Source organism: Myodes glareolus, chromosome 13 (assembly GCF_982192425.1).
Source record: "Myodes glareolus chromosome 13, mMyoGla1.1, whole genome shotgun sequence".
In the NCBI taxonomy this organism is placed as follows: Eukaryota; Metazoa; Chordata; class Mammalia; order Rodentia; family Cricetidae; genus Myodes; species Myodes glareolus.
In genome coordinates, this window is record NC_142038.1 from 50,492,313 (window position 1) to 50,614,208 (window position 121,896).

At 44.7% G+C, this 121,896-nt stretch overlaps 9 protein-coding genes across 11 annotated transcripts; 4 read left to right on the forward strand and 5 right to left on the reverse strand.

Moving 5' to 3' along the window:
- Window positions 1–49,010: 49,010 nt before the first annotated feature.
- On the reverse strand, window positions 49,011–55,415 carry Zmat2 (zinc finger matrin-type 2). Its single transcript, XM_087896140.1, has 6 exons — window positions 55,271–55,415; window positions 54,844–54,937; window positions 53,419–53,542; window positions 52,203–52,276; window positions 51,684–51,829; window positions 49,011–50,855 (listed from the first exon to the last, which is right to left on the reverse strand). Exons 1-6 carry the CDS (start codon window positions 55,286–55,288, stop codon window positions 50,712–50,714), a joined length of 600 nt encoding a protein of 199 aa, XP_087752266.1. The 5' UTR covers window positions 55,289–55,415; the 3' UTR covers window positions 49,011–50,711.
- A 1,176-nt stretch (window positions 55,416–56,591) lies between these two features.
- On the reverse strand, window positions 56,592–65,442 carry Hars2 (histidyl-tRNA synthetase 2, mitochondrial). 3 transcript variants are annotated; one of them, XM_087896135.1, is made up of 13 exons: window positions 65,183–65,442; window positions 63,004–63,078; window positions 62,657–62,776; window positions 62,440–62,535; window positions 61,324–61,449; window positions 60,932–61,039; window positions 60,701–60,799; window positions 60,289–60,382; window positions 59,692–59,819; window positions 59,364–59,606; window positions 58,705–58,854; window positions 58,383–58,529; window positions 56,592–57,483 (listed from the first exon to the last, which is right to left on the reverse strand). In XM_087896135.1, exons 1-13 carry the CDS (start codon window positions 65,288–65,290, stop codon window positions 57,424–57,426), a joined length of 1,554 nt encoding a protein of 517 aa, XP_087752261.1. In that variant the 5' UTR covers window positions 65,291–65,442; the 3' UTR covers window positions 56,592–57,423. The 3 variants fall into 3 exon arrangements, with proteins under 3 accessions (XP_087752261.1, XP_087752262.1, XP_087752263.1); XM_087896136.1 differs by having other exon boundaries at window positions 58,738–58,854; window positions 65,183–65,438; XM_087896137.1 differs by lacking the exon at window positions 58,705–58,854.
- Window positions 65,443–65,530: 88 nt separating this feature from the next.
- On the forward strand, window positions 65,531–78,249 carry Hars1 (histidyl-tRNA synthetase 1). The gene is made up of 13 exons (XM_087896138.1): window positions 65,531–65,689; window positions 65,918–66,007; window positions 70,153–70,272; window positions 71,848–71,943; window positions 73,096–73,221; window positions 73,957–74,064; window positions 74,200–74,298; window positions 74,521–74,614; window positions 74,838–74,965; window positions 75,058–75,300; window positions 77,127–77,243; window positions 77,491–77,637; window positions 77,852–78,249. Exons 1-13 carry the CDS (start codon window positions 65,600–65,602, stop codon window positions 77,921–77,923), a joined length of 1,530 nt encoding a protein of 509 aa, XP_087752264.1. The 5' UTR covers window positions 65,531–65,599; the 3' UTR covers window positions 77,924–78,249.
- A 121-nt stretch (window positions 78,250–78,370) lies between these two features.
- Dnd1 (DND microRNA-mediated repression inhibitor 1) lies at window positions 78,371–81,244 on the forward strand. Its single transcript, XM_048442375.3, has 4 exons — window positions 78,371–78,655; window positions 78,786–78,903; window positions 79,262–79,723; window positions 80,400–81,244. Exons 1-4 carry the CDS (start codon window positions 78,632–78,634, stop codon window positions 80,852–80,854), a joined length of 1,059 nt encoding a protein of 352 aa, XP_048298332.3. The 5' UTR covers window positions 78,371–78,631; the 3' UTR covers window positions 80,855–81,244.
- Wdr55 (WD repeat domain 55) lies at window positions 81,117–84,975 on the reverse strand. The gene is made up of 7 exons (XM_087896139.1): window positions 84,714–84,975; window positions 82,821–82,921; window positions 82,647–82,734; window positions 82,368–82,547; window positions 82,151–82,250; window positions 81,891–82,060; window positions 81,117–81,811 (listed from the first exon to the last, which is right to left on the reverse strand). The coding sequence occupies exons 1-7, from the start codon at window positions 84,902–84,904 to the stop codon at window positions 81,487–81,489; spliced, it is 1,155 nt and encodes a 384-aa protein (XP_087752265.1). The 5' UTR covers window positions 84,905–84,975; the 3' UTR covers window positions 81,117–81,486.
- A 2,409-nt stretch (window positions 84,976–87,384) lies between these two features.
- Ik (IK cytokine) lies at window positions 87,385–99,302 on the reverse strand. Its single transcript, XM_087896141.1, has 20 exons — window positions 99,152–99,302; window positions 98,286–98,352; window positions 96,372–96,464; window positions 95,582–95,641; window positions 95,104–95,271; window positions 94,819–94,933; window positions 94,494–94,564; window positions 94,348–94,394; window positions 92,972–93,135; window positions 91,923–92,031; window positions 91,214–91,253; window positions 90,861–91,086; window positions 90,593–90,611; window positions 89,746–89,824; window positions 89,310–89,390; window positions 89,068–89,125; window positions 88,185–88,273; window positions 87,906–88,014; window positions 87,704–87,738; window positions 87,385–87,616 (listed from the first exon to the last, which is right to left on the reverse strand). The coding sequence occupies exons 1-20, from the start codon at window positions 99,165–99,167 to the stop codon at window positions 87,589–87,591; spliced, it is 1,674 nt and encodes a 557-aa protein (XP_087752267.1). The 5' UTR covers window positions 99,168–99,302; the 3' UTR covers window positions 87,385–87,588.
- A 90-nt stretch (window positions 99,303–99,392) lies between these two features.
- On the forward strand, window positions 99,393–101,555 carry Ndufa2 (NADH:ubiquinone oxidoreductase subunit A2). Its single transcript, XM_087896142.1, has 3 exons — window positions 99,393–99,552; window positions 99,668–99,774; window positions 101,355–101,555. The coding sequence occupies exons 1-3, from the start codon at window positions 99,452–99,454 to the stop codon at window positions 101,441–101,443; spliced, it is 297 nt and encodes a 98-aa protein (XP_087752268.1). The 5' UTR covers window positions 99,393–99,451; the 3' UTR covers window positions 101,444–101,555.
- Window positions 101,556–101,621: 66 nt separating this feature from the next.
- Tmco6 (transmembrane and coiled-coil domains 6) lies at window positions 101,622–108,716 on the reverse strand. The gene is made up of 12 exons (XM_048442377.3): window positions 108,557–108,716; window positions 108,318–108,430; window positions 105,892–106,007; window positions 105,613–105,796; window positions 105,289–105,393; window positions 105,047–105,132; window positions 104,719–104,835; window positions 104,399–104,510; window positions 104,120–104,303; window positions 102,836–102,930; window positions 102,141–102,308; window positions 101,622–101,980 (listed from the first exon to the last, which is right to left on the reverse strand). The coding sequence occupies exons 1-12, from the start codon at window positions 108,639–108,641 to the stop codon at window positions 101,867–101,869; spliced, it is 1,479 nt and encodes a 492-aa protein (XP_048298334.3). The 5' UTR covers window positions 108,642–108,716; the 3' UTR covers window positions 101,622–101,866.
- An 8,961-nt stretch (window positions 108,717–117,677) lies between these two features.
- Window positions 117,678–119,503, forward strand: Cd14 (CD14 molecule). Its single transcript, XM_048442379.3, has 2 exons — window positions 117,678–117,929; window positions 118,013–119,503. Exons 1-2 carry the CDS (start codon window positions 117,927–117,929, stop codon window positions 119,123–119,125), a joined length of 1,116 nt encoding a protein of 371 aa, XP_048298336.3. The 5' UTR covers window positions 117,678–117,926; the 3' UTR covers window positions 119,126–119,503.
- The last annotated feature ends 2,393 nt before the right edge of the window (window positions 119,504–121,896 follow it).

A 121,896-nucleotide genomic window follows, 5' to 3' on the forward strand; every position in this document is an offset into this window, starting at 1 on the left:
AATGGAAACAGTTCAAGAATTGAAAACTGAAATGGAGGCAATGAAGAAAACACAAACTGAGGGCCGGTTGGCTATGGAAAATCTAGGTAGACGAACAGAGACTACAGAATCAAGCATAACCAATAGAATACAAGAGACAGAAGAATGAATCTCAGATTCTGAAGACACCATAGAGAAAATAAATGCTCTGACAAAAGAAAACAGCAAATCCAACAAATTCTCATTACAAAACATTCAGGAAATCTGGGATACAATTAAAAAAAACCAAATCTACGAATAATTGGGGTAGAAGAAGGAGAAGAATTACAGATTAAAGGTCCAGAAAATATATTCAACAATATTATAGAAGAAAACTTTCCCAACCTAAAGAACGATATCCCTATGAAGGTTCAAGAAGCATACAGAACACCGAATAGACTGGATCAAAAAAAAACCATCCCCTCGCCATATAATAATCAAAACACAAAACGTTCAGATTAAAGAAAGAATATTAAGGGCTGGAGAGATGGCTCAGAGGTTAAGAGCATTGCCTGATCTTCCAAAGGTCCTGAGTTCAATTCCCAGCAACCACATGGTGGCTCACAACCATCTGTAATGAGATCTGGTGCCCTATTCTGGCCTGCAGACATACACACAGACAGAATACTGTATACATAATAAATAAATATTTTAAAAAAAGAATATTAAGAGCTGCAAAGGAAAAAGGTCAAGTAACTTATAAAGGTAAACCAATCAGACTTACACCGAACTTCTCTATGGAAACCATGAAAGCCAGAAGGTCCTGGATAGAGGTACTGCAGAAACTAAGAGACCATGGATACAAGCCCCGACTACTATACCCAGCCAAGCTATTGTTCACTATCAACGGAGAAAACAAAATATTCCAGGCTAAAAACAAATTTAAACAATACGTAGCCACAAATACAGTCTTACAGAAAATATTAGAAGAAAAATCACAACCCAAGGAATCCAACATTGCCAACACTGCCTACAATACCTCAGACATCTAGCGACCCTTCACAAACACAACTCAAAGAAGGGAAACACACATACTCTACTACCCCCCCAAAAAAGGAAAATAACCTAAGTCAACAACCACTGGTCATTAATATCACTTAATATCAATGGGCTCAATTCACCTATAAAAAGACACAGACTTAGAGATTGGATACGAAAACAGGATCCAACATTCTGCTGTTTACAAGAAACACACCTCAACCACAAAGGCAGACACCTACTCAGAGTGAAGGGTTGGGAAAAGGTTTTCCAAGCAAACAAACCTAAGAAACAAGTGGGTGTGGCCATTCTAATATCTAACAAAATTAACTTCAAACTAAAATCAATCAGAAGAGATGGAGATGGACATTTCATACTCATAACAGGAACAATTCATCAGGAGGAAGTCTCAATCCTGAATATCTATGCCCCTAATATAAAGGCACCCACTTATGTAAAAGAAACACTTCTAGAACTCAAGGCAGTCATCAAACCACACACGCTAATAGTTGGAGACCTCAACACACCTCTCTCACCAACGGACAGGTCAATCAGACAGAAACCTAACAGGGAAATAAGAGAATTATTGGAGGTATTGAATCAAATGGACTTAACAGACATCTATAGAACATTCCACCCAAATAGGAAAGAATATACCTTCTTCTCTGCAGCTCATGGAACCGTCTCGAAAATTGACCACATACTCAGTAACAAAGCAAACTTCCACAGATACAACCACCTGTGTCTTGTCAGATCACCATGGATTAAAGTTAGAATTCAACAACAATGCTACCTCCAGGAAGCCAACAAACTCATGGAAGCTGAACAGTCAACTACTGAATCACCCCTGGGTCAAGGAAGAAATAAAGTATGGCAGACCCCTTGACCAGCAAGGAAGAAACAACAAAGAAGATCGAGGATCCTTCTCAAATCACACTTTATTGGAGCCTCTTGGTTGAAGGGAGAGCGGGAAGTGAGAGAGAGCAGGAAGCGAGAGAGAACGAGAAGTGAAAGAGAACAAGAAGAGAGAGAGAGAAAGCTAGAGAGAGAAAAAGCCAAGCAGCATCTGCTTATAAAGGGTGAAGGAACTCGGGTGCTGCCCTGATTGGTAAATACCAGTCTGCTGATGCCCGGAGCCTCGGGATTGGCCAGGGACAAGGCTCAATTGCGCATGTGCAGGCAAAGGGCACTAAGCCCCACGCAACAATACCAAATAAGGACTTGTTTACCTCCAAGCTGTAGGAACATCGGCGCCATCTTGTAATGGCGATTTCTCCGGGTGACCCCCTATCCCTACAATAAAGAAAGAAATTAAAGTCTTTTTTGAATTTAATGAAAATAAAGACACAACATACTCAAACCTATGGGACACTATGAAAGCAGTGCTAAGAGGAAAGTTCATAGCACTAAGTGCTCAATTAAAGAAAACGGAGAAAGCACACATTGGAGACTTAACAGCATACCTGAAAGCTCTAGAAAAAAAAGAAGCAGATTCACCCAGGAGGAGTAGAAGACTGGAAATAATCAGACTGAGGGCTGAAATCAACAAAATAGAAACACCGAAAACAATCCAAAGAATCAATGAAACAAAAAGCTGGTTCTTGGAGAAAATCAACAAGATCGACAAACCCCTATCCAAACTAATCAAACGGCAGAGAGAGAACATGCAAATTAATAAGATCAGAAATGAAAAGGGGGACATAACCACAGACACAGAGGAAATTCAGAGAATCATTAGATCTTACTACAAAAGCTTGTATGCCAGAAAGTTGGAAAATGTAAAAGAAATGGACTTTTTTTTTAGATAAGTATCATATACCAAAGTGGAACCAAGACCAGGTGAACAATCTAAATAGACCTGTTAGTCACGAAGAATTAGAAGCTGTTATCAAAAATCTCCCTACCAAAAAAAGCCCAGGACCAGATGGTTTCAATGCAGAATTCTACCAGATCTTCCAGAAAGAGCTAATACCTATACTCCTTAATGTATTTCACAATATAGAAACAGAAGAGTCATTGCCAAACTCCTTTTATGAAGCTACAGTTACCCTGATACCCAAACCACACAAAGACACAACCAAGAAAGAGAATTACAGGCCAATCTCACTCATGAACAGCGACGCAAAAAATTCTCAATAAAATACTGGCAAAGCGAATCCAAGAACACATTAGAAAAATTATCCATTATGATCAAGTTGGCTTCATCCCAGAGATGCAGGGCTGGTTCAACATACGCAAATCTATCAATGTAATCCACCACATAAATAAACTGAAAGAAAAAAAACCATATGATCATTTCATTGAATGCTGAAAAAGCATTTGACAAAATTCAACACCCCTTTATGATAAAGGTGTGGGAGCGATTGGGGATACAAGGATCATACCTAAATATAATAAAAACTATCTACAGCAAGCCGACAGCTAACATCAAATTGAATGGAGAGAAACTCAAAGCCATTCTACTAAACTCAGGAACACGACAAGGCTGTCCACTCTCTCCATACCTCTTCAATATAATGCTTGACGTTCTAGCAATAGCAATTAGACAACATAAGGGGATCAAGGGGATTCGAAATGGAAAGGAAGAAGTTAAACTTTCGTTATTTGCAGATGATATGATAGTGTACATAAGCGACCCCAAAAACTCTACCGAAGAACTCCTACAGCTGATAAACACCTTTAGTAATGTGGCAGGATACAAGATCAACTCCAAAAAATCAGTTTCCCGCCCATACACAAAGGATAAAAAAGCAGAGAGGAAAATCAGAGAAACCTCACCTTTCACGAGAGCCACAAATAGCATAAAATATCTTGGGGTAACTCTAACCAAGGAAGTGAAAGACCTATTTGACAAAAACTTTAAGTCTTTGAAGAAAGAAATTGAGGAGGATACCAGAAAATGGAAAGATCTCCCTTGTTCTTGGATTGGGAGAATCAACATAGTAAAAATGGCAATTCTACCAAAAGCAATCTATAGATTCAATGCAATCCCCATCAAAATCCCAACAAAATTCTTCACAGACCTTGAGAGAAAGATAATCAAGTTTATATGGCAAAACAAAAAACCCAGGATAGCCAAAACAATCTTATACAATAAAGGAACTTCTGGAGACATTACCATCCCTGACTTCAAACTCTATTACAGAGCTACAGTATTGAAAACAGCTTGGTACTGGCATAAGAACAGAGAAGTCGACCTATGGAATCGAATAGAAGACCCGGATATTAACCCACAAACCTATGAACACCTGATTTTTGACAAGGGAGCTAAATGTATACAATGGAAGAAGGAAAGCATCTTTAACAAATGGTGCTGGCATAACTGGATGTCAACCTGTAGAAGAATGAAAGTAGATCCATATCTATCACCATGCACAAAACTAAAGTCCAAATGGATTAACCTCAATATTAATCTGACCACATTGAACCTGATAGAAGAGAAAGTGAGAAGTAGTCTACAAGACATGGGCACAGGAGACCACTTTCTAGGTAGAACCACAGTAGCACAGACAATAAGAGAAACAATGAATAAATGGGACCTCCTGAAAAGAAGCTTCTGTAAAGCAAAGGACACTGTCACTAAGACAAAAAGGCTACCTTCTGACTGGGAGGTTTTCACCAACCCCTCATCAGACAAAGGTCTGATCTCCAAAATATACAAAGAACTCAAGAAACTTGACACTAAAACTCTAATTAACCCAATTAAAAAATGGGGTACTGAACTGAACAGAGAATTCTCAACAGAAGAACTTCGAATGGCCAAAAGACACTTAAGGTCATGCTCAACCTCCTTAGCGATCAGGGAAATGCAAATCAAAACAACATTGAGATACCATCTTATACCTGTCAGAATAACTAAACTCAAAAATACCAATGATAGCCTATGCTGGAGAGGATGTGGAGTGAGGGGAACACTCATTCATTGTTGGTGGGAAGCAAACTTGTGCAGCCACTGTGGAAATCAGTATGGCGGTTTCTCAGGAAACTGGGAGTCAACCTACCTCAGGACGCAGCAATTCCACTCTTGGGAATATACCCAAGAGATGCCCTATCATACTGCAAAAGCATTTGTTCAACTATGTTCATAGCAGCACTGTTTGTAATAGCCAGAACCTGGAAACAACCTAGATGCCCCTCAATAGAAGAGTGGTTAAAGAAGGTGTGGAACATACACACATTAGAGTTTTACTCAGCGGTAAAAAAAAAAAAAACATCTTGAATTTTGCATGCAAATGGATGCAAATAGAAAACACTTTACTGAGTGAGGTAACCCAGTCCCAAAAAGAGGAATATGGTATGTACTCACTCATAAGTGGATTCTAGCCATAATTAAAGGTCTTTGAGTCTATAATTCGTGATCCTAGAGAAGCTAAATAAGAAAGTGAACCTGAAGAAAATCATATAGTTATCCTCCTGGATATTGGAAGTAGACAGGATTGCCAGGCAAACTTGGGGGCATGGGGGGTGGGGGGTGGGGGTGGGAGGTTGGGTGGTGGTTGTAAGGGGAGTTGGGTAGAGAGAAGGGAGAAGGGGAGGATTCGGGATAGTTTGGGGGAATGGGATGGGTGGGATGGAGGAAGGATGGATATGGGAGCAGGGAAGTAAATATCTCAAATAAGGGAGCCATTTTAGGGTTTTTAAGAGACTTGATTCTAGAGGGGCTCCCAGGTCCAAGGAGAGATCCCCAGATTGTTCCCTGGGCAGTAGAGGAGAGGGTGCATGAACTGGCCTCGTCTCATAACCATACTGATGAATATTTTGCATATCACCATAGAACCTTCATCTGGCAATGAATGGAGATAGAGACAGAGTCCCACATTGGAGCACTGGACTTAGCTCCCTAGGTTCAAATGAGGAGCAGAAAGAGGGAGAACGTGAGCAAGGAAGTCAGGATCACAAGGGGTGCGTCCACCCACTGAGACGGTGGGACTGATCTAATGGGAGCTCACCAAGGCCAGCTGGACTGGGAGCGATGGAGCATGTTATCAAAATGGACACTCTGAACATGGCTGGCAATGAAGGCTGACTGAGAAGCCAAGGACAATGACATTGGAATTTAATTCTACTGCATGGTCTGAATTTGTGGGAGCCTGGTTTGTTTGGATGTTCACCTTTAAAGATCTGTATGAATGGGGGAGGACCTTGGACTTCCCAGGGGGCAGGGAAGCCTGACTGCTCTTAAGACTAAAGAGATAAGGGGAGGTAGAGAGGGGAAGGTGGGGAGGGGGAGGGGGAGGGAAAAGGGAGGCGAGGAAGAGGTGAACATTTTTAATAAATAAATAAATAAATAAATAAATAAGAAGAAACCACTGGGTGACACACCTCAGTTAGAACCATTAGCCAGGCCGTGGTGGTGCGCGCCTTTAATCTCCACACACAGAAAGAAGAGGGAAGCAGATCTCTGTGAGTTTGAAGACAGCCTGGTCTACAATGTGAGTTCCAGGATAATCAGAGCTACACAGAGAAACCCTGACTCAAAAAACCAAAAGAGAGGGAGAAAGAAAGGGGAAGGAGAGATGGAGGGAGGGAAAGAGGAAGGGAGAAAATGTGTTGTGGAATAATCTTTTTGTACACTGTGAAGATGTGTCACTCAGACTGGTTTAATAAAAAGCTGAACACCCAATGGCTAGGCAGGATTTTTGGAGCAGAGAAGACTCTGGGGAGAAGAAAGGTAGAGCCACCAGCCAGATGGAGAGAAAGCAAGACATGCAGGAGGAAGGGTAAAAGCCACAAGTCACGTAGCAACATGTAAGTGAATAGACATGGGCTAAGTTAAAAGAGCTAGCAGGACAAGCCTAAGCTACAGGCTGAACTTTTGTAATTAATAATAAGTCTCTATGCTTTTTGTGAGCTAGCAGCCCAAAGAAAAGTCTGCCTACAAAAATGTGTAGTAAGAACATGGAAACATTCAAATACTCGTACAGTGTCAGTTCTAAAATGATGTAGCCACTGTAGAAATCAAAATGATAGTCCCTTACATAACTAAGAAGAGAATTACAGGAACTGGAGAGGTGGCTAAGCAGATAAGAGTAATTATTGCTCTTACAGAGGGTCAGGTTTGGTTTCCAGCAGCAACATGGCTCACAATTATATGTTACTCCAGTTCCAGGAGATTTAATGCCCTTCCAACTCCAAGGGCACCAGGCATACATGGCATACATACATGTATGCAGGCAAAACACTCACACACACAAAAATACGAAAAAGTGGTTTTTTGGTTTCTTTTGAAAGAGGGTGTCTCTATGTAGTCCTGCCTGTCATGGAATTCACTCTGTAGACCAGGCTGGCTTCAAAATCATGGAGATCCACCTGCCTCTGACTCCCAAGATCTGGATTTAAAGATGTGTGCCACTGCACCCAGCATAAATAAATAAAATTACCACAACACAGAAGTTCTTATTCTAAATACATTCTAAAATAACTGAGTACAGAAATTTAAACACAGATCTGTATATCCATGTCCATAGAAGCATTATGCTTACCAAAACTAAAACAACCCATATGTCCAGCCACAAAATGTAATATTTTCAGAAACAAACTATTTTCTAGCGTATTTATGTTTTTCAGATGTATTTTGATTTTGATTTAGGTGTGTATGTCTGAGCGTATGCCACATATAGGACCAGAAGAAGTCATCAGATCTCCTGGAACTGGAGTCGTAGGAAGCTGTGAAGTGAATGTAAGGCACCGAACGCAAATCCTCACAAAGTGCTCTTAGCTGCTATGCCGCGACTCGGGTCCCTGGCATCCCCGTTTTTAAAGGGATGAAATTCTGACAAAACACGCCACAACATAGATGAACCGCCTGGATACTGTACTAAGTGAAATAATTCACCTAGAAAAGACAAATAGAGCCGAGTGTGGTGGGGAACACAAAGTTTAAAACCCAACACTTGGGAAGCAGAGTCAAGTGGATGGATCTCAGTGAGTCTGAAGGTAGCCTGGTCTACATTCTAGACCAACCGGAGAGTTACAGAGTGAGAGCCAGTCTCAAAATGCCAAAAAAATAAAAAATAAAAAGGACAAATAGGAGCTGGGTGTGGTGGTACAATCCTGTAATTTCAGCATTTGGAGGAGGAAACGGGAAGATTGGGAGTTGAAGACCATCCTTTGCTACATAAGTACACGGTTAGCAAGGGATACATGAGACCTGGTCTCTAAAAACAATAAATAATAATCAGCAAATATTGCACTATTCTCTCTGGAAACAAACAGAACAGTGGTTGCTAGGGTTTAGAAATAGGGAAATGGGAAGTTATTATGTAATTTGTATAGCTATAGTCTTACAAGAAAAAGGGTTCTGTAGATGAACAGTGAAGGGCATTGCATAGCAGCTTAATAATTGCATACTGCCACTGATTTGAACAATGGAAAAATGTCAATATACCTAATTTTTTATGGGTATTTTACCATAATCAAACAATCTCAAATGTTTAGATGTATTTCTTTTGTTTTCTGTGTTGTGGTGGTTTGAATGAAAATGGCCCCCATAGGCCCACGGGGAGTGGCACTATTAGGATGTGTGGCCTCGTTAGAGTAGGTGTGGCCTTGTTGGAAGAAGTGCGTCGTCAAGGGTGGTGGCCTTTGAAGTTGTAGATGACCAAGTCAGGCCCTGTGTTACTCTCTTCCTGCTGTCAGCTACCTCTTCAGTACCGTGTCTGCCTGACGCCTTCATGCTTCCTACCATAATGATAAAGAACTAAACCTCTGAACTGTAAGCCAACCCCAACTAGATGTTTTCCTTTCTAAGAGTTGCCATGGTCATAGTGTCTCTTCACAGCAACAGAAACCCTAACTAAGATAGAAGCACAAGTGTTTTTGCCTGTGTGTTTGCATGTGTGTGTACCGCCTAAGTGCCTGGTGCCTGCAGAACCCTAAATATGGTGTCAGATCCCCTGAAACTGGAGTTACAGATGGGTGTGAGGCCAAGGCACACACAGTAGGCTAGAAAGCAGCAGGGACCCACCAATAGTAAATCCATCACCAGAAAAACTGCAGTGGAGAAATTAGGACGCTACGGAGGGCAGAGACCAGCTGACGAAAGGAACTCAGAAAGCTAAAAGAATGTCCTGAAATAGCTTGAGACGAGAAACTGCCGTCTGGGAAACGATTCCTCCATGAGGAAAGAGATGGTGTGAAGGAATACACACCGTGAGAAATTGATTTTGTGAGAAAGAAGTATACAGAGAAAACAGTCCTGCGTTCATGAATCCCAGAATCAACCTCCATCCAACCAAACAGCTGCATTCTGCTCTGTGGACACGAGAGGGCACTCTTGACCTCAGAACGCTGATTACTCTCATTGGCAAATGCTAAAGCAGGAAAACATTGAAAACGCACAGAATTACATGGCATTACATGAAGAAAATTAAAACTTAAAATTCATGAACCTTTAAAAACTAACTGTTCAATAGGAAAACTGGAGCGCAACAATCCAATCTAAATTAAATAACCTTTATTATCACTTTATGACATGAAACAGAGAAAAGACACTATTGAACCAGAACTATAACCCAAAAATTGACAAAAAAAAGACAAAGTTGACTGAAGTCATTGAAATTGAATAAAATAAAATTCAGAAAAAAGAAGAACAAAATTAAACAGAGAGAGAGAGAGAGAAGGAAAGAAAGAAAGAAAAAGCAGAAAGAAAAGAAAGCAAGCAAGCAAGTCCTTGGAGAACGTGATAGATACAGCCCAAAGAAGAAAACAGTGGAATACATTCTAAGTATTAGCATCAGAAAACTTTCTGGAAATAAACTTGTGTTACAGAAACTCATCTGAAATGGCAAATTATGATGAGTATCTTAGAAAGTCATATAAACTGATAAGAGGCTGGGAAGGTCCGCATGTAATACATTCACACAATCGCATAGCCATTTATAAAAATAAAATCTTCTTAAACTTTTTAAATTAAATGACAAAAGTCCTCCAGATTTCAAAGGGTGAAATGGCATTATAAAAGATACAAGTATGCGTAACTATTAAAACCAAAATATTACTAAGTAGTCTAATTTTTTAAAATTAAGTCCTGTTGTTTTTTTAAGCCCTCCATTATTTTCTGGAGCTACGGAAGACGTGCCAAGGATGTCAGTATTTGAAAGCGCAATTTATTCAAGAAGTTTTAGTTCTTATTAACGTGGAAGAGTAGCCGAGGGCTCCCAGCAGCAAAAGGACTGGAAAGCGCCCGCGGGTCTCGAACCAACCGATTGGTTGGTTGCAGTGCGCGAAGACTACCCAAGAGATGTAGGTTTCATGCAGATGCTCTCGAAGTAACCGCTGAGCTACAGCCAGCCCGGCAGTTTCTTCCTGGATATAGCTACAAGACTGTGAGAGAAACATACGTCATCCGGAGACTGAAAGTTTTTTGCTGACAGGGCCTGTGACACCGACCAATCGAATCCCGTTCCGGCCACTCGCCGAGGGCTTTCCGGGTGCCCGCAACGCCTGCCCAGACTCCCGGGCTCACCCCGGTGTAGAGCTCCTCCCCTTGTCCATTCAGCCCTGCGCTGGTCGAAAAACTATCTTTGTCGCTCTAAGTATGTTCAGTCACTGCCTCTCCCACCCGAGGAAGTGGAAGTATTGCAAAGTGCAAAAGGTTATTCCAGACGTAGCTTTGAACTTCGTGGCTTAAAGCGGCTCTCCCAGATGTAGATTCGCGTTTGTTCTGTCAAATAATTCCAAATACCTGGTCAACTCTTATACCTCTTATGTACCAAAACAACTAATTTTCCTCAAAATTCCTGCCTTTCCATTAGCCACCATAATATACCAGTGTGGATTCTCCCAGACACGATGTTGAACTTTTGCTGTTTTGCTGTTTGATGGTTTAGTCTTTTGATTTAGGTAACTGTCTCAGACAAAGCATTTGGAAGGCAAAGACAGAGATTGGCTACATAAGACTCCGTCTCAAACAAAAACAAAACTAAGTCTTGGAGAGTTTTCTTGAGTTATATACCTAACTCACCTCCATTTTAGCGTCTGCCCTAAATGCACTCATTTTAAACATCCCTCTGTATCTATTGATTTATACAGAAGCATACTATTTGTGTATGGTTTTTGTTTTGGAGACAAGGTCTCACTCTATAACCCAGATTGGCCCTTAAACTTGCCATCCTCCTGCCTCAGCCTCCCTAGTAGGGAATTACAGAGTGCCATCAAACCTGTTTCTTTGTAGGGCTGGGGAACAAACCTCATGAAAGCTATGTGTATCACAAGAACCAGTTTTTGTCTGTAAAGAGGGTCTCATATAACCAGGGCATAGCTGAGAATGACCTTGAGTTTCTGACCCTCCTAGATTACAGTGTGCCCAGCACACCCAGTTGTAGCGGGTGCCGGGAATGAACCTAGGGCTTTGTCCATGCTACATAGGCACTTTTTCAACTGAGCTATATTCCCATCCACCACCACCCCCAAGTGTTTTTAGATACTTACAGACAACATGGTGGCAAATGTCCATAATCCGACCATTTATGGGAAGTGGAAGCAGGAGGAGCAGGATTCAGGACCATCCTTGGAACATAGTTAAGTTCGAGGCCAGCCTAGGCCACAAGAGATCCTGAGAAGCCACAGAGCCATCTTGTGTTTCCTGTTTTTGTTTTGACACAAGGTCTATGTAGACCAGGCTTGTCTAAAATTCAGATATCTGATGCTTCTGCCTCCTGAGTAATGAGATCAATTGCATGTTTCACCACACCTGGCTCCAATTTTAAATAGTAATTCCACTAGAAGGTAAATCCCCTACCTGTCGATCTTGACACCCTGCTCCAGAAGACACCAATGCCTTTATCAGGCATGGTCATGAATGCCTGTAGTCCCAAAGTACATGGGAGACTGAGACAGGGGATCCTAAGATTGCCTCAAAAAAGTTTCTCTCCTAATAAATCAACGAATAAATTAACACAAGTAGGACAATAGGTACACTTAACTAAAACACAAATTTTCTACAGCTTGAACTTCTCTTTAAGAGATTCCTGATTTGAGATTCTTCTGTGTTGTAAATTCCCACCCCATCCTCTTTCCACTGTCTGGGCAAGAAGGCCCTTTCCATTAGCCCGGGCTTCACTCACTTATAAATGGAAGGGCTAAGGCAGCAGTTCTCAACCTGGGGGTCATATGCCCTTTGGGGGTCAAATGACCCTTTCACAGGGATCACATATCAGATATCCTGCATATCAGATAATTACATCACAATTCACATCAGTAGCAAAATTACAATTATGAAGTAGCAATGAAAATAATTTTATGGGGGTCACCACAACATGAGGAACTTAAATTAAAGTTCTTGCCTCATTAAAGGCATGAGGAAGGTGGAGAACTAATGACTTAGAGACTTCTAGGAGGGCTTGGGCTGATGCAGAGATGAGGGCCTTCTTCAGGTCTTCTAAAGCTCTTTGCTCAGTCAGTTCACCGTAGCACTTGGGTACCACTGGCACTGGAATACAATGGCTTAAGCTGGCTCAGCAATCCCAGGTATTCATAAATGACAATACCCGACTACTCCCAGAAATTCCTGTACCTGTTTATTTGTCTTAGGTGCAGGGATCCATAGGATCACTGAGATTTGGCTCTGAGAAAGCATTCCTTTGCCTCCTGAATTGTATCCCAAGTGGATGACATGGGGTACATAAAGTTGGACCTTCCTGGCTGAGACCTGGTGCCACCCCAGTGGCTGTCTTACATGTCATCCACTATATAGGAAGTCATCCACATATTGTAACACGGTTCTCTCTGGCTCCCTTTGCAGAAAGTCAGGAAAGTCAGCTTTAAGACCTCACCAAAGCGTGGGAGTTTTTGAAACTTTGTGGCAGCCTAGTCCAGGTCTGTTAGCCAATAAATCACCCCTTTTGATAAGTCCATTCAAAGACCAAAATGCTGACTTAAAGGTGTCAAGAAGAGGCAAAAGAAGGCCTCTTTCAAGTCTAGTACTGTATAGATTTGTTTCTCTGACTGAAAGAGATTCAGGAAGTGGTAGGGGTGAAAAACCATGTAATAGATGGTTTCTACTCTTCTGTTGACCTCTTTCAGATCCTGCACTGGTGAGCAGTCAATGGCTCTCAGTTTTAGAATTGGGATCATGGGAGTGGTTCGAGGGGAATGGTAGGCCATAAGAATCCCTGCTTCATATAGCCTATTAATGTGCTTAGCAACCATCTATGTGACTTCCCAGCTCATAGGATACTGTTTAACACAGGACAGAACAAATGATACTTAGTGTTTGGATTACAATCAATACATGAGGATAGCCAATCCTGGTGGGTTGTTTTCAACCCAGATTCCAGTGTGCCACTATAGCAAACCTACAGGTATCCCAAAGTTTAAGTGTCATTTTCAAGTGCCAGACTTGGTTGGAGGAGGTATTCCTCCTGCAGGGACAGGTCACAAGAATACAGGTTAGGGGCTGAGTAGGATTCAAAGTAAGATGGGTGACTGTAAGCACCGGTGTGTACTTACCAAGCCAGGGACTCCTACTATGGTCCATGGGAATTAAAACCAGACCAGGTTAGAGGGGCCTCAGCAAGAATGAGGCTGAGACAAGTTTATTGCAAGCAATCAGACTTTTTATACCCTTATCAGAAACAGAATATAATGATGGTTGCCAAGAAGAATGCAGTCGTGGTTGCCAGGATACAATGATGTCTGCAAGCTATACAGTGTATACAAGATTAATGTCTGTTATGGTTTTGGTCCCTGGTCCCTTTAAGAGACAAGCCACGCCCACTTCCGGCAAGCCCTGCCCTCTCCCCGCTATCTTGGATCTCTCTGTTACTGTCCCCCTCTGGGAGAACGCCTGTCTCCCCGCTTTTCCCTCTCTCTGTCTCTTATCTCGTCTTCTTTTCTTCTCCTTATTTCCCTACTCTCTCTTTCTCTCTCCTCCCCCTCTCTCCTCTAAGTAATAAATGTCCAGTTCTGATTTATACGATGTGTCTGTCACATGTCCCTACCCATGCGCCCGCTCGCCATTGGGAACCTGCACAGTCGCACACAGCATGGCGAGCAGCTCGCCCGCTGCTCGTAAACCGCCCGCCCGGGGATCTTGCAGCTCCCAGAGCCCGCTGCCCGCCTACTGCCGCCAGCATTTCCCACCGCTAGCTGCTCAGGACTCGACAGCATTTTTAAAACATCATAAAAATGTCTAAGACTAATTGTTCTATCAAGCTTCTGTATGCTTTGCTGACTTCTAGGGGACACAGGATATACGGGTGACCATAATGCTACACTGCCTAGGCGAGTGCATCGGTTTCTCAGGAACTGAAAGGTACACAGTGCCCAGAACTGTGAACCAGAACATGAGAACCTGAAAAATCCATGATGCACGCCTCTCAAGGCAGCAAAACCAGACCAACTCCATGGTTCCCGGCAGGGAATGGCCTCCCCAAAGAATACTGTTGCACAAGTTTTTGTCTCTCTCAATTAAGGAATGGGGCAGTCTGGCATGACTAAGAAGGAGTGGATTACAATATCATATCCCAAAGCCACCATACAGGACACCATCCAGGAAGAGATCAATCTGTCCAGTTTCCCATTGGATGCCATCCATTGAGATATCACTGGTCCAAGCTGCTCTGTCAGGACTGAATGGGCTGCTCACAACTAGACCAGAAATTTAACAGATTTACCCCCTACTTTTAATGTTACCCTGGTCTCCTTGGGACTCAGTGGAAGGCAGCCCTGACTCTGCAAGGTTTTGCCTCTTCCAATTTGGGCATTCATTCTTCCAGGGTCTTTTTTGCTTGCAATAAGCACATTGGTCCTTCTCTAGCCTCTTCTATTGCAGGAGATTCGAGCTCCCACCCCCCCACCCCCCGGGGTCTCTCTCATCAGAGTCTCTGAGCACGGCCACTACTGCTCCAGTCAGTCTTTTATTTTGCTTTTCTTCTACAGAGTCATAGTGATTTGTGAAGTTTCTGGGCAGTCTCCAATAATTGGGATCCATTCATAGCCTCAAATGCTTCTAACTTCTGAAGTTTCTTTCTACTATATTGGGCTGTGCTGGGTAAATGTAAATCAACTTGACACAAGCTATAATCACCTGAGAAGAGGAACCCTCAATTGAGAAAACGTCTCCATAAGATTGGGCTGTGGGCCAGCCTGTAGGGCATTTTCTTAATCAGTCTGTCTTAATTTTTCCTAATTAGGTGCCGAGGGCCCAGCCCAGGATGAGTGGTGCCACCCCTGGGCTGGGGATCCTGGGTTTTATAAGAAAGCAGGCTGAGCAAGCCATGCAGAGCAAGCCAGCAAGCAGCAGCTCTCAATGACCTCTGCATCTCCTCCTGCCTTCAGATTTCTGCCCTGCTTAAGTTCCTGTCCTGACTTCCATTGATGATGAACAGTGATACAGAAGTACAAGCCGAAAAACCCTTTCCTCCCGAAAATACTTTTGGTCGTGGTGCTTCATTATATATATATATATATATAATGAATATATATATAATGAATATATATATTGCTTCATATTATAGCAATAGTAACCCTAACTAAGACATGAGGTGACTGCATAACAAAAGCAATACTGCTGCTCTCTCATCTCCCGGTGCATCTGGGTCTATGGAAACAAATACTTGCAGAGGTCATCCAGGAACCCAGCAGGTGATTCTTGGGGCTCTTGTATGACCTCACTCACTTTAGACAGATTGGTGGCTGTTCTAGCAATTGCCTTCAATCCTCCTAAATTTGATGGGTGAGGGTCCATCAAAATTTGTCCAGAGCCATCTCCTTATCTTGGTCAGCATTAGGATCCCAATCAGGTTGGGCACAGAGGAAAATCCACTCTATCTGGCTGCACTGCCTGACAGTGAGCCCCTTTCCAGCCCAAAGGTGGCTTTCCTATTCTTGAGTCAGATTCTGTCCCACTATTTGGCAGTGCAGAGGATGGTGTCATCCTAGGTCAACTAGTGGGTGTAAAAGTGTGTCTTGAGGATGCTAATGAACGCCCAAGGTTTTTCAGAAAATGTGGGTTCTGATTTTTCCAATTATAGAGATCATTACTTGAAAAGCATGCTAAACCATGAAAGAGGAAGAAGGAACCTTCAGGTTTGGATTCACGGGGGCTCATACTTTAGTTACGTGTCTTATATAGGGTTCTCTATTGCTGTAAAAAGTCACCATGACCACAGCAACCCGTATAAGGAAATCATTTGGGGTGGATTGCTTACGGTTTCAGAGGTTCAGTTTACTATTATCATGGCAGGGAACATGACAGCAGGCAGGCAGACATGCTGTTGGAGGAGAAACTGAGAGTCCTACATCTTTCAGGCAACAGGAAGCGAACTGAATGGTCACACTGAGGGAAGCTTTAGCAAAAGAGACCACAAAGCCCACCCACACAGGGACACACCTCCAACAAGGCCATATATCCTAATAGTGGCATTCTCTTTAGGGACCATTTTCTTTCAAATCACCACAGTAGGAGTATGGGGACTGTTTCTGACCAAGGGAAATTCTTTCCTGAGCCCTGATAGCAAGAACCACTCCGTGTGTGTGGAGGGCAGAGGGGGCCAGAGGTAGAAGAGATGACCTCCTCTCTCTAGAGCACAACTCAAGGAACTATTTCCCTCGCCCCAGAATCAGGGGACATATGGAGGGGGAAGTCAGCTTCCTCTTTTGGCAAGGCTGAGAGAACAGGCAGAGGTGTGGGTTTCTCTGGTCAACAAAACAGAATCAACAGGATTTGAGTTCCCAGCAAGAGGGCACAGCTCTTAAGTCAAGAGGGTGAGTCTTGCATCAGAGAAACCCTTTGGTCAATATAGGAAAATTCCAGATGAGCCATCTGGGAGATCCAAAGATCTGCCATTGGACCATCTGACTCCAGAAGAGGGCAAATCTATTCCACAGAGGTCCAGAGTATCCTGGGTGAAAGAGCGATACCATACCTGTCCTCACGAACAAAGCCTTCTGGAAGTTTGGGGGTTTTGTTTTGACTTGGTTTGATTTGGATTCAGTTTGGTTTTTTGGTTTTGTGGTTATTTTCAAGACAGGATTTCTTTGTGTAGCCTCGGCTGTCCAGGAACCCTCTCTGTAGATCAGTCTGGCCTCAAACTCACAGAGATCCACCTGCCCCTGCCTTAGGAGTGCTGGGATTATAGAGCTGCACCACCACCGCCCAGCCCTTGAAGTTTTGTAACACATACTTCAATGGTGTCTTGTAACTGTTCATCCCCTCTCCCATCACAGCTCCCTTTCTTCCAACAGAATTGACAAAAGAACACACACACACACACACAATATAAAGACAACCAGGGGCAGCCTCCACACTGGCTCAAACCAGGGAATCCAGTGACATCTCTCCAGCATTCAAGACACTGGAATTTGGGCTACACTCAGTCTTTCTTAAGTATCCAAGTCAGAAGGCAACCTAAACAGACTCGGAACCTCTGGGGCAACAGGAATATAGGCAGGAGAAATTTGTGGAGCCCTGAAACATCTCAGAGTACTCACCCCTAGGAGCTGTCACCCCAAAGGAGGTCTAAGACTCCTGATGTCTCAATATTTCAGTCTCTGGGGATATCTCTGGTGCCTCCAGAATGTTACAAGGTAAGGTTACCAGAAAACACACATGGAAACTTTTAAAGCCGAAAAGAAAGTCTTTGTTGCTGGCTCCTAGCTGCATAGGGAACTTGCCCAAATCAGCCCTCAAACCTCACAGATGTCTTTCATGCACAGAAGCCACTGGGTGGCCCGGAAGAGAGCACAGCCCCCCATCCTCAGCTTATGCTGCAGGGTCTTCTGTGTTCTACTTGACTCTACCCTGCCACCACGGTTGCCCTTTTGTCTCCTGTGTCCTTGGAATACCAGCTGTCCCTTTTTCAGTGCTGAGGAGTTTCATCCAGAGGGTGCTGAGGAGTACCATCTAGAGTAACAGGAACAGTTTCTGCCCCTGCACTGAAGAGAACCACCCAGAGAGTCAGTAACAAAAAATACTGAACCAAGACACCAAGACTCTCCTGGCTCCATTTGAAGGAAGAGATGGGCAGGTGCCAATTCAGGAATTCCTCCAACAACCTGAAAGGCAACATGACATCACGAAACTAGAAGAATTGAACACCCTACTCCTGAAGAAATAAAAGAAATTGACTCTAAGCAGAACTATATGAAAATAATAGAGGAACTTAAACAGGAGGTGAAAATCTGCCGTAAAGAAATGGAAGAGAACAACAAAACCTAAAGATTGAAGAAATGAATAAAGAAATGAAAGAGAAGTATAACAAAAAGTTTGAAGAAATGAATAAATCCATAAATGACACCCTGGGAAATCAAGAAAAAACAATCAAACAGGTAATGGAAACAGTTCAAGAATTGAAAACTGAAATGGAGACAATGAAGAAAACACAAACTGAGGGCCGGTTGGCTATGGAAAATCTAGGTAGACGAACAGAGACTACAGAATCAAGCATAACCAATAGAATACAAGAGACAGAAGAATGAATCTCAGATTCTGAAGACACCATAGAGAAAATAAATGCTCTGACAAAAGAAAACAGCAAATCCAACAAATTCTCATCACAAAACATTCAGGAAATCTGGGATACAATAAAAAAAAAACAAATCTACGAAAAATTGGGGTAGAAGAAGGAGAAGAATTGCAGATTAAAGGTCCAGAAAATATATTCAACAATATTATAGAAGAAAACTTTCCCAACCTAAAGAACGATATCCCTATGAAGGTTCAAGAAGCATACAGAACACCGAATAGACTGGATCAAAAAAAAACCATCCCCTCGCCATATAATAATCAAAACACAAAATGTTCAGATTAAAGAAAGAATATTAAGGGCTGGAGAGATGGCTCAGAGGTTAAGAGCATTGCCTGATCTTCCAAAGGTCCTGAGTTCAATTCCCAGCAACCACATGGTGGCTCACAACCATCTGTAATGAGATCTGGTGCCCTATTCTGGCCTGCAGACATACACACAGACAGAATACTGTATACATAATAAATAAATATTTTTAAAAAAAGAATATTAAGAGCTGCAAAGGAAAAAGGTCAAGTAACTTATAAAGGTAAACCAATCAGACTTACACCGAACTTCTCTATGGAAACCATGAAAGCCAGAAGGTCCTGGATAGAGGTACTGCAGAAACTAAGAGACCATGGATACAAGCCCCGACTACTATACCCAGCCAAGCTATTGTTCACTATCAACGGAGAAAACAAAATATTCCAGGCTAAAAACAAATTTAAACAATACGTAGCCACAAATCCAGTCTTACAGAAAATATTAGAAGAAAAATCACAACCCAAGGAATCCAACATTGCCAACACTGCCTACAATACCTCAGACATCTAACGACCCTTCACAAGCACAACTCAAAGAAGGGAAACACACATACTCTACTACCCCCCCCCCAAAAAAAGGAAAATAACCAAAGTCAAAAACCACTGGTCATTAATATCACTTAATATCAATGGGCTCAATTCACCTATAAAAAGACACAGACTTAGAGATTGGATACGAAAACAGGATCCAACATTCTGCTGTTTACAAGAAACACACCTCAACCACAAAGACAGACACCTACTCAGAGTAAAGGGTTGGGAAAAGGTTTTCCAAGCAAACAAACCTAAGAAACAAGTGGGTGTGGCCATTCTAATATCTAACAAAATTAACTTCAAACTAAAATCAATCAGAAGAGATGGAGATGGACATTTCATACTCATAACAGGAACAATTCATCAGGAGGAAGTCTCAATCCTGAATATCTATGCCCCTAATATAAAGGCACCCACTTATGTAAAAGAAACACTTCTAGAACTCAAAGCAGTCATCAAACCACACACGCTAATAGTTGGAGACCTCAACACACCTCTCTCACCAACGGACAGGTCAATCAGACAGAAACCTAACAGGGAAATAAGAGAATTATTGGAAGTATTAAATCAAATGGACTTAACAGACATCTATAGAACATTCCACCCAAATAGGAAAGAATATACCTTCTTCTCTGCAGCTCATGGAACCGTCTCGAAAACTGACCACATACTCAGTAACAAAGCAAACTTCCACAGATACAACCACCTGTGTCTTGTCAGATCACCATGGATTAAAGTTAGAATTCAACAACAATGCTACCTCCAGGAAGCCAACAAACTCATGGAAGCTGAACAGTCAACTACTGAATCACCCCTGGGTCAAGGAAGAAATAAAGTATGGCGGACCCCTTGACCAGCAAGGAAGAAACAACAAAGAAGATCGAGGATCCTTCTCAAATCACACTTTATTGGAGCCTCTTGGTTGAAGGGAGAGCGGGAAGTGAGAGAGAGCAGGAAGTGAGAGAGAACGAGAAGTGAAAGAGAACAAGAAGAGAGAGAGAAAGCGAGAGAGAGAAAAAGCCAAGCGGCATCTGCTTATAAAGGGTGAAGGAACTCGGGTGCTGCCCTGATTGGTAAATACCAGTCTGCTGATGCCCGGAGCCTCAGGATTGGCCAGGGACAAGGCTCAATTGCGCATGTGCAGGCAAAGGGCACTCAGCCCCATGCAACAATACCAAATAAGGACTTGTTTACCTCCAAGCTGTAGGAACACCGGCGCCATCTTGTAATGGCGATTTCACCGGGTGGCTCCCTTTCCCTACAATAAAGAAAGAAATTAAAGTCTTTTTTGAATTTAATGAAAATAAAGACACAACATACTCAAACCTATGGGACACTATGAAAGCAGTGCTAAGAGGAAAGTTCATAGCACTAAGTGCCCAATTAAAGAAAACGGAGAAAGCACACATTGGAGATTTAACAGCATACCTGAAAGCTCTAGAAAAAAAAAGAAGCAGATTCACCCAGGAGGAATAGAAGACTGGAAATAATCAGACTGAGGGCTGAAATCAACAAAATAGAAACACCGAAAATAATCCAAAGAATCAATGAAACAAAAAGCTGGTTCTTGGAGAAAATCAACAAGATCGACAAACCCCTATCCAAACTAATCAAACGGCAGAGAGAGAACATGCAAATTAATAAGATCAGAAATGAAAAGGGGGACATAACCACAGACACAGAGGAAATTCAGAGAATCATTAGATCTTACTACAAAAGCCTGTATGCCAGAAAGTTGGAAAATGTAAAAGAAATGGACTTTTTTTTAGATAAGTACCATATACCAAAGTGGAACCAAGACCAGGTGAACAATCTAAATAGACCTGTTAGTCACGAAGAATTAGAAGCTGTTATCAAAAATCTCCCTACCAAAAAAAGCCCAGGACCAGATGGTTTCAATGCAGAATTCTACCAGATCTTCCAGAAAGAGCTAATACCTATACTCCTTAATGTATTTCACAATATAGAAACAGAAGAGTCATTGCCAAACTCCTTTTATGAAGCTACAGTTACCCTGATACCCAAACCACACAAAGACACAACCAAGAAAGAGAATTACAGGCCAATCTCACTCATGAACGTCGACGCGAAAATTCTCAATAAAATACTGGCAAAGCGAATCCAAGAACACATTAGAAAAATTATCCATTATGATCAAGTTGGCTTCATCCCAGAGATGCAGGGCTGGTTCAACATACGCAAATCTATCAATGTAATCCATCACATAAATAAACTGAAAGAAAAAAAAACAAATGATCATTTCATTGAATGCTGAAAAAGCATTTGACAAAATTCAACACCCCTTTATGATAAAGGTGTTGGAGCGATTGGGGATACAAGGATCATACCTAAATATAATAAAAACTATCTACAGCAAGCCGACAGCTAACATCAAATTGAATGGAGAGAAACTCAAAGCCATTCTACTAAACTCAGGAACACGACAAGGCTGTCCACTCTCTCCATACCTCTTCAATATGGTGCTTGACGTTCTAGCAATAGCAATTAGACAACATAAGGGGATCAAGGGGATTCAAAATGGAAAGGAAGAAGTTAAACTTTCGTTATTTGCAGATGATATGATAGTGTACATAAGTGACCCCAAAAACTCTACCGAAGAACTCCTACAGCTGATAAACACCTTTAGTAATGTGGCAGGATACAAGATCAACTCCAAAAAATCAGTTTCCCGCCCATACACAAAGGATAAAAAAGCAGAGAGGAAAATCAGAGAAACCTCACCTTTCACAAGAGCCACAAATAGCATAAAATATCTTGGGGTAACTCTAACCAAGGAAGTGAAAGACCTATTTGACAAGAACTTTAAGTCTTTGAAGAAAGAAATTGAGGAGGATACCAGAAAATGGAAAGATCTCCCTTGTTCTTAGATTGGGAGAATCAACATAGTAAAAATGGCAATTCTACCAAAAGCAATCTATAGATTCAATGCAATCCCCATCAAAATCCCAACAAAATTCTTCACAGACCTTGAGAGAAAGATAATCAAGTTTATATGGCAAAACAAAAAACCCAGGATAGCCAAAACAATCTTATACAATAAAGGAACTTCTGGAGGCATTACCATCCCTGACTTCAAACTCTATTACAGAGCTACAGTATTGAAAACAGCTTGGTACTGGCATAAGAACAGAGAAGTTGACCTATGGAATCGAATAGAAGACCCGGATATTAACCCACAAACCTATGAACACCTGATTTTTGACAAGGGAGCTAAATGTATACAATGGAAGAAGGAAAGCATCTTTAACAAATGGTGCTGGCATAACTGGATGTCAACCTGTAGAAGAATGAAAGTAGATCCATATCTATCACCATGCACAAAACTAAAGTCCAAATGGATTAACCTCAATATTAATCTGACCACATTGAACCTGATAGAAGAGAAAGTGAGAAGTAGTCTACAAGACATGGGCACAGGAGACCACTTTCTAGGTAGAACCACAGTAGCACAGACAATAAGAGAAACAATGAATAAATGGGACCTCCTGAAAAGAAGCTTCTGTAAAGCAAAGGACACTGTCACTAAGACAAAAAGGCTACCTTCTGACTGGGAGGTTTTCACCAACCCCTCATCAGACAAAGGTCTGATCTCCAAAATATACAAAGAACTCAAGAAACTTGACACTAAAACTCTAATTAACCCAATTAAAAAATGGGGTACTGAACTGAACAGAGAATTCTCAACAGAAGAACTTCGAATGGCCAAAAGACACTTAAGGTCATGCTCAACCTCCTTAGCGATCAGGGAAATGCAAATCAAAACAACATTGAGATACCATCTTATACCTGTCAGAATAACTAAACTCAAAAATACCAATGATAGCCTATGCTGGAGAGGATGTGGAGTGAGGGGAACACTCATTCATTGTTGGTGGGAAGCAAACTTGTGCAGCCACTGTGGAAATCAGTATGGCGGTTTCTCAGGAAACTGGGAGTCAACCTACCTCAGGACGCAGCAATTCCACTCTTGGGAATATACCCAAGAGATGCCCTATCATACTGCAAAAGCATTTGTTCAACTATGTTCATAGCAGCACTGTTTGTAATAGCCAGAACCTGGAAACAACCTAGATGCCCCTCAATAGAAGAGTGGTTAAAGAAGGTGTGGAACATACACACATTAGAGTTTTACTCAGCGGTAAAAAAAAAAAAAACATCTTGAATTTTGCATGCAAATGGATGCAAATAGAAAACACTTTACTGAGTGAGGTAACCCAGTCCCAAAAAGAGGAATATGGTATGTACTCACTCATAAGTGGATTCTAGCCATAATTAAAGGTCTTTGAGTCTATAATTCGTGATCCTAGAGAAGCTAAATAAGAAAGTGAACCTGAAGAAAATCATATAGTTATCCTCCTGGATATTGGAAGTAGACAGGATTGCCAGGCAAACTTGGGGGCATGGGGGGTGGGGGGTGGGGGGTGGGAGGTTGGGTGGTGGTTGTAAGGGGAGTTGGGTAGAGAGAAGGGAGAAGGGGAGGATTCGGGATAGTTTGGGGGAATGGGATGGGTGGGATGGAGGAAGGATGGATATGGGAGCAGGGAAGTAAATATCTCAAATAAGGGAGCCATTTTAGGGTTTTTAAGAGACTTGATTCTAGAGGGGCTCCCAGGTCCAAGGAGAGATCCCCAGATTGTTCCCTGGGCAGTAGAGGAGAGGGTGCATGAACTGGCCTCGTCTCATAACCATACTGATGAATATTTTGCATATCACCATAGAACCTTCATCTGGCAATGAATGGAGATAGAGACAGAGTCCCACATTGGAGCACTGGACTTAGCTCCCTAGGTTCAAATGAGGAGCAGAAAGAGGGAGAACGTGAGCAAGGAAGTCAGGATCACAAGGGGTGCGTCCACCCACTGAGACGGTGGGACTGATCTAATGGGAGCTCACCAAGGCCAGCTGGACTGGGAGCGATGGAGCATGTTATCAAAATGGACACTCTGAACATGGCTGGCAATGAAGGCTGACTGAGAAGCCAAGGACAATGACATTGGAATTTAATTCTACTGCATGGTCTGAATTTGTGGGAGCCTGGTTTGTTTGGATGTTCACCTTTAAAGATCTGTATGAATGGGGGAGGACCTTGGACTTCCCAGGGGGCAGGGAAGCCTGACTGCTCTTAAGACTAAAGAGATAAGGGGAGGTAGAGAGGGGAAGGTGGGGAGGGGGAGGGGGAGGGAAAAGGGAGGCGAGGAAGAGGTGAACATTTTTAATAAATAAATAAATAAATAAATAAATAAGAAGAAACCACTGGGTGACACACCTCAGTTAGAACCATTAGCCAGGCCGTGGTGGTGCGCGCCTTTAATCTCCACACACAGAAAGAAGAGGGAAGCAGATCTCTGTGAGTTTGAAGACAGCCTGGTCTACAATGTGAGTTCCAGGATAATCAGAGCTACACAGAGAAACCCTGACTCAAAAAACCAAAAGAGAGGGAGAAAGAAAGGGGAAGGAGAGATGGAGGGAGGGAAAGAGGAAGGGAGAAAATGTGTTGTGGAATAATCTTTTTGTACACTGTGAAGATGTGTCACTCAGACTGGTTTAATAAAAAGCTGAACACCCAATGGCTAGGCAGGATTTTTGGAGCAGAGAAGACTCTGGGGAGAAGAAAGGTAGAGCCACCAGCCAGATGGAGAGAAAGCAAGACATGCAGGAGGAAGAGTAAAAGCCACAAGTCACGTAGCAACATGTAAGTTAATAGACATGGGCTAAGTTAAAAGAGCTAGCAGGACAAGCCTAAGCTACAGGCTGAACTTTTGTAATTAATAATAAGTCTCTATGCTTTTTGTGAGCTAGCAGCCCAAAGAAAAGTCTGCGTACAAAAATGTGTAGTAAGAACATAGAAACATTCAAATACTCGTACAGTGTCAGTTCTAAAATGATGTAGCCACTGTAGAAATCAAAATGATAGTCCCTTACATAACTAAGAAGAGAATTACAGGAACTGGAGAGGTGGCTAAGCAGATAAGAGTAATTATTGCTCTTACAGAGGGTCAGGTTTGGTTTCCAGCAGCAACATGGCTCACAATTATATGTTACTCCAGTTCCAGGAGATTTAATGCCCTTCCAACTCCAAGGGCACCAGGCATACATGGCATACATACATGTATGCAGGCAAAACACTCACACACACAAAAATACGAAAAAGTGGTTTTTTGGTTTCTTTTGAAAGAGGGTGTCTCTATGTAGTCCTGCCTGTCATGGAATTCACTCTGTAGACCAGGCTGGCTTCAAAATCATGGAGATCCACCTGCCTCTGACTCCCAAGATCTGGATTTAAAGATGTGTGCCACTGCACCCAGCATAAATAAATAAAATTACCACAACACAGAAGTTCTTATTCTAAATACATTCTAAAATAACTGAGTACAGAAATTTAAACACAGATCTGTATATCCATGTCCATAGAAGCATTATGCTTACCAAAACTAAAACAACCCATATGTCCAGCCACAAAATGTAATATTTTCAGAAACAAATTATTTTCTAGCGTATTTATGTTTTTCAGATGTATTTTGATTTTGATTTAGGTGTGCATGTCTGAGCGTATGCCACATATAGGACCAGAAGAAGTCATCAGATCTCCTGGAACTGGAGTCGTAGGAAGCTGTGAAGTGAATGTAAGGCACCGAACGCAAATCCTCACAAAGTGCTCTTAGCTGCTATGCCGCGACTCGGGTCCCTGGCATCCCCGTTTTTAAAGGGATGAAATTCTGACAAAACACGCCACAACATAGATGAACCGCCTGGATACTGTACTAAGTGAAATAATACACCTAGAAAAGACAAATAGAGCCGAGTGTGGTGGGGAACACAAAGTTTAAAACCCAACACTTGGGAAGCAGAGTCAAGTGGATGGATCTCAGTGAGTCTGAAGGTAGCCTGGTCTACATTCTAGACCAACCGGAGAGTTACAGAGTGAGAGCCAGTCTCAAAATGCCAAAAAAATAAAAAATAAAAAGGACAAATAGGAGCTGGGTGTGGTGGTACAATCCTGTAATTTCAGCATTTGGAGGAGGAAACGGGAAGATTGGGAGTTGAAGACCATCCTTTGCTACATAAGTACACGGTTAGCAAGGGATACATGAGACCTGGTCTCTAAAAACAATAAATAATAATAATAAGCAAATATTGTGTTATTCTCTGTGGAAATAAACAGAACAGTGGTTGCTAGGGTTTAGAAATAGGGAAATGGGAAGTTATTATGTAATTTGTATAGCTATAGTCTTACAAGAAAAAGGGTTCTGTAGATGAACAGTGAAGGGCATTGCATAGCAGCTTAATAATTGCATTCTGCCACTGATTTGAACAATGGAAAAATGTCAATATACCTAATTTTGTTATGGGTATTTTACCATAATCAAACAATTTCAAATGTTTAGATGAATTTCTTTTGTTTTCTGTGTTGTGGTGGTTTGAATGAAAATGGCCCCCATAGGCCCACGGGGAGTGGCACTATTAGGATGTGTGGCCTCGTTAGAGTAGGTGTGGCCTTGTTGGAAGAAGTGCGTCGTCAAGGGTGGTGGCCTTTGAAGTTGTAGATGACCAAGTCAGGCCCTGTGTTACTCTCTTCCTGCTGTCAGCTACCTCTTCAGTACCGTGTCTGCCTGACGCCTTCATGCTTCCTACCATAATGATAAAGAACTAAACCTCTGAACTGTAAGCCAACCCCAACTAGATGTTTTCCTTTCTAAGAGTTGCCATGGTCATAGTGTCTCTTCACAGCAACAGAAACCCTAACTAAGATAGAAGCACAAGTGTTTTTGCCTGTGTGTTTGCATGTGTGTGTACCGCCTAAGTGCCTGGTGCCTGCAGAACCCTAAATATGGTGTCAGATCCCCTGAAACTGGAGTTACAGATGGGTGTGAGGCCAAGGCACACACAGTAGGCTAGAAAGCAGCAGGGACCCACCAATAGTAAATCCATCACCAGAAAAACTGCAGTGGAGAAATTAGGACGCTACGGAGGGCAGAGACCAGCTGACGAAAGGAACTCAGAAAGCTAAAAGAATGTCCTGAAATAGCTTGAGACGAGAAACTGCCGTCTGGGAAACGATTCCTCCATGAGGAAAGAGATGGTGTGAAGGAATACACACCGTGAGAAATTGATTTTGTGAGAAAGAAGTATACAGAGAAAACAGTCCTGCGTTCATGAATCCCAGAATCAACCTCCATCCAACCAAACAGCTGCATTCTGCTCTGTGGACACGAGAGGGCACTCTTGACCTCAGAACGCTGATTACTCTCATTGGCAAATGCTAAAGCAGGAAAACATTGAAAACGCACAGAATTACATGGCATTACATGAAGAAAATTAAAACTTAAAATTCATGAACCTTTAAAAACTAACTGTTCAATAGGAAAACTGGAGCGCAACAATCCAATCTAAATTAAATAACCTTTATTATCACTTTATGACATGAAACAGAGAAAAGACACTATTGAACCAGAACTATAACCCAAAAATTGACAAAAAAAAGACAAAGTTGACTGAAGTCATTGAAATTGAATAAAATAAAATTCAGAAAAAAGAAGAACAAAATTAAACAGAGAGAGAGAGAGAGAAGGAAAGAAAGAAAGAAAAAGCAGAAAGAAAAGAAAGCAAGCAAGCAAGTCCTTGGAGAACGTGATAGATACAGCCCAAAGAAGAAAACAGTGGAATACATTCTAAGTATTAGCATCAGAAAACTTTCTGGAAATAAACTTGTGTTACAGAAACTCATCTGAAATGGCAAATTATGATGAGTATCTTAGAAAGTCATATAAACTGATAAGAGGCTGGGAAGGTCCGCATGTAATACATTCACACAATCGCATAGCCATTTATAAAAATAAAATCTTCTTAAACTTTTTAAATTAAATGACAAAAGTCCTCCAGATTTCAAAGGGTGAAATGGCATTATAAAAGATACAAGTATGCGTAACTATTAAAACCAAAATATTACTAAATAGTCTAATTTTTTAAAATTAAGTCCTGTTGTTTTTTTAAGCCCTCCATTATTTTCTGGAGCTACGGAAGACGTGCCAAGGATGTCAGTATTTGAAAGCGCAATTTATTCAAGAAGTTTTAGTTCTTATTAACGTGGAAAAGTAGCCAAGGGCTCCCAGCAGCAAAAGGACTGGAAAGCGCCCGCGGGTCTCGAACCAACCAATTGGTTGGTTGCAGTGCGCGAAGACTACCCAAGAGATGTAGGTTTCATGCAGATGCTCTCGAAGTAACCGCTGAGCTACAGCCAGCCCGGCAGTTTCTTCCTGGATATAGCTACATGACTGTGAGAGAAACATACGTCATCCGGAGACTGAAAGTTTTTTGCTGACAGGGCGTGTGACACCAACCAATCGGATCCCGTTCCGGCCACTCGCCGAGGGCTTTCCGGGTGCCCGCAACGCCTGCCCAGACTCCCGGGCTCACCCCGGTGTAGAGCTCCTCCCCTTGTCCATTCAGCCCTGCGCTGGTCGAAAAACTATCTTTGTCGCTCTAAGTATGTTCAGTCACTGCCTCTCCCACCCGAGGAAGTGGAAGCTTTGCAAAGTGCAAAAGGTTATTCCAGACGTAACTCTGAACTTCGTGGCTTAAAGCGGCTCTCCCAGATGTAGATTCGCGTTTGTTCTGTCAAATAGTTCCAAATACCTGGTCAACTCTTATACCTCTTATGTACCAAAACAACTAATTTTCCTCAAAATTCCTGCCTTTCCATTAGCCACCATAATATACCAGTGTGGATTCTCCCAGACACGATGTTGAACTTTTGCTGTTTTGCTGTTTGATGGTTTAGTCTTTTGATTTAGGTAACTGTCTCAGACAAAGCATTTGGAAGGCAAAGACAGAGATTGGCTACATAAGACTCTGTCTCAAACAAAAACAAAACTAAGTCTTGGAGAGTTTTCTTGAGTTATATACCTAACTCACCTCCATTTTAGCGTCTGCCCTAAATGCACTCATTTTAAACATCCCTCTGTATCTATTGATTTATACAGAAGCATACTATTTGTGTATGGTTTTTGTTTTGGAGACAAGGTCTCACTCTATAACCCAGATTGGCCCTTAAACTTGCCATCCTCCTGCCTCAGCCTCCCTAGTAGGGAATTACAGAGTGCCATCAAACCTGTTTCTTTATAGGGCTGGGGAACAAACCTCATGAAAGCTATGTGTATCACAAGAACCAATTTTTGTCTGTAAAGAGGGTCTCATATAACCAGGGCATAGCTGAGAATGACCTTGAGTTTCTGACCCTCCTAGATTACAGTGTGCCCAGCACACCCAGTTGTAGCGGTTGCCAGGGACTGAACCTAGGGCTTTGTCCATGCTACATAGGCACTTTTTCAACTGAGCTATATTCCCATCCACCACCACCCCCAAGTGTTTTTAGATACTTACAGACAACATGGTGGCAAATGTCCATAATCCGACCATTTATGGGAAGTGGAAGCAGGAGGAACAGGATTCAGGACCATCCTTGGAACATAGTTAAGTTCGAGGCCAGCCTAGGCCACAAGAGATCCTGAGAAGCCACAGAACCATCTTGTGTTTCCTGTTTTTGTTTTGACACAAGGTCTATGTAGACCGGGCTTGTCTAAAATTCAGATATCTGATGCTTCTGCCTCCTGAGTAATGAGATCAATTGCATGTTTCACCACACCTGGCTCCAATTTTAAATAGTAATTCCACTAGAAGGTAAATCCCCTACCTGTCGATCTTGACACCCTGCTCCAGAAGACACCAATGCCTTTATCAGGCATGGTCATGAATGCCTGTAGTCCCAAAGTACATGGGAGACTGAGACAGGGGATCCTAAGATTGCCTCAAAAAAGTTTCTCTCCTAATAAATCAACGAATAAATTAACACAAGTAGGACAATAGGTACACTTAACTAAAACACAAATTTTCTACAGCTTGAACTTCTCTTTAAGAGATTCCTGATTTGAGATTCTTCTGTGTTGTAAATTCCCACCCCATCCTCTTTCCACTGTCTGGGCAAGAAGGCCCTTTCCATTAGCCCGGGCTTCACTCACTTATAAATGGAAGGGCTAAGGCAGCAGTTCTCAACCTGGGGGTCATATGCCCTTTGGGGGTCAAATGACCCTTTCACAGGGATCGCATATCAGATATCCTGCATATCAGATAATTACATCACAATTCACATCAGTAGCAAAATTACAATTATGAAGTAGCAATGAAAATAATTTTATGGGGGTCACCACAAGATGAGGCATGAGGAAGGTTGAGAACTACTGACTTAGAGACTTCTAGGAGGGCTTGGCTGATGCAGAGATGAGGGCCTTCTTCAGGTCTTCTAAAGCTCTTTGCTCAGTCAGTTCACCGTAGCACCTGGGTACCACTGGCACTGGAATACAATGGCTTAAGCTGGCTCAGCAATCCCAGGTATTCATAAATGACAATACCCGACTACTCCCAGAAATTCCTGTACCTGTTTATTTGTCTTAGGTGCAGGGATCCATAGGATCACTGAGATTTGGCTCTGAGAAAGCATTCCTTTGCCTCCTGAATTGTATCCCAAGTGGGTGACATGGGGTACATAAAGTTGGACCTTCCTGGCTGAGACCTGGTGCCACCCCAGTGGCTGTCTTACATGTCATCCACTATATAGGAAGTCATCCACATATTGTAACACAGTTCTCTCTGGCTACCTTTGCCAGAAAGTCAGGAAAGTCAGCATTAAGACCTCACCAAAGAGTGGGAGTTTTTGAAACTTTGTGGCAACCTAGTCCAGGTCTGTTAGCCAATAAATCCCCCCTTTTGATAAGTCCATTCAAAGACCAAAATGCTGACTTAAAGGTGTCAAGAAGAGGCAAAAGAAGGCCTCTTTCAAGTCTAGTACTGTATAGATTTGTTTCTCTGACTGAAAGAGATTCAGGAAGTGGTAGGGGTGAAAAACCATGTAATAGATGGTTTCTACTCTTCTGTTGACCTCTTTCAGATCCTGCACTGGTGAGCAGTCAATGGCTCTCAGTTTTAGAATTGGGATCATGGGAGTGGTTCGAGGGGAATGGTAGGCCATAAGAATCCCTGCTTCATATAGCCTATTAATGTGCTTAGCAACCATCTATGTGACTTCCCAGCTCATAGGATACTGTTTAACACAGGACAGAACAAATGATACTTAGTGTTTGGATTACAATCAATGCATGAGGATAGCCAATCCTGGTGGGTTGTTTTCAACCCAGATTCCAGTGTGCCACTAGAGCAAACCTGCAGGTATCCCAAAGTTTAAGTGTCATTTTCAAGTGCCAGACTTGGTTGGAGGAGGTATTCCTCCTGCAGGGACAGGTCACAAGAATACAGGTTAGGGGCTGAGTAGGATTCAAAGTAAGATGGGTGACTGTAAGCACCGGTGTGTACTTACCAAGCCAGGGACTCCTACTATGGTCCATGGGAATTAAAACCAGACCAGGTTAGAGGGGCCTCAGCAAGAATGAGGCTGAGACAAGTTTATTGCAAGCAATCAGACTTTTTATACCCTTATCAGAAACAGAATATAATGATGGTTGCCAAGAAGAATGCAGTCGTGGTTGCCAGGATACAATGATGTCTGCAAGCTATACAGTGTATACAAGATTAATGTCTGTTATGGTTTTGGTCCCTGGTCCCTTTAAGAGACAAGCCACGCCCACTTCCGGCAAGCCCTGACCTCTCCCCGCTATCTTGGATCTCTCTGTTACTGTCCCCCTCTGGGAGAACGCCTGTCTCCCCGCTTTTCCCTCTCTCTGTCTCTTTTCTCGTCTTCTTTTCTTCTCCTTATTTCCCTACTCTCTCTTTCTCTCTCCTCCCCCTCTCTCCTCTAAGTAATAAATGTCCAGTTCTGATTTATACGATGTGTCTGTCACATGTCCCTACCCATGCGCCCGCTCGCCATTGGGAACCTGCACAGTCGCACACAGCATGGCGAGCAGCTCGCCCGCTGCTCGTAAACCGCCCGCCCGGGGATCTTGCAGCTCCCAGAGCCCGCTGCCCGCCTACTGCCGCCAGCATTTCTCACCGCTAGCTGCTCAGGACTCGACAGCATTTTTAAAACATCATAAAAATGTCTAAGACTAATTGTTCTATCAAGCTTCTGTATGCTTTGCTGACTTCTAGGGGACACAGGATATACGGGTGACCATAATGCTACACTGCCTAGGCGAGTGCATCGGTTTCTCAGGAACTGAAAGGTACACAGTGCCCAGTACTGTGAACCAGAACATGAGAACCTGAAAAATCCATGATGCACGCCTCTCAAGGCAGCAAAACCAGACCAACTCCATGGTTCCCGGCAGGGAATGGCCTCCCCAAAGAATACTGTTGCACAAGTTTTTGTCTCTCTCAATTAAGGAATGGGGCAGTCTGGCATGACTAAGAAGGAGTGGATTACAATATCATATCCCAAAACCACCATACAGGACACCATCCAGGAAGAGATCAATCTGTCCAGTTTCCCATTGGATGCCATCCATTGAGATATCACTGGTCCAAGCTGCTCTGTCAGGACTGAATGGGCTGCTCACAACTAGACCAGAAATTTAACAGATTTACCCCCTACTTTTAATGTTACCCTGGTCTCCTTGGGACTCAGTGGAAGGCAGCCCTGACTCTGCAAGGTTTTGCCTCTTCCAATTTGGGCATTCATTCTTCCAGGGTCTTTTTTGCTTGCAATAAGCACATTGGTCCTTCTCTAGCCTCTTCTATTGCAGGAGATTCGAGCTCCCACCCCCCCACCCCCCGGGGTCTCTCTCATCAGAGTCTCTGAGCACGGCCACTACTGCTCCAGTCAGTCTTTTATTTTGCTTTTCTTCTACAGAGTCATAGTGATTTGTGAAGTTTCTGGGCAGTCTCCAATAATTGGGATCCATTCATAGCCTCAAATGCTTCTAACTTCTGAAGTTTCTTTCTACTATATTGGGCTGTGCTGGGTAAATGTAAATCAACTTGACACAAGCTATAATCACCTGAGAAGAGGAACCCTCAATTGAGAAAACGTCTCTATAAGATTGGGCCGTGGGCCAGCCTGGAGGGCATTTTCTTAATCAGTCTGTCTTAATTTTTCCTAATTAGGTGCCGAGGGCCCAGCCCAGGATGAGTGGTGCCACCCCTGGGCTGGTGATCCTGGTTTTATAAGGAAGCAGGCTGAGCGAGCCATGCAGAGCAAGCCAGCAAGCAGCAGCTCTCAATGACCTCTGCATCTGCTCCTGCCTTCAGATTCCTGCCCTGCTTAAGTTCCTGTCCTGACTTCCATTGATGATGAACAGTGATACAGAAGTACAAGCCGAACAAACCCTTTCCTCCTCAACGTACTTTTGGTCATGGAGTTTCATTATAGCAATAGCAACCCTAATTAAGACATGAGGTGACTGCATAACAAAAGCAATACTGCTGCTCTCTCATCTCCCGGTGCATCTGGGTCTATGGAAACAAATACTTGCAGAGGTCATCCAGGAACCCAGCAGGTGATTCTTGGGGCTCTTGTATGACCTCACTCACTTTAGACAGATTGGTGGCTGTTCTAGCAATTGCCTTCAATCCTCCTAAATTTGATGAGTGAGGGTCCATCAAAATTTGTCCAGAGCCATCTCCTTATCTTGGTCAGCATTAGGATCCCAATCAGGTTGGGCAGAGAGGAAAATCCACTCTATCTGGCTGCACTGCCTGACAGTGAGCCCCTTTCCAGCCCAAAGGTGGCTTTCCTATTCTTGAGTCAGATTCTGTCCCACTATTTGGCAGTGCAGAGGATGGTGTCATCCTAGGTCAGCTAGTGGGTGTAAAAGTGTGTCTTGAGAATGCTAATTGTAGTGTGAGGGGACCGGCTTGTTGGAGTTTCCATCCTGCCCAGTACCCCACAGTCGGCAAATCCCAAAGAGAATCACACACAAGACTCCCTAAGATTATAAACTGATTGGCCCATTAGGTCAGGCTACTTATTAGTTCTTATGACTTATCTTAACCCATTATTTTGATCTATGTTAGCCATATGGCTTGGTACCTTTTTCAGCTGGGCCAGTTACATACGCCTCTTCAGTGATCTGTGCAGGAGTGGCAGAGGAACCTCCCTGCTTCCTAGAATTCTCCTGTTCTCATTGCATCACCTCTACTTCCTGTCTGGTTTTCCCGCCTATACTGCCTGCCTGGCCAATCAGCGTTTTATTAAAATATGATTGACAGAATACAGACAATTCTCCCACACCAGCTAATGAGCGCCCAAGGTTGTTCAGAAAATGTGGGTTCTGACTTTTCCAATTATACAGATTAATACTTGAAAGGCATGCTAAACCATGAAAGAGGAAGAAGGAACCTTCAGGTTTGGATTCACGGGGGCTCATACTTTAGTTACGTGTCTTAAATAGGGTTCTCTATTGCTGTGAAAAGACACCGTGACCACAGCAACCCGTATAAAGAAATTATTTGGGATGGATTGCTTACGATTTCAGAGGTTCAGTTTACTATCATCATGGCAGGGAACGTGACAGCAGGCAGGCAGACATGGTGTTGGAGGAGAAACTGAGAGTCCTACATCTTTCAGGCAACAGGAAGCCAACTGAATGGTCACACTGGGGGAAGCTTGAGCAAAAGAGACCACAAAGCCCACCCACACAGGGACACACCTCCAACAAGGCCATACATCCTAATAGTGGCATTCCCTTTAGGGATCATTTTCTTTCAAATCACCACAGTAGGAGTATGGGGACTGTTTCTGACCAAGGGAAATTCTGTCCTGAGCCCTGGTAGCAAGAACCACTCCGTGTGTGTGGAGGGCAGAGGGGGCCAGAGGTAGAAGAGATGACCTCCTCTCTCTAGAGCACAACTCAGGGAACTATTTCCCTCGCCCCAGAATCAGGGGTCACATGGAGGGGGAAGTCAACTTCCTCTTTTGGCAAGGCTGAGAGAACAGGCAGAGGTGTGGGTTTCTCTGGTCAACAAAACAGAATCAACAGGATTTGAGTTCCCAGCAAGAGGGCACAGCTCTTAAGTCAAGAGGGTGAGTCTTGCACCAGAGAAACCCTTTGGTCAATATAGGAAAATTCCAAATGAGCCATCTGGGAGATCCAAAGATCTGCCATTGGACCATCTGACTCCAGAAGAGGGCAAATCTATTCCACAGAGGTCCAAAGTATCCTGGGTGAAAGAGCGATACCATACCTGTCCTCACGAACAAAGCCTTCTGGAAGTTTGGGGATTTTGTTTTGACTTGGTTTGATTTGGATTCAGTTTGGTTTTTTGGTTTTGTGGTTATTTTCAAGACAGGATTTCTTTGTGTAGCCTTGTGTAGGGAGCCGCCTGGATGTCGCCTTGGCCAGATAGTGCCAGCAGTCCTACAGCCTGGAGGTATACATATCCTTTGTTGTTGCCGCCTTAGGCCAGTTTGCTTGGAGCCTTGTTTTGCATTTCAGAGACTCGGTTTCCTGACCTGCCCTGTGGCCTTGGGCTCTAGCAGGATAGCATCAACCAATCAGCATTCCAGCCTCTCACCCTAGAAAAGCGGCTGTCTTTGGATTTTTCGCTCTCTCTCTCTTCCCTGTTCCCCATTCCCCCTTTCAATCAAGGAGCTCTAATAAATTGTGATTGAGAAGGATTCTTGATTTTGTGATCGTCCATTCCTGCTGGTCAGGAAGCGCGTCACATTTTGGTGCTGAAAACCGGGACGCCGGATTTGAACAAGCCAAGGAGGGAGCAGAATTCAGAACTCAACACAAAGAGCGGTGACTGACGTCAGGAAATCCTCCAAATGTATGCTGATTGCTAAGGCTGGTCCAGAGTGGTAATGTTTGCATTCCTTCTTCTATGTTGCTTTGGGTTTCGCTGTGATTAACCAGGTGGTGAGTGCCTTTGCTGCTGTGACTGCAGCTCTAGTCAAAAGTAAAACTAAGTCCGCAGTAGATCAAGCGGCATTTTTCTAAAAGGACTTCCTTGTAAGTAAAAAGGAGATTTTTTTCTTTAGCCCAGGGGGTAAGTGCGCACCATGGGCAATTCTTATGGAGCCAGCTTGAACCCCAGGGAGATTTATCGCTCAATCCAGGCATTTTTGCGACAGCGTGATTTAAAGATCTCTTCTAGCACTGTCGCTAACATCGTAAAAGACATTGTTGATGTCTCACCTTGGTTTGCAGCTTCAGGTGATCTAACTTTACCATCTTGGAATAAGCTAGGCAGGGATTTGGAACAAGCAGAAGGAAATATTGGGAGAGGCATACTTCCTTTTTGGAGGATGGTGCGGGACTGCTTGAAGGAAGAACGTAATATAGAGATATTAAAACAGGGTCGCAAGGCATTACAGAAACATCAGGACAGCTTTTCAGAATCAGATCAGAAGGAGGAACAAGAGTGTAGGCCTAGAAAGAAAAAGGAAAAATTAAAAGATAAGGATCCGGAAATAGAAAAAGGAGAAAAGGGGAAGAGAAGCCCCATAGCTTTAGTAGTGAAAGAATTTGTAGATTTAGATTTATCAGAGGAGGAAGAACAACTAGAGGAAGCGGCTGCTAAATCTGAGAAAGAGCAGCGAGGTAGCCGGAGGCGGGGCGATGTTGATGTGTTTACTACAAAGGGCAGAAGAGACGAGGCGCCAGTACCTTCTGCCCTTCCCCCATCCGCCCCTCCACCCATGTACCAGCAGGTAGCTACAGAAGGCCACAGCTTCATAGGAAGGCAAACTTGGTCGCAACTGGCTGCTGCCTTTCCTGTTTTTGAGGAGCCACAGAATTATAATAGGTGGTATGAACCAATCCCATACAGACAGCTGAAGGATTTGGTTGAAGCTGCGAGAAATTATGGAGCAAATGCCAGTTATACAATCACATTATTGAGAAGGATTGTTACAGCAGCGCTGACTCCTACAGACTGGCAGGAGATTGCAAGAGCAGCTCTTCCAGCAGGGCAATTCCTGGATTTTAAATCTATAGTCCAGGACAAGGCTCAGACCCAAGAGCGCATTAACATACAAAGTGGCCACCCAGAGTGGATGGCTGATATGCTTCTTGGACAGGGGGCATTTGCTGGAAATCAGAATCATTATCCTTGGGAGGTTTATAGGCAGGTTAGTGAGATTCATTATAGAGCATGGAAATCACTCCCTAATAAAGGTGAAACAGCTGGTAACTTAAGCAAGATTATTCAAGGTGCTGCAGAGCCATTCTCTGATTATGTGGCTAGGATGACAGAGGCAGCTGAAAGAATGTTTGGGAATTTAGATATTTCATTGCCTTTTGTCCAGCAAATAATATTTGAGCAGAGCACCAAGGAATGTCAAGGAGCAATAGGTCCAGTAAAGGGAAAGGGATTAGAAGCCTGGATCAAAGCCTGCCGTGAAGTTGGGGGGCCTCTAACCAATGCAGGGCTGGCGGCTGCTGTGCTTGCTGCTGCCAGAGGGGTCAGAGGAGATAAGGGAAAGGCATACTTTAAATGTGGACAGTTGGGGCATTTCAAAAAACAATGTCCCAATAGTCATAATGCCTCAGATTCTTCAGGGCTCTCAGCTGCAACATCGCAGAGGCAGCCAGACATTTGTCCCAGATGCAAGAAAGGGAAACATTGGGTTAATGAGTGCAGATCAGTTAGGGATATAAATGGACAACTTATTCCTCTGCCTGTTCAGTCATTGTCAAAAAACGGATTGAGGGGCCCATGCACCCAGGGCCCAAAAATATTTGGGGCAATTCAGAACACGATGGCAGTCCCCGAGATGACTCCATCGTCCCAACAAGAAGGGCAGCCAAAGGCTCCGGAGGGCTGGACCTCTGTGCCACCTCCGAACTGCTATTAACTCAGGATATGGGAGTTCAGGTCATAGAAACAGACGTGTCTGGGCCATTAGAAAAAGATACTGTTGGCATAGTCTTGGGACATTCATCCTCAATTATGAAAGGCCTGATAGTCCATCCTGGAGTCATAGACCCTGCTCATGAAGGCTGCATTAAAATTCTTTGCCATTCTCCATACGGGGTAGTTTCCATCGCCCCAGGAGACAGAATAGCTCAACTCTTAGTTCTGCCTTCAGGGCGTAATAAGCTTCCAGCAGAGGGGCTTGTCTTAAAGGACAAAAGCCTTGCTCCCATGGGAGTAGATTTGGCTTGTTTATCCTTGGAGCTTGATCAGCGACCAATCTTAAATTTAGAAATAGAAGGAAAGATTTTTTCAGGCCTGGTGGATACTGGAGCAGATAAAAGTATCATCAGATCCCAAGTGTGGCCAAAACGCTGGCCCTTACAACAGGCCTCCCAGTCCCTTCAAGGGCTGGGGTATGCACAAACACCGCATATAAGTGCTAAGGAGTTAGTCTGGAGAACAGAAGATCAGAGAGGGACTTTTCAGCCTTTTGTGGTTGATTTGCCCATCAACCTATGGGGCAGAGATGTGCAGTCTCAAATGAGATTGAGACTTACAAATGATTATTCTGATACCAGTAAGCAAATGATAGCACGTCAGGGCTATGTTCCCAATAAGGGACTTGGTAAATGTCTCCAAGGTAGACAGAATCCTATTGAGACTGTCTCCAAGTTAGATAGAAAAGGCTTGGGTTTTTTATAGGGGCCACTGAAGCTGTAGCTTCCACACAAAAGACAATGCCAATCCCTTGGCTAGTAGATAAGCCGGTATGGGTCCCTCAGTGGCCCCTTTCCTTGGAAAAGCTGGAAGCTGCAAGACAATTAGTACAAGAACAGTTAGAACTAGGACATTTAGAACATTCTGTATCGCGTTGGAATGCGCCTATTTTTGTGATTAAAAAGGCTTCTGGAGGTTGGAGGTTACTGCATGACCTTAGGGCAGTCAATGCTCAGATGCAGGTCATGGGCCCAGCCCAGCAGGGCCTCCCATTGCTTTCAGCAATACCAAAGAATTGGCCTGTAATTTCCTTGGACATCAAGGACTGTTTCTTTTCAATTCCCGTGTGCCCTCAGGACCGGGAAAGGTTTGCATTTACTCTTCCATCTGTTAACAATGAGCAACCCAATGCTCGGTTTCAATGGAAAACTTTGCCTCAGGGAATGGCCAATAGCGCCCTCATGTGTCAGTTATATGTAGATGCAGCATTGAGTCCTGTTAGGAGACAATTTCCTACTGTGAAAATTGTTCACTACATGGATGATTTATTGTTATCTGCCCCCATCAGGAAACCCTGAAGGAAGTTTTCCAAAAGGTTGCATCCCTTTTGGAGGAGCAAGGACTCCACATAGCCTCAAATAAAGTACAAACATCTTCCATGGTGAAATTTTTGGGGTCTATAATCACCCCTGAAAGCATCAGGCCTCAGAAAGTGCTTATTCGCACCCATCACCTTAAAACTCTTAATGATTTCCAGCAGTTGCTGGGAGATATAAATTGGATTAGAGGATATTTAAATATACCTCGATCTGAGCTCTTGCCTTTGTTTTCCATCTTAGAAGGCAATCCTGATATCTGTTCACCTAGAGCCATGACCCCGGCTGCAATGCAGGCCCTTAAGAGGGTAGAATCTGCTATTACTACAGCTCAATTACAGCGAGTGAATCCATCCTTACCAATTTTGCTATGCATCCTCAAAACAAAGAATTATCCCACTGGAGTGTTATGGCAAGATGGACCCCTCTGGTGGATGCATGGAAATTCCATAGGAGCAAGATCTGTTCAATATTATCCAGAATTGGTGGCTGGCCAAGCATTAATGGGAATAAAGCTTTGCTTAGCCCACTTTGCGAGAATGCCTGACAAGTTGATAATTCCCTATACGAGGGAACAGGTAGAAGTTTTGACAGCCACAGTAGATGGCTGGGCTGTCCTGCTTTGTGCATTCCCTAATGTTATTGACAATCATGTGCCAAGGCACCCCTTAATAAATTTTGTGGAGAAAAATTTGGTGTATTTTCCCAGGATTACCTCGCCCCACCCATTAGAAGGAGCCTTAACTATCTATACAGATGGCTCAAAGACTGGAAAAGGGGCTCTGGTGGCAGGAAATGCTAAACCTGTGGTCTTTCAATTTCGGCCTGATTCCCCCCAAGTCACTGAGTGCTTGGTGGTTTTGGAGGTGTTTCAGAGATTTCTTGAGCCATTTAATTTAATTTCAGATTCACAATATGTGGTCAATGCTGTGGCCTCTCTTGAGGTTGCAGCCTCAATTCACAGCTCAAGTACAGTGTCTAATATTCTTTTACAAATACAAAAACATATTTTAAAAAGAGAAAATCCCTTTTATGTTGCTCATATTCGAGCCCATTCTCTCTTGCCAGGACCTATGGCAGAGGCCAATGCTCAAGCTGATGGTGCTACTCGAGCACTCGCCCTTGTGGCTACAGATTCACTCCAGCTAGCTAGAGGTTTCCATCAGCTCTATCATGTTCCAGCGAATACACTTCGCTTAAAGTTTAAGATCTCTAGGGAAGATGCCAGGAGGATAGTAAAAGCCTGTCCCTCCTGCGTGACCATGTTACATCCCCCACATATTGGGGTAAATCCCAGGGGGTTAAAGCCAAACTCACTCTGGCAAATGGATGTGACTCACATCTCGGAGTTTGGCAGACAAAAGTATGTTCATGTGTCGGTGGACACATGCTCTGGAATAATTCATGCCACCCCACTGGCAGGGGAAAAGGTAACTCATGTAAAAATGCATTACTTAGAGGCCTGGGCAGCTTGGGGAAAGCCAAGTCGTTTAAAAACCGACAATGGCCCGGCATATGCCTCACAGGGCTTTAAAGCCTTTTGCAAGCAATTACAAGTTGAACATACCACTGGCCTACCATACAATCCTCAAAGCCAGGGTATCGTAGAAAGAGCAAATAGAAATTTAAAGGAAATTTTGCGAAAGCAAAAAGGGGGAATAGCTATAGCAACTTCCCCCAGAGAAAGGATTTCTCTTGCACTCTTTACACTTAATTTTTAATTCAAAATATTGCTGGAAAAACAGCAGCAGACAGGCATGCCCTGTTTGAAAGCTCTACAGAGCAAGATTTGGTCATGTGGAAGGATGTATTGATTAATAAATGGTGTGGACCGGATCAGGTAATTACCAGATCCAGGGGAGCAATTTGCATTTTCCCTCAGAATCGTGAAGATCCAATCTGGGTGCCAGCGAGACTGACAAGAGAAATAAAGAAGAAAGATGATCCAGTGGATGCTGAGTGTCCTGTTGTGGAAGATTCATGTGGAGGCAGCAGAGATGACCCTCTGGGCGGTGTCAAGAGCAGAGCAGCACCCTGTGCAACCTCTTATCTCTTAACAATTTTCTGACTGACTCTATTTTGCCTTTTCCTTCCTTAGGAATGGGTGGGAGCAGAGATATTCTTGGCATGCTGTGTCTAGGTGGAAGTGCTGTATGTCTTTGATTGGTGTGCTACCTGCTAGCCCAAGTGAGGAGGGACAAGGTCTTTGTGGCACAGGCCTTGGCAGCCTTGGAATGTGTATCCTCACCCCAGGTTTGGCTCTCAGCCTCAAAAGAGCTCATAGGCAATTAGCCATGCATAGCCTTTGCACCCTCTAGGGACCAGATAGTCCCACGGCACAGAGGAAGGTATGCATAGGCGGAGGGTGTGCAGACACAGCCCTAGCACTCCCAGGGAAGTAGTTGTCCCATTGCACGGGAAGGGTGTGTCTTGCTTTTCTTTTCTTTAATCAGTCCACACATCATGAGGTGGGGACCAGATTGGAAAATAGTTTTGCCTCATTGCTCTTAAAGAAAATAAAAAGAGGAGCTGTAGGGAGCCGCCTGGATGTCGCCTTGGCCAGATAGTGCCAGCAGTCCTACAGCCTAGAGGTATACATATCCTTTGTTGTTGCCGCCTTAGGCCAGTTTGCTTGGAGCCTTGTTTTGCATTTCAGAGACTCAGTTTCCTGACCTGCCCTGTGGCCTTGGGCTCTAGCAGGATAGCATCAACCAATCAGCATTCTAGCCTCTCACCCTAGAAAAGCGGCTGTCTTTGGATTTTTCGCTCTCTCTCTCTCATCCCTGTTCCCCATTCCCCCTTTCAATCAAGGAGCCCTAATAAATTGTGATTGAGAAGGATTCTTGATTTTGTGATCGTCCATTCCTGCTGGTCAGGAAGCACGTCACAGCCTTGGCTGTCCAGGAACCCTCTCTGTAGATCAGTCTGGCCTCAACCTCACAGAGAGCCACCTGCCCCTGCCTTAGGAGTGCTGGGATTATAGAGCTGCACCACCACCGCCCAGCCCTTGAAGTTTTGTAACACATACTTCAATGGTGTCTTGTGACTGCTCATCCCCTCTCCCATCACAGCTCCCTTTCTTCCAACAGAATTGACAAAAGAACACACACACACAGAGACACACACACACACAATATAAAGACAACCAGGGGCAACCACCACACAGGCTCAAACCAGGGGATCCAGTGACATATCTCCAGCATTCAAGACACTGGAATTTGGGCTACACTCAGTCTTTCTTAAGTATCCAAGTCAGAAGGCAACCTAAACAGACTCGGAACCTCTGGGGCAGCAGAAATATAGGCAGGAGAAGTTTGTGGAGCCCTGAAACATCTCAGAGTACTCACCCCTAGGAGCTGTCACCCCAAAGGAGGTCTGAGACTCCTGATGTCTCAATATTTCAGTCTCTGGGGATATCTCTGGTGCCTCCAGAATGTTACCAGGTAAGGCTACCAGAAAACACACATGGAAACTTTTAAAACCGAAAAGAAAGTCTTTGTTGCTGGCCACTAGCTACACGGGGAACTTGCCCTCAAACCTCACAGTTGTCTTTCATGCACAGAAACCACTGGGTGACAGACCTCAGTTAGAACCATTAGCCAGGCTGTGGTGGTGTGCGCCTTTAATCTCCGCACTCAGAAAGAAGAGGGAAGCAGATCTCTATGAGTTTGGGGCTAGCCTGTTTTACAATGTGAGTTCCATGACAGTCAGGGCTACACAGAGTAACCCTGTCTCAAAAAAACAAAAGAGAGGACGAAAGAAAGGGGAAGGAGAGATGGAGGGAGGGAAAGAGGAAGGGAGAAAATGTGTTGTGGAATAATCTTTTTGTACACTGTGAAGATGTGTCACTCGGACTGGTTTAATAAAAAGCTGAACATCCAATGGCTAGGCAGGATTTTTGGAGCAGAGAAGACTCTGGGGAGAAGAAAGGTAGAGCCACCAGCCAGATGGAGAGAAAGCAAGACATGCAGGAGGAAGGGCAAAAGCCACAAGTCACGTAGCAACATGTAAGTGAATAGACATGGGCTAAGTTAAAAGAGCTAGCAGGACAAGCCTAAGCTACAGCCTGAACTTTTGTAATTAATAATAAGTCTCTATGCTTTTTGTGAGCTAGCAGCCCAAAGAAAAGTCTGCCTACAAAAATGTGTAGTAAGAACATGGAAACATTCAAATACTCGTACAGTGTCAGTATGATTATAAAATGATGTAGCCACTGTAGAAATCAAAATGATAATCCCCTACATAATTAAGAAGAGAATTACAGGAACTGGAGAGATGGCTAAGCAGATAAGAGTAATTATTGCTCTTACAGAGGGTCAGGTTTGGTTTCCAGCAGCAACATGGCTCACAACTATATGTTACTCCAGTTCCAGGAGATTTAATGCCCTTCCAACTCCAAGGGCACCAGGCATACATGGCATACATACATGTATGCAGGCAAAACACTCACACACACAAAAATACGAAAAAGTGGTTTTTTGGTTTCTTTTGAAAGAGGGTGTCTCTATGTAGTCCTGCCTGTCATGGAATTCACTCTGTAGACCAGGCTGGCTTCAAAATCATGTAGATTCACCTGCTTCTGACTCCCAAGATCTGGATTTAAAGATGTGTGCCACTGCACCCAGCATAAATAAATAAAATTATCACAACACAGAAGTTCTTAATCTAAATACATTCTAAAATAACTGAGTACAGAAATTTAAACACAGATCTGTATATCCATGTCCATAGAAGCATTATGCTTACCAAAACTAAAACAACCCATATGTCCAGCCACAAAATGTAATATTTTCAGAAACAAATTATTTTCTAGCGTATTTATGTTTTTCAGATGTATTTTGATTTTGATTTAGGTGTGTATGTCTGAGCGTGTACCACATATGGGACCAGAAGAAGGCATCAGATCTCCTGGAACTGGAGTCGTAGGAAGCTGTGAAGTAAGGTAAGGCATCAAACGCAAATCCTCACAAAGTGCTCTTAGCTGCCTTGCCGCGACTCAGGTCCCTGGCATTCCCATTTTTTAAAGGGATGAAATTCTGACAAAACATGCCACAACATAGATGAACCACCTGGATACTGTGCTAAGTGAAATAATTCACCTAAAAAAAAAAAACAAATAGAGCCGAGTGTGGTGGGGAACACAAAGTTTAAAACCCAACACTTGGGAAGCAGAGTCAAGTGGATGGATCTCAGTGAGTTTGAAGGTAACCTGGTCTACATTCTAGACCAACCGGAGAGTTACAGAGTGAGAGCCAGTCTCAAAATGTCAAAAAAAAAAAAAATAGGAGCTGGGTGTGGTGGTACAATCCTGTAATTTCAGCATTTGGAAGAGGAAACGGGAAGATTGGGAGTTGAAGACCATCCTTTGCTACATAAGTACACGGTTAGCAAGGGATACATGAGACCTGGTCTCTAAAAACAATAAATAATAATAATAAGCAAATATTGTGTTATTCTCTGTGGAAACAAACAGAACAGTGGTTGCTATGGTTTAGAAATAGGGAAATGGGAAGTTATTATGTAATTTGTATAGCTATAGTCTTACAAGAAAAAGGGTTCTGTAGATGAACAGTGAAGGGCATTGCATAGCAGCTTAATAATTGCATTCTGCCACTGATTTGAACAATGGAAAAATGTCAATATACCTAATTTTGTTATGGGTATTTTACCATAATCAAACAATCTCAAATGTTTAGATGTATTTCTTTTGTTTTCTGTGTTGTGGTGGTTTGAATGAAAATGGCCCCCATAGGCCCACGGGGAGTGGCACTATTAGGATGTGTGGCCTCGTTAGAGTAGGTGTGGCCTTGTTGGAAGAAGTGCGTCATCAAGGGTGGTGGCCTTTGAAGTTGTAGATGATCAAGTCAGGCCCTGTGTTACTCTCTTCCTGCTGTCAGCTATCTCTTCAGTACCGTGTCTGCCTGATGCCTTCATGCTTCCTACCATAATGATAAAGAACTAAACCTCTCAACTGTAAGCCAACCCCAACTAGATGTTTTCCTTTCTAAGAGTTGCCATGGTCATAGTGTCTCTTCACAGCAACAGAAACCCTAACTAAGATAGAAGCACAAGTGTTTTTGCCTGTGTGTTTGCATGTGTGTGTACCGCCTAAGTGCCTGGTGCCTGCAGAACCCTAAATATGGTGTCAGATCCCCTGAAACTGGAGTTACAGATGGGTGTGAGGCCAAGGCACACACAGTAGGCTAGAAAGCAGCGGGGACCCACCAATAGTAAATCCATCACCAGAAAAACTGCAGTGGAGAAATTAGGACGCTACGGAGGGCAGAGACCTGCTGACGAAAGGAACTCAGAAAACTAAAAGAATGTCCTGAAATAGCTTGAGACGAGAAACGGCCGTCTGGGAAGTGATTCCTTCATGAGGAAGGAGATGGTGTGAAGGAATACACACCGTGAGAAATTGATTTTGTGAGAAAGAAGTATACAAAGAAAACAGTCCCACAGTCAAGAAAGAATGATTCCCAGAATCAACCTCCATCCAACCAAACAGCTGCATTCTGCTCTGTGGACACGAGAGGGCACTCTTGACCTCAGAACGCTGATTACTCTCATTGGCAAATGCTAAAGCAGGAAAACATTGAAAACGCACAGAATTACATGGCATTACATGAAGAAAATTAAAACTTAAAATCAATGAGTCTTTAAAAACTAACTATTAAATAGGAAAACTGGATCGCAACAGTGGCTGAAGTCACTGATATTGAAGAAAACTAATTCAGAAAAAAGAACAAAACGAGAGAAAGAGAAAGAAAAAGCAGAAGGCAAGCAAGCAAGCAGGTCCTTAGAGAACGTGATAGATACAGCCAAAAGAAGAAAATAATGGGATACATTCAAAGTATTAGCATCAGAAAACTTTCTGGAAAAGGACTGGAAAGCGCCCGCGGGTCTCGAACCAACCACGTGGTTGGTTGTGGCGCCTGGACACGACCAAGAATGGTAGTTATCAAGCTGAAGCACTGTCGAAGTAACCGCTGAGCTACAGCCAGTCCCGCAGTTTCTTCCTGGATATAGCTACAAGACTGTGAGAGAAACATACGTCATCCTGAGACTGAAAGTTTTTCGCTGACAGGGCGTGTGACACCGACCAATCGGATCCCGTTCCGGTCACTAGGTGAGGGCTTCCCGAGTGCCCGCAGCGCCCGCGCAGACTCCCGGGCTCACCCCGGTGTAGAGCTCCTCCCCTTGTCCATTCAGCCCTGCGCTGGTCCATGTCGCTCTAAGTATGTTCAGTCACTGCCTCTCCCACCCGAGGAAGTGGAAGCTTTGCAAAGTGCAAAAGGTTATTCCAGACGTAGCTCCGAACTTCGTGGCTTAAAGCGGCTCTCCCAGATGTAGATTCGCGTTTGTTCTATCATATAGTTCCAAATACCTGGTCAACTCTTATACCTCTTATGTACCGAAAACAACTAATTTTCCTCAAAATTCCTGCCTTTCTATTAGCCACCATAATATACCAGTGTGGATTCTCCCAGACACGATGTTGAACTTTTGCTGTTTTGCTGTTTGATGGTTTAGTCTTTTGATTTAGGTAACTGTCTCAGACAAAGCATTTGGAAGGCAAAGACAGAGATTGGCTACATAAGACTCTGTCTCAAACAAAAACAAAACTAAGTCTTGGAGAGTTTTCTTGAGTTATATACCTAACTCACCTCCATTTTAGCGTCTGCCCTAAATGCACTCATTTTAAACATCCCTCTGTATCTATTGATTTATACAGAAGTATACTATTTGTGTATGGTTTTTGTTTTGGAGACAAGGTCTCACTTTATAACCCAGATTGGCCCTTAAACTTGCCATCCTCCTGCCTCAGCCTCCCTAGTAGGGAATTACAGAGTGCCATCAAACCTGTTTCTTTGTAGGGCTGGGGAACAAACCTCATGAAAGCTATGTGTATCACAAGAACCAGTTTTTGTCTGTAAAGAGGGTCTCATATAACCAGGGCATAGCTGAGAATGACCTTGAGTTTCTGACCCTCCTAGATTACAGTGTGCCCAGCACACCCAGTTGTAGCGGTTGCCGGGAATGAACCTAGGGCTTTGTCCATGCTACATAGGCACTTTATCAACTGAGCTATATTCCCATCCACCACCACCCCCAAGTGTTTTTAGATACTTACAGACAACATGGTGGCAAATGTCCATAATCCGACCATTTATGGGAAGTGGAAGCAGGAGGAACAGGATTCAGGACCATCCTTGGAACATAGTTAAGTTCGAGGCCAGCCTAGGCCACAAGAGATCCTGAGAAGCCACAGAGCCATCTTGTGTTTCCTGTTTTTGTTTTGACACAAGGTCTATGTAGACCAGGCTTGTCTAAAATTCAGATATTTGATGCTTCTGCCTCCTGAGTAATGAGATCAATTGCATGTTTCACCACACCTGGCTCCAATTTTAAATAGTAATTCCACTAGAAGGTAAATCCCCTACCTGTCGATCTTGACACCCTGCTCCAGAAGACACCAATGCCTTTATCAGGCATGGTCATGAATGCCTGTAGTCCCAAAGTACATGGGAGACTGAGACAGGGGATCCTAAGATTGCCTCAAAAAAGTTTCTCTCCTAATAAATCAACGAATAAATTAACACAAGTAGGACAATAGGTACACTTAACTAAAACACAAATTTTCTACAGCTTGAACTTCTCTTTAAGAGATTGTTCTGTGTTCTAAATTCCCACCCCAACCTCTTTCCACCCTCCAAGCGCCCTTCTTTTTTGCATGTTTGGTGTTTGGGTTTTTTGTTTGTTTGTTTGTTTTTTGTTTTTTTTTTTTGAGACAGGGTTACTCTGTGTAGCCCTGGCTGTCCCGGAACTCACTCTGTAGATCAGGTTGGCTTCGAACTGAGATGCCTCTGCCTCCCCAGTGCTGGGAGTAAAGGCGTGAGCCACCACCGCCGCCCCAAGCTCCCATCTTAACACCACCCCCATAGAACCTAGCCATGTCATTTACCTGTCCCAAGTTTACAAAACCTGAAACACATGGTTATAATGGAAATGACAGAGATGATCTCACCACAGTAGAGAGAAAACACTCATCATTGCTCAGTTGGAGGGGTGATTTCCCAAGGTTAGAATTAGTCTTGGGAGGTGGAAAGGATCCACTCAACCATGTTACTCTTTCTAGGACAGGTAGTGTAATTCTGCCAATGAATGCAAATGTAAGCTTACCTGCAATCAGCCTGCAAACTCTGTAAGGTTTCTTTGATATAAAGTCTTGCTATCCAAACCAGACTGGTCATGATTTTATAGCAATCCTGCTTCTGTTTCCCAAGTGCTGGGATTACAGGTGTGCATCACCATGTTCAACACTAAATATATTCCTGAGTCAGGCAGTGAGCCAACATGGAAGCACGTGTTTATACAGCATTCCCAATGGTCAAATTCTATGTGAGAATTCATTCATCATAAAGCAGACCTATCAGTACCAAAATCTTACACACAAAAATAAAGGGCAGGGTCCAGGGCTTTGTGAGACCCAGTGTGTCAGATGCTACCTAAAGGTGAGGAATTACATGGATTAGAGAAAGAGTCATATTGTGGCAGTCTCGTTAACTCAAATGGACCCCTTTATTGAGAGCATAGAGGCAGCCAAAGGAGTTTCATCTGTTTACATGACTTGTGTGACTGTCCCCTCTGCCCTCATCCCCATCTCATCCTTGAACCCCTTACACAAGGCACAGTACGTGATCCAGGAGTTCTCAGTGTTGGGCGGGGAGGGGTTGACCAGTCTATGTCATGCAGTTCACAGGTTATACCACAGTGGGGAAGTTTCTTAGTCATTTTCAATGGGAGAGTCATTTACCCATTCTCAGGCAACAAAGGTAATTTTAGTTGTCACAACTGGATGCAAGCGCTACTGACACCTACTAAGTGAAGACCAGGAATGCAGCTCAACATCCTACAGTGCATAGAACAACCCCTTAAACATAGCTGGCCAGTTACAGGCAGAGCCTTTAATCCCAGCACCGAAGAGGCTAAGACAGGTGGATCTCTGAGTTCAAAGCTATTCAAGTGAGACCCTGTCTCAAATACTAAAGAAAAACCTCAAAGGCTTTCCTAGCTCATCATCAACTGTACCAAGACCGAGCAACCCAGTGCCTGCCCAACTGCAGACAGTTAGGTTCAACCCTGAGCTTTTCTGTTAAGATCAGAGGATGCTAAAATTACAGGAGGCTAAACTGTTGCTCAGACTCACAAGGGCACAGATTCTATTAGCAGAGAGGGAAAACTCACACTGAGGAAACCTATACTGGGGAGTGGGGGTTTCAAATCAGAAGAGGAAGGCTCTATGTGGAAACCCTTACTATAAAAACTTCTGGGACAGGGGATGATTTGAAAAGGTTCCCAACAAATGTGAAACAGGCCCAGTCAGTGCCATTTATTGTACATGTTGAACAGTGTCTGAGAACCAGGGTCTCCAGAGTTTGTTTGTCTGTTTGGTTTAAGGGTTCTTTTGTCTTGTTGGTTTCATTCTTTTTTGCATCAAATAGGTTCTTCCAAGAACCTGTTCCCGAGGAAGACAAAAACAGAAATCCTCAGTGAAGTGAAACAGAAGAAACAAGGTTAAAAACTCACCAGACACAAGCCACACCAAACACTCATCCCATTTAATTTCCTGTTACATGCACCGAGGAAACCAAAAACATTAAGCCCCAGGGCAGCAATGCCCTGAGATTCTAGCTCAGGCCCCTCTTTGTGATAAATCATGCACACATACCCACACACACATTGACCCAGGCAGAAGTCACATGCATGCACAGGTGGCTAGAGAACTGCTGGGCGGGACGGGAGGAAGAGCTGGGCAAGCATACACCAGCACCTGTGTGCTGGAGACCCAGATAACCCTTCTGTTGCAAGCTGAACAAGAGTAAAGATTAAAACAAAAGCAGAACACAGGAAAAAGGAGGATGTTCAGACAGGTTGGATAGATGAAGAGGGAAAGATGCAGGGAAATTGGGGGAAAGCAGCCTCAAAGAGGGAGGTCTTTCTTTATTGGGAACAAGGATGGGCAGAGGATCTGTGACTCCAATAATATACCGAGGCTGACGGAATCTGCCACAGCTTCCCCTCTACATCCTGTGTCCTCTCCTGAAGCAGAGGGAAACCACAAACACCCACCCTCTAGCCCTGCCCATTAACACTCGTAAGGACTTTCTCCAGTACCCAAAAAGAAATGACACCCCACCCCACCTCAACACACACTCAAAGTTAGGTCCAGTACAGGCCAAAGCTAGGCCAAATAGAACGCCTCAGTAACTCTTCTTGGTGGAGCCAAAGCCAGAGAAGCCCATCACAGCTGCCATCTCATCATCCTCCTCAAACGTCAAGTCCTCCTCAGCCCTCCTTTTCTTCTCCTTCTGCTTCTCTTTCTTGTATGCTTTAGCCTTTTCCTCCTAAAGGGCAAAAAAGAGAAAAATTACACAGAATTAGTTCACTCCAGAGCTGATATTGTTGAAAGAGATACGTGAGCTTCAAGATTCTTTTCAATCTTTCAGCATGACTGACAGTCACAGTAAAGGTTAAAAAATCAGGGATAAAGCCCTTGTCCAGCACGTACAAGGCCCCGAGACTGACTCCTAGGACGGCAGTGGGAAGATTGTAAGAAAAGATTTTAAGGATAAGAAGAGATTCATTAAGTCTCTGGAGTTCTTAATTATACACCCTACTTCATCTCTAGTTCTAACCAGACAACATCCTGGGGCATACAGGATATGCTAATATCTGTTCTCAGTTCAGTGTAAATACTATCCTAAGATCTTCCATGCAGAAAATGAGGTACACTGAAGTTATTTAACTTTCCCAAAATTCATGCAAATACATAGAAGAAAAAGGATTCTGACTCTATAACCTGGATCCATAGACCAACTAGGGACTAGTTATATTTAGTAACTATAGGAGTGTACTCCCTCCTATAGTCTAAAAGGGAGTAAAAAGTGTAGGGGAAGCTACACATGCATGCAAGTATATGATAGCAGAGGGAAGTTCTGAACTTTCTTCATTTTGTTATGAACCTAAAATTAGTCTAAAACAAACCTGTCTAAAAGAGTCAAAGAGAAATGGATAGGTTTTGAGCCTATCTCATGAGTCTCAAACAAGGACGCCCTAGTTCACAAAAATCCAAAAACAAGACTGGAGATCAGAGAGTAAGCCGAGGAAGAGGGCCACCCCCAATTCACAAGGTAAAATGCCAAAGGTGGGGAGCAGGGTCAGGAGAGCCTCACCTCTTCTCTGAGTTCCTTCATCCTTTCCTCAAAATCATAGTCCTTCTGCTTCTCTTCCATCTTCTTCTTGTTGACCTCAAAACGTTTCTTTACCTGATCCAGAGTGGAGCGTTCCACACGCATAGACATACCCAAGTTTCGCTGATCTGGTGAGGTGAACAGTGAAGGCAACCATGACTATACAGTCTCAGCCCCTCAAAAAGTCTGGCCCTTGCTTTTTTTTTTTTCCTTTTTTCTTTTTTAACCTTTTCATAATAAAATACACAACAAAAATAACTATGCCTAAAAGAAGCTCTGGGTCTCACCTGCTCTCAGAAGTGGCAGCCCCAGATAATTAGCAGGTAGCTGATTTACTAATCAGATTATCAACCAGGTCAGCTAACCTCCTCCTCTGGCCTCTGTGCTTCTGCACAGGAGTCACATACTCAGCAATACACATTTACACACACACACACACACCCTACCACACTTCCCCTCGACCAGTCCTAGCTCCAGTCCTAAACTACCTCCAAGTCTTACGTTTCTTTCCATTAATGTGATCCAGGAAGTTGATGGAGTCCTTCACCACGCAGTCACAGACGTTGCAGTAGTAGCTGACATATGGGAAGAAACAGCATATGGGTCAATCTGGTTTTTAAGGATCTTACTGTTTTCAGGGAAGAAAACTCAAATTTTTGGGTTATGAAATCTGTTTCATTAATGGAGACATTAACTGGTCTGAGACCAAGCTGGCCTCAGACATGCAGAGCTTGTCCTGCCCCTTCGTAAATGCTAGAATTACAGATGTGTATTTTCATAAAGCCTTAGAAGATAGTCTAGATCCTCCAAGGCAGCCTGACTCTCGTTGTCTTCCCTTCCTTTGTAGCTTCCTCCCAATCTGTGCCAAAATGTTCTGTGTGATAGTCAGAACGTGCAAAAGCGGTGGTTTATCATTTCCAAGATTAGATTATCATACAGTGGCTTCTGCGATTGTGAGGATGACCTGGTTTGGGGAAATTCATCTCTTTATGTTTATCGTTAACAACCTTACAAATAGGCCCGCAGGGTGAACTTCAGCCTCCAAACCATAGGCATCTGAAAGCCTGGAAGAAGATCTAACTTTATTTAAGCCCCAGTGAATGCAAGCAAATCTAGTCAATTCCATGACTGCAGCTTCATTGGAGACCCTGATCCAGAACCTCCAAGGAAACTAACTATCCCTCAATTCTGTGCCCACGAAACTATGAGCTACTATTATTATTTTATGATCCTAGAGGTTTAACTTACTAATTTATACAGCAAAGGCATCAAAACAGTGGGTTTACTAAATAATCTGCAGAAATGTGCCTAACTGCTATATATCTGTGTGAGTCTCCAGATAAATTCTAACTTGACAGAATTGAAGGAATGGTGGCAAAGGGGTGACAAGCTCTGTGGAACTCTTCTACAGGTCACAGTACTGGTGTATAATAACTACAGTCAACAGCTCCACCTAAAACACCCTAGTGCCTTCATAACAGACTATATAATCCCTTTGAGGGTACTACTGATAAGAAGCAAACTCACAGAACAAACTCCCCTAGAAATAGGGCTGAGTTGACTTCAAACTTCAGGGGGCAAAGAAAAACAAAGAATCGGGTTATGGTCAATAAGGTTGCCATTCCTGACCTGAGACTCTACTCAACACTTCCTAAAACCAATATGAATAGTTTATTAGACCAGCCGTGGTATTAGAGCAGGACAAAAAGCTACTCACCCTCCCATTTCAGACTGTGGGGTCGTCTTGGTAATGACGATCGTCTTCCCAAGCTTGGACTCCAAGTCCACCTTGTAATCCCTGTGCCGAAGAAGCTCCCGCTTGACGGGCTGCACTGGTTTTCCTGAAACAGAATGACAAAGTGGGTCCCCTCAGTATTTTTTTTGGGGGGGGGGTTGGCTTTTCGAGACAGGGTTTCTCTGTAGCTTTGGAGCCTATCCTGGAACTAGCTCTTGTAGACCAGGCTGGCCTCGAACTCAGAGGTCCGCCTGCCTCTGTCTCCCAAGCGCTGGGATTAAAGGCGTGCGCTACCACCACTGGGTGAGCCCCTCAGTATTTACTAGAATCTCTCTCTCTCTCCCTCTTTGTGTGTGTGCGTGGGGATTCCCTCAGTATTTACTAGAATCTGTGTGTGTGTGTGTGTGTGTGTGTGTGTGTGTGTGTGTGTGTGTGTGATTTCTCTGTGTAGCCCTTGCTATACTGAACTCACTTTGTAGACCAGGCTGGCCTCAAACTCAGAGATCCACCTGCCTCTGCCTCCTGAGTACAGGGATTAACAGTTGAGTATTACAGTGTCTTAAGACAAAAAGGAAAAGAAATACATGAACCCCAAAATGAAGATGACTACTCTTGTTGTTTTTTTTTGGATTCCTCAACAAAGGGACACAATAGATACTTTATATAGCAGTTAAAAGAGGCCAGAAAAAACTCTAATTGGCCTGGAACTTACTATGTGGACCAAGCTGGCTGCGAATTTGATGGTAATCCCAACTCTCAAGAGCTTTTCTCCACTTTAAAGTTAGCAAACTTAACAGAGCTTCCCAGTCGAGCTGAACTGAGGAGTTCTGAATTTTTGCTAAAGTAAACCTCTCAGAAGAGGGGAACTCACACTCCGTAACATAATGTCCAATGTTTTCGTGCGTGTGATGGTTAATACTGGTTGTCAACTTGACTACACCTGGAATCATCTAAACCCAAGCAGTTGAGCACACTTGTTTGCAGCTTACTTTTACTTTTGTTTGGGGGGTGGGGATGAAGGAGCTGAACCATTTAAGAGGGAAAAGCCAGCTGGGTGATAGTGGCGCACGCCTTTAATCCCAGCACTTGGGAGGCAGAGGCAGGCAGATTTCTGTAAGTTCGAGGCCAGCCTGGTCTACAAGAGCGAGTTCCAGGACAGGCTCCAAAGCTACAGAGAAACCCTGTCTCGAAAAGCAAAGACAAAACAAAAAAAGATGGGAAAACCCACCCTGAATATGGGCCACACCAGGGGGCAGCTCATGTAAAAGGAGAGGGGAAGCTTTGGTTTTCGCTTTCTTGTCGTTACTCGCTAACTGAAAAGCTATCTATCCTATAGACGGGGCAGTCCTTCTCTGCCACTGTATCAACTTTACCATCCCCTTAGCCCTTCGAGAAGCGAGCACCCACCATCCTTCTTTTCTCTCTCTTCTGTGAGTCTCTTCTCCGCGAGCTTCTCATATTCATCTTTGTCCCACTTTCGGCGAAAGTCCAAGTTTTTTGTCTGTAGGAGGAAAAAGTGCTCAAGATCCGTCGTTGTGCCTGCTCCCCTGAAGAAACTAAGGGAACCGCCTAACTGCTACCAAGGCGGCCCCAGGACCTTTCAAAAGAGAAGTCTCTCTGGAACGCCCGGGGGTCTGGGGGTACTCGGGACCCCAACCCGAGGGACTTCCGAGATTCCACGGTCCCTGCGCCAAGGCCTTACGGGGGAGTCCTCGAACCTGGACCCTGAGATCGCGAAGAGGTGTCAGGATATCAGCCAAGTCTCACAGCTTGTCTATATTTAGTTCCGAAAAACCACCCCAGACCCCTCAAACCTCCTCACACCAACACCTACCCCGCTGCCCGACGCCATCTTCACAGCGAAGTGAATGGAAAGTCGTAAAGTGCCGTAAAGCGCGCCCAGGAGCCATAAGGCAAGATCACGCTCCAATAAGATTCGAGCCTCGCGTTCTAACTGTGTTAAGGACTGGAGCGATTCTAAGGCTATCCTGTTAGCCCCGCCCTCTGTTCCAAGGAGACGGCGCAGGCGCAAAGGGAGCGTGAAGCAACACGGAAGTAAGGGCACTGGCCAACGTTTTTTTTTCTCTGGCTTTCAAAACAAGCCCTGGAAGAGTAATAGCTCAGCTCTTCCTTCTATTTTACAAAGACTCAGAGGTTCGGAAACAGTACCCCATAAGCTAGTCAACTTTACCTGCATCTTAGCTTTTTTTTTTTAAAGACAGGTTCTCAGGTAGCCCAGGCTGTACTCTATGTCGTGGAGGCTAGTCTTGAACTTCTGATTCTTCTGCCTCCACTTCCGAAGTACTGGGTTTACAGGCATGAGCCACCGTGCCCCGTTCATGTGGTGCTGGAGTTTGAACCCAGGGCTTTGCTCATGCGATCAGGCATTCTACCAATTGAACTCTGCCTAGTAACAGAGTTAAAACCTTATTTTAAAAGCTAACACACTATCAGTGGTCTGGATGTCCTATTCACCAGTATGTACTATGAGTGTAGCTCTAAATTATGCACAAAAGACAAGCACTTTTACATTTGGGTTCTTTTTCCCTGAAACAAAGATACTATTCTTTGGTTAAACTTACTTCCATGTCTGGAGAACATTTTAACTCATTCAATTTATGAAGTACAATTTAATCTTGACACTTTCATCAGCCAGCACCCCCAGAATAAAGCACTCAATACTCTTGACAAGTTTGTAGTGCTTGAGACAGTCTCATGTACCCTAGGCTATGATGCAGAGAGGATGGTTTTAATCTCCTGAACCTCCTGCCTCCACTTTCCAAGCGCTACGGTTATAGGCATGGTATGTTTTAAGACAAGATCTATTGGGCCCTGGCTAACCTGAAACTCTTTGTATTTTCCTCGGTGCATTACTGGAGTCACAAGAACTCTGCCCATATATGGGTTCCCAATAAAGAAAACCTCCCTCTTTGAGGCTACTCTTTCTCTTCATCTCTCCAACCTCTTGTCTGAACATCCTCCCTTTTTCTGTGTTCTGCTTGTTTTAATCTTTACTATTGTTCAGTTGATCTCAAACTCAAGAGATTCTGCTGCCTCTGCCCCACCACTCCACTGCTTGGATTAAACGTGCACATCAGGCAGAAATTGTTGCTGTCGATGTTGTTTTGAAAAGGGGTCTCATGTAAACCCAAGGCTGAATTTTTATCTATTTATTCATATTTGTTTGTTTGTTTGTTTGTTTTTCGAGACAGGGTTTCTCTGCGTTGCTCTGAAGCCTGTCCTGGAACTAGCTCTTGTAGACCAGGCTGGCCTCGAACTCACAGAGATCCGCCTGCCTCTGCCTCCCGAGAGCTGGATTAAAGGTGTGCACTGCCACCACCACTGTCTGGCCCCAAAGTCAACTTTGAGCTTCTCATCCTCCTGCTTTCACCTCCAAAGGGAATGGTGTCCAAAATCTCAAAAGATCAGGTCAGATCACTAATTTATCATCCATTAAACTCAATGTCCAAAATAAAGAGCCCCACCCTTCTACTGTTAACTGAAAGAAACAGATGCACTCCTGGGCCCTTGAGACATTATCTCTGTTCACTGTCCTTTCTTGCTGTCTTTTTAATACTCCATGGACAGACCATAGTCTAATGTAGACAATTTCTCCAAAATCTTGTTCCCAAGATACAATAAAGTGAAGTATATATTAAGCTTCTCATTTCAATGGTTCAGAGTCTTGGCCTAAGGCAACTCTTCCAGAGTCTCGTTCTCAGTAAACATCTTAACATCTCTTGACAGAATTCAAAGGCACTTCAGCTCTGCCTTTGCAGCTGGAGTGTGCTTCTTCTGCATGCCAGCCATGCAGAGTAGCTGCTGATTCATGAGTCCTCAGGGCCTCCTACTTCTGTATCCAGGAAAGATGGAGGCATAAGGCAACTGTACAGTAACCATGCTGGCCAGTTGTTGTAAAGTCCACCAGAACTCAGTCCTAGATGAAAACGTTTCTTCTAAGGGCAGCAGACAGAAATCAGGCAACAATCAAGAATCAGACAGTCGCTTCTGAATTTCAGCCACAAGACTTTCTCGATTAATGGTCACCTAAAACATAAGAGAATCCTTGTGTGATAAAATAGAAAAAAATACTTAGACAGTTTTTCTAATTTTACTTCATTCTGAATCCTCTCTCTCTCAAGATTTATTTATGTATACAGTATTCTATCTGTATGTATGCCTTCTCGCCAGAAGAGGGCACCAGATCTCATTATAGATGGTTGTGAGCCACCATGTGGTTACTGGGAATTGAGCTTAAAACCTCTGAAGAGCAGCCAGCAGCCAATGCTCTTAGATTCTAAGCTATCTCTCCAGCCCCCTGAATCCATTCTCACTATATACACCTGGGACCCATATGATAGAAGAGAAGTGGCTCCTGCAAAGTGACACACACATATGCATGAGATATATGTGCACAAATACACACACACATATGCATGAGATATATGTGTACAAATACACACACACATACGCATGAGATATATGTGCACAAATACACATACACATATGCATGAGATATATGTGCACAAATACACACACAGGTAATTTAAAAGAAAAAGTTTTAAACTTATTTCCTCAGAGACTGCATCTCTGAAAAGAATCTGAAATCAGCTAGGTGATGGTGGCATACATCTTTAGTCCCAGCAGGTAGGGACAGGTAGATCTCCAAGTTCAAGACCAGCCTGGTCTACAGAGCAAGTTCCAGGACAGTTAGAGCTACACAGAGAAACCCTGTCTGAAAAAAAGGAATGTGGGATCTAGGCATGACAATATATGCCTGTTGCCACAGCACTTGAGAGGTTGAAGTACAAAGATCAAGAGATCAAGGAGAGCCTGGGTGACATAGTCCCAGACCATTCTAAGCTAAACAGTGCAACCCTGTCTTTAAAAGGGTGGGGGTGGGGTGGAGCATTTGGAACTCAGTATTTCTGCAAGCTCCCACTCACTTCTTCTCTGCTGGCCACTGAACGGAGCTTGATGACACCTTCACTCTGTTCTTGCTCACCAATGATAACCATCAGAGGAATATCTGTTTTCTCACAATAATGCAGCTGGGTTAATAGTTTAGGGTTGTTTTTAAACAGCATCTCTGCCTGAAAAAGAGAAAAAGAAAGTAGGGGACTTAAAGTGGTTATAGTACATAAGTGCCCAAGAACATACATTTCCAAGGGAGCCAGAAATAAGTAGCTAGTCCTCTAGTGATAAGCTAAAAATATCCTGAGTACCACCGTAGGCATGAAATGAGCCATGATAATCATGTCCACATACACCCAGATCACTCTGATACCAACGCTGCCAAACCTTGATCCCAGCATCCCAAAGCTCTGCGATTAGCTTCAACCGTTCTCGAAGAAAGTTCTTCTGGGGTGTGGCCACAAACACTTGGGTCTCTGTGGTTCGAACCTTCTTACCAGAAGCCTAATAAAACAGACAGAAGAAACTAAACTACAGCCTAGGATAGCTCTCACAACTGTAATCCCTGTACTCAGGTGCCGAGGGCAGGAAGACCCTAAGATCAAGGCCCACCTCAGCTCAGAAAGAAATCCTATTTCATATAGTTCTTTTAAGGGGGTTGGGAGGAGTGCAGAGGGAGGAAAGGATTGGAGAAAGGAGAAATGGCTCAGAAGTTAGAGTACTTGTTCTTTCAAAGGATCTAAGTTCAGTCCTCAGCACTGACATGGTGGCTCACAATCACCCATAGCTCGACCCCCATTGGCACCAAGCATGCACACACATTCAGGCTAAACACTCATGCACATAAAAAGATAGAATCAATCTTTTAAAAAAAGAAAGATAGATATTTCCTTTGTACTATCAATTCCAAGAAGCAAAAAAAAAAAAAAAAAAAAAAAAAAAAAGGTCCAAAATGCACCTCCAGAAACTAGCTCTTAGCTTTCAAAGTCACTTTAAGGCTACCTAGGACCTACCTTCATTTTCTGCTCCACAAGGAAGAAGATTCTCTCCACTCCAATGCTCAACCCCACACAGGGCACGTTATGGCCCTTGGGATCAAATTGGGCTACCAGGCCATCATAGCGTCCACCAGCAGCCACACTGCCCACATTCAGAGCCTCTGTTCCAGCCTGACCCGGAGACTGTAGTAGTACTGCTTCATAGATCACCCCTGTATAATAGTCTAGGCCCCGGGCCAGACTTAAGTCAAAGGAGATCTGTAAGGGAAAAGCTACAGTCAGTCCCAGATCAGACTCTGAGAACCTAGGAGCTCAACAGAAGGTCAATCCCAGCTCTGCCTACCTTTTCAGCAATTCCAAATAAAGTCAGGTATTCAAAGAGTAGCTTCAGGTCCGCCAAGCCCTGCAGGGCCAGCTGGCTTTGGGACAGATTGGGATCCTTGGACAGTTCCTCTACCAGGGATATCCCCCCTGGGAAGAAAAGTCAGGTAAAGTCTGTGTTGTTTGCTCAAGTGTGTTTGATCCAAATTTATCTAGGTATTTGTTGTTGCTGTTTCAGTCTGAGTTTTTGTTTGTTTGGTTTTGGACAGAGTCTCTCTACATAGCCCAGACTATCCTAGAATTCACTATGTAGACCAGGTTGACCTCAAACTCACAGAGCTCCACCTGCCCCTGCCTCCCAAGGGCTGGGACTAAAAACATGTGCCTCCACAGCCAGCTTGAATTTATCTGCTCTAGCCCACCTTCCTCATGTTCTTAAAAAAAAAAAGAAATCCACAACCTTAGTCTCAAGACCTTCTTCTCCACTTCTGCCTTTGTCAAGAAGACATAAAGCAGTTTCAATACATAAAAGGGAAACTTGATCCAGGGCAGACTCTGGAGCTGGACACATGTCCCCCTCAGCCTGTTCTACCACAGCTCTGAAAGCACTAGTTCTTACCATGACATTGGACATACTCCCCAATCCGGTCGGCCACCTCAGGAGCTAGGCCTTTCTTGGCCACCATCTCATGTCTCACATCTTCCCAAGACATCTGCATTAAGACAAACATTAGCTCAGCCAAGCTCCTCTTACCTATCTGACGCAGGACATCTCATTTTCATTTGGCATAGATATCTTGAGAAATTCACAGTAAATCCAGCAAAATCAGAGGCAATTTAAGAAACCCAGCCACAATCCCCACTGTATGGCATAACTCAGACTTAGTTTAAAAATGTCTCCTTAATCTCCCCCCACCCCCCACAAATAGCCACTTCCAGCCATGGTCTCCTTAGTCTTCCCTAATGGCATGGATTAGAGGGCAGAGCAGAAACCCAGACAGGGTCTGTTTAAAGTATGTTTTCTTTGTTACCTTGTCTAGTTTGTCCATCGATGTACAGATGGTACGGAACTTGCTCTCAGGAACACCGCAGACAGCAAACATCCCGTCTACAACCCGCCGGTCATTTACCTGTGAACTCAATGGAATTAACCCAGGTGTCTTTGGGTTAATGACCATCTCTAAAACGCTTGACTCATAAAAGACAATTTCACAGGCCCAATCCAAACTTTTCCTTCACTATGTCCACCAGGCTGGCCTCACCTTAATGAGAAAGTCCCCCAGCTGCAATCCACTTAGGATTTCACACATGATCTTCAGACATTCTGCATCAGGGATCATAGGGTCAAATTCACCGGCAATGTCAAAATCCTACAAGGAAAAAAGAGGCAGAAAGTCAGGCATAGTGGCACATGTCTTTAATGGCAGCACTCGGAAGGCAGAGGCAGATGGATCTCTCAGGCAGTTCAAAGCAGCCTGGTCAGTTCTAAGACAGTCAGGGATATACAGATGTCTCAAATATCTATCTCAACAGAACCAAAACTCAAAAACAAACCAAACAAACCAAACAGAAAAAAAAAAAAACCTCCCACGTGGATCAGCTAATTCCCAACTTAGCCATCACTGAACTACGATGCCCCAGTCGGGTCCCTTACACACTGGCAGAACTCCCGGTAGCGGCCCTGGACTATGGTTGGGCTCTCTCGCCGCCACACCTTTCCAACTTGATATCGTTTCATCTTCTTCAGTTTATTCATGGCCAGATAACGAGCAAAGGGGACCTTATGTAAGCAGGTTGAGGAAGAACGACACTATGTTCCACGTTTAGGCCCACCATTCAGACAGGAGGGAGAACTAGGTTCCTAGAAACCATCCTTGTCTTCAGGCTGGTTTCCACTGTCTCCGAAACCTAGCAGAGTTGGTGCTGATGAAGGCATTTCACTTACTTAAACTGAAAGCTGACCAGAAAAAAAGAGGCAGGGACAGCAGTGACCTCAGATGCTTAGGTCCGGTCCATTTCCTCCCATCCAGATCATTACCCAACTAACTAAAAAGCCCTCAAGCTTCAGAACTGAATTTGCCTACAATCAAAAACTCTGTTTCTGAAAGCTCAGCCCAAGACCACATGCACATTTCCAGGATTCTGTTTAGAGCGGTGCTTCTCAACCTTCCTCACGCTGCAACCATTTAATACAGTTCCTCGTGTTGTGGTGACCCCCAATCATAAAAGTTATTTCACTGTTACTTCATAACCATAGTTATTTTGCTACCCTTATGAATCATAATGTAAATATAAGATATATGACCCTGTGGGGTTGCAACCCACAGGTTGAGAAGCTCTGGTGTAGCACGTGTGAGATGGTGCAGTGGGGGGAAAGGGTATGCTGCACAAGTCTGGCACCCTGAGTTCTGTCCCCAGAACTCCACAAAGCTGTTCTGTGATCTGCACATGTGTGTCCGCATAAACACCATCCACTCACACACACAATAATTAATTTTCTTTCACGTGCATGTTTATACATAGCCCTCCAGTGAAAGAATTTAGAATCTCTGGAGCCAGGGTCAATAATCCGGGTTTCTGCAAACTTCCTGGAAAGATTTTCCATATGCACGCAAATTAAATAACGGGGCCTTCAGGTTAGGTTCTGATGGCAGAATTGCCTCTTAGAAGAAACTGGAAATGAAAAGTCAAAATTTCTCCTACTCCCTTCTGCCAGAGAGACCTCTGGATTTGGGTAGAAAGAGGTCAGGTCCAGCACGCAGAAGGATACAGTAAGGTCATAGCGAAGAGACAACAACTCTCCACCTTGATCCTTCAAATCGTACATGAGGCCGAAGTTGTCTTCATACTTCTCGGTGAGCATTTCCTGTGAGAGTCAGACAGAAGAAGCCACAGTTCCGTGACTGACTACAGAACACAGATGAGAAGCCCTGCGGGCAACTGAGGGCAGGAAAACAATGGGGTTCCCAGCACCCTTCTGTCCTTACTGTGAGCTCGAATGCTGGTGTATCCAACCCCTCCGCCCCATGACGTTTAAAGCAGCTGATAATCTCATCAAGAATTTTCTCCCTCACAACCATCTGTTGAGGATCTAAATCCCTGGTGCCCTGGAAAACAAAAGCAGTCAAAGCAAAAATCAAGACCATTTAAGACTAACGGTTAAATTATACCCATAATCTAAGGTTTGAAACTAACTTGAGCCCCATCTAGAATTTCAAGAATAAAATAACCCACCGACCCCCTAAAAGGATCGAGGTTAAAAGGGAGAGGTAAGGAGAGCTGGCCTGCCCTTCATGACACTCTGACAGGCAGGGTGGGTAAAGGATGTTGTTACCTTTGGAACCTTGAGGATAAAATTTGGTTTCTCTTGATGTGGTTTCAGTCGGGATGTTAACACTGCCTCTGCAACCTGGAAGAAAAAGATGTGCCTTCTCTGGACATTGGCCATAGCTGTGACCTCTCTGACCCTGTGGACCATCAACCTAAGAAGACCCTTGATCCCACACAAAAAGTTTCCTGAACACCATTTTATCTATCCTGATCCCCTTCCACTCTCAACAATCCACGTGGAATTTCCAGTTATACCTGCAAAACATAGTAAGTTCGATCGATCTTTATTACACAAACTTCTTCACTGTTTGGAGTCTTTAAATGTCTGAAAAAGTTGAAGCACCTGAGAATAATAAAAACACAGAACCCACAACTGCCACCACTAAATGTCTACAAGTAGGAATTAGAACTCCAGTTCTTAACTGGACATGGTGGCACACACATGTAATCCCAGCACTTGGGAGACAGAAGCAGGAGGACCTCTGTGAGTCTGAGGCCAGCCTGGTCTACAGAGTGAGTTCCAAGACTGCGGGAGTTACATAGTGAGACCCTGTCTCAAACGAATAAACAAAAAGAACTCCAATTCTCAGATCTTACTCAAATAGCAAAAAAAAAAAAAAAAAAAAAGGTGGTGTATGCCTTTAATCCCAGCAGTGGGAGGCAGAGACAGGCAGATCAGTATGAGTTTAAGTCAACCTGGTCTACATAGTGAGCACCAGAACAGCCAAGGGTGCACAGTGAGACCCTGTCTCCAAAACAAAGTCATTTTTCAGACCTGGAGTCAGGGTAAATGGAACATCAAGACAGAACCAACCCCCAAAACAGAACAAACCTGGGTCAAGGAGATGGCTCAGTGGGTAGCCATCAAACCTGACCACCTGAGTTGGATCCCTGGGACCACTCACGTGTTGAAGGAGAAAACCAATTCCCACAAGTTGTTCTCCAATATACTTACACTGACATACAATAGAACCTATGGACTGATAGGAACAAATTTCCTGGTTGGGGAAAAAAAAATCCCAGACTAGTAAAATGCTGTGACTTAAAAAATGTATAAAAGATCTGAATCCTGTTGAGCATGACGGTACAAAGCACCTGCCTTCGGAAAGAGGTGACAACCGCCGACCGTGCTAGTGAAATGGCTCATGGGCAATGGAGCTCGCCCATTGAGAGAGAGCACCTAAGTTCAGCCCCCAGACCCCTCAGGTGAAGACAAGAACAGAATGAGCCATGGCACACCAACACCCACACATATTAATTAATAGATAAGTGTACTTTAAAAAAAAAAAAAAGAAAGAACAAGACTCGAGGCCCGGAAGGCCGTATTCCCTTCCAGAAATACAAATGGTGATAATCTCTGTACTTTGGAAAGTCCCTAAAGAGAAGTCTAAGTTCAAGTCCACAATCTCTAACTCTAATTCCAAAATCCAACTATCTTTAGAAATGTTTCTCTGAGATTCATTTTAAGGTAAATTCATTTGATGTGCATAAACTCAGTTCATTTATGGTTTGGAGACATTCTATATAGATCTGGTTCAAATTCTAACATGCTCAAGAATCTCGGATGATTGAGAGTAAACCTCATTATAGTATTCAGTTGTTATGTAGCCCTAAAAGTCATTTATCCCTGTGATATCCGCTTCCTCAGCTGTAAAATAGAGATAAACCCTCAACATCTGAGATTGCTCCAGTAATAAAATGACAAAAAGCATCCGAAACTCTTAGTTCAGTGCATGTACAAAGTGGCTAATCAATAAAAATCAACTTCAGGTTTGGAGAGATGGCTCTTTTAGAAGACCTGAGTTCCATCAGAACCGGCTCTGTGATCCGACGCCCACTTGCGGGCACCAAGGGCGGCCGCAGCAAGCAAATACACACACACACACACACACACACACACACACACACACACACACACTAATCCTTTAAAAAATAAAACCCAGGAATGCGAGTCTACCTATACACACACACACACACACACACACACACACACAATAATCCTTTAAAAAAATAAAACCCAGGAATGGGAGTCTACCCATACACACACACACACACACACACACACACACACACACACACACACACACTAATCCTTTAAAAAATAAAACCCAGGAATGCGAGTCTATGCTTTCAGGCCAGGAGGCCCCGAAGGGAGTCGGTGGAGCCGACTCAGGGTGGCTCACCTGGCTGTGACAGCCAACCGTCCGGGTGCACACAGCTCGGGGAGGTCGCAGAAGCTGGCGGAGCAGCGCAGCCCAGACGCCACGGCGCAGGGGCCCCAGGTGGGACATCGTGCAGCAGGACTTTAGCTTCCCGGAGCAGGAGCCAAGGGCCCGGGAACGAGGTCGTCCCGACCTCAGAAAGGCGACAAGAAGTTGAAGAACCTAGCACGAGCCCCTGAAAGGACCCGAGGTCGACGTTAGTCGGGGGTGGGACAGAACTCCGGAGTATCTCACGCTCCCCGACCCGGAAGTGGTTTTGCTCTCGCCAGAGACGTTCTAGGCACGAAAGCCGGTGACTCGATAGCCGGAAGTCATCCGAACCTTGGCTAAGTCTACCCAGGCGGGTTAGGCAGCAGTCGGTTCCGGTTGGCAGCCAGGATGGCTGATCGTGCTGCGCTGGAGGAGCTGGTGCGACTCCAGGGAGAGCATGTGCGGGGCCTCAAGCAGCAGAAAGCCTCCGCCGAGCAGGTGCGACTCAGATGGAAGGAGATGGGAGCCCGACAAACCAGAGGGACATAGAGGGTGGTCTGGCTGGAGGGCACGCATGCGAATGAAGAGAGTAGGCTGGCAGAATGAAAGGGGCTGAGTGAGAAAGAAGGTAGCCAGGGTGGATCCCGAGAGAAGCGAGGGTAGGAATAGCGAGTGCATGGGAGGGGAGGGACAAATGGACAGTCCAGCGGTGTTTTTCTCTCCCAGATCGAGGAGGAGGTGGCGAAACTCCTAAAACTGAAGGCACAGCTGGGCCAGGATGAAGGCAAACAGAAGTTTGTGCTCAAAACCCCGAAGGTAAGCTACTCCTGTGAGAGGCCTCAAAGGGCGGTCCTGATCAGTCTGAAATACTGCAAAGGAGTAAGTAGTTGGTGTAGGCACCAGGCTGGATTGATCGCAACCTGAGTCATTCGGTGGTGACAGAAACAGAGCTGCTCAGGGGAGTCAGCCTGCTCACTGCCAGTTCTTTCATTCATTACCTGTTCACTGAGTAAGTCTATGTGCGTGGTATTGTACACTGAATCTACCATACTGGATATGCCTGTCTCTGTGATGCTTACATCCCACTGAGACAGAGATTTAAGACAAATAATTCCACGCAGGGATATGCAATTACAAAATATGACTCCTGATATGAAGAAAATTAGGGCTTGAGAGATGGCTCAGCAGATAAGAGTATGCAGAGAATCCAAGTTTGATTCCCTGCACATACATCAGGTGGCTCACAGCTGTAACTCCAGCTCTCTCTCTACCCCCCCACACATAATGTATAAAAATAATAAACTTTAAAAAAAAAAGAAACTTACAGAGATGTTTTGAGAAAAATAAGGGGGAGCTGGGGAATCTGAGAAACCACATCGAGGGAGTGATATACTGATGGACCTCTCAACTGGGTAGGAGATAGCCAGGGAAAGACTGTTAGGATGATCGGCTCAGTGTATGGACACCCTGATGCAGAAAAGAACTTTGATACTTCCTAGGAACTGGAAGAAGACCTGTTCAAATAGAAACAAAGTCAGAGAAGCTTAGCTCAGGCTCAGGGCTTCAGTTCAGATGCTATTCTGTAAGTTCTGTAAACAGAACTCCACACCTTCACTGGGTTCCCTTGGCACTTAGCTCCCATTGCGCTGACTTTGAATTTTCACTTAGGTGCTTGTGTGTATGGACAGATGCACGTGAGTATGGGTGCTTGCAGAGGCCAGGAGAGGGTGTCAGATTCCCTGGAGCTGGAGTTGCAGGCAGTTGTGAGCCGTGCTAATGTGCTCTGGAAGAGCGTCAAGAGTGCTTACCTGCCGAGCCATCTCTCCTGCCCTGTGCAACAACTTCTGGTAGTTATTCATGAAGTTTATTTACCAGTAGCTAAGACTGGGTGCCTGGAAACAAAATTATATTTAATGAATGTATTTTAAGTTGATTTCCGAAGAGAAGCCATTTGTTGTGGTGTACATCTTTAATCCCAGGACCCAGGAAGCAGAGACAGGCAGATCTTTGTGAGTTTTAGTGATATTAAGACAGATCATTAGGTTTAAGTGAAGAGGGACTAATCTACCACAAATTCCCTATTTTTTTACTTTATTCAATGATTTTAATAGTTATTGGTCATCATTTTTTTGAGGTTTTATTTTATTGAAATAGGGCATCTCTACATAGCTGTGTGTGTGTGTGTGTGTGTGTGTGTGTGTGTGTGTGTGTGTCTATGTGTGAGGGAGCAGCTAGAGGTACAGCAGTTGTAGGCTGCCCAACCTAGGTGCTGAGAACCAAAGTCAGGACAGACTGGTATACAAGTTCCAGGCCAGTGGGGATGACATAGTAAAATAGGAAGACCTTGTGCCCAAAAGGCAGAGGTGGGGTAGAGATGAATGGTAGGATTAATTCTCTTTAAGCCAGATTCATCAAGCTGTGCCTTTCTGCATAGTCTTTTAAAAGCAAAACAAAACACCAAGTCTGGGTAGCCTCAGACTTGCTATGTAGCAAAGGTTAGTTTTGAAATTCTGATCCTTAGGTCTCCACCTAACAGGTACTGGAATTGCAGGCATGTACCACCACACCCGTCCCACACAATTCTTTTTCAAAGGGTGAAGAGGCGTTTAAAGTCTCAGAGAAATGGGGACTGGGAGATGGTGCAATATTAAGGGTGCTTATTTTTCTAGGTCTGAGTCAGGTCCTCAGCACCCGCATATAGCAGCTCACACCTGCCTGTAATTCCAGCTGGCCTCCAAGGATACCCTCACACATGGCAATTCAGAAATAATGGTCAATAATGGCTCAGACTATTGAATGGGGTGAAATAGTCCTGACATGCCTCGATGTCAGGAAAGCAGAAGCAGCAAGAGTGATCCTGTTGGTGTGACACAGTAAAAAGCCAGGGCACCGCCCAGGAGTCCTCGTCAGGAATCAGAATCTAATTAGGCCTGCAGACCAAGGTGGGGCAGTGCAAAGTGGAGAGCAGGCTAAATGTTGTATCAGCGATATTGCTGACTGAGTCCAGAATGTGAGAAACTTTTTAGGACAAATTATCCAGTTTCGTAAGTAAATAACATGGAGGAGAAGGAATAAGAGTGTGACTCAGTGTGAGAAGGCCTGGGGTCCAAATCAGACACCACAGAAGAAGAAAGGAAGAACAAGAGAGCTGTTGTGAATTAAATGGACATTGTCATCTAAATATAATGTGCTTAGAATATGGCCAGGTGGTGGTGGCGCACTCCTTTAATCCCAGCACTCGGGAGGCAGAGGTAGGTGGATCTCTGTGAGTTCGAGGCCAGCCTGGTCTACAAGAGCTAGTTCCAGGACAGGCTCCAAAGCTACAGAGGAACCCTGTCTCCAAAAAGACATAACAAAACAAAATTTGGAAAACTTATTTATCCCTTACTCTGAGTTTGACAACTTCTCAATACTTATATTTTCCTGATGAGGTATCTGAGTATCATTTAAAAAGATATGTCAATTTTAAGAAGATCTCTATAACTTTCCAATAAGCCAGTGTTTTATAGATGACCAGTGTAGATGTCATAAAGTCATACATGAGCAAAAGATCCATTCAACATACAAGATATACTAGTAGGGTTTGTTGTTGTTTTTCAAGTTTTGGAGGTTTTTTGGTTTTTTTTTTTTTTGGTATTTAATACAAGAAGCATATAGGAAACTTGGCTGACTTTTATTAAGAAGACCATTAAAGATTTGCAGAAATGGGGCTGGAGACACGGCTCAGCTTTAAGAGCACTGGCTGCTCTTCCAGAGCATCTGTATTCCAAGCACCACCTGGTGACTGACAACCACCTGTAACTCTAATTCCAAAGGATCTGACATCCTCTTCTGCCTTCATGGGTACCAGACGTGCAAGTGATGCATGAACATAGGTGCATGAAAAATAAGGTTGAAAACAAGAGTTGCAAAAATGTGGTCAATGTATCATTAAAAGCACTTTTTAATGCTCTCAAAATATTATTTGTGTTCATTTGTAATGGTACATTGATAAATTTTTGCACTTTTAATTTCAAATGTGGCAAATGTACATAGAAAGAATACACTTTGAATTGACAGTAGCTAAAACTGTGAAAAGGTTTGTCCACCAAAGGTTTTGGAGCAGGCTGTAATGTTCCAAACTAAAAACTCTGACCTAGGTGGGAGACAGACTCTACTACAGACTTGCTGAGTGCTCTCAGGTAGTAACTTGACTTCCTGACAGCCTGTAATTTAGCTAGACAATGTGTCTGCCAAACCTGAGTTAGAACTTTTTTTCCTTCTTAAGAAACAGTTTCATGGCTATGGCCCAAGCTGGCTTTGAATTCACTGATCCACCTTCTTCTGCTTCCAAGTTCCACCAAACCCAGTTTCGCTAGAGCTTTTTATCAGAAATAATTTGGTTAAGTAGAATGTAAAAGAAACTTATGTTGAAAAATTGCGTGTAAATTTTAGAATTCAACCTGTTGAGCCACTTTGAATGATAATATACTTGTCTGGTAGATATTGTCTGCTATACAAGCAAAAGTGGTTATTCCTGAGTTTTCCAAAAACTTGCATTGAGAAAATGGTTCTGAATTCTGTGAAACAGAACCTAGCCAGCTGATGGCAGTGACTTATAGGATTGACAGGGCTTGTTCTGAGCTGTCTTCCCGCTTGGTGGCTGTAGGAAAACCCACGCTTGCAGCATCATTCGTGTTCCTTGTTGCTGAGCTAGACTTTGGATAGTTCTGCAGTTTATTGTGCTTTATTTTATTTATTTATTTTATGTGTGTTGGTGTTTTGCCTGAATGTCTTTCTGTGTGAAGGTGTTGGATCCCCTGGAACTGGAGTTACAGATAGTTGTGAGCTACCATGTGGGTGCTGGGAATTGAACCCGGGTCCTTTGGAAGAGCAGTTAGTGCTCTTAACCGCTGAGCCATCTCTCTAGCCCCTTGTTCTTTATCTTAAATGTCATTCTTGTTTTGATTTTGACTCCCAAGGGCACAAGAGACTACAGTCCCCGGCAGATGGCAGTTCGGGAGAAGGTGTTTGATGTCATCATCCGCTGCTTCAAGCGCCATGGAGCAGAAGTGATTGATACACCTGTGTTTGAACTGAAGGTGAGAGATGGGTAAGGAGAAACTGAACAGTGGACCTGTGGGCTTATGAATACCAAAGAGGATAATGAAGGAGTCTAAGGTTACGAAGGTTAGAATCTTAACACATTAATGGGGCCGACAGAGTTCCGTCTGTGTCAACGCTAGAGCACAAATGTTTGAGGATTTTCAAGCTTTTAAAGCATGGCCAGTTTGGTCAGAGGAATATGTTATAACCAGTGAAGACATCGAAGGGCAGAGACTGCTGTAACATCCTCAAGTTCTATTTTGAGGTCAGACATGTAGGATGCCCACGGAGCTGGAGCTACATTAGGTCACCGGTGAGCTGACTGACATGGGTGCTGTGAATTGAACTTAAGTCTTCTGCAAGATCAGTACGAATTCCTAACTACTTTATCAGGGCTGGAGAGGTAGTTCAGCAATAGTGCACCTGTTACGTGTGCAAAAGATCTGGGTGTAGTTCCCGACATCCATGTGGTGACTCACATCCATCTGTAACTCTAGTTCTAGAGGATCCAACACTCTCTTCTGACCGCTATAGGCACCAGACATGCACGTGATGGACACATCCACATAGACAAAGCATTCATACACATAAAATACATTTTTTATTATTTCAATAATAATACCTTAGAAATGACTAAGGTGGTTCAGCTTGGGTAAAGACATTTACTACCAAGCCTGCTGAGTTTAATCTTGAGAATTCACAAGATGGAAGAAGAGAACCAACTCCCACAATTATCCACCCTCCTTATGCATCTCATGGCCCATGAATGCACACAATATAAATAAAAGATTATTTTTTAAAAAAGTAAATTAGAAGTAATACTTTCAGGGGCTAGGAGTGGCACACACCTTTTATCCCAGCACTTAGGAGGCAGAAGCAGGCAGATCTCTGTGAGTTCGAGGCCATCCTGGTCTACAGAGTGAGTTTCAGAACAGCCAGGGCTACATAGAGAAACCCTGTCTCAAAAAAATGGGAGAAAAAAGTAATAGCTTTGCCACAAAATAGAAAAAAAAAAAATAAGCAGAATATCAACACAAAGCTGTTACTCCCTTTTATTTTCGTTTTGTTTTGTCTTTTCAAAACAGAGTCTTTCTATGTAGACCAGGCAGGCCTTGAATTCACAGAGATCTACCTGCCTGTACCTTCTGGGTCCTGGGATAAAAGGTGTGCCTGTTACTACTTTTTTAATGTAACTATGTTAGACTTATAAGTATTATGATAAATAGCAGAGGAATTATAAGACTATAGACAGGTTGAAATTAATCATGTTAGAATAGTAAGTTTTTGTGTTCATAATGGTCTTTTAAGGGCTGGGAATACAGCCCAGTGATTGCCCACCAAGTACAAAGCCTAGGTTCGATCCCTAGCATCACATAGTAATAATAATCAGCTTATTTCTATCCAGGCATGGTGGCTCAAGCCTTTAATCCCAGCATTCAGGAGGTAGAGGCAGACAGATCCCTGGATGCTCACGGCCAGCCAGGGATACATAGTAAGACCCTGTACAGGCTCAAAAGAAAAGTTCAAATGTAGTTTACTATTGTGATCACATTTCTTCTTGGTTTCTCCAGGAAACACTGACTGGAAAGTACGGAGAAGACTCAAAGCTCATCTATGACCTGAAGGATCAGGGCGGGGAGCTGCTGTCTCTTCGTTATGACCTCACTGTATCCTTCTGCACTCGGGTTCTTAAGACTTTGGACGAATTGGCACTCACTGACTGGGGCTGAACTTGGGTTTAGGGACAGCAAGCAGGTATAGGTAAGATTACATTTGAAATCATTTACAGTTTATTTCTTTAAACCAAGATAAAGGACTTTAGCTAAGCGGAATATAGCCTTAGAAATCTTCCTCTTTCTGTCAGGGCCCTGCTCCTAGTTTTACAACAGTCTCCTGGCTCTTTTCCTGAGCTGGGAAGCAGTGGTGCACGCCTTTAATCCCAGCACTCGGGAGGCAGAGACAAGTGGATCTCTGTGAGCTCGAGGCCAGCCTGATCTACAGAGAGAGTTCCAGGACAACTAGGGATGTTACACAGAGAAACCTGTCTTGAAGAATAGCTCTCCCCTACCCTCCCAGTGGGCAGAACTTTCTGTAATTGGCCAGTATTTCCTTTATCTCCAAGTGTCTCAGTTAGTGTTCTTTGCTGCGGAGGGCCACCGTGGCCATGGCAGCTCTTATAAATGAAAGCCATTTAATCGGGGGCTTGCTCACAGTTCAGAGGGTTTGTCCATGATCATCACGCCAGAGAGCACGGCAGCACAAAGGCCGGCCTGGTGCTGGAGAAATAGCTGAGAGCTTTACATCCTGCTCCATGAGCAGCAAACAGAAAGCACGAGAGCAGGGGCACCTGGGCCCACGGTGGGCCTTTGAAACTGCAGAGCCGAATCAGTGACACACCTCCTCCTAACTACCTAATCCTCCCGAACAGTTCGTCAGCTGGGGACTAAACGTGGAAAATCATAAGTCTGTGTAGTCAGATTCATTCAGACCACCACACCAAGCCACTCTGCCAATCATCCAGTCAGGGATTCTCATGGCCTTTTCCTCCGGTGTCTAACCTGCCACATCCTCTTCTCTCCCCTAGTTAGCATAGTCCAGGAGAGAGACCAGCAAAAGGGAGAGGCAGGAGTCCTCACCGTCTGCCTTTCCTACTCAGCTGCCTTTTGTGATTACAGTTAATTCTCCTGACAGTTAGAAGCTCTGTGACTCTTCCAGGCAGGGGTTTTATCTATACAGGCAGGGTTAGACCACAGCTTCTGTGGGTGATGATAATTTCCAGCAGCCACAGGAGGCTCTTTTCCTTAATACTCTGTCATCAGGTCCCTTTTGCTCGGTATCTGGCAATGAATAAACTCACCAACATTAAACGCTACCACATAGCAAAGGTGTATCGCCGGGACAACCCCGCTATGACCAGAGGCCGTTATCGCGAATTCTATCAGTGTGTGAGTGTTGGAAAACCATGGAGCATGATGGGTAACTCAAGCCCTCTCTAATAGGATCTACCTAATGCTATGATGTCCTGAACAAACTGGATAACCTTTAAAATGCTCTTAAATTTCTGTGATATTTTCAGGTAGCCCTCATAATGGTTTAGTGGAAATGAGTAAGGCAATCAAATCTGGGGTTTGGAGCCTAGTTTGGGGTATGGGGAGTATGTTTTAGTGCTGGAGATTGTACACATTGGGACACTGGGCAATTGTTCTACCACTGAGCGACATCCCTAGCTCCAGGTTTTTTATATTAAACGACAGTATTACAGTCACAACAGAAGATGAGGAAATTCAATGTGTGTTGTTGTCAAGTCTTCTAGACTAATGGCAGGCCTTCTGACAGAAAAAAAAATAGCAAAAGACTAAGGTGGTAAGGGCCTGGGCTGTAGTTCAGTGGTAAGCAATTTCCTCACGTGCTTGAAGCCCTAGGGTCAATACCCAGTATTACCACAGAGAGAGGGAGACAGAGACACTGACTCGGGCTGGGAAATTGCCCCACAACAGTAGAAGTTGAGGAAGAACATGGAGAAGTGGATGTTTCATATGGACAAGGTAGCAGGACTGGCGAGAGCCCGAGAGCTGATGATGAAACAGAAAATGAAGGGGAGGCCTGTGCTTTGATGCAGACAGAGCACAGGTTTCAGGAGTCTGTCACATGCCACCCTCTCCCTCTCTGTTGCCCTGCAGGATTTTGACATTGCTGGCCAGTTCGACCCCATGATTCCTGATGCGGAGTGTCTGAAGATCATGTGTGAGATCCTGAGTTCACTTCAGATAGGCAACTTCCTGGTCAAGGTCAGAGCTGGGTGGGACTGGGGGGGTCAAGGTTGGGCCTGGCCCCCTCAGAGACCAGTAGCCAGTGGGATAGAGACGATTGAGAATTGTGCAAAATGAACAGATTTCTTCTTCCCCATACCTTGCTCCTCACAGGTAAATGACAGGCGCATCCTAGATGGGATGTTTGCTGTCTGTGGTGTTCCTGACAGCAAGTTCCGTACCATCTGCTCCTCGGTGGACAAACTAGATAAGGTAATACCTGCACACCTGACTCTCTCTTGATCCTACCCTGTTTGAAGCGATGAGAAAGTTTAGGAGGAAGAGGTGGCTGCCTCTGTGCTCCCTGGAGGAGTTCTGGCCCCAGCATGTAGGTTGAAGGGTAGCTTTCGTCTCAGATTGCTTTTTGAACGGGCCCACACTTGTTCTGTGGTAGAGAAGCTGTGTAGTGGCCTCTGACTGTTGTTGTCTGCTCAGGTGTCCTGGGAGGAAGTGAAGAATGAGATGGTGGGAGAGAAGGGCCTTGCACCGGAAGTGGCTGATCGCATTGGGGACTATGTCCAGCAGCATGGTGAGAAAGAAACCTAGCAGCTACGTCACTGCCCACAGTCCTAAAGTTGAAATGTGTGTGTGTGTGTGTGTGTGTGTGTGTGTGTGTGTGTGTGTGTGAGAGAGGGGGGGGGTGTTGTTCATGTGTGCGTGTGTGTGTTCATGTGTACATACATGTACTGCACCCAAAAGGCAGGCCTACTGTTTTTTTCTTGTCAGTCTGACCTACAAATTTGTTTCCTCAGGTGGGGTGTCTCTGGTGGAGCAGTTGCTTCAGGATCCTAAACTCTCCCAAAACAAACAGGCCTTGGAGGGCTTGGGAGACCTAAAGCTGCTGTTTGAATATCTGACCCTGTTTGGCATTGACGACAAGGTAAGTCGGGTTGGAGACAGGAGCCCTAGCTGACGTTGTGGCTTAGGGTCCCTGATTCTAGTCTGGTACTGACCATGACCTTACCTCCACAGATCTCCTTTGATCTGAGCCTTGCTCGAGGCCTGGACTACTATACTGGGGTCATCTATGAGGCGGTGCTGCTACAGATGCCAGCCCAGGCTGGGGAAGAGCCCCTGGGTGTGGGCAGTGTAGCTGCTGGAGGGCGCTACGATGGGCTAGTAGGCATGTTTGACCCCAAAGGGCGTAAGGTGCCGTGCGTTGGGCTCAGTATTGGAGTAGAGCGAATCTTCTCCATTGTAGAGCAAAGATTAGAGGTAAGTCCTGGGGGTGGGTAGAACGCAGAAGGGCAGGTAATGGTACCCAGGCTACCTTTGAACAGGTGGTGCTTTGGGCAGGCACCTTGGAGAAATGCAGAAGAGATGGATGGTTATGGACCATTTTCATGTGTGTCCTTATATGTGTTTTATGATACTGGAAATTGAACCTGGGCCTTGTGCACTCTAGGCAAGCACTGTTAGCACTATGCTATTTTTCACTTAATTTGAGACAGGGTCTCACCAGGTTACCCAGGGTGGCTTTGAACTCTGTGTAGCCCAGGTAGGCATTGAATCCTGGCTCAGCCTCTGAATAGCTGGGCCAGGTTAAGCCATCGGGCCTGGCTTCTAGGATAGTTTTATGGATCTTTATTCTTTCTCCCCTGAATCAGAGCTATCAAAAATCGAGGCTGTGTATCTAAGATGCACTGCCATGTGCCAGGCCTACATGCTTGGTGCGTTTTCAGCTAGACACTCTCGTTCTTTTTGTTCTTCAGATAAGGAAGTTAAATACTAGCAATCAGATAATTTGCTGAAGGTCGTGATACTTGTAAGTAGGAGAGTCAGAGTGTGATCCAGATAGTTAAGTGTTATGTTAACCATTCTAATGCTGCCTCTCAGTGGAAAGCATGTCTAAGGCCCTGGGCGTGCTCCAGTAGCTGCTCTGACTCCCTGGGGCCTGGAGTAACACCAAGGATTCTTCCTTTGGTTGCTGGGACTCTTAAATGGCTCATTGCATTTGATTTTCAGGGATGTTCTAGCAACTTTCCCACTATTCCTGTTTTTTACCTCTAGGATGACACCATCCATGTTGCCTACTTGAGGTCATTATTCTAGTAGGCAGCTTATGTTGTAACTTTGAAAACAGTTTCCAGCCGGGTGGTGGTGGCGCACGCCTTTAATCCCAGCACTTGGGAAGCAGAGGCAGGCAGAGCTCTGTGAGTTCGAGGCCAACCTGGTCTACAAGAGCTAGTTCCAGGACCAGCTAGGGCTGTTACACAGAGAAACCCTGTCTCAAAAAACCAAGGGGGAGGGGTAGTTTTCCAGAAAAAGTTGAGGGGCAGGAGCAGCCTTGTTCTGCATCCACACATACCTAGTCTCAGATGGGGGAGTAGACGGTGAAGACTAGATGCCAGTGCTGGTTTGAGGTGGTTTCACCGTTCTCCCTTGTGACTGTGCTGTGGCCCCTAACATAGATGGAAAGGAATTTTAGCTTTACTGTTCTGCTACCCTGGAGTATTTATTCCTTTTTGTTGTTGTGTTTTGGTGTTTTGTTCTGTAAATTTTTTTAAAAAATTTTTTTGTGTGTATGGGTGTTTTGCCTACTTGTTTGTCTGTTCCTGGTGCCCACAGAGGCCAGAAGAGGGCATCAGATCCCTTGGGACTGGAATTATAAACAGCTGTAAACTGTGGGTGCTGGAAATCAGACTCAGGTTCTCTAGAAGAACAGCCAGTGCTCTAACTGCTGAGCCATCTCTCCAGCCTGCTTATTTGTTTTGTTTGGTTGGTTGATTGGTTGGGTTTGGAGGCATTTTTTATTTGGTTTTGTTTTTTTGAGACACACTAGCCTCAAACTCACATACTCAAGACGAACCTTGAAAGGCCTGATCCTTCTGTCTTCACCTCCCAAGTACTAGAATTATAGATGTACCCAGCTTTTCGTTTATTTATTCTGACAAGTCATACAAGTCAGTTCACTTCTTACACCCTCTAAAAACTATTTTCATGTTCTACTGGCAGGCTGGGACCCTGCCCTAGTTGAGCTCATGGATCCTAACTACAGCCCTTCCTGTTGTTCCTTGGTTGCTTTGCCTGCCTCTCCCCAGGCTTTAGAGGAAAAGGTTCGGACCACAGAGACCCAGGTACTCGTGGCATCTGCACAGAAGAAGCTGCTGGAGGAGAGACTGAAGCTTGTCTCCGAGTTATGGGATGCCGGGATCAAGGTACAGGAAGCAATCCCCAGGGTGGTAGCAAACGTGGGAGTACTATGCACAGACTAATACAAGTTCACATAGTGCCTCTCCCATTACTTCTTGAGATGGAACAAAGCACGTGCAAACTGTTCAAGTACATGTGCAGTTTTGTTTTAGTTCAAATAAGGCCAATCATTCTTCCTGCTGCGTCCCCACCTCTGAAGTTTCCTCCTGAGAACACAGAAGGCTTTGTTTTTTTTTCTTGGGTCATTTGCAGGCCGAGCTGCTCTACAAGAAGAACCCAAAGCTACTGAACCAGCTGCAGTATTGTGAGGAAGCGGGCATCCCGCTGGTGGCCATCATTGGCGAGCAGGAGCTCAAGGACGGTGTCGTCAAGCTGCGTTCCGTGACGAGCAGAGAAGAGGTAAGGGGGCAAGTAGGAAGATAAAGGACATGGGGGCATCAAGTGCTTTAAGATCTCCAGAATCCACGTGCATGGGTTTTACTAGGGGCATTTTCTACCCTGGCATATCTAATTGGGTTTATGTCCCAGTGAGCCAACCCTGATAACTAAAAGTAGGCACTCAGTGAATAACTGAGCGGAAGATGCTCATACCTTCTCCCTCCATCCTGGCCAGGTGGATGTCCGAAGAGAAGACCTTGTGGAGGAGATCAGAAGAAGAACAAATCAGCTCCCGTCCATCTGCTGAACTGAGCAAACTTCCAGAGGAAGCATGGTTGACCTTGTTTGAACTAAAACAAAACTGCACATACATTTAAACAGTTTGCACATCTCTGATCCAGCAGAAGACTGAAGGGTAGTCAGAACCGAGGCTTCTTGTTTTTATTAATACCTTATTGTTGGTAATCACTGGCTAAAAACGTCCAGGAACAGTGTAGGTGGATTAATCAAGGTTGTGCCTCCTAAACTCCTGTATGGACCTGAGGTGGCTTCATTGCAGAGCCACACACCAGATGAACAGATGTCTCCCTATAACCTACCGCCAAAAAGTCCAATAAATGTCTCCACCGCTAACTTAGCCTGTCTGTGTCCGTGATGCCTAATGCTACCTTCCTCTTCAGGCCCTGAACCATTCAAACCATTCTAGTAACTGGTATGAAAGAGCGACGGTCTCTGTCAGAAACCCACTGGTTAAAGAACACCCTGTGGGCCCTGTGTCCATCCTGCCCGGACTCTGCCCCACCCCCACCTCTGGCGATGGAGCTCCACCCACACGCACAGGGTTTAGCTAGCACGCCCCCCAGGGGCTCGCGCGCACGTGCAATGGTGCCTCCTTGAGAGGCGGGGTTGCTCTCCGAGCCAATGAGAGCTTGAGGGGGCGTGGAGGACAGGGAATCTTCCAGAGATAGAAGCTCAAGGAAGTTCTAAAGCATACTGGCAGACCTAGGAGAGAGCTATGCAGTCGAAACGTGAGTGTGAGGTAAGTAAATAAAGACCTAAGGGGTCTTTGGGCCCCGCCTGCACAAAGGGCGGTTACTGTGACCTCAGTACCGCAGGCGAGGTGGGACTGCCGGTGATGCGCCATTCCAACCTACCTCTTCCCACCCCAGCAATGGTGTGAGAGGGTGAATCCAGAGAACAAGGCAGCCCTGGAAGCGTGGGTAAGAGAGACTGGCATCCGCTTGGTGCAGGTCAACGGGCAAAGGAAGTATGGCGGGCCACCCCCAGGTATGGTAGCCCCACCCCCTGTGTCTCTATACCAGCCTCGGTCACTCTTGTGGGAAGGGCCTGTCCCTAGGCTCCAAAGTCAGAAACCCGAAACTACCTGACTGACATACCCTCTGTAAGATTCGGGTTTTGTCTGGCTTCCCTTTCCACTCTCCCACTCAGTGCCAGCCTGCTTGTTTATGCAGTCCAGTGGCCCCATTATGCTAAGGACCAGGAACCAGAAGGGTGTCAATATTTCTAGATGATCTTCTCATCCACCCCCCCCCCCCCCACACACACACACTCCAGCTGTTTCCTGGGTCTTAGAAATAAAACCATCTCGGTAAACCACAGTACCCTCCATAACCTCTCCCTCCAGGCTGGGTGGGCAGCCCGCCACCTTCAGGGTCCGAGGTGTTTATTGGACGACTACCCCAGGACGTGTATGAGCACCAGCTGATCCCACTCTTCCAGCGCGTGGGGCGTCTCTACGAGTTCCGCCTAATGATGACCTTCAGTGGCTTGAACCGCGGCTTTGCCTATGCGCGCTACAGCTCACGGCGCGGTGCCCAGGCTGCCATTGCTACTCTGCACAACCACCAGCTGCGTCCTTCTTGCCAGCTTCTGGTGTGCAGAAGCACCGAGAAGTGCGAGCTGACAGTAGATGGGCTGCCTCCGAGCTTGAACCGCCGCACGCTACTGCTCGCCCTCCAACCTCTGGGTCCCAGCCTGCAGGAGACATTCCTGCTACCCAGCCCTGGGTCGGCGCCCTCTCAGATTGCACTGCTCAAGTTCAGCACGCACCGAGCGGCTGCCATGGCCAAAAAGGCCCTGGTAGAAGGTAGGGGTGGAAGCTGCGGGAGGGCGGCTGGCTACTTAAAAGCATATCCCCAAATCTTAGAGTCAGGCATGTGTGGAGTTCACAAACTGCCACCATGCAGTAGTACTACAGCCACTACTTACCTAAATGTAAGCTCCCACTTGTCTAAGTTCCTCCCATACGTTGTATTGTTTTTGTTTTTTGAGAAAGGATTTCTCCGTGTAGTCTTGGCTGTCCTGGAACTTGACCAGGCTGATAGCAAACTCACAGATAATCCACCTGCCTCTGCTTCCCAAGTTCTTGGATTAAAGGTTTGTGCCACCACCACCTGCTGTTGTATCCTGTGTTAGTCCTCAAGGTTTCCAAGAGCTGTAAAGAGTTGGATAAGCCTGCCTATCTTTGTAGCTCCTGCCCTTCAGCAAATTAAACAAGTGTTGTTTCTGCTGTTGTGATAATGATGGTTAGGTAAATGAAGCCTGAATGCCCTGTGTTGCCCCAGGGATAATTAGATAGTGTTATTACAGCCCCTTCACAGATAAATGCAGTGAGACTTGGGGAAGTCATTGTCACACCACCAGGAAGTAAAGGCATTAAACACAGCCTGTGGCGAGTCACTTCACTGGTCAACTCCTGCCTGAGTGTCTGTCTCAGGTCCCTGTACTCAGATCTGCCCTTGTCTCTTGCCTTTGTCTTGCAGGGCAGTCACGCCTTTGTGGAGAACAGGTGGCTGTGGAGTGGCTCAAGCCAGACCTGAAGCAGCATTTCCGCCAGCAGCTTGCAGGCCCCTCACTGCGACTCCTCCAGCCAGATGGCAGCCAGCTAACCCAGAGCAGGGACAGGCTAGGGTTCCAAGGGGCGCGGGCCGCTCTGCAGCTGCTGTGTCAGCGAATGAAGCTGGGCAGCCCAGTGTTCCTTACCAAGTGTTTAGGCACAGGGCCCGCTGGCTGGCATCGCTTTTGGTACCAGGTTGTGATCCCTGGACACCCAGTGCCTTTCAGTGGCCTCATTTGGGTTGTGCTGGCCTCTGATTGGCAGGATGGGCATGAGGTGGCCAAGGATGCTGTTTCTGCACAGTTGCTGGAAACACTGAGTGAGTCTAGGACCAGCTTGTGGTCTCCTGGGGCTGAAGCAGGTACCATGGTTAAGCAGTGACCCCTCCCCCTCTTCTCTACAGGCCTTCTAAATGGGTAGGCAGAACCTGTGCCTGTCCCCAGCCCAGCAGGCCTGGGCAGCCACTACTGAATCACAAAGAGACAGGGCCTGGATACAGCTTCCTTGCTAGGGCAAACCCTGTCACACCTAAGTGCTACTTTGCCCTTCCCTATTGAGCCCAGGGTCTGATCTGACCTCTGGCCTAGTATCCTTGGTCAATTCCCAGTTTGACAAGTAACTCACCATGCCCACACAAAAGAGCTTACTATGAATCTGTGTTTTTATTTGAGCCAAAGGCCCTTCCACCACTTGTTACTGATTTGGGCTTACCTGGTTTTCTTCTTTTCTACATTGGTTGTATTTATATTAAACCCCTGGTTGGTATACACATGTCTGTCTGTGCTGTCTTGCCATAACAGAGTTTGTTTTACAATGGTAGGGTGAGCAAATGGGGCCATGAGTTCATACAACAGAGTATTGGGAATTCCTGTTTGGGGACTTGTGGTGTCACTCAGTGGCAGAGCTAAGCTTATACTCAAGATTGTAGGTTCAGTCTACAGCATCAAAACACAAATCTCTTCAGGGCTGTCCCAGAAAACACGGCTCCTTGTCCTGACATTGTCCTCGGGCCCTCAGTCACTGTCGTCATCACTGTCCTTCGCCACCTCCTCTGGCGCCTTGGCATCCTCTCCATCTTCTCTCAGCCCTGCAAAGAAGTCGTCGGTGCTCCAGGCCTTGCTGCTCAAGGCACGAAGCGGTCCTCCCTTTTTCTTGCGTCGCCGATAGTCGTCCACAACCACAGTCCGCAGCTGAGTCATGTTCCAAAATTTGAGTCGCTGGTCATGGCCACTACTAGCCAAAAATTGGCCGCAATGGGACAGAGCTAGCTCCTCCACAGGCTCCCCAGCGTGCTGGCCCACAGTGCCTACCACTCGGTTTGGCAAGATATTCACAGCCCTGAACAGAGAACAGTGTTAAGTCCTGGCTGGCTTGGCTCTTTCTTCCTAAGCCCCAGGGCTGCTCTGGCTTCCCTTACCTGATGGTCCCATCAGTGGAGCCAGTGCACAGCAGGTTCTCGGTGACTGGAACCATGCAGTCAATGGACTCTGCCCTCAGGGCAAAGCGGTCACTTGTGGCCCCAAAACCATTCCAATTGAAGAGGTAGATGGTACCTTCACTAGATCCACAGGCCACCTTCTTCCCATACTGCAGGGTAACAAGGGAAACCCTGTTTGTGGAGCAACTTCACAGTGAACCCCCAGCATACATACCCCATCCCATCATACCCAGCTGTACTTTCATGAGGGTGACGGAGGTTAGGTCGCCTGACTGAGGCTCTGAGAGTAACTCAAATCGGCGTCTCTTGATGTTGAAGACACCAAGGCAGCCATCCCCACTGTAGAGAACAAACAGATTGAATGGGAAGCTCCATTTGAGGAAGCTCATAACACAAAGTGGATACCAAGTGGTCTAGAGGGAGGCAAAGAGCAAGGAGTCAGGTTTCAGGTTGTACCTGGCTGTCAGCAGCAGCCTTTTGGCTGGGTCTAGAGCCATGTCAGCAATGTACTCCTCATGCTGCCGCATATCCATGAGAGGGCCCTCTTTCCGCTGGTCCCAGAGCCGGATACCACCTGTGTCATCCCCAGTGACTAGAACATTCTCATCCACAAGCAGCAGACTGTTAATGGGGGCACTGGAGAAACAAAGAATATGAACTTGTTCTAATAGAGACTGCCCGGTCCTTACCCCTACCCCTCACCTGGTACACGTATACCTAATAGATTTTTCTTACCTGTGAGCCTTGGAAATTCGTCTTTCCAACTGTCCTTGTTCGACATCTAATACGTGGATGGCTTTGTCCTTAGAGACAGTGATAAGTTCTGTGGGGGGGAAAGGCCCAGCTTATGGTATTGTTCATTGCCATCTAGCCTCTCCTACACTGCTGGCTGCCCTCCCCAGTACTCACTCTGCCCATCCTCTGAGAAGCCCACAGCTCTGCAGGACTTGAGGTGGTGTCCTGAGGACCAGAGTTCCTTGGTTTCGCCCTCCTGACAAGAGTATGAGAAGCTGAGGAAAGGAAGAGAGAGTGAATGTTTCCATACCACACCTGAAAGGCATGGAGCACAAAATCCAATCTTCCCATGTAGGTACGGTGCTTCCAAGACCAAAAAGCTTACCATTCTGCTTAATGATTTTCTTTGTAATAACGGGGATGGAACTCCAGCCTTCACATGTGCTCAGTAAAACTCTGTAATTGAGCTACACACCCCCAGCCTATTTAATCATTCTCTCTCTCTCTCTCTCTCTCTCTCTCTCTCTCTCTCTCTCTCTCTATATATATATATATATATATATATATATATATATATTCTTTTAGTTATTCTTTTCTGTTTGGTTGGTTTTGGTTTTTCAAGACAGGGTTTCTCTGTGTACCTGGCTGTCCTGGTGCTCACAGACCAGACTGGTCTTGAACTCAAGAGATCCACCTGCCTCTACCTCCTAAGTGCTAGGGTTAAAGGCATGCACCACCACCATCTGGTTCATTTATCCATTTTAAATTAACTTCAAATGTTAGATCTTGTTTCAGTACACATTTAATTCAAGATATATCTGTATAGGGCTGCTTTGGGAAATGGGTCAGGTTGTGACACGATCTCACTGCATAGCCAAGGCTAGCCTGGAACTTGTTTTCTTTTTTTGTTCTGTTTATCTTTTTTTTTTTTCCTAACCAGAGGTTCTCTGTATAACCCTGGCTGTCTTAGGTACTCTGTAGACCAGGCTGGCCTTGAACTCAAGAGATTCACCTGCCTCTACCTCCCAAGAGCTAGGATTAAAGGTGTGTACTACCACCAACCAACCCGTTTAGCCTGAAATTTGTAATTCTTTGTCTCATCCTCAAAAGTCCAAGCCTGGGGAAATATTGGGTCTGGACCACTGTGGGGGCCCAGAAATACTTGATTAAAGTAATGGCAAAAAACTGGGTATGTTGATGTATGCCTATTTTCTTAAGAATTCTTGCCAGGCAGTGGTGGCAGATGCCTTTAATCCCCAGCACTCTGAAGGCAGAGGAAGGTGGCTGTCTCTGAGTTGAAGCCAATCTGGTCTACAGTGAGTTCCAGGACAGCCTGGTCTGTTAGGCAGGCAGAAAATCCCGAGAAAACAAAAACAAACAAAAAGAATTCCAAGATCAAGCTGGGTAGTGGTGCCTTTACCCAGCACTCGGGAAGTACAGGCAGGCAGAACTCTGAGTTTGAGGCCACCCTGGTCTACAGAGCAAGGACGGTCAGAGATACTTAGAGAAACTGTCTTAAAAAAAAAAAAAAAACCCTTATTGCAAAGGTCATAATCAGAGTCCACAGAAGCTAGAGAAGGACACAGTTAATTACTATACATTTTTACCAATGTCACCATGCTGACAACTTAAAATAGAGGTGGAGAGCTGGGAAGATGGTTCAGTGCTTGCCTTCAGCCTTGGGATCCCCAAAACCTACTTAAAAGTTGGGCAGATATTGTGGCCAACTCTATTCCCAGCATTTAGGAAGCAGAGATGGGACCCCTGAGGCAAGCTGGCTAGCTAATTAAGACTAGCCAAGATCGTCAGGCTCCAGGCTCAACAAGACACCTTGCCTAAAAATAAAATAATAAAATAAAAAAGATGGAGAGGGACGTGAGAAGATAACCTGGAATCAATGTGAGGCCTTCACAAGCACACTTGCTGAATGCTAGTGAACGAGTCGGGCAGTCAGAGTCTCGTAAAATGTTTTCCCGCCACACTCCCTACCCTCACCTCCATCCCAGAAGAGCTTTAAGACCCTGGAGTCCACGCGCCCACCATACCTCCGCCCTATACCCCACTCACACGAACACGTCCCCGTCTACGTCCCCTGCTGCCAGCAGATCTCGGGTAGGATGGAACGCCAGGCCACTGGCTGGGGCTTCCAGCACGATGTCTTCTGGGGTATCACGGATCCGGGGTACTGCCTTCGTGGAGTCAAGGTCTTCTTCATTGCTAGAGTTCTCTGAGGGACTCTCCTCACACATGCGATCCATAGGACCCGCGCGCGCGCCGAGGAGCCAAGTACATTTAATGAGGCGTGGCTTAGGTCGCTCCTTCCGGAAAGAGGCGGGATCGGAAGTGCACTGGGAAGGACGTCAGAAGGGGACGGGCCTTTTGCCTCCGGTGGGCGGTGGGAGTGGAGCAGTCACAGCGTTCTGCGTCCTCTAAGAATCACTACCTTAACCCCCCCTTTTATTTTTTTTAAATGAAGCTGAGTTGCAGTTCATTAAAAGGTTTTTTTTGTTTTTTGTTTTTTTTTAAAGGGCTAAGCAAAAAAGAGCTGAGGAAGAAAGACACTTCAGAAAATATGGGCTTGGTTTCAGAGGATTTCCCCTGCCTCGGTGTTTTCCTGTATAACGAATGCCACGCCTGTCACGGCGCGCTGCGTGAACAACCTTATGGAGTTGGTTCTCTCCTCCCATCTTTACGTAGGTTCCAGTGATTAAACTCCGATCCTCAACTGGCTGTGCCATCTCCTGCTCCTCCACCCCAGACCTATCTTACCTGACCCACTGTGGCCTGTGCTTGGGCTAGCTAGCTAGCTAGACTGTGTGACCTTTAAGGCCTGCCCTCCCTCCTAAGCCGCTTTACATATTTAGGAACACCCTAAATTCTACCCTCCATCCAGTCCTATCCTAACAGATGGAGGGGGATCCCAGTCATTCCTGACTTGGTGAAACCTAAGACCAAGGCTAGGGGCAGGCACATTGCTTAAGAAGGAAAAAGAGTCCATGCAACCCTAAGTTAGCAGGCCACACCTGCTCAAAAAGCTGCCCAGGTCAACATCTTCCGGCCTCCAAAAAAACAGTGAGCAGTCCTGTCTAGTATAGTTTAGCTCCTGACCTTTGATGGGCTATCTGGAAAACAAACATGACAGCTGATGCTCTGGGCATCCCTGCTAACAAAGGTTCCAATAACAAGGCTACTTTACATGGCAGTGCGGTAGGCCTTCTAAGGCATGGACTGCACGGTAGGTAGCACACTTCTTCGGGGCAGGGAGACGAAGGCAGGTGGATCTTTTGAGACTATCAAGCCAGCCTGACCTGTATACTGAGAAAGGAAAATAACATGAGAGACTGGAGAGATGGCTCAGCAGGTAAGAACACTGGCTGCTCTTCCAGAGGGTCTGGGTTCAATCCCATCACCCACATAGCAGTCTACAACTGTCCATAACTCCAGTTCCAGGGGATCTCACACAGACATACATGCAAGCAAAACACCAGTCAATGTTGATAAAACAGAAATAAATTATTGCCAGGGAGTGGTGGTACACACCTTAAGTCCCAGCATTTGGGGAGGCAGAACTAGGTAGATCTCCGAGTTGGAGGTCAGCTTGATCTCCAGAACAAGTTCCAAGACAGCCAGGGCTAAACAAAGAAACCCTGTCTTGAAAAACCAAAAAAAAAAAAAAAAAAAAAGTGAACATGAGGTGGGTTTCATAGAAGAGAAATCATCTATCTGAAGAGTGATTAAAGGGTTAGAGTACTGGTACTGTAGAAACAATATTAAGCTGGCAGTCAACCCTCAGATCTTGCTTATTGATTCTAGGTATTCATATGAATCATGTCTCTGTGACCATTTTCCTAATTAGAACTGTGGCCTACAACCATAGGACCATGGCACCATTTGTCTAAAGCCATTCTAGGTATGGCTGAAGACAGTCCATTTTCTGCTTAAGCACTATTGGCAAAGCTGGATGCCTCAAAACGCCCTTTTCTGCAGCTGGGGGTTCAACGTAGTGGTAGAGTGCTTGTCTAACATGCACAGCTGAGTTCGATGTGCAATGCCACCAAAACGAAGATGTCCTTTACTATCAAGATGAAAATGGTCGAAGTCAATAGCTAAGCTTAGTGACATCCAGCTTCCCTAGGAATTGGTGAAACCACAGATGCTAGACTCAGTACTCAGCCAGAAAAAGTGGAGACCATTATGAACACCGGACCAAAGTGTTGGCAAAGAGCAGAAGGGAGACAGTTCGCCCACTCCGGGCCTTGACAAACTTCTCAGGGTGAAGGGTACCAAAACCTTTTGGACCAGGATATACCAGTTTTAACTCAAGGAATCCTCCATCCCACCCCCCGTTAGTCATTTAGCCAAGTAGGCCTCGAGTGGAACTCAACTCTAATGCTCCCCACTAAGGGTATAAACTCATAAAAGGCTTTTGTTTCCACAAGTGATTTTTATTAATATAGCTTCACTAAGCTCAATCCTTGACATCAGTCTAGCAGGATGATCTTAGTTCCCAGAGAATCTCTAGTCTCAGACTAAGACCCCAGATAGAACTGATTAAGTCTGGCCATTTAACTCGACATCTCTCTTGCCATCAATGACTCTTCCCTCCCCTCTTGGAAACTGGCCTAGCAAACATATGTAGGGAGAACCTGGCGACCAGTATCAGCTCTAATATGCTAATAACTACTGAAACTACCTTCTTCGAGGGACCCTCCAGAAAGAATACCCAACACAGAAGACAGCGGGTTTAACTAATTTTAATTGAACATGTTGGGCATGGTGCTGCATGCCATTAATCTTAGCACTTGGAAGGCAGATCTATAAACAAAGTTATACAATAAACATTTATAAACATTCACAAACAAAAACAGTTTGCAACCTTTTTAGGAATTGTAGAAACAAACAGCTGAAAGCACAGCCATGTGGTGATGGTTGGAACTAGAGATTAGTACTTTGGTCTTTTCACTTCAACCCTGAAATCAAAGAAGAAGCAGATCAACAAAGGATCAGACACTGAACAATTCCCACCAGGCCCAAAGAGAAAAAGCAATTCTGCTCACCCATCAGCCTCCATCTTCTTCCTCTTCTCAATGATCTGTACAAGAACAGTAGTAGGTTATAAGCATCCTTCTAATGATTTAATGAGCCCAAAGATGGACTTCACTCAGCTTCTATGGCTAACCCACCCTGTCTGCTCCTGGATCTGTCAGTAAGTGTCTCTTCTCAACTGAAACCTTCCCACCAAAGAAAGTATCCACTAACCGCACTTATTTTCTTCCACTGGCGATCAAGCTCTGCCTTATCATTGGTTTCTTTGAAGCGTCTGGTCTTCCGTCCTTCAGACATCTTGATGCCATACTGGAATGCAGCCCTGAAAAGGGTCATTGTCAGAAGAAGGCATTAGAAGTCTCACAGCAGTAGGAAGACTTTCTTAAAGTACCTCCCGGGAAACATTGCAGCCAGCTAGACTGCTTCCTCTAACCCATTATGGGCTAGTTCACCAAAATGCCACACCCTACGTCTCTGTCCATATTTACTCACTTGGGCAAAGCCTCCTTGTTGTTCATATACTCGCTATATTCCTCCTGAGTATCAAAGTCCCAGCGGCCTAAGGGACCCTTCTTGTTACCCTGTGGTAGAGCAGGTAGGGAGGAAAAGCTATCAATGGAAAAGGAATTTTCTCTGAACAAAACCAGATGCCCACAATCCACAATAATAATCCACCAGTATAAATCTTACCCTAATAACATTCCTATAGACTTACATTATATACATTACTCTGAACATTAAGTATATACCTTAATTCTTAAAAAAATTCTATAGTGAGAATTTTATTTCTCTTTTTATGATGTAGAAACAAAGGCAGCTGTAAACAAGGAAAGAACATGGCAAGGTCACAAAACTAGCAAATGGCAAAGATAAAATTAAACAAGGCTCCAAGAATAAACCATGTTCTTGGGTATGCGGCTCAGCAGTAGAGCACTTGCCCAGCATATGTGAAGTCCTAAGTTTGGTCCCTAGGACAACAGAAAACAAGAAGCTTCTGAGTCTGGGATGCACTCAGTGATATAGTACTTGGCTAGCATGCAAGGGTTCTCCAGCACTGAAAAATAGATAAAAATTTCTTTTATCTGGGCATGGCAGTATACACCCATCATTTATAATCTTAGGACTAGAAAAGTGGGGACAGGAGGGGGAGTTTAAAGGTATCCTCAGCTACATATCCAGCCTGGGCTACAAGATTGTGAAAACAAACAACAACAACATGCTCTTAACTAATCACTTCAGGAGAGTACTGACTCCAGCAAGTTGTCCTCTGACCTCCACACTCATGCTATGAACACACTAAGTAAATATAAAACAAAAATTAAAAATTACTGATCAAAGGTTCCCAACAACCTTAAATACCCTTTTAACTTCATACCTGGTCCATTTTGCTATAATCTACCTCTTCATCACTATCTACAGCCATGTCATCCATCCTAAAGAGAAACAGAAGTTAACAGATACTTTATATCCATATTACTACATTTCATTCAGAAACACACCTGATACACATCTCAGAACTAAACAGAAGAATTCACCCAAGTAGAAAGTACCCTGTTCCCAACGGGTCAAATTTAAATCTCATAACCACCCCAATTCCCTTACTTAGAACCCACTTACGTGGCTGGATAACATTCTGCATAACTATTGGACATGCCAAAGAAATCACCCAGCTGCTTCTTGTCTTCTGGCTTCTTCAACATATGTCATGTTAAAGAAAATTTCATCAATTGCAGAAAAAATTTGCTTGAGAGGGACCAGAGGCTAGAGGCTTCAACATAAACATTTCAGAAACCAGCTGTGGACTTGAATTGGTTCTCTAGTTGATACAAAGCATGATTTCATCCCAGCCCACACAGCATGAAAGAGAGCAAAGACAGGTGAACGGGAACAGAGAAACAACTGGAGTTGGATGAAAAGAAAATAGCTCCTATAACCCAGGAACAGCCAGGTATGAAGTGCATGCTATAATCTCAGCACTCAAAAGGACAGACACTGTCTCAGTATTAATAAGGAAAAACAATTAAAAACCAGGAAAAATGTAAATAAAGGATATGATTCAGTGCCTTCCCAACCAGCAGACCCAGCAAATTTTTCATTGATGGACTTGATCAACTCTTTGGCAGACCCAGGTCCTGGAAGAAAAGACAACTCTACTCAGACTTGAACTAATACTTTTACAACCTCCTCCCACTAACCTGATTCCAGCTTTAAAAATGTTCTTACAGGGCTCACAAGATAGCTAGCAGGTAAGAACCCTTGCTGCCAACCCCAACAACCTGAGTTCAATTCTAGGAACCAAAGGGTGGAAGGAGAGAACCAACTCCTAGAAATTGACTGTCACACCCAAGTCCAAATACACACACATGCATGCACACACCAAATAAATAAAAGTGGTAGTTTTGGGGTGTTTGTTTTTGATCTATTTTTTAAAGTTTTTGTTTGTACTTGAGGCAGTCTCACTATGTAGGCTAGGATGACCTAGAACTATGCAGTTTAGGCTAGCCTCGAACTCCCAATCTTACCTCAGCCTCCAGAATGCTGATATTACATACAGATGAATACAACCACATCTTTCAAATTAAAATATACTTCTAAGGTAAAATAACCTTTTATATATCAAAATTTTAACCAAATCCCAACTAATGAGCTACTCTGGTTAACAGTAGGATCTCTAGAATATTGTATACTCAACCTCAGCCTTACCTCAAAGCCTCAGAACTGAAAGAATTATATGGAAGAGTAAATGTGCCTTGCCTAGTCCATAAATTAAGATATGGTTCTTATGAGAGCCCAGAACTAGGCCATCTCCCAAACGCTACCTTCATCAGCATAGAGCAGCAGGGTTCTGCAAGGGGAGTATGTCTGCTAGTGCAGTGTAAGATGCCACTGACACAACCCACCTTTGTCAACATCCATGGGCTGAAAAGAAAACAAGAACTCAAGTGAGTATCGTTATGAGGAATTTCGATTCATCTCTCCCTCAAGTCTGAATTGATTCCCTAACCCACCACTGTTCCATTTCCTAGACAGTTTCCACCCTAGATTAGTTGGCCCGGTTATTGCTGTGAAGCCACACAGCTGCTGAGGAGGAAAAGGGTCCTGAACCTGGCTAGAAAGGCATTTCTAGGAGCAGTATTCACAGTCTGGTATCAAGGTCCCACATCTCACCTCATCATCCACTTTTGGCTTCTCAAAGTAGCTGTGTCTTTTCTTCTCTTCCTCCCGCTCCCTCTCCCGATCTCGCTCCCGGTCTCGCTCCCGCTCCCGGTCTCGTTCTCGCTCGCGGTCTCTGTCCCGTTCCCGATCACGTTCACGTTCCCTGTATCTCTCCCGCTCCTTGTCCCGAGGTGTCTTGGTTGTAGAGGGAACATAATCCCCAATGTCTTCAAAAATGCTAGAAAAAAAAACAGGTATCACTAGTTGCTAAAATCATACATACTCATGCCGCCATTTCTCCAAAAGGACCAAAGACAAGAAACACAAATCTCTTGTTCACAGATGCACGGGGCTGAGATACATACTTCATGTCTGCCTCAGGAGGTTTCTTTTCTTCCAGCTTTCCTGCAATATAAAGAGCTTGTCTCAGTGACTTTTTAAAATTTTTTAAATTTTATATATTAAAAAAAAAAAGTGAGGCATGGTGGCACACGTCTTTAATCCCAGAACTCAGGAGGCAGAAATAGGCAATCTCTGGGTTCAAGGCCAATTTAGTCTACATATAGAGTTCTGGAGTAGTCAGGACTACAGACAGAGACCCTGTCTTAAAAAATGAATAACAATTTTTATACGTATGGGTGTTTTGCCCATATGAATGTCTGCGCACCACATACATGCCGAGAGCACTCAGGCCAGAAGAGGATGCTGGGTCCCCTAGAACTGGAGTTCCAGATGGTCATGAGCAACCCAAACAGTGTTGGGAATCAAGCCTGGATGCTTTTCTACTGAGCCTCTCCAGCGGCCTCAGGGCCTTTGTAACCATCTGCTGTTTATAATGGACAAAAATTCCCACTCTCCTTGACACTCCAAACCCAAGCAGTGGGCTCTGAGTGGATCAAGCAGAATGTGGACACACTCATCTTGCCGCAGTGTTCCATTTCTCCTTTGTTATCTAGAAGCTATTCAATGTCTACGAGACATTGTCTACAATTGTCTACAACGTCTTCCAGAGACCTTGGTTTCACCATCAAATGCCCTCCAAGAGTAAGGTTCCCTTCCCTTCCCATGAGGTACCTTTATCCTTCTTCTTGAGCTTCTTGTTTCGGGTACCCTGCCTCAGATATGACAAAATCTGGGTGAGTTTGCTGATAACAATGTCATTCGTAGTCAGTGTTGTCTGGGCCTGGAAAAATCCAAAGAAGAAGAAGAATATCTCTCTTAACAGGAATCTCACCAGTCATTATCCATTCACTTAACTCCAAGAACAAGTTATACACAGTTGTTAGCTAGGAAGATGACAAGTAAGAAGGTGTAATGAAGGGACGCTCCACACAGATGAAATGGTAGGACAAAAGCCCTGGATCAAAATTAATATAAAACACTCAAGGAACCCAGAAGAGCTGGAGAACAAATAGGGAGGCATGCTGAAAAAGGCTAGAAAGTCCAACTGGTGCAGGGGCTCACAGACTTTCTATGCTGAACCCTAAGTACAAGAAACCACAGAAAACTTCTCCGTAGTGGTGAAATAAAAATTTGCATTTATAAAACATCTTAGTCATGCGTAAAATCCATTAATGGAAGCTAGGATGGAGAGATTCAGGCAATGGGTGTTAAAAAGAGTACAAGGTTTCTTTGGGAGAATGTTCTAAAACTATGATAGTGGCTATACAATTTGGTGAATATGATACAATTATTTGAAATAGAAACTAAAAGGGTAGATTATATGGCATGTGAATTGTAGCTCAATAAAAACAACACGCTAGCTGGGTGGTGGTGGCACAATCCTTTAATCCCAGCACTCAGGACGCAGACTCAAGCAGACCTCTGAGAGTTCGAGGCCAACCTGGTCTACAGAGTGAGTTCCAGGACAGGCTCCAAAGCTACACAAAGATACCCTGTCTCAAAAAACAAAAACAAACAAACAAAAAAACCAAAGAAATAAAGAAATTGTGGTTTAGACTAGAATATTGCTGGTGGAGAGGAATGGATTCAACTGAAACTAAGATTTAAAAAACAAAAAACAAAAAAACTGAACAGAACATGAGGATACCGTAGGTAAGAAACAGGACAAAGGCAAGGCAGATTTGAAGATTATGACAGGTTCTCAGAACTTAGCTCCTCACCTCCATGGTGGGACAATCAGCCTTGCTGCGGATAAGAGTGGTGGGGATATCCGTGTCTGCATACTCATCATCCAGGTCTACCACATAGGCCATACGGCCTGGTAAGAACAGCTCATTGCGCTCATATGATTTACTCTTGAACAGCATGCGATACACATTGCGGCCTACACAAAAGGAAAGATTAACAAACAGCCAATGAGAGACTTCTATTGTTAACAGTAGTCATGTATTAATTACTTGTCTGTGCTGGGCACCAGGCCAAGTGCTATTTGTGCTCTGCTACATTAAATCTTTAAACAACCCTATGCTGTGAGATGGGGAATCAGTACTTTTTACTGATTAAGAATACTAAAGCTGCCAGGCAGTAGTGGCACACACCTTTAAGTACTCAGGAGGCAGAGGCAGGCAGACTTCTATGAGTTTGAGGCCAGTCTGGTCTACAAAGCTAGTTCCAGGTCATCCAGGGCTATAAAAAGAAACCCTGCCTCAAAAATAAATAAATAAATACATAAATTAAAATAAAAAATTCCACCTGTATCCAGGTCCTCAGTACTGAGATTACAAGAGTATGCCACAATATTCAACTTTTATACATGTGTTCTGACTATCAATTCAGGTCCTCATGCCTGTACTTGCAAAAAAAAACAAAACAAAAAACAAAAAAAAAACACTAAATTATCTCTCTAGTCCTCCATTACATTCTTTATATTTTTACTATTTTATGATCAGCTTTTAAAAAAATTAATTTGCCTTATTTACTTATCCTTTTACTTACCATTTATTTGAAATGGGAGTCTCATGCTGCCAAGGCTGACCCAACTCTTGATTATCCCAAATGCTGGGATTATAGGTATGCACCACCATACTATTAGCTAGTTTGGGCTTTCTAAAGCAAGGTCTTGCTATGTACCCAATACTACCTTTAACTGGCTATCTTCCTGCCTCAGCTATGTGAATTCTAGGACTATAAGATTACATCACCCCTCCAACCTATCCTACCTTTTTGATGCATACATATTAAATACCTACAAAGGGCCAGGCAACGGTGGTGCATGCCTTTATGCCCAGCACTTGGAAGGCAGAGGCAGGCAGATCTCTGTGAGTTCAAGGCCAGCCTGGTCTACAGAGTGAGTTCCAGGACAGGCTCTAAAGTTACACAGAGAAACCCTGTCTCAAAAAATAAAACAAAAAACAGAAAACAAAAAGACCAGAAAAGGAGACATAAATGACACGGAAAATAATCCATGTCTAAGTTCTATAAGAATATTTTATAGAGAAAAAGCTGATTTAGGGACTAAAAGAAGAAAGCACATCCTAGTGATCTCGTATTCCTTACAGTCCACCTGGATGCAGTCATTACTACAGAAACTACTCACCAAGTCGTGTTTTAAATTCAATTTTGTTTTCAGGATCCTCGTCTTTCCTGAAAACAGAAAAAAAATATGTTGAGGGGATGCTAAAAGGTGCTCCTCCTTGGGTGTCACCCTCTAAACTTTCAAGTCTTCACTGCTAACTGACTCACTTGGTTTCCTTTTGGGGCTTTTCCATGAGTTCCTCTTCCTCCTTCTCCTTGCTGGCAATCTCAGCGCGTACCTAATGAAGATAGGAGTGTACAAATAGGGAAGTGAGGGAGCTGGGCTTTAATCACACCAGGGTCATCAAAAAAGACGTCCCCAAGAAATTCAGACAAATGGAAAGATGAGCAGCCACGAGTTTCACAGACAGGCCACGCTAATTCTAGTGCCAAACTAGATGGTCTGGACAGTCATGTGTCTTTCTCCTCACAGAGGTCCAGACATGAGCATTCAACACTAGTAGCTCTCTCCACCTCTTCAATTAGAACTCACCTTCTGAAGCAAAGCAAAGTCCAAGCCTTTCACCAAATGGGTATGCTCCATATCACCACCCAAGAATTTGGACTCCTGAATCAATTGTCTCCTCTTTTCTGCAGCTGATTTGTCCCTGGAAGCAAGAATAGATGAGCCTTATTGAAACAGTCCTTTATGAGTGACAAATCCCTTCTGAGATGTCTGGAGCATGCTCTGGAGGAGAGTGAACTTTAAGAAACATTTATAGTGCGACTATGTCCCTGATAGGATGAAAACAGGCCTTAGGATCACCACAGTACTCACGCCTCAGCAGTGGGGCCTACAGCCCGATAGTTGGCCGTGGTACTAATCAGTTCAGTTTCCTCATAATCTTTGTTCACGCCATCTCTTCGTTCCTTGGCACGGTCCCGGTATTTCTCTGCAAGTTCTCTCTCTCTCTCGATTTCTTGTTGGCGCAGCTTGGCGTAATAACTGTGACCAGAAAAAGGGAATATGTAAGGCTTACCAGCTCCTGTCTCAAAGTCAACACAACTGCTCTTGTTTTCCTGTAACTTCAAGTAGCTCTCTATGGTAAAGACTATGTTTGTCTTTCTAAAACTGCCACTCACCTCTTGAACATCAGAAATTCAGTTTCTTCCACCTCAGGTTTGTAACTACTACCACCCGCCCTTTCAGAGCTACACTTTCCCACCAGGAAACTCTGTTACTACACAACTTCTCTCCTCCTTTCCCCACAAACAGTCTCCACCTTACAAAGCATCATCTTCTACCATCCCTTTACCTTTTCTTTTTCCTCCGTCGTGCAGCTGGGTCTTCATCTTCATTGTACTCTCTTGGCATCCTAGAAGACACAAAGAAATTCACTCATAGTAAAATAATGCCCCAGCCCTGAAAACCCACACAGGGCCTGAAGGACATATCAGAGGCTGAAATAACAGACTCATAGTCTAAGGCCAGCCTAAACTACATGGTAAATTCCAGTCAAGTCTAGACAATGTCTCAAAGAGAGAGAGAGAGAGAGAGAGAGAGAGAGAGAGAGAGAGAAAATAGTGATGGCACACACCTTTGAGTCCAGCACTCAGGAGACAGAGGAAAGCAGATCTCCATGAGTTCAAGGCCAACCTTGTCTACACAGTGAGTTCTAGGTTAGCCAAGGCTACATAGTCAGACCGTTCTTAAGTAAAAGAAAAAAAGGAAAAACAATACAACACAAAAGCCAGTGTTCATCAAGCAGAATATTATTAATATCTATATCTCTCAAATTTTAAAAAGCATCAATATCAAATTGACATTAACATTAGACATCACATAAAAAAAAAAAACCTGTTGCAGAGCATGAGTCTGTAAGGTATCGACAGGCCCAGAAATATGTCCATCTGTACCAGCAGTAACTCTATGACAACTATTCAAGAGGGAACTGTAAGAACCACAGCATCCAAGTCATCACTAAAACTTTGGTCTTTATGAGAAAAAAAAATCAAAAGCAGAGACTTTAAAAGAGGATTAGCTTTCAAGAACCTACCAAATTGTAGTTCCATAGAAAAAGACAGACAGGAATGAGGAAGACTTACTCATGGTGACGTGACTTAGAAGGTGGTGCAGAAGTAGGTGCAGCCCTTGGGGTCATGAGAAGTTTCCTGAAGTCTTCATTGGTAAGTTTCGATCTTTAAAGAAATTGCAAAGATTTTTAAAATTAATACCCAAAAGGAAATAGAAAAGAAACCTGTAAAATACACGGTTAACTTTACAAAAACAAGAGAAATGCAAATGAAAGCAGACACTCCTCTTTCAACACATTAGTGTTAACCACTAGAAGTTTGATTTTTTTTCTCTCTTTTTTTTTTTTAGTATTTTGAGACAAAGTTTCTCTGTGTAGCCCTGGCTGTCCTAGAACTCCCTCTGTAGACCAGGCTGGTCTCAAATTCTGATCCACCTTCCTCTGCATCCCTTGTGTTGGGATTAAGCTTCCAGCTTAGAAGTTTTACCAAATCAAACATGAGTGAAATCTGAGAACATGGATATTCTCATACAGTTGCAGAAATGGTGGAATGGGGACTCAATTCTTTACTAAACTGGGAATACAACAAAGGACAAGGCTTAGTCAAAACTGGGACATGCTGGTGGCACATGCTGACGAATGCTAGAAACAAGAAGCAAAAGGACTGCTAATTTGAAACAAACCTGGGTTATACCTAAAGGGCAAAAGCCTAGCTCATGTATAAGGCCCCAGATTCAATCCTCAGCATTACAAAAAAAAAAAAAAAAAAAAAGCAATTCTTGGGTTACAGCGTGGGAGGACATGCCCTATAATCCCAGTACTTGAGAGAGTGAGACAGGAGAATGATCAGATAAATTGAAGTCTGTCTCAAATAAATAAATAAAAATTTAAAAAAGAAGTAAGATACAGTAGTTCATGTCCACAATCTCAACACTTAGGAGACTTGAGGGAGGAGGAATGCCATGAATTCCATGCCAGCCTAGGATAAAGCGTGAATCTATATCCAAAAAAAAAAAGAGGGTTGGTCTAATAACCTAGGTTCAGGTTTCCAGAACCCACGAACAGCTGGGCACAGGAGTACAAGTGCTGTAACCACTGGGCGTTAGTGGCGCACGCCTTGAATCCTAGCACTCAGGAGGCAGAGACAGGTGGATCTCTGTGAGTTCGAGGCCATTCTGGTCTACAGAGAAAGTTCTAGGACAGGCTCCAACAGGTTACAGAGAAAACCTGTCTTGAAAAACAAAAAAAAAACAACCAAACAAAAACACCCAGGTGTCTATAATCTTAGTGCAACCCTTACCAGGAGACAGAAACAGAAGAACCATCAGAAGCTTGCAAAACTACCAACCTGGATGCCAGCAGTGAACAAAAGCTGCCCTATCTCAGAACACAGTGAAAGATGAAGACCTAAATCCATAGCTGTCCTCTGACCCCCACATGTGCACCCACTCAACACTCACAGTAATAATAAATATAGAAGTGACTAAAATTGTGAAGTTACAAAAGACAGCTTTACTCTCATTTCCAATGCTTAATTTTCACCAGGAAAAACTTCTATATGTGTAATAAAGCAACGCAAATCACTAGACTCTCCCACATCATAATTTCTCTTCTAATGTAATGTTCTGTAATGTTCCTGATTCACAAGGTTCACAGAGCTAAAGGCCTAAATGGTCCAGACCTTTTATTTGTCTTTTTTTGGTTCATAATTACAACTTTACTAAAAAGCAGACACCCAAAGCAATCATTCTGTATAACTTACAAAATTAAGCATAACTACATTATCTCAGTAAGGTAAATGAAGTTATGATAAAGCTTTCTGTGGGAACATAGTTTCAGCGTGATGTATAGATTATCGTTTTCCTCCCAATAATTCACCTGCTATGAACTTTTTGACTATTCTTGCCAACAAAATTCTTTCATTATCTCTACCATCCCTCTTGTTAGCAGCTCAACTCAGTCTCTGGTTCAAGGACAAAGTACTCACTGGTGGAAGGAATGAGGATCGTCCACATCGTGGCCATCTGGGGCCAATGGATTAGAGAAGGGTTCACCTTTAAAAAAAAATATTGACATTACATTAATCACTCGTTTAATGTGGGAGCTTCCGTGAAAAACTGGCGATTATAAAAATGAACAAAAAAGAAGACAAGAGGAGCAGCGGTTTCGCAGTACGTGCGGAACTGGGAGGACTAGAAGCTCTGTTATCAGAAGCTGGGGTGGTGGTGACGGACACCTGTACACCCAGCACAAGGGAGAAAGACTGCCAAGAGTCCACGGCCAGTTTGGGCTACACTAGCTAGCTCAACAGAAGCTCAAAAAGACTAGCTCAAAGAGAAACGAGCAGAAGGGCTGTCGGTGGTGGCTCGCGCCCGTCACCCCAGCACTTGAATGGTGGACACATAAGGATCAAGAGTTCGAAACCAGCCTGGGTTCGAGAGTCCGTCTCACTTGAGAAAAAAAAAAGTTATAAAGACGGGCTTTCCTAAACGAAGTGGAGAATCGACAACAACAACAAAATTTATTTAAGAGATTGCTCCTAAACTACTACAGGAAAGAGCCCAGCATCCGGTAATCCCAACTCTTCGGGACTTTGTGGTTTGCCTGACAGCGAAGCGACCACCTCTCCTGCCGTGTCAAATAAACAAACCAAGTCCCGACCCGAGGCACGGCCACGGTTGACTAAGGCGGAAGCAGGGAGGTGGGGCTGCCTCACGGATTCAAAACGCTGCACCTCCACTAAGGAGCGAACCACGGGGGCAGCTCGGCCGGGCCTCTCCTGGAGAGGCTCGACGTACACGACACGTGGCATAAACCCCAAGTCCGGCGGGCACAGAAGAGCGACTGACTTACTATCTCTCTCCGGCATTTTGGCGGCGGTCTCTCAAAGCCGGCGGCCGTGAAATCTCGACAAAACAACAGCTACAGGCTTCTTCCCACAGTGCACCGCAAACACTCGCCACGGCGCTCTGCGTTCCAAGCTTCCGGCTTCCTCAGCGTCACTCCTCACAGCCGCTACGAAGGCCCCACGTCATTGGCAGAGATTTGTCCCGCCCCCCCGGCATCCAATCGATGGCGGAGACTAGAGGACCCGCTATTGGTCCGATGGAGGCGGCAGAAAGGTCGTGATTGGGCGCGCCTTTGCTAGCAAAGATGGCGGCCGCCGCTGCTAGCCGAGCGGTCGGGAGCAAGCTGGGTCTCCGTGAGATTCGCATCCACTTATGCCAGCGTTCTCCAGGCAGCCAGGGGGTGAGGTGAGGCGTGGCGTCGGGGGGTGAGTGGGCTTCGGAAGCGGGAGTTACGACCTTGACCTTGGGGGGGGGGCGGTCCGTGCCCTTAGCGGTAGTGGCGGTCTCTCCGGCCCTGCAGGGATTTCATCCAGCAACGGTACGTGGAGCTGAAGAAGGCGCACCCCAGCCTGCCCATTCTAATCCGCGAATGTTCAGAGGTGCAACCCAAGCTCTGGGCCCGCTACGGTGAGTACTGGTCGCCGGAGGCAGGGACCCGGGTCGCAGAATACGGGTTAGACAAGAGGGGCCTCCCAGCCGTCGTGAGAAAACAGGACTGAGTTACCAAAACTCGAATTTCTTCTGGTGATAGAATTCACCTAGTTGTGTGGTGGGTTCTTTGATTTTATTTTTTCGAGGCAAGGTTTCTCTGTAGCTTTGGAGCCTGACCTACAACTCGCTTTGTAGACCAGGCTGGCCTCCAACTCACAGAGATCTGCCTGCCTCTGCCTCCCCAAATGCTGGGATTAAAGGCGTGCGCCAGTACCGTCTGGCTGTGTGATGCTTTTTATTCTGTATTCCTGGCAGCATCTGTATGGAGCCTGGCTGGGTCTAGGGTTTTTGCAATTCACAGTGGACTTAAGGTTAAAAAAAAAAAAGCTCCTCCATGACAATGTAGGTCCCTCCAAATTATGCCACGAATTACGCCTTAGTCGGTGCAAATTTAGGGACTGAGAATTTCAGTAACGTTGAGCACTTCATGCCTAAGGCTTGTGCTGTGTACTTTCCTTGTTCCCATAAGTCTTCACTAACATTGTGAATGGGTACTTTTATTTCGTAGTTTTTAGAAAATTTAACCTAGACTCTTGTGCAGCTAGACTAGAACAGGGTTGCATTTTTACACTTTATGCCCCTTTCTTATAGTGTACTGATAATACAATTGGCTCCCATCATCCCGGTTGTTACTTGCATCTAACCATTTATATTACTGTCTCAAAAAAGGCATTCCTGAACCAGCCTGTAAATCCCAGCTACAGATCCTCCCAGGCAGAGGCAGGAGGATCACAAATTCAAGCTCTGAGTGGAAAATTTAGTGAAAGCTTGTCTCAAAATTGTAAAGGTACAAAGGCGGCTAGTGATTGCCTTTCAGTGGGAGGCCCTGGGTTGGATTGTCAGTACTAAAATAAGGCGTCCCCTGACAGGTAATAACATTACCTATTATATGACACTAGTCCAATTCATCGCAGTCTGTTACCTTAACACATTGACTCCCAGAGAGTAGGTAGCTAATAACACTAAATGGTGAGATTTTTATCATTTCAACCCTGTCAAAGGACTGTCTGAGGGTGGAGAGAGTCACATGCTACTACAGATCAGTTGTAACCGAAGCCTCCTATACACCAATAAAACGATTCCTCCTAAGCATACAGACAGACAAGAGGAACGTTAGCGTGTGGTGCTGCCTGTGCATAGCTAAGTGGACTGTGGCCAGCCAAAAAATGGACAGTCGGGCAAGGACAGACCCCTGCTCAGTAGTTAATGCCTACAGGGACCTAAAGCATCACTCAGACCTTTTTTCCCAGGTAAATTCTAGTAGGACCTGGGACTCCAAATAGATTCACTGGATTAATGCTGAGCACAGCAAAACCTCTTTAAAAGGCAGGGTTGTACCATATAGCCACAGTCAGCCTGGCTATGTAGGCATGAACTATGTTCAACAAGCCATATCTCTTAGTCTCTCTTTCTTAGTCTAACAACTTTGAAATAAAGACCCTTTCTAATTCTGTGGCCCATTGTGCAGGATATTCATTTAAATTACCTTTCCTCAGCTTTTGGCCAAGAGAGGAATGTGTCTCTGAACAACCTGAGTGCTGATGAGGTAACCAGAGCCGTGGAGAATGTGCTGAGCAAAGCCTGAAGTGTCTCCACTGAAGATTGTGAGCAAGGGCACCAGAACCTGGGCTCTACTGGACTGAATGCAATGTGGGAAAATGTGCTCTTCTGTTCCTTATAAAACTTATCGCTGTACAGTGTTGCTTCAGAATGTTCTCATCCTTGTTCCCTCTCCCTCTCCCTGTGCAAACACCAAAGCAAAGCAGTTTTACATAAAAATTTATTCCTCATCAAAGACCACCAGCTGTCAGCTGTGGTATCACATGTCATTAACCAACCTGCTTAAAACAGTGAAAGAAACAAACAAAAAAGACGGTGAAACAAGACAATCTCAAGTTCAAGACCACCCTCAGGTAAACAAAAAGCTACCAGCTTCTAAATCAAAATAGGGGACCCTGGAGTAAACAGACCACGGGGGATAGGATAGGGGTGACATTAGGCAGCCAGGTCATCCATGAATAGCTGTCTGCTGGAGCGCAAGTATCCTGTCCTGAAGCTGGGCTTCTTCCCGATGCCTTTCTAGGGCCTGCAGCCCTGACTGCTGCAGGAAGGCCTGGGCAGCCTGAGGACAGAGAAGGACCAACATTACGTTGTAAAACCCAATTCCAATTCCTATAGTTAGTTCCATGGGTCAGCCCACTTAAGACAATACATTCCTAACAGGTAGGGTTATATGGTAAGATCAGTAACTTCTGAGCAAGGGACTGGGAAACCAAACCCACCTCTGGCTGATACAGGAATAGCAGCTGCAGCAGCTCCAAACTTTGGCCCACTACTTCAGTGTCAGAGAGAACCAGTGTGTTGAGCAAGCAGGAGAGCAAGGGCCCTGGCCACAACCGCTGGCAGTAAGCTGGACCCTTCTCTACAACATTGCATAGAACTGTAAGCACCTGCAGACATAAGGACACCCCCCAAAAGGATGAAAACCAAGAATTATGATCATGTAAGCAAGCCTATGTGCCCAAGCACTATTACAAGCTTCTTTATATGTAATTTCCACAACCACCTCTGAGACAGTACCCATTTATGAGTGAAGAGGTTGAAGCTTCCAATGGCTTGTTTTTTTTATTTACCCAAGGACCATAAGCCAGTAAGCTTTAAGATTTATACTCAGGGGATCTAGAGAGATGGGCTCAGTGGAAGAGTACTGACTGTTCTTCCAGGACATGGATTCAATTCCCAGCACTCACAGGGCAGATAACGTCTATAATTGCAAGATCTGACACCCTCACACAGCCATACATGCAGGGAAAACAACCCATGCACATAAAAAAATTATTAAAAATAAAATCTAGACTGTACTAGCTCTGAAACTAAACAACACCGCCTATTAGCTTAAGAGAGCCCAGGTCTGTTCTTCCTACCTATTTGCTTTGACAAGCAGTTCATGGACACAAATTCTGATATGAATACCTACCAGCACACTTATCACGTTTGATAGTGGCAGCAGCTGCAAGAGGGGCTCGATGAGATCCAGAGACAGCAAGGAGGTACAAACAGTAGGACTATTTGCTGGAAAGGAAAATGTCATATGATGTACCAGAGTTCTGAACTGTCACCCTCACAATCTGACCCACTACAGCCTAGGCCATGAAGAACTATCCTCTATCTAAAGATTCAGAGCCTGCTCAGTCTGCAGTAAGTATTGCTACTGCTACTGTCCAAATGATGGCAAGAAACAAATGTCAACTCAGACGGCTGCCAGCTTGTCCCTGGAGCATGTGCAAGAGGACTTTAGGGTCTTCCTTGAGTCTCTACTCCGTTCCACAAGGCCCCTGATTACAAATTTACCCTAATTACAACTTTGAAGACCGAACATTCCCAAGTTGGGCTTGACGGGGAACAAGATCTCCTCCCAAGATACCTGGAAAAAGTTTATTCCAATTTCCTGTTTCCAGTAGCTTTAAGCTCTGAAATCTAGCTACCAAGAGGCTAAGCATGCCATGAAAGAAAGGGTTTTGTGTTATATACATGACACCCAGTACTCAACATATGAACACATACTAGGAAGTTAAGGGGACACATTTATGTATGTGCTACAGATGAGATCCAGTCTAAGGCTTTCAAGAAATTGTGTGTCCACATGGGGGAGCTCTTGCTACATTTTCAATCTCCAAGTTCCAGGAACCTCCATGAAACCTAGGCTTACCACCTGCCCCAGAATTTTCAGAATGACTAGGTAAGGAGAGGAGACACTTGGCTGGGTGAGTCTGGAAGAAGTGAGAGCACTTCATTTAAAAGATTTTTCTGACAAAGCTTTAATGGCGTATTTACTGTGCGTCTCTGGCAATTCTGGGGAACAAGCTAAGGTTGAAAGAGAGGTGTAGGACTGGTAACCCTGAGAAAGAGTTAGGGATCCCTGAGATTGCTTTTATCCCATCCTAAAGGAACTAAGACCCAGGCAATTTATTGGGAGGATGGAGAGCCAGGGGTAGATGGAGGTATGGTCTTCCTCCAAGGGGGTCCTTTTAGGGACCCAGGGACCCCTGCAAGATGGTTATGAGATGGGAGACCTTCATTGACAAAGTAGGCAAAAAGTGTGGGCCTCTCCTATAGCATTTCAACTGCCCTGCCCAGCTGCCCTTATTCTCTTCCCCTCTAATTTGTACTTTGTTTCCTAACAAGTATACTCCCTCCTTTGGTTTTATAAATATTTTAATGATGATAAAAGACCAGGCCTGTGCAAACTGTAATCACATACCAGTGAGATTGTTGAGGAGCCAGAGGCCCTCAGGCAGCAAGGTGGGCTGTTTCTGAAGGAAGAACTGAAGAAGGATAAATAAGGCTGCCAGGACACGCTCGTCTCTGAGCTCCATCTGCTCCATGGCCTCCACTGGCACTTCTGTCAACAGGTTGCTTAGGCACCGAAGCACAGGGCAGGCAAGCTGCAAAGACAAGGTGAGGGTGGTGGGAGGAGGAAGAGGCAGCAGATACAAAAGGGCAGCATCTAAAGAAAGGCTCACAGATCCTTTTTACTTACTAGCTCCAGGCCTACATCATCCATTCTCTGGACAGCCCCAGCCAAGTCCAACAGTAGCATTGCCAACGTGGGCAGAGCCCCATGGGCGAGAAGCATAGCATTGTTGACCTGGCTGGGTAACAGATGGCAAGCAGTCACTATCAAGTCAATCCTGTGCTCAAGTTACAAAACAGCCTAGGTCTGTGGATTGCCTGAGCAAAAGAGAGCACCACAGAGGGATGAAAACTCACCAAAGCAACTCTAGAAACTGAATTCAGTCCAAAGCGTTAAGCCATTATGAAGGGAGCCCCAGGAAAGACATTGTCCAGTTGGCCTGTTACCTGCAAATGATGTAGTGAAGGCACCATGCAAACTCCACAGCAACCCCAAGGTTCAGCTTCGGGCCTGGCTGCAGCAGTCGCAGCATGTGCTGGGGAAGACTGGAGTCCAGAAGAGAGCTGCCAGCAGAAGCAGGCTGTGAGCAGGAACCATGGGGATACCAATGGCTCCTTCAAACACTTAGAGCAACAAAGTATCCAAACTTCAAGTTCTCTCTAGCTAGATACAGAGGGTTGAAAATGTAGAAATCAGATCTGATCAGGCACCCTTGGGTGATACTGCCAAGACAGTCAATCATGGCTGGGTATCTAAAGACATCATTTTACTCACGGAATGATCTGCTCTGGAGCTTCCTTGGCCTGCAGAAGCTGGGACAAGGCATATCCAAGGGCTTCCAGCACAGCCACATGGGGGGACTAGAAACACAAGGTAAAGAATCTGACTGGAAAACAGGTCGTAAGGACGTAGGAGACTTTTCCCTCCTTGTCATAGGACAGAGGTTGGAGCTACCAGGGGAACGTGGAGAGAAGCAAGGGAAGGCTTGCCAGGGAAGGGACCAAGGCAGCACTCACCTGGATGCAGGCAGCCAAGGCCAGAACAATGCCCTGTGGCAGAAGCTGCTTTCTCACGGCCTCACTCTCCACGATCAGATTCCCCAGAGTATACAGACACAGCTCCTGAGAGCAGGCAACGAAAGCACTGGGCTGGGCTCATCTCTCACCAGGCCAGGGACGGGAGGAGGGGGATGGCATGTCCCTGTCCTTGAAGCTCACAGAGAGAAGACATGATGGGTATGTGCACTGCCTTTTATTTTCCTGTACCTGCCAGCTGAAGCTGGCCCCAAAGAAATACATATAAACACTAAGCCCAGAGTGAGGTTAAGGGGCAGGCCTTACTATGAAGTCTGAGCTGTGACCAGAGAGGTAGGTGAGGAGGTAGGAAGTGGCTGGCAGGCAGGCCTCAGCCACTGCAGACTGCTCAGAATGAGAGAGCTCATGTAGGCACCGAGCCGCCTCAAGCTGCAACAGGGCCCGGTTGCTGGTCAGGAGCCCGACAAGGGTCCGCATGCTGCCCTCCAGCCTACATGAATGACACCAGAACCCAACTAAGCCTGTGCTCTATCCCCTCCACTCTGAGGGAAACCCCAGCCAACCACTCACGCCAGCCCCACTGACCTGATAAAGGTCTGCTGTGTTTCAGGGTGCTGCAGGCCTCGACGAAGGCTGACCAGAGCCTTCTCCCTCTCCTTTTCATCTGTTCCTCGTTGGGCTAGCCGAAGGAACTGCTGAACCTGAGTGCCAACACGGGAAAAGGATGACATTTAACTGCCCTGAAGCAAGTCCAAAGTCTCTGTCTACCGGCTTCATGCGTGACCATCTTCAATACCACTACGATAGCACTACTCAGAACTTGTTACTGATAACAGTATGACCTGGTGTGGGGCACAAGCCTTTCATCTCAGTTAAGGCAGGCAGATCTTGTCGAGTTTGAGGCCAGTCTCATCTACATAGTAAGTTCCAGAACAGATGGAGCTATAAAGAGACCCTATCTCAAAAATAAAATAAATGAAAAATAAAAATGGTTCCTAAGCACCATCTTTCAGAAGGTGAGACAGACAGGGGATCCTAGTACCAGCAGTGCTGCTAACTTCCAAAGAATTTGAAACTGCTTCCTCATCTGAAAAAATTAGAATATCTACTCTGCCTTACTTGTTTGTTTGGTTTCTTGAGATTGAGTTTCTCTGTGTATCCCTGGCTGTCCTAGAACTCAATCTGTAGACCAGGCTGGCCTCAAACTCAAGATGTGTCTGCCCCACCAATGCCTGGCTTACTCTGTTTTCTTACAGGGCATTTCCAGGATAGTATTAAACCCCTCTACCTGACAAAACTTCCTTTCCTCCTAAGTAAACTACACTCCAGCAAACCCTACAATACCATGTTGAACACTTCCAAGCGTTTGCACACTCTCTGCCTGATACACACCAGACTCATGTTTTAAAGGTTTATGCTTTTCATGGCCTCAGAGAAGTTAGTACATTCTGGCTTCCTCCAACAAACTTGAGTTTCTCTTATGTCTCACGTTTCCTCCCACAATAAAAAAAATGGTAGGAAATGTTTCCTTTATTGATCTTTGAACACTTTATTATTATTATTATTATTATCTTTTAATTTTACTTTTATTGTATGAATGTTTTGCTTTGCATGTATGTCTGTTTACCACGTGTGTGCCTGGTTCCTGTCGAGGTCAGAAGAGGGGATTAGATCTCCTGGAACAGGAGTTAAAGGCGGTTGTGAGCCATTATGTGGGTGCCAAGAATCGAACCTGGGTCCTCTGCAAGGGCAGCCAGTTTTCTTAACCACTGAGACATCTCTCTGGCCCCGTCTTTGAACACTTTAAACTCTATCTTGTCAGTCTCTGCATGCCTCAGTGCTCAATGTTCCGGCATAAAGGAAGCATACAACGAATAAACGTCATATCATCCCCTAGGAGCAACTCCTCTGTAGAAGTAATATATAAACATAGGCACTGCTAAAACAAGACATAAGCAATGCCTGCCGAATGTATACACACTTTCATTTACTCATTCAGTAAATCTGTGCTGGGGATGAAGCACAGTTGGTAAAGGCTTGCCTAGCTCATTCAAATTCCTGGATTAGATTCCCAGCTCCCAATAAACCAGGTGTAGTGGTGAACAACTATAAACCCAGCACTCATGCTCAGCTTAGAAAGTTTGAGTACAGCCTGGGATACAAGCAACCCTGTCAAACAAAATAAACAATAACAACAAAAAAGCAATGAACAGCTTTATTTCAGATATTGTGCAGGTATCTGGATTTTTTTTTTAATTTTCTTTTTTTAAAGGGTAGCCAAAACTGGCCTCAAATTCAGGATCCCTCTGCATCAACACCCCTAAGTGCTGGGATTACAGGTGAGACATACCACACCTGCCTCATGTTCCCACCATCCCTTCACATCGGAGGTCTGAATCTAGGGCCTGAACATGCTAGGCAAGCACTCTACTAAGGGGCTACAGGCTGCTCCTGAGTTTGTATAACTAGACAAGGTCTAGCTAAGTCTAATTCAGAGAGCTGGATGTGGTGGTGCGCATCTAGAACCTGAGCTAGGACAGGAGGACTGCCAGGTTGTGACACTAAGAAAACAAACTTCAGATGTAGTAAGAGAAGCCCCTGAGACAGCTGGTGTATGTATGTTCCAGGAACTGAGAATGACAGTGGTTGTATTGAGTAAGTGTTAAATCAATAAGAAATTGGACTATGCGTAGTTTAGCAGGTCAATGGAAGGATTTTGGGTTCTGTGTTTCTACAACCAATCAGGGTAGCAGATGCAGACCCTTTTAGAAAGATACTGTCCTATCCGGATGGTTGAGACACCCACGATGGAGAGGCACGTAGAGTCCAGAAATCTTTAAGAGGTTTAGAAAACAAAAGGCAAAGATTTGATTTGAAGACGGACTGATGTCAGGATGAGGGACACTGAGTTAACTATACAGGGTAATTAATTCTGTTTCTGGCTTGATCCAGCGGATGGCTGGAGGGGAGGAGTACCTGGCATTCAAGTTTGGGCCGCCCTGCCCTCTCACCTCGGCCTCCCCAAGGAGCACGGCAGCACTCTGACCTTCGCCTTCTTCCTGAGCATCTTCCCTTAGCAGCCTCTTGCTGACCAACTGCTGCTCCCTCCGCGCCTTCCGCAGGGCTGGGGGCAGAGGAATGGCTCAGTTAAGGAGGGGAAACCAGTCAGCAGACACTCAGGGCCAGGGGTCTCCCTCCCCTACTCCCAACCGCCACATTCGCATCCCCTCAGTCCCTCATCAGTTCGCACCTGCCTCCCGCTCCCGCCGGCGGCATCGCAGCTCCTCCACTCCACACGCCACCGTCCTGAGACTGCAGTGCCGCCGACTCCACATCGTGCAGCGAAAGGAAACTCGACAGTTCGGCTGGGGAAAAGCATACAACCGCGCAGGCGCTGAACAGAACGGAATCCAGACTCTGCACGGGGCGAGGGGCGGGGCTGTACGTGAGGGGCGGGGCTCCGTGGGTGAGGGCGGGGCAAGGGCGGGGCGATGACGCGAGCGGCGTGATCAAGCTGGAATTTAATAACTGTAGATCGCATTCTGTTGTCTCTCCCCACTCAAGCTCAGTAAAGAGACGCGGAGCTTAGCCTCCATAGGCCCGCAGTGTCACGCTCCGCTCAGCAAACACAGCTTACCCCCGTGTCCTCCACGCTCAGTATAACAGCCAGTTTCACTAATTACTCGGCTTCCATTGATGAACACTTCCTAATGCTTGAAGCATAATGTCCCATTGAGGGTTTGAGAGACAGCTTTAAGAGCATTTACTACTCTTCCATTAGGACCTGGGTTCGAATTCCAGCACTCGCCTCTGGCAGCTCACAGCTAACAACTATCTGTAACTCCAATTCCTGCATGCATATGATGCAGACACACTAGACATACCATAAAATAAATCTTACCTGGAATGGTGGTGCATGCCTTTAGTCCCAACATTCAGAAAGCAGAGACGGGAATTTTCTGTTGAATTTGAGGCTACCCTGGCCCACACAGCAAGTTCTAGGGCAGCCAGAGAGATCCTGTCAAGAAAGAAGGGGTGGGAGAGGGGAGGACGAAAGGAAATAAGAATAAATCTCTTTAATAAAGATTTATTTATTTATTTATTTTATGTGTGTTAGTGTTTTGCCTGAATGTATGTCTGTGCACTACTAAAGTTCCAGGTGCCTATGGAGGTCAGAAGACTATCAGAGTAGCTGGAACCAGAGTTAAAGATAGCTGTAAGCTGACCTGTGGTTGCTGGGCATCAAACCAGGTCCTCTGAAGAGCAACCAATGCTCTCAACTGCCAAACCATCTCTCCATCCCCAAGAAAAAAAAAATCTTCAAACCGCCCCCCAAAGAAAATTCCCAGTGGCCAGGCAGTAGAGACATGTGCCTTTAATCCCAGCACTCGGGAGGCAGAGACAGACAGATCTCTCAAGTTCAAGGCCAGCCTGCACCACAGAGTGAACTCCTGGACAGCCTGTGCAAAGAAACCCCAAAACCAAACAACAGTGCTCCACTGGATGATCCACATGGACCGTTATCCCTTTTTTATGGATGAGGTTATAATCACCTCATGTCCCTTCTGTAACTGGAGGTTTCTCGTCCCACTTGGTCCTGCAGCTGCTTTTAAACCACTTAGAGACTTAATATTAATTACAAACTATTTAGCCTTTTAGCTCGTGCTTACTATTAACTAGTCTTTACAATTTAAATTAATCCATTTCTATTAGTCTACATTTTAACACAAAGCTTATGAGTTGTTACCTCACATCTTGCTTCCCCCGTGGCTGTTGACATCTCTTCGACTCTGCCTTCTTTTTCCCTTTATCTTTGCTTGGATTTCCTGCCTGGCTCTATTCTGGAAGGTTATTGGCCAAATCAGCTTCTTTATTAACCAATGGTAATAAAGCATATCCACAGTATATAGAGAGACAACCCACATCACCCTTTTGTTTTATTTTGGTTTTGTTTGTTTTCTGAGACAGGGTTTCTCTGTGTGTAACTCCAGCTGTCCTGGAACTCACTCTGTAGACCAGGCTGGCCTCAAACTCACAAAGATCTGCTTGCCTCTGCCCCCTGAGTGCTGGGATTAAAGGTGTACACCCCCACTGGTCAGCTATTTTTTTTTAAGATAAAGTAATTTAACAAATTTTTAATGTCACCACTCTACTAAGTATTGGGTGAGGTGAAAATTTCTCACAACTCAAAATCCAAATCGTGACCGACTAGGTGATGTATGCTCTGATTCTAATCCTCTTCTCTAAGATGAACCGTAAGGGCACTTCACCTTACCCATCCCACGGACCTTCAGTTTGTCTCTTGAATGAGTGATGTTTCCTCCACTTCCTGAGCACTGGTTGTTCCCTCTGCCTAGAGCTCGGCCCATTGCCTGCATGTCCCCAAACATCAACCTATGTGGTTTCTAACACTCTGGAGGTAATGAAGAAGGTGTGCCATAAGTTTGAGGCCAGCCTGGACTACGTAGCAAGATCCTCAATAAACCCTCAACTCCAGCTCCGTTGTCACATATTCCAGGCCATTAGACCATTGCCCCCCTTACATACGGCATCATAACTGTTAACCATGGTGTGGTGGTTTAAAAGAGATGTCCCCATAGTCCTGTACCTTTAAATACTTAGTCCCTATTTGGTGCTGTTTAGGAGGCATGGCCTTGCTGGAGGAGATATGTCACTGGAAGCATATCTTTGCGCCGTTTCTACTTTTCTCTCTCCGCTTGGTATCTGCAGCTTGAGATATCAGCTCTCGGGTTCCCTGCTACAAGCTTGCCTACTTCTCCATCATGCAAGCTTCTCCGCCATGATGATGATGGATTCTTACTGCTCTGAAACTATAAGTCCCAAATAAACTATCTCTTCTGTTGTAAGTTGCTATGCTGGATAGTTTTATGTCACCTTGACACAACACACAGTCACCTGAGAGGAAGGAACCTCAACCAAGAAAACGTCTCTGTAAGGGGCTGGAGAGATGGCTCAGAGGTTCAGAGCATTGCCTGCTATTCCAAAGGTCCTGAGTTCAATTCCCAGCAACCACATGGTGGCTCACAACCATCTGTAATGGGATCTGGTGCCCTCTTCTGGCCTGCAGTCATACACACAGACAGAATATTGTATACATAATAAATTAAATAAATAAATAAATAAATAAAACGTCTCTGTAAGATCAGGCTGTAGACAAGCATGTAGGGCATTTTCTTAACTGGTGATTGATGGGGGATGGGGCCACCCCTGGACTGGTAGTCCTGGAGTCTATAAGAAAGCAGGCTGTGCAAGTCATGAGGAGCAAGCCAGTCAGCAGGACTTCTGCTTTAGTGCCTGCCTTGACTTCCTGCCCTGATTCCCCTCGTGATGGACTGTTCTCACCTGGAAGTATACAATGAAATAAAATCTCTTTCCCCCAAATTGCTTTTGAGTCATGGTGTTGTATCACAGCAATAGACCCCTAAAATACCCCCATTCACTCCTCTCCTCCTAATTTCTCCCTATAGCTATTCCGAGTATATAAGTGACCAACAAACTCTCTGGTTTTCTAGAGACCTCTGCTCCTCAGACTTTTCTCAGATTAAACCTGTTCTGTTGTGAAGTTAAGTGCTTCCTTTAGTCCTTCCTTTCGCTGCCCCTTCCCAGCTGCCACTCAGCCATGGTAAAGTTAGTTGATGTTTTTCCTGTAGTGGCTTTTGTGACAAGCATGTTACCATTTGTTGGCCCCAAGATAACCTCTTTTTTGTTGTTTGTTTTTGTTTGTTTTTGGAGACAGGTTTTCTCTGTAGCTTTAGAGCCTGTCCTGGAACTAGCTCTTGTAGACCAGGCTGACCTCAGACTCACAGAGATCCACCTGCCTCTGCCTCCTGAATGCTGGGATTAAAGGCATGTGCCACCACCGCCCAGCCCAAGATAACCTCTTAAATTCACATCTAATTCCTGGTTGAGAAGGTGAGATGAGGTACCTGGCAAAACTGTGTTCTGCCTGAAGTGTTTATTCAGGCTGCTACCTCTGCCCAAACCGCCTTCTACATCTGTCTGTCTGACAACACTTGTAACTCTGCAAGAACCAGCCCCAGGCCCTGTACTACCATCACCTTGGCTTTTAAAGTAGGACCTGGCTAGGGAGTTGGCTCACAGGGTAAAGTACTTGTTTTGCACCACGAGGACATGTGTTGGGATAATCTTTTTGTACTCTGTGTGAAGATGTGTCTCCATCCTGACTCACTCCTAAGGCACCTTCTGAGTGGTTTAATAAAGAGCTGAATGGCCAATAGCTAGGCAGAGAGGATAAGTGGAACTTCAAGGGAGCGATAGGAACTCATAAAAAAGAATTGGAAGAGAGGAGATTCTCCAGCCAGACACAGAGGAAGTCAGATACCTAGTACTGAGGAGAGATAAGGAGTCACAGGCAGAATGTAAATTAATATAAATGGGTAAATTTAAGTTATAAGAGCTAAGTAGTGCCGCATGCCTTTAATCCTAGCACTTGGGAGGCAGAGACAGGCAGGTCTCTGTGAGTGTGAGGTCAGCCTGGTCTACAGAGTGAGTTCCAGAACAGGCTCCACAGAGCTACAAAGAAACCCTGCCTTGAAAAACAAACAAACAAAAAAAAGTTATTTGGAACCTGGTGGTGGTGGCGGCCCATGACTTTAATCCCAGCACATGGTAGGCAGAGGCAGGCAGATCTCTGTGAGTTTGAGGTCAGCCTGGTTTACAGAGCGAGTTCCAGGGCAGCTAGGACTGTTACAGAGAGAAACCCTGTCAAAAAAAAAAAAAAAGAGCTAGTTGGGAACAAGCCTACTCTAAAGCCAAGTTTTCATAATTAATAAAATAAAATGTCCCCGTGTCATTGTTCTGGAGCTGGCAGTCCAAAGAAAGACCAGCTATCGGCAGAGTTTGGGTCCTCATCACTGGAGTTAACCAGAGAAGTGGAATGCCTGTAAGTGAGACAGAGCAGAAGAATCTTAGGGCCAGCCAAGCTAGCCAAAGTGGTGTGTTCCACGTTCAGTGAGAGACCTTGTTTTAGACAAATAAAATGGAGAGAGATAGAAGACAAATTGGACATAAACCTCTGGCCTTCACATGAACCCACATGTACACACACACACACACACACACACACACACACACACGGGAGGGGCGGGGGAGACCCAAACATCTGAGGTCGAGAAACTTGCCCAAGTCTCCAAACCTCTGCAGCAGAGTTTGGATTCCATGCCTCTTTCTTGATTATGTGTATAATCAGCTGTGTTTAGTGAAGGTCGTCAGGGATGTGAGTGACCCGGTCTGGATTTGGGGCGTGTTCATGGCATGTAGGGATGTTCAATGGGTTACACGATAGGCAGTATGGTCCGAGGCCTCCTTGTTTGGATTGAGAGAAGACAAGCAGCTATTCATCAACTAACACTTCTGTGAAAATAAAATATTTCACCATGTATGGTGATACATGTCTTTAATCCTAGCACTCAGGAAGCCGAGGCAGGCAGATCTCTGTGAGTATGAGGACAGCCAGAGCTACACAGAGAAATACTGTCTTAAAAAACCAAAACAAAATAAAAAAATAAGGAGTGATAGATGAAGGCACAAGTGTCAACCTCTAGTCTCCATAAGAATATGCACCCTCCCCCTACACACACACCACACACGCACACACACATGAAATACTAGTTGAAGATGTATTACATTTGTTTATGCTGTAGAACATTTTTTTTAAGATTTTATTCATTTATTATGTATACAGTGTTCTGCTTGCAGGCCAGAAGAGGGCACCAGATCTCATTACAGATGGTTGTGAGCCACCATGCGGGAATTGAACTCAGGACCTCTGGAAGAACAGCCAGTGCTCTTAACCTCTGAGCCATCTCTCCAGCCTGGAACATTTGTTTTATGACACAAAGATATGTTTCATTCTTTTATGTTGCATTTGTTTAACTATCAAAAAATGTGTCCTTGACACTTATCACAAAAAAGAAACAATTGATAAAAATCTAGACGACAGGGTAAATGCTTTAGAAGAAGCAGTCTTATTTACAGGTAATCAAATTAAAAAATTAAATTAAAGTTAGATTGATTGTTTCCTGTCATTCACAATTTAAATGGATTTGTGACACTCAGCTTCTGTACACTGCTTCTAAGGTAACCCGGACATAGGTTAGGCCCCACCTCCATGGCCTGTGGAACAATTCTGAATTAGCTATAAACATGCAGTCTTTGCATCAACAAATTACAGCCATTAGTTCAGCTTCTGAGATTACAAATAGATTTTTTTTAATGTTGTTTTGTTGTTTTTTTGTTTTTCGAGACACAGCTTCTCTGTGTAGCTTTGGATCCTGTCCTGGAACTCACTCTGTAGACCAGGCTGACCTCGAACTCACAGAGACCCACCTGCCTCTGCCTCCCAAGTGCTGGGATTAAAGGCGTGCGCCACCACCACCCTGTAGATTCTTATAATCGCTCACTTACTTTGTCTCAGGACAGACCTTTTGGTCTTGCGTCGTTAATTTGGGAGCAATCCTGGGAGTTATGCTTGTTTTGATTCTTGACCTTCCAGTCATCTTCTGAGAACTGAAAGATGCCCTACATGCCACACAAGATCTACACACTCTTGAGTTAAGAAACAAAAAAGGGGGAGCTGGCACAGCCATATCTGACAGGAATGGCAAAAGTCATAAAGCCAGCACGGCTGCTTGACAAAATCCATCAAAGCTGAGCCGCATGACGGCCGCCCTGCCACTTTTGATCTCCGCCTGATTCATACTTGGAAGACTTTTAATATTTGTACAGTTTGGGGATATTGTATTGATGAAAATTTGCTTATGGATCATTTCTGACTTCTCCCAGGAGTAAAGTCCTGAACATACTACTCCTTCAGCTTTTAGGGAGATAGCCTTATCTACTTGAAGGTCTTCCTTAGTTAGGCCTTGGAGGTTGTGACACACATGAGGACAGAGGTCTCTTTATGAGACTATGAGACATTCTTGAAACATCTGTTCCTGTACTTACTCAGGAACAAGATAATCAAAACAAAGTAAACTTAAATAGGTCAACAGGATTTGGTGGGTTAGAGGAGTTAGCCACAGAGCAGATTAAAGGCCTCTTCCTACTATACACTCAGGCAGTTATATGGCATGCACAGTAACAAAGTCAGGTTAGCCGGAGTGACCTCCGCCCTACACAGAGACTTATACTGATGAGCAAAGAAAGAGGCAGAAAGAATGAGATGTCAGGCTCCCCCTTCTATGAGAAGTTAGCACATGCAGAGCCACTGTGACGTCTTATGACCAAAGATCAAAAGATGCCAGGAATAGACATATACAAAAATTCTATAAAGATATATTATGCCAGTGGGGGGTGTCAATGGCAGTTTCAAAGAAAAAAAGCACTAAATGCTAGGATGATGTGGTGTTAGTATTGAGGCATCTGTACTGGCCTGCTCTCAGAGTCCTGACAGGATACATCCTCAACTGTGGTCACTAAGAGCGCCTCCTGTACACATTTGCTAATTCTAATTCCCTTTTAAAAGGTGGGCCTTGCCCACCTCTCTCTCTCTGCCTCTCTCTCTCTCTCTCTCTCTCTCTCTCTCTCTCTCTCTCTGCCTCTCTCTCCCGCCCTCTGCCTCTCTCTTCTCTTCTGCCACTCCTGTCCCCAGAAGCCAATCTCCTCCCTCCCCCCTTTTCCCATTCCCTGTCCCCCAATTAAAAAAAAAAAACCCTACACATGCCTGGCAGTGGTGGCGCACGCCTTTAATCCCAGCACTCAGGAGGCAGAGACAGGCGGATCTCTGTGAGTTTAAGCCCAACCTGGTCTACAAGAGCTAGTTCCAGGATAGGCTCCAAAGCTACAGAGAAACCCTGTCTCGAAAAAAACCACAAACACACAAACACCTTCCACCACATGAGTTCTGTCGCGTGGCATTTTTTTTTAAATTACAACACTCCATCTAAAGCATTTATTAAAGAATTTACCAACCAAGAAGGGCTGCAGCATCCCCAAAATGGACAGTGAGAGATGTTCCTCCTACGTAAGTCTATGTCACAGAGTTTGTATGAGAGTTGGAAGCTTAAGGGCTTCGGCTAGTCTCCTTCAGTGTTTTAACAACCTAAATACCTTTGTTAATGCACAGAATCATTCAAGGCCCTGGCTTGGGTTCAGGAAAAAAAAAAACCTGACATCTGGTAAAGACAGACTATCAAGGCACTCTGAATTTCTTGGCCAAGACAAGAAAAAAGTGAGGACAGCTGGGGTGTCCTACAAGGAAAACTGCTTTAGAAAACCCCTTGCTGCAGCTGACTGTGGTGATGCATGGCTTTAATCCCAGGAAGCAGAGGCAAACAGATCTGTGTGAGCTCCAGCTGGGTCTACATAGTGAGTTCTGGACCAGCAGAGTATAGTAAAACCATCTCAAAATAGTAATCGTAATAAAATAGTAATAATAAACCTTGCTTCCCAATTTGGAGGCTGTTGCACATGACAATGTGATCTACCGAATACCACATTTTGTTTTGTTTTGTTTTTGAACCAAGGTCTCTCTATGTAGTCCTAGCTGTCCTGAAACTCTTTGTAGACCACAGTGGACTTGAACTCACAGAGATTCACCTGTCTTTGCTTCCTGGGTGCTAGGATTAAAGGTGTGCGCCATTAGCCTAGCTAGCTCTTTTTTTTTTTAATTATTACCTGAACAACGGTGGCATACACCTTTAATCCCAGCAATTGGGAGGCAGAGGCAGGCAGATCTCTGTGAGGTCAAGGACAGCCTGGTCTACAGAGTGAGTTCCAGAACAACCAGGGCTACACAGAGAACCCCTGTCTCAAAAAACAAAACAAAAAAGAAAATTATTAAACAAGCTGGACATGGTGGCTCACACCTGCAATCCTAGCACTTGGGAAGCAGAGGCAAAAGAAAATCATGAGTTCAAGGCTAGCCTGAGCTACATACACATTGAGTTCTGGGCCAGAATGGGCTACTAGAATGAGAGAACATGGGGAGAAAGAGAGGGAGGGAGAGTGGGAGGAGAATGAATTATTGAACAAGGGAATAAGATGGAGAGAAGGGAGAGTTGTTCTTCATGCTAACTCCCAACCTTGAACTTTATTCTCCCTCTGAAATCCATAGATAAATTCACAATCTTCCACAAACGTTCTGTCAGTCACACTCTTGAAGAAAGTCAAGGACTTGGATTTGAATGGCGGAAAATTGTTAGAAACTGAGGCTAGGGGAAAATGGAGCTGAATCTCTGGGATTGGGCAGCAGAACACTGATTAAGGCCCTGGTGTGAATCATCCTTTTCCTGTATGTACCAGCCAAGCCTGAGGCGCTTAGGTCATCCTCTTGGCACAGAGTGCCCTAATGCCACAAAGAATTCTTCCTGTTTTGGTTCCTCCCTGTAAAATACTTCATTGCAATATTTACTAGGAGTAGGAGGACTGTTAGGAGGAAGGAAAGTGGGGAAGTGATTAGAGGTCACAGAGGAGGGGACTGGGTGACATCCCACGTTTACATAAACTCACAGGGGCTGTCAAAGAGAGCAAACAAGCGCCTGAAACTTGGAAACCAGAGAACACCGCTGTACAGGAAAGAACCTGAAGCCCTTTTCAGAGCCGGCCTGGGCCATCGAAACTCTCAGAATCTATCGACCATGGTGAGTCAGACTGTCTTGGGGTGGAACCGGGCCCACCACCTGAGGAACCCCAGGAGTCTCCCTGACCACTGCTGTCTCCTCAGGAGCGTCAGCTTGGCTTCTTGCTGTTTCTACTGACGCTGGCGCACGCCTTCCCTGACTCGCCAGAGCCCTGCGAGCTGGATGAGGACGGTGTTCACTGCGCCTGCAACTTCTCAGATCCGGAGCCGAACTGGCAGAGCGCTTTTCTGTGTATCGGGGCGACAGACGTGAAGTTCTACGGCGGCGGCCGCAGCCTGGAGCATTTTCTAAAGCGTGTGAACACCGAAGCAAACCCGTCGAAGCAGATCACAGATGTGCTCAAGTCCCTGTCGTGGCAGCGGCTTACCTTGGGGAACGCACGGGTTCCTGCTCTGATGCTATTCGGAGTCCTGCGTTTGCTCGGGTTTACCAGCCTCAAGGAATTAACCCTTGAAAACCTCGAGGTAACCGGCACCGCGCTGCCGCCGCTCCTGGAAGCCTCCGGACCAAATCTCGACACCTTGCGCCTCAGCAACGTATCGTGGGCGACAGGGGATGCCTGGCTCGCAGAACTGCAGCAGTGGCTAAAGCCAGGACTCAAGGTACTGCATATTGCCCAAGCACACTCACTCAACTTTTCCTGCGAACAAGTCCGAGTCTTCCCCGCTCTTGTCACCTTAGACCTGTCCGATAACCCCGAATTGGGTGAGAAAGGACTGATCTCCGCTCTGTGTCGGAGCAAGTTCCCGGCCCTCAGAGTTTTAGCGCTGCGCAACGCAGGGATGGAGACGCCCAGCGGCGTGTGCTCCGCGCTGGCTGCAGCAAGTTTACAGCTGGAACAACTGGACCTTAGTCACAATTCACTGCGGGATACTGAAGGCGCCCCCGGGTGTGACTGGCCTAGCAAGCTAAACTCGCTCAATCTGTCTTTCACTGAACTGAAGCAGGTACCTAAGGGACTGCCAGCCAAACTCAATGTACTTGATCTCAGTTACAACAGGCTGAATAGGCAACCTAGGCCCGATGAGCTGCCCAAGGTGGTTCACCTGTCACTTACAGGAAATCCCTTTTTAGACTCTGAATCCCACTCAGAGGGGTACAGCTCTGGTGTAGTCGTAGCCCCAGTGCGTTCATCCCTGGCAGTGGGTTTGTGGGCAACGTTGGCTGTTCTCCAAGGAGCCGGCCTTTTTGCCTAATGTCAAAGGGAGAAAAAAAGGAACATTTACATTGTCCTGGCTTCTGAGGGCCCTGGTCAGGTTGATCAGAACTTCTTGATCAACGAATCCTCTGTCTTACAGTTATTAAAATCTTAAACCACGTTGTAAGGGAAGAAAGACAGTCTAGATGGATCATTGGGTAAAGGTCATCAAACTTGACACTTGATTTTGATCCTCAGGATCCACATGGAAGGAAAGAACTCTGTCCTGAAAGTTGTCCATCTATCTGATTGTCACACACGTGCTGTGACACAGTTGTGTGTGTGTGTACACACGTGTTTATGTGTATGTGTGTGTGTGTATATATATACATACATACATACAAACATGCTCACAAAATAAATATTTTTAAAATAACTATCTGTTGGTTTTGTCTGATTGGTTGGAATTTTGTTGTTGTTTGTTTGTCTTTTGAGACAGCCTGGCTATGTAGCCCTCGCTGGCCTCATGAGTCCACATCATTCACTCCACAGGTCTTTACTGAGTATCCTCTTTTTCTTTTCTTTTTTTTTCTTTTCTTTTTTTGTTTTTGTTTTTGTTTTTTGAGCCAGGGTTTCTCTGTGTAACAGTCCTAGCTGTCCTGGAACTCGGTCTGTAGACCAGGTTGGCCTCAAACTCACAGAGCTCTGCCTGCCTCTGCCTCCCAAGTGCTGGGAGTAAAAGTGTACGCCATCACCCCAGAGAGTATCTGCTACACATCAGGCTCAATGCAAGAGCAGAAATTCGTTCTTAGACTTTCTCCACCTCCCTAGAAGTCCTACCTCCTCCCAAGAAAAGAACTGCAGGGTCGGAAAGAGCAGAAAAGTGTTTGTTGGGGAATATTATTTTCAGGTGTATAACCTTTATTTATGCTGCATTTGTTTAACTCTACGAAGCTGGGGGGTTGTTTGTTTGGGGGGTCTTTTTGGTTTATTTTGGTTTGTTTTTTTTTTGTTTTGTTTTGTTTTGGGTTTTTTGCCCATCTAAAACACTTGATGGTCCTAATAAAGAGCTGAACGGCCAGTAGCTAAGCAGGAGCAAAGGTAAGCGGGACTGGCAGGCAGAGTGAAATAGAAGGAGAAAATAAGGAAGAGGAGGAACAAGAAGACAAGACAAGGCGAGGAGGACTTCAGGGGCCAGCCACCCAGCCAGCCAAGGAGTCGGAGTGGAAGTAAGGTAGACAGAAGTAAGGAAAGGAAAAAGTCCAGAGGCAAAAGTTAGTCGGGGATAATTTAAGTCAAGAAAACCTGGCAAGAAACAAGCCAAGCTAAGACCAGGCATTCATAACTAAGAATAAGCCTCCGTGTGTGATTTATTTGGGAGATGGGTGGCAGGCCCCTCAAATAGTTGAAAGAGTAAAGCATCACACACGTGTTCTCAGGCCAGAGCTGTGGGAGACACTGAACACACAGTGAGGACTCTGAGCAGATCACAGGCACCAGGGTTAAAGGACAGTTGGATTAATGGTTGTGATTTCAATGAGATTGGCCCCCACAGGCTCATATGTTTGAATACTTGATTCCCAGTAGTGAAACTGTGCAAAGGATTGGAGGTTTGCCCTTGCTGGAGGGGGTAGGCTTTGAGGTTTCAAAAGCCTAAGCCATTCCCAGCTCTCTGCCTTGTGCTTTGAGATCAAGACAGGAGCCTCTGCCTGTTGGACCCTGGCAGCTGCCACGCTCCCTACCATGATAGTCACGGACTCTAACTGATCCTCTAAGTTAGTGGTTCTTAATCTTCCTAACGCTGTGACCCTGTAATACAGTTTCTCATGCTGTGATGACCCCAACTATAAAAACAGTTTCGTTGCTACTTCATAACTGTAAATTTGCTACTGTTATGAATTGTAATGTGATATCTGTGTTATCTGGTGGCCTTAGGTGAGTCCTGTGAAAGGCTTGTTTGATCCTCAACTTTCAAGAGCCAATAATAAAACTCCCAACCATTTTCTTGTAATCTCCCTTTCTCTCCCACACCCCAGAGGGGAGGAACAGAAATGCCTCCTGGACTCCATAAACCTTGGGTTTTGTAATTCCAGAGATCTTGTCCCTCGTATAAATGTCTCCGACTTTCCCCATCTCAAACCCACACCCGACGGGGGGGGGGGGGGGGGGGGGGGACTGGGCACCGGAAGCAGGTCAGGCAGTCTGTCCCCCAGCCGGTGCTCTGGTTACAAACATGAGGATGACCCTCCAAACTGATTTGTTGGTTTGCAGACAGGATGGCACCTCATCCCTTAGAGATATTTAACATCAGAGAATTGATCATCTCAAGACAGTTTCTTCCATTTGAACAGTTTGATAACACTCCATCAGTATACGAAAATGAAACATAAACATACTATACTTTCACATAATTCCTAATCCAGTTAGATCGGCGGACATAAAAGATAGTTGTAGTTCAGGAGAGGGAAGAATTGACCCTACCTTGGAAGGAATTACAGAAAATGAAACACTGACTCTGATTCTTTCTTTCTTTCATTTTTTTTCCTTTTCTTTTTCTTTTTTTACTTTTTTGGGGTTTTTTTTTGTTTTGTTTTGTTTTGTTTTTGAGACAGGGTTTCTCTGTAGCTTTGGTGCCTGTCCTGGTACTAGCTCTTGTACACCAGGCTGGCCTTGAACTCACAGAGATCTGCCTGCTCTGCCTCCCAAGTGCTGGGATTAAAGGTGTGCGCCACCGCCGCCCAGCTGACTCTGATTCTTACAGCATAACTCTCACTTCTCCAGAAAGCACATCCCACATAGAAACGGCCGCCATGTTCCAGGCTCAGAACC

Bases quoted from the DNA above. Each gene is read 5' to 3' on its own strand.
- Hars1 (XM_087896138.1), top strand. From the start codon at position 65,600: ATGGCTGATCGTGCTGCGCTGGAGGAGCTGGTGCGACTCCAGGGAGAG. The intron at 65,690-65,917 runs GTGCGACTCAGA...TTTCTCTCCCAG, and splicing joins AGAAAGCCTCCGCCGAGCAG to ATCGAGGAGGAGGTGGCGAA. The intron at 70,273-71,847 runs GTGAGAGATGGG...TGGTTTCTCCAG, and splicing joins CACCTGTGTTTGAACTGAAG to GAAACACTGACTGGAAAGTA.
- Hars2 (XM_087896135.1), bottom strand. From the start codon at position 65,290: ATGTCCCACCTGGGGCCCCTGCGCCGTGGCGTCTGGGCTGCGCTGCTC. The intron at 60,383-60,700 runs GTAACAAAGAAA...GTCTTAATGCAG, and splicing joins CGATGGACAAACTAGACAAG to ATGTCTTGGGAAGATGTGAG. The intron at 58,530-58,704 runs GTATGTGGACAT...TCTCTTTTTCAG, and splicing joins GGTATCAGAGTGATCTGGGT to GCAGAGATGCTGTTTAAAAA.
- Zmat2 (XM_087896140.1), bottom strand. The intron at 51,830-52,202 runs GTAAGACTTGGA...TCACCTCACCAG, and splicing joins TCACATTAATGGAAAGAAAC to ATCAGCGAAACTTGGGTATG. The intron at 50,856-51,683 runs GTGAGGCTCTCC...TTTGCCCTTTAG, and splicing joins TGAAGGAACTCAGAGAAGAG to GAGGAAAAGGCTAAAGCATA.
- Ik (XM_087896141.1), bottom strand. The intron at 91,087-91,213 runs GTATGTATCTCA...TTTTTTTTCTAG, and splicing joins CCTCCTGAGGCAGACATGAA to CATTTTTGAAGACATTGGGG. The intron at 88,274-89,067 runs GTATGAAGTTAA...GCTCTACCACAG, and splicing joins ATTATAGCAAAATGGACCAG to GGTAACAAGAAGGGTCCCTT.
- Dnd1 (XM_048442375.3), top strand. From the start codon at position 78,632: ATGCAGTCGAAACGTGAGTGTGAG. The intron at 78,904-79,261 runs GTATGGTAGCCC...CTCTCCCTCCAG, and splicing joins GTATGGCGGGCCACCCCCAG to GCTGGGTGGGCAGCCCGCCA. The intron at 79,724-80,399 runs GTAGGGGTGGAA...TTTGTCTTGCAG, and splicing joins CAAAAAGGCCCTGGTAGAAG to GGCAGTCACGCCTTTGTGGA.
- Wdr55 (XM_087896139.1), bottom strand. From the start codon at position 84,904: ATGGATCGCATGTGTGAGGAGAGTCCCTCAGAGAACTCTAGCAATGAA. The intron at 82,548-82,646 runs GTAAGAAAAATC...TTGTTTCTCCAG, and splicing joins CGAATTTCCAAGGCTCACAG to TGCCCCCATTAACAGTCTGC. The intron at 82,061-82,150 runs GTACAGCTGGGT...GTTACCCTGCAG, and splicing joins CCTCCGTCACCCTCATGAAA to TATGGGAAGAAGGTGGCCTG.
- Tmco6 (XM_048442377.3), bottom strand. From the start codon at position 108,641: ATGTGGAGTCGGCGGCACTGCAGTCTCAGGACGGTGGCGTGTGGAGTG. The intron at 105,394-105,612 runs GTAAGGCCTGCC...GCCTGCTCTCAG, and splicing joins GTCACAGCTCAGACTTCATA to GAGCTGTGTCTGTATACTCT. The intron at 102,931-104,119 runs GTATGTGATTAC...TTTCCTTTCCAG, and splicing joins GCTCCTCAACAATCTCACTG to CAAATAGTCCTACTGTTTGT.
- Ndufa2 (XM_087896142.1), top strand. From the start codon at position 99,452: ATGGCGGCCGCCGCTGCTAGCCGAGCGGTCGGGAGCAAGCTGGGTCTC. The intron at 99,553-99,667 runs GTGAGGCGTGGC...CCGGCCCTGCAG, and splicing joins CCAGGCAGCCAGGGGGTGAG to GGATTTCATCCAGCAACGGT. The intron at 99,775-101,354 runs GTGAGTACTGGT...ACCTTTCCTCAG, and splicing joins CAAGCTCTGGGCCCGCTACG to CTTTTGGCCAAGAGAGGAAT.